The sequence below is a fragment of the Sciurus vulgaris genome (genome assembly GCF_902686455.1).
Source record: "Sciurus vulgaris genome assembly, chromosome: 11".
Classification (NCBI taxonomy): Eukaryota; Metazoa; Chordata; class Mammalia; order Rodentia; family Sciuridae; genus Sciurus; species Sciurus vulgaris.
The window spans coordinates 106,784,421-106,895,928 of NC_136472.1; the positions used below are offsets into that span (position 1 = coordinate 106,784,421).

Here is a 111,508-nt window from a genome sequence, read left to right on the forward strand (position 1 = left end):
TTAATTCTCATTGGTTAATTCCAACTGTTCAGTAAAGTCTGGTTTACCATGGAACCTTGAGAGGAAGTCTACAGAATAAAGAGACTCTAAAGGGAGCATCCTTCCTCCCTGCTGAGACCCATGTGGAGTTGGTACTATGTTCTTTCAGGGACTTGGTAGAAGGCTCACAGGAAGTGACCTGCCTCTGGTGACCCTGGTGAAGTTCACAGTCATGGGGAAAGGCATCAAGTGAGAAGCAGCAGCACAATGATATAGCTAGAGGAGAACAATGGTTGAAAGTGAAAGTCACTCAGAGACAAATACAAGGTTGGACAAATACAAAGTTGTTGTCCAGTGTGTCATAAACTTAACGTCTCACCCTATATGCTGAACATCTAAGCGATTTCAAAAGGGTATAGATAAATTAGATCAATAACATTTTAGGACTAGAAAGGGGACCTAGAGATCAACTACTGCACCCTCACGCACGGCTGCACATTACAATGACTGGAGGAGGTTTAACAATCACTGATGTCCAACGGATCACCCCAAACCAACAAAACACCATCTCTGGGGTGGGATTCAGACATTGGAAGAAGAAAAATTTAACTCTGAATTTTGAAGTTATAGGAAGTTGCAAAAAAAATACAGAATCTTATGTGCCCTTCACCAAACTTCTCCAGTATGATTGTCATCTTGAATATTTAGACAATATCAAAATCAAGAAATTAACATTAGTACAATACTGCTAACTAGGCTATCGATCTTATTCTGCTGTCACCATTTTTCTATGGAACAAAAATTAAAAGTTTTTTAAAACTTCCCTGAAGATTCTAATTTGAAGATAGGGTTGAGGACTAGTGACCTAATCAAGCTAACCCCCATTTCATAAGCAAGGAAATTGAATCTAGAGTGGCAAAGTGACCTGTCCAAGGACAATTCCATCTTTGGCAGGGAAGACAGCTGACACTTCTAGTCTAGTATTCTTTGCTCTTTGTGGGTTACAAGCTAATGATGTGCTACGAAGAAGGAGGAGGAGGAGGAGGAGGAGGAGGAGGAGGAGGAGGAAGAAGAAGAAAGAATTGGCTTGGGGAGAGAGAGGTAAGTGGTAGAGTAAGTATGTGCTTAATTTTTAAAGTCACCTTACAGGAAAAACACAAAACATATCTCTTGGTAGTCCTCCCAACCTCATAAGGCTATTGAAAAACATTTGAAGAGTCATAAGCCAGACATGGTGGTGCATGCCTATAATCCCAGCAACTCAGTAGGCTGAGGCAGGAGGATTGCAAGTGTGAGATCAGTCTTAGCAACTTAGTGATACCCTGTCTCAAAATAAAAAGGGCTGGGGGTGTAGCTCAGCGACAGAGCACCCTGGGTTCAACCCCCAATTCCACAGAAATAAATGTTGTGGTTTAAATATTAAGTGTCCTCTGAAAGTTAATGAGTGAGACAATGAAAACAATGTTTAGAGGTGAAATGATTGGGTTATGAGGGCCTTGACCTAACCAGTGTGTTAATCCACTGGGGTTTACATTCTGTTTGTAGTGAGGAGACCTCTTTCCCCTCAGCAGCTTTCCTCCATCACATCCTCTGCCACGATGTTCTACCTCACCTCAGGTCCCAAGGAATGGAGTCAGCTGCTTATGGACTGAGATCTCTGAAACCGTGAGACCAAATAAACTTTTCCTCCTCTAAAATCGTCAGGTTTTTTGGTTGCAGCAGTGAGAAAGCGGACTAAAACGATAAGTAAACAAATAAATAAAAATAAGAGTCATAAACAAACATGAACCCTAGACCATAGCAAACTCTCCCATCCCTGCCCAGTGTTTGCTATTGTCAAAGAATTCTGGCCTGAAAAGATCAGGGATCTGATGTCCAGTAGAAGTTTTTGTGTTCTTTGACTTTCTCCACCTCTGTGTAGCTCCTCTTGCTTGCTCAGTGTTGCAGACTTCCAGCAGCTGGGAACTTGTGGTAAGAGTTGTTAATCTAATCTCCAATGTTCTCCAGGCACGTAACGCCCATCTCCATGTGTGACATCGGTCAAGCAGGTAGGAGAACCCGCTCACTCTGTGGGACTCAGAATATTTATTTTCTGTGTTTTCCTGGCCTGAGTGAGCCATAGAAAGTTTTCTTCTACAGTAATCTGTTCTTCAGACTTGGAGCCATGAGCTGCTCTTCAGTCAAAGGTAGCACATTTAGAGAAGCACATGCATTTGTCCCTGTGTGGCCGACAGGACTTTGGCCCAAATCCTTCTCAGCCTGAGCACCTCACCTTTCTTAGTAAGTCTTCTGCACACCTCCTTTGCCTGAAACAAACTCATGCCAGGACATCCATCTAAACTTGAACTGGGGCTGGGGACTTGGCTCAGCAGAGCCCCTGCCTGGCATGTGTGAGGTCCCGAGTTGACCCAGCACCAAAAAACAAAACAAAACAAAAACCCGAACTGGAGTCCAGGACCAAGAAGATTGAGGGTCTCCAGAAATGTGTGTGACAGTTCAGAATCCCAGAGCTCGTAAGTCCACCTGACTCTCCTCCTCTGACTTCACTCCTAAGCCAGCTTCCCACTGTCTCTTTGAGAAGAGACTACTCCTGAGGAGCTTGTCCTGCCTCTCACCTACTAAGCTGAAGTAGGCATAGGCAGCTGGAAAACTTCCACACTGCTCCTTTACATTTCTCTTTGTGAGTTTTAAACATTCACTGGCAGCCAAGCTGAAGAGGCTGAGGTTTTCTCTCTGTCCCCTACATTTCTCAAGGAGGTAAAAGGAAGGGTCAAAGCTACAATGGGCTTGGCTGTCTTTCTCCTAGGCTTCATCTCCCCTCCTGCCAGAATGGCTGGAGAAGAGCCCCTGCTAAGTGAGCAGCCATTCATGCCCCCGCCCACCCACCCCTGGTCCTGACACATAGCCTCTCGTTGGCTGGGAAGCAGGAGTTCAATGATTAACTGGAGGAGGCCATCTGTGGAGGACCAGCGGAGCCTTGCGTTCTGGTCAGCCATGCGGACCTGAACCGTGGTGTTCCCTCCCACTCCCACTGTGGGAGAAAGGGGGGCTTATTTCTGTAGTTCTGCTTTATGCAGCAAAAAGAGTGGGAGTCCAGTTTTCCAGATTCTGGCTCCATTTCTGCATAAAGCAGTATGGTCCAGATTCAGCACTCGAGAGCCAGACAGACCTGGGTTTGACTCCATTTTCAGCACTTATTTGCCCAGTGATTTTGGATAAGTACCTTAACCTCTCTGGGCTACAATTTAGTTGCCAAAGAACATAGATAACGGAGTATACCCTTCTTATTCAGAAATCCCTTCAAAACTGGTTTCATCCTGGAAGCAACTTGTAGAATGTTATTTTTCTTACATTGACCACAAGGTTACTTCAGGAACCACCCCAGAGTCAGGTCACACCACCCAACCCAGAAAACCTAAGACTTTTCCAAATTCTCCCAGACATTGAGACAAGGCACCATTCTATCTTGGAGGAATAAATGCATCATCGATGGCACTGAAGTCTGAGAAGAATGCTATTTATTTTTGCAAAAGACTTCCCTGCCTACCTGGTTTTAGTGCTCTCCTTGCACTTAGGGAGGAAAAAAAAAAAAAAAATCATGTTTTTGCTGACTTCAACAGGTCACCTCTGCAGATGGGACCTCAGTTATTTTGCATCTGCTGTGTCCCAGATCTCCTGTTAGACCACCTCCATGCACTACTTCACTTGGTTTTCTTAGCTAGTTAATGGAATAGGTTTTATTTTTCCATTTCTAGATGAGAAAACTGAAATTCAGAGAGATCGAGTCAAATGCCCAGGTGCGTAGATGAGCAAAATTTGAACCTAAACCTGTTAATTCCATAACCTGCTACATAGCCTATGTCCTTCTTCCACTAGGAAAGGTTCTGGATGCTTCTGGAGCAGAATTCTCCTGGAGTAAATAGTTCACACAACTGACCCACCCTTCGCCCCCACTCAGGGTTGTCCTTCAGCAGAATGAGGGCACCATTCATTCAGACAGCAAAATGTTAACTGGAAAGCTCTGTGGGAAAATGTGGTAGAGAACAGACAGTAACTAAGAGACTTTGATCAGATATTATCATGGTCTCTATGAAAAAACTGCCATTTCCGATGGTACCTTCAAACTATTCTTTTAAATGTCCTAAAGAAAAACAGAGAGGCCACCATAAGGACCATTCTTGGAAAGAGCTTGAAATTGCTAGGCTGTTCCACATGCAACAGACATTTATATGATGCTAATACCTACAAAATGCTGCCCAGCCCTCTGCAGGTGGAAAGGTAATTAAGACACAGCCTGTTGTTAAAAACTTATAATTCTATGTGAAATCTATAAAGTAGATCAGAAAAGATACAAAAATTGAAGGACATAAAAAAGAGAAATACAAATGCTATTGACTCTTAGTAAGTAGTTGCTATTTTTGTTCTAATAAGAGCATACAGGTGGCTAAATGCTTTTGTTGGACTATGTTAAGGACTTCATCCTGTGGAATGACTCCAAAAATCTCTGTGTTAGCCTGAAAAAAGATGATTCTCAATGGACGTAATATTTGAAGTGTGCCCAGGTATTTGGTTTCAGATATTTTGGTTTAAAAGAACTGCTTTTCCTTGCTAACTATGTTGACCTTGGACAATTTGCTTAATCTCTCTATGCCATGCTTCTTTTGCTCTAAAATGAGGGTGGAAAGAGCGTTTACCTCATTGGCTCATAAACATCAAATAGATAATATGTGAAAAGAATGTGTTTAAATGATCAGTTGCCAGGAGTTGGTCATTGTTAACAGTTACATCATGAGTGGTTAAATATTTTTTATGTGTTCTAATTAGTTATACATGACTATAGAATGCCCTTGGACACATCATACATAAATGGAGTATAATTTCTCATTTGTCTGGTTGTACATGATGTAGGATCACACATATGAACATAGGGTAATAGTATCCGATTCATTCTACTATCCTTCCTACCCCCACAACGCCTCCCCTCCTTTCACTCCTTCCCCTCTGTCTATCTGGTTAAATGTTTTTTACGGAATAAAAACTGAAAGAAAAGGAGGGAGTGGACTGTGAATGAATTATCTCTGCTTTCAGTTATTCCTTCTTCTGGTAAAACCCAAATTGCTTTGGCTGCACAACGCCATCCCCAGACCACGAGTGTTTGTCACATGCTAATCTGCACAGCAATCACCTACAGCCTTGTCGAAGTGGGGAATCTGATCCAGCAGGTTGGGGCTGTGGCCCCGGGTCCCACATTTCTGACAAGCTCCCAGCTGATACTGATACTTCTCAACAAAGATGTTTGTTCACCTGGTGACAGCAATGCAACTTGTCCTTATGATGTCCAGAAGGAAATAATATGCTTTTGTAGAACTAATCTAGTTAGACCCAAACATATAAAGTAAAGGCAAACATCATAATCTTCTTTTGATGACTTATTAATTGGACAGCTTATTCTAGGTTGGATCGCTTCAGTTGACATTCCTGAAAGCTTTCAAAAACTTTGAAATTATGGTTTTCCTTTGGGGACAGTAAAATACAAGGGCTAAGAAAAGCATGAGAACCAGAGTCACTCCCATATTTGAATCCCTACGTTTGTAAGCTTGGGTAAACTACTTTTCTTTCTAAGCTTCAGTTTGCCTATTTGCAAAATGGGCATCAGAATGGCATTTGCTTGCCTCCTCTTGTTAAGGACTCAGTGAAAATGCACGTGAAGCATTTAACCCAGTCTGTCTATAGCAACGGCACCATTAGCACTAGCTGTTTAAGCCTAAGGTATCAACTCAACAATTCCATGGAGACTTTTTGTCCCCTACGCTCATGTATCTGCATCATGGTCACAACCTATAGAAATGAAAAATCCAAGAGATTTTACCCTTAGAGACTAAATATTGGCATGTTTTTTGCAATTCTATCCTATGACTTGGAGAACTCATTTTTTTTGTTTGTTTTTGTTCTCCTTTGAGGTAGACTGAGTGGCAATCTTAAGGCTCAGAGATATTTTTAGTTTCTCCAGCTACTGAACATTCTTGGTATCAACAGGGGAATAAAGAAATAAGGAGGAATCCCTGAAACTTGCCTACTTGGTATTCACAGCCACCTCTTCCCTTTGAAAAGGGTCTGTACAGTCAAACTAGCACTTGTGGTTGATAACAATGTGCTGAGGACAGGCGGTAGCCATTGGGGCAGCAGCCAGCTCAAAGAAGCAAAGGCTGCATGGCAGGAGGGCCAGGTGAGGAAAGGCAGTCTTTTCCACCTGGTCTCTGCAGTGTGGTCACAGGCCAGCAAGGTCACACCTCACCAAGAGCATGTTGACAAGTGTTTCTAGAAAGTCACTGCAGATGCTGGCAGATCTGAGTCTCAGGACATAATTCCTAGCCTCATGAAGCTCAAAATATTGTTAACAAGGCAAGATTAGGGCGGGCCTGGGAAGAACAAAATCAATATATGTAAAGAGAAAAGGGGAAGGTGAGAAGGAAGAGAGGAAAGGGAAAGGGGGAAACCAAGGAGGCAGCTGTGGCTGAGGAAGAGAGAAATAAAAGAAAGAGGGAAGAAAAGCAGAAAAGAAAAACAGATAAGGACACTATTCCATAAATATATCACAAATGCTACTTAAAAAGAAAAACCCATGAAGATGCTGACGTATGCATCCTGACCCCCTGGGGGAAAAATGATTCACCACGAAAGCCAGGAAGAAGAGATACACACAGAGAGAAATATGACCAACTTTGGTAGCTTATAGTATCAGAAAAGACAAAACCTAATCATGCTGTGGTTTATGTCCCCTACAAATTTCATGGGTTGCAATGTGATAGCTAAGAGATGGGACTTTTAAGGGATGATTAGGCCATGAAGTGATTAGGATTAGGTACCTATCCTAATAATGGGGCTTGAGAGTTCACTCTCTTACCCTTCTGCTCTCTGCCATGTGAAGACACGACCTTGCTTCTCTCCAGAGGATGGAGTGTTGGGTGCCATCTTGGAAGTAAAGCAGTGTTTAGCAGACACTGGATCATACATTTCTCAGCCTCCAGAACTGTGAGAAATAAATTTCTGTTCTTTACAAATGATCCAGTTTCAGTTATTCTGTTACAGCAACACAAACAGGTTGAAACAGGTCCCCCTTTCTTAAAGGAAAGCTTAGAGAAATACTCTTTGTTCTCTATTCCTTTTACCTATAGCCCATGAAACTAGTGAAATGGCAGAAACATGGGTGGGGGACAAAAACTAAGAGGTCAGCCAACTCCCAGTCTGAAGTCTACAAAACTGCCAATCAAATCTGCTCTGAGCTTGAACCCTGCAATCACAACCTACCTTTTTCTTTGACTTCCTCTCCATAGGTGCAGGGGGGTTGTATACCTTCACTTCTCCACATTTGGAGCCAGGAAAGCTCCAATAACTTGAGGTCTCAGTTTCACATGCCTCCTAACTGGCAGAAATCTCCTCCTGACCTAGCTCCTCTTCTTCCTCCCCAATACCTCATTCCAGTCAGTGCGTACCTGCTCACACTAGTAAGTTCAAGGCCAACTGAAGAAATGCTGCTAAGAATGCACCCACAAAAGCTACAGGGTCTCTTCCAGCCCTCTGAATTTGCTGAGGAAAATAAAATTCCTAATGGATCTGCCACTTTAAGGGGTCCTTCTGCTTTCTGAAACCCAGGAGAGCCCTGAATTAACCAGAACTACCTGCCACCTTCTCCCCCAACTTTGGATTATATTCCCTTGACTAGGACTTCAGAACTGGAGGCTGGTCAGCCAGCATTTTGAGGATAAAAAGGATTTCAGGTTGAATTAATCAAAATCAAAACCTCAGGCCAGTCTTTATCATTCTCTAGTGACTCTCCATAAAGCCAGACCTGTCTCCTGTCTTTCAAAAACAAGAATCTCCATGGAAACTCCTTGAAGTAGTCCATTTTAGAACTTTTTTGGGGGGGGGGAGGGGACAATAACTGTCCAGAGAAATTTTACAACTCCTGAAACATTCTATCTGCCACATCAGCTCCAAAGCAACAGACCAATGGTGCCTCATTTAATTAGCCAACCTCTCATAAAGTGTAGGGTTTGGACCTGAGATTGTTCTGGGAGATACACTATGCAAATATTCCATTGGTTTCACCAGAGCACAGGAATTTAGTTTGGAAAAACACAGTGACTGGGGAGCCAGAGGAAGGGTTCAGGGTCTCAAACTGGTCAGTTGGCCCAGGACTCTTTCCAAAAGGTCCCAGGGGGACCTAGCTGAGACCTTCAGCAGGTGGGGCATGATGCTGGTGCCACACCTTGTTCTGGGACTTCTAGACAGTGATCTTGGCCAAGGACTTAAGCAATCTGAGTGTGTTTGCTCATTATAATAAACATAATAATATCAACCTCATAGGGCTCTTAAAAATGCCCAGTAAAAGAAAGAATAAAGAAATACAGCCCTCCTAACAGGAAGAAGGAGGCAGAGGAAAGTTAAGGAGCTTGCCCAAGTTCATACAGGTGGCAGGCTGCAGTGTAAACCCAACTGACACATCTTGTATTCTCTTTCCACTTGGCTGGATATGACAGGTGAGAAACATGTCCATGATTGCCACAGTCTCACCTTTGAGACATGGTTCCCACCTGGGTGATATATTTGAGTCATCTTCTCCTCCAGCCAGCTTTAGCCCAGCAGAGACTTTGTAGGGGCAAATTTTATCACAATCACATAAGCCTTTCCAAGCAATCAGGTAAAGTATGGGATTCCCCAAAGCTTCAGCTCAGCTCAGATTCCCTATTGAGGTCCAGGAGCTGAAGTTGGGGCTCATCCAAGTGCAAATGAGTAAGTCACTGTGGCGGCTTCCCATCAACTCTTATAGTCATCCCTGCCCCTACTGCCTGTTCCCTGTGTTAGAGCTCAGAACTCTCAATATTCCAGAAACAGCCAAAGCCACCCAAAATAGTAATTAATTTTATGGAGCACTTACCAAGGTAAATCAAGATCTTTATAATACTTAATATTCAAACTTAAACCAAGAGTAGGGGTATTTTTACCATTTCCATTTCACAGTAAAGGAAACTGAGGTCTAGAGAGCTGAAATAAACTGCTCAAGGTCATACACCTAGGAAAGGTGAGGCAGGATTCAAACTCAAGGCTTCTTACAGAACCAGTCCTGGATAGCACAGCACCTTGCCAGCCCCCTTGTAGCCAGGTCAGACTGTCAAAAATGCAAAACTCACCGGATAGGCAGCAATGCAAATGCACGCACAGCCCCATGCAGATCTACCCTGACAGGTAACCCAGGTGGCCACTTGACCATGGAATGTGCCCAGCCAGATAAGAAGGCAAATGTCTGGCACCTTGTGGGGCCAGGGCACTTATCGGGTTTCACTGCGGGGCTGTGGCTACACAGAGTTCTATGTGGTCCTCACCTGCCAGGACCGGCTGGCACTGATGTCCACAGCCTACCAGGCATGACAAGCCCAGCAGTCTCTCCCTGCGGGCTTTCTCTTGCTCTGAGTAGTACTCCTAATGACTTCTTGGGGAGCGCAGCTCCCCAGCACCATATACCAGCAAACCCAGGAACAGAGCTCCCCTCTCACCGCTGCCCTACCTTTCCTTCAAGGTCACCTCAGGCCTCCCCTCCATCACACAGGCAAGAACAAACTCTAGCCACGTCTAGCTGCATGACCTTGGATGATATATTTCATTCCTCTGGGCCTTCATCCCCTTTTGTGAATAAAATGGGGGTAAAAACACCCACCACCCAGAGTTATGGTAAGGACTGAGGGGCCAGTCCTGGAAGCCTGGTGCATAGACAATGCTAAGCTAATAGAGGGACAACCTCAGGTCTCATAGTATCCTCTTTCCCCTGCATTTCAATTATTCTGATCACCTGCCTTGTTCAACTTGGAATTTTATTAAACACTTAGTTCAGATTCATTTAACAACACTTTCTATTCACATGCAAGTCTTGTCACTCTCAGAGCTCCTTAGAGCCAAGAACCAAGGTCGGTTTTTCTTCTGTCTCCCAACAGACCACCCATAATGTGACCCATCAGTCGTTGGTGGGATGGAGGGCCTAAGTGTGTCCTTACCACTATGAAATCCTCTGTAGGCGAGTTTGAAGTGTGCTGTGATGTACTGTGTGATTTCCATAATTATGCTTTTCATCCTGGCAACATGAAGCAGGTAGTTTTTATACTCAGAAACCAAGTTTAACCACAGTTAAGTGAAGTCCCCATAGTCACAAGGATAGGAAGTGAAAAAAGTCAGGATTCCAATCCTCATCTGTCCAACTCTGACTTACGCTTTTTACCATTACTTAATCCCAGTTACTTGATTAGGGTCCATTTCCATGTTGGAATAGAGGGTCCCACCAAAAGTCCATGAGCAGCTAAAGAGGAAAGGAGACATAGGCAAGGAAGAAACCAAAATAAGCCCTGGGGGAGGCCCACAGTCTGCTGCCATCTTCCTCCCTGGTCCAGGACTGACCCAGCTCCTCTCTGTCCTCAACTCATTCCTGCTAAACACAAGTACAGGAGACAATTAGAGTCAAAGCAGAAAAATAAAGTTTCTTCTTAGATTTAATGCCTCTTCAACAGTCTAAAAGGAACACCAGATGGAAGTGGCCCATACAATGTCTATAGGAAAAAAAAAAAACCTAGCTTTTGAGCTATCAGCTCTAGGGCAGGAACTACCCAGCAAGTGCTGGCTTCAGAGTGTTAATTGCACCTGTCTGTTACACCTCAAATTAAAACCATTTGCATATTTGCTAGAGGGCTTTGAAATTCAGAAATTCTTGTACTATAACTAGAAAGCCAAAAAAAAAAAAAAAAAAAAAAAAAAATCAATCAAAGCAAGCCAGAACTCGTTCTCAAGAAATACAAATGAAATTTACAAGAATTCGCCTCAGTGGTTCTGGGTGCTTTCCCTGCGGAGGCTCTGGCAGCAGCAATCTCAGTTCTGATTCCAAGCATGGAGCTGACCCTATGGGTCCTTCTTAATGCTTCCAAACTTAAGGTAGACAGAGCACAGAGTCAGAGAGGGCAGCCTCAGACCATGCCGTTAATCAGACAAGAAGAGCTGTTTTGGGCACAAAGGATTGAACCCAGCAGCACTTACCCACTAAGCCACATCCCGAGACCATTTTTTAATTTTTAAAAATTTTGAGTCAGGGTCTTGCTAAGTTGCTGAGACTGACTTTGAACTTGTGATCCTCCTACTTCAGCCTCCCAAGTTGCTGGAATTACAGGCATGAGCCACCACACTCAGCATAAAAAAAGGATTTCGAGAAGAAAAAAGAAGAAAGGAGCTCCTATTCCAAGCTAAGCACCTTCAATTGAACCCCCACAAGCTCAGCATTCAGTATTATTATCTCTATTTTATACATGTACAAACTGGGGCTTAGAGAAATAACATGGCTTGACCCGTGTCTTACAGTTGGTAAATTCAGTCAGAATTTGAGTCCAGGCCTGCTGGCCCCAGATTTCACTTCATTACACTTGGCTACTCCCCCTCACCCAAAAGCCATCAGAGGGCAGCTCAAGCCATGTGCAGCCATGAGCAGGGACACTGTTGCACATACCATAGCCTGATAGCTCAGTAACTTCATTCTGAGTCCGAGGTCAGATGGAATCATAACTGGGGCAGGGGTCAGGTGAGGTGGCCTCAGGTATCACAGTCTGACTGGTTCCATGTCCTTGTGATGGTTCTTGGTATCTGGTGGTGGAGACAGGACTAGGTGCATGCCAAGGCCACTATTCAGGGCAAAGGTCCCTGAAGCCACCTGCCCCAAGTTCCCTGCTGACTCCAGGAATCTGGGTTTTACAGGCCAGCCCTGAGCCCTGAGAGTCTCCAGGCTCTTGGGTCTGTTTAGAATTTGGCCCCAGACTTGTCTGGAGACAACACAGGAATGCAGGTGGCCAGCCCAGCTCCCCTCCCACCTGCAGCACCAGCCATTCCCCATCACATACCCATTACATTGCGTGCTCCCTTCACTGAAATTCCATTCCTCAATGCTGCTGTGGACTCTGTGGCCCCATGCCTCAATTTTAATAAAATAAGAGAGAAGGAAGAAGAGAATGAACAAGTATGGAACATCTACTCTTGGCCGGGTACTGTGTACATAACTTCTTTTTATCCTTTCCAAGAATTCAGCAAGATAATAGGTCTGATAATAAGACCATTTACTAGAGTATGTAGAGGCATAGGCTATGAAGAAAAGATTGCCTGCGTTCAAATTTTGGTCCCTCTTTTTACTGTGTGCCCTTCAGCAAGTTACTTTCCTCTTTGTGCCTCAGTTTCCATACACATCAGCTCCTGAAGAACTTTGACTAATACAGACAATAGCAATACCTACCTCATGGGGTACTGTGAGAAATAATGAGTTGAGATCCATAAAATTCTTGGCACACAACATGGTCCTTCATAAGAGTGCAATGTGCTTTCTGTACAGATGTGAACAGTTGGTCAAACCACCTGCCAAACAGTTAAAATCAAGGACAGTCTATACAGCTGACTGAGGGGGATAGGGCTGCTGAGGCACAGATGAGAGAATGACACCAAGCTCATGAACAAGGAAGCAAGATGCCCTGGCTTGGACTCTAATGGGATAGGACCAAGGACATCTGGGTTTTGATTCATCCCATAACCAAGGAACAGGGGACCTTGCCCTCAGTCTCAAGACAGAGAGTTTGGGGAATAGTTAAGATGACCGGTTTTTCCTAATTTCCCAAGATTGCTCCTGTAACACTCAAAATCCCACATCTCTGGAACCCACTTTGTCCCTGCCAATCCAAGACAGCTGGTCACCATAGAAACAGAACAAAAGAGACCTAAATCTCAGAAGTTCCTCTTATTCCACTAGATCTTCAGATTCACTTTGTGCTAGAACTTCTTAGGGCCTCAGCTTCATAAAAATAATATTTTTAAATTTCTCCAAAGAAGCACCAATCCTCCTTTGTCAAAGCTACTCAATTCTCTTCAATCTCACCTGCTGAGCTGAGACCCTCCATCCCACAGTAAGGGCCAGCAAGTCCCTCATCCAGTCCACAGGTAAGGAAACTGAAGTTCAGCACCAGAGAGATATGCCTAAAGTTACCCAATGCATTCCCCTTAGTCCTAGGGGACCCAGCCTGTGCTGTCAATCACATCCTGGGCTAGAACATTGTCCACATTGATCTTGGAGAGGGAGTCAGGCAAAAGCAAAACCCAGAAGAGAGAGATTTTCTTTAAATGGGGTAAGGGGTCAGGTGCTACTGGGCATGACTATGGAAAGGGCTCTAGAGTCTGCAGGTTCCTGCAGATAAAGAGCCTCTGTGCCCAGACAGAACCATGTGCTTGCTGACCAGCTCCCCCAAGTCCCACCCTCTCAGGAAACAAAATTCCCCAAAAGGCAGTGTTCCCAGTGGAACACTCCCAGGCTGCCACCGATCACCGGTGACCCTTCACATCTAGGATGTGGAGGAGAGACAACTGAGCTGCTGAGGTTGGCATAGACACAGCATAAAGATGATCTTCAGAAGCCCTTTCTTTCCCTCTTCCTGTCCTCTTCCCTTTCCTGTCCTTTCTCTCTGGCACCATGCTTAGGTCTGCCCTCCCAGGGCAAGGTTTCCAAGTTCTCTACGATTAAAACTTACCTCTCTTTTGCCCTCTCTTTCACTGTCTTTCTTAGAATTCCCATCTGACAGACATCTTGTCAGAAAACCAGATCTGATGAATGCCAAGGTGCTAATGTTCTTCCCCTCTGGGGAAACAACTTCTATCGTGGACTTCAGAGGGGGTAGAAGGTGGAGGAAGAGGGACCAGACCTTGAGAAGTCCTTTGGCACAATGGAGATTAGCACCAGACCTTGAGAAGTCCTTTGGCACAATGGAGATTAGCATCAGGCAGGATGAAGAGGGGTAGACTATGGTTTTAAGAGTTGATTTTTTTTTTTTTTTTTTTTTTTTTTTTTTTTTTTTGCGGTTCTGGGGATTGAACCCAGGGCCTTCTGCTTGTGAGGCAAGCACTCTACCAACTGAGCTACATCCCCAGCCCTAAGACGCTCATAAAGAGTCAAGAGCTGAGAGCTTCAGTCCTAATCTTCCATGCAAATATAATAAGTTGTGGCCCTGCCCCACCATGAAGGCTTCCAAGAAGCAGATCTGAGAGGATGAGCTCCACTCTTCACTCTTAAGTCAAAAATTGCCAACAATGGCCTATGACTTACAGCTCTGCTCCGAAATGGGCTGGACATCAATACTCTGCTACTCAGTCCTCCCTAAAGGAGATGGCACCTGGGTCCAGCCCAGGTGTAGGCTTGCTATCCTTAAAGATTTTCCAGAAAAGACATCCTGAGCCTTCCCTGTCCTCATCTGAGATAGGGATAGTTGTTATCTGGTGCTTTGTACGTATATGGTTATATGCTATGAGCATTTCAGTTCTCATAACTGGCCTCTGATTAGTGAGACTGTGACCTCTAATTTTCAGGCGTGAACTCCCACCTGCATGCATATCATTCCACAGTTTAAGTTCACTCTGGCTTGTGCTGTCTGTCCTCCATGGAGAGACAGCACTTTTCCCCTCAGCATGAACATAACAATCCTTAAAATGTTATCAGTTGGTGCAGTCACTTTAGAGGGTCATTTGTCAGTGTCTATTAAAATTGTAAATTTGCATACTCAAACACAGCAATTCCACTTCCACCATCCTAGAAAAATACTCACAGAATTGTACAAAGAGCTACATCTTAAGGATCTTCACTGAAGCATAATGATGGTAGACATTTGATTACAGCTTCAATGTGCACCAACTTGGAAATGACCAGAAACAAAAACCAGAAAGCAGGGAACTATAGCATATACCTTTAATATGAAATTTGGAGCAGTGGTAGAAAGAAAGAAAGGAACCCACTTATGCTTACATGAAAAGAGGGTCAAAATATACTGTGAAGTGACAAATGTTTCAGAATTGTGTTTGCAAGCATAATTCCATGTATTAAAGAACTGCCAGAGATGCCCATGTTTTCTATGCATACATGTGAACATGTAGGAAAAGGTTTGAAATTCTTCAAACTACAATGATAACAATTATCCATTGAGTGGGGAAAGTGATAGGAAATAGGGAATGGTGGTCAGAGGGAATTCCAGTCTTACCTGAGTAGTTTTAATTGTTTTAAATGAACGTTTAATTTTTTAAATGTTTTAAATGAATGAATGAAATGATGTGTCCATGCATTACTTGTATGATTATGATGAATTTAAATTAAGGTTGTTTTCATTGTTTATTTGGAGAAATGGTAGCACACAGTGGTCAAGGATGCAGTGTGGACTGGGACTGATCTTAGCTTTCATCTCAGTTTGACCACTCAATAGTTGTGTGACCTTAATAAGTTCCTTAGCCTCTCTGAGTCTTTTTAGCCACATCCATATTCTGAAGTTGATAATAATACCTCAGGAGATATAATGTGGAATTAATCAAGGTAATGGAGGAAGTACTCACCCCCGTGCCCAGAGTATAAGAAGTCATCAATATTTATTGGCAGCTGCTCTTGCTCCTAAACCCTGTGAGGAACTGTGATTGGGAACACAGCACTGCAGTGAGCTGTTGAGAAGTATCAAGGGTCCCTCACAGCTCCAGGGTTTCTATCTGGGGGATCCTGAGAACTCATGCCCCCATGCCCCCATGTGCACACACCTGCACAGACATGCACACCATGGAAGAAGAAAAGGAAGGGCAGGTGATGGGAAGAGGAAAGCCAGGGCATGGTACTTGTGCAATGAGCTCAGAAGATGTTTGTGTGCTATGGAGCAGGGAGGCAGGACTCAACCACGGCTCATCCAAGAGCCTGTCCTCAGTGTGGAACAGCCCAGGAACCCCCTTAGCTATGAGGGCTGGAACTCCCTACTTGTCCCTCCGAGGCCAGCACAGACCCAAAACACCACATTGCTATTAAAAACCTAGGGGCCTGGGGAGCTGTGCAGCACACCACATTCACCTGAATCCCTGTGACTGACTTGGGGACAAGTAACTGTCATCTTTCCCTTAAAGCTCGGACCAAGGACTAATACTTTCCTTGGACACCTGCCAGAGTCTGCAAACACAGGTCCTAAGTGTTGCTTTACAGAGCTGAATCCCACATATCCTGATTAAATATTGACAATAGCTCTACCTGCCTTATCTTGATTCATGAAAGCCTGGTTCCTGAGGAGCTACGCGGGGCAGGACTGAACCCCACAGCACAGCCACAGACATGCTCACGGACTAGTTCAGCAAAGACACTGCTCTAAGACTCATAAAATCTAACCCCACACTCTTGGCAAAACCTGTTTTATGAATTGTTAGACCCTAAAACAAAAGGATCCATCAGTTATCTGGGCTTTAGGAGCAAATAGCAGAAAGGTCACCTGTGGAACTTAATAAATCACTCATTAACTCTGTACCAGCCGGCTGGCTTGCAAGTGGTGAGAGGGGACTCCGAGGGCAGAGGAGTTGGTCATCAGAGGCTCCTAAACCCTGAACAGCTGACCGAATCAGGGCCTTCCAGCCTGGAGCTCAGGGGCTTTCCCTAGTGTAAGGGAGTCTAAGTTAGGTTAAGTTCCAAAAGGCAAAAGTTATCCTCAGCTCCCACCCTGCCCCTCCAGGCCTTTCTGGCCTTCCAGGAGCATGGCCTTCTCACCACATGCTCCCTAAGAAGGTTCTAGGTCCCTGATCAAGACCCCTGTGCTCTCCTCCACTAAAGCCAGAAGACTGGAATGATTTTCTCCCTGGAGATGAGGGGGTGAGCCCCTGTCCTGTGTTGCTTTCTTTCAAAACCTGTTTCTGGGACTCTATTTTTTTAATGTTTTTCCCTTTTTGTAAAATTTTTATTTTTACACACTGCATTTTGATTTATTGTACACAAATGGGGTGCAACTATTCATTTCTATGGTAGTACACAATGTAGATTCACACCATGCAAGTAATCACATATAGGGTAATAATGTCTGTCTCAGTTCACTATTTTTCTTCCCCCACCCCCTCCTGCCCCATTTCCCTCTACACAATCCAAAGTTCCTCCATTCTTCTCTTGCGCTCCCCACTCCACCAATACCCCCTCGTTATGTATCATCATCCACTTATCAGAGAAAACATATGACCTTTGGTTTTTTGGGTTTGGCTTATTACCTTAGCATGATATTCTCCAACTCCATCCATTTACCTGCAAATGCCATAATTTTATTCTTCTTTATGGCTGAGTAATATTCCATTGTCTATATATACCACAGTTTCTTTATCCATTTATCTCTTGAAGGGCATCTAGGTTGGTTCCACAATCTAGCTATTGTGAATTGAGCAGCTATGAACGTTGATGTGGCTGTGTCACTGTAGTATGCTGATTTTAAGTTCTTTTGGGTATAAACTGAGGAGTGAGATAGCTGGGTCAAATGGTGGTTCCATCCCAAGTTTTCTGAGAAATCAACATACTGCTCTCCCGAGTGGCTGCACCAATTTGCAACTCCACCAGCAATGTATGAGTGTACCTTTTTCCCCACATCCACACCACCTAGGTTAACTTTTTAACAGAGGTCATTGGGGTCTTCCTCACCAAGAGGGCTTCTAATAGCAGAAGCCTGGCAGCTAAGGAGGAAGAGATATTCAGAGAGTGATGCACTTTGGCTCTTTTAACTCCCTCAGTGGGAGCTGAGGTTTCTACTCTTACTGGCAAAGAGGCGAATCTAATCAGAAGCACAAATGCACAGTTTAGAGAGTGCCCTAAGACTCTTCTGGTAGAACCTCTGGTTCAGTGTCATCCCTCACTCCCTTCCACTCCATGACAAGTAGCATATCTCCTGAGGACAAGAGGCTCCCCATAAAGGTGGGGCCTCTGGTCGCCTCTGTTAGAGTTCCAGTGCTCAGAGGGGGTCACATGGCTCTAGAACACTGTGGATAGACTTCTGTCCTGGTATCAGATCCCACAGGCTGCAAAAAGGAATCCCTAAAGGAACAGGTTGTCTCCCTCGCAGTCATCATAGTCACAGATAACTCAAGAAAACAGCAGGTGCTAAGCTCAGTGTTTTGCATACATTATCTATCTGATCCTTGGAGGATCCTTTTCACAGATGGAGAAACCAGGACAGAAGGGCACACAAATCATATCACAATAATAACCCTGAATGTTAATGGCCTAAACTCATTAATCAAAAGATATAGACTGGCAGACTGGATTAAAAAGAAAGATCCAACAATGTGCTGCCTTCGAGAGACTCATCTCATAGAAAAAGACACCTCAGACTAAAGGTGAAAGGATGGGGGAAAACATACCATGCACATGAACTCAGTAAAAAAGCAGGGGTCTCCATCCTCATATCAGATAAAGTGGACTTCAAACCTAAGTTAGTCGGAAGGGATAAAGAAGGACATTTCATACTGCTTAAAAACCAGCAAGACAAAATGATTTTAAATATTTATGCCCCAAACAATGGAGCATCTATGTACATCAAGCAAACCCTTCTCTATTTTAAAAATCAAATGGACCAAAACATAATAATAGTGGGTGACTTTAACACACCACTCTCACCTCTGGATAGATCCTCCAAACCAAGCAACTTGTTCTTGATTACATGGCTACCAAGTGATAGAACCAGGATTTGACTCTAGATCTGCCTGATCTCATAGAGCATGATCACAGCCAATCAGTCCAGAACTGGACTGCTGAGTATGCTATAGGATGAAATGAGTTCATATCAAATAAGTATTTACAACAGTGCTGAGCATCTGGTAAGCAACATATGAGTGTTTTTAAAATTATAAAAAGCTTTGTGGGATCACAGAAGACGACCCTACATATTCGTGTGGCTGGAATGAAACCTAGGAATAAGGAGTGGAATGCAGCCAGACTGAAGGTCCCCTTAGCCCTCTGTAACTCTTTTCAACTCCTGACCCTTCCCCAGATCACATATGGTGAGAAGGAAGTGAAAGTCTCCTCCAGCATAATTCTCACCCTGGACATAAGAAGCTCCATTTGGACTTTTGCTGTCCTGGGGAGGGTGAAGGAAGGTGATCTGCAAACCTCCCAGAAATGTTCAGTCAGGCCCCTAAGTCTCAAAGGTTAGTACAGCTGGAGTTGGTTTACATTGGGATTTCAGGGCACTGCATCTTCCAGGAGATAAGTCTGCATTATGCAAATTACTTATACCAGGACTCTGCTGCAGTTTCTAAGCTACAGGGGAATTAACTGCTTAACCCTTTCTGTGCAGCTCTAGAGCAAAGGTTGACAACATTGGTCAATGTGAAAAAAAAAATTTCCCAGGACCCAACAGCCTGCTGAGAGTGGCTGCTCAGAGTCCAGTGACTCATCCAGTGGATTTGTCCTTGCCCTACAATGTTTGTAAGTCAATCCCTACCTGCCTGTACCTTCTGAAGGGAAGTAAATTTCATCCAGGGGATCCTTAAGGCTCAATGGAGGAGGACAGATCTCGTCAATGGGCCTTGGAAGCTCAGAATCATTTATTCTGATGACCAGATAGTGGAGGGTTCTCAGAGAAGTTGGTATTTGAACTGGCATTGGAGGTGAATCAGCAAAGAGAGTAAGAGCATGTCCAAGATACAGAGGTGAGAAGTTCTACAACTTCCTTTAGGAACAGCAAGTAGTGTTAAAGATTTTAGGGTTGTACTGGGTGGCAAATGAAGACAACATGTATATTTTATTAGGAAAGAAATGAATGTAACAATGCTAGGAATATTTAAAGTCATAAGCTCAGGTCTATAAGTTATAAAATTCACCATTTGAATATATATATTACTGTTCAAATTCCCTAGACAGATTATCCTCTGGGGGCCATTAGAGATGTAAAAGCAAAAGTTGAAGGTGACATAAACACATCTTATCCTTGGTATTTTCATAGCTGAGCTCTTGGGTCCAATTGAAACAGTTAGCCCCAGCATGATCTGCAGCTTGAGCCCTTGGGACTTAAACTGCCAGGTGAATATCAAGGAAGGGCTCCCCTCAAAGAATAAAAGCTGGAGACCAAACTTCTCTTGTGGCTTCCTTAAGGAGGAGTCATGGAATCTGCCATAGAATCATGGAGCCAACTAGAGATCACCCTATCCATCCCTCTGGCTCCAGGTGGAGCTGTACCGCACACAACATAATGAAGGTAATTGACTCATGCTCAATATGTGTGTGTGTTGTAACAACAATCTTCACAGCCCAACCTCTCCTCTGATACTCAGAGATCTTGATGAATCCTTCACTTTTATAACCCTGACAGCTTCTCAACACCTTCATAATATAACCAAAAGATTTTTTCTTTACAGTCACCCTTAAGATCTGGGGTGGAACTATGAGCAATGAGTCTTTAATTGACAGAAAATGGACCACCTTCTCCACATATGCTTTCTACATTTTCCCTCAACCATCATGGGATATACCATGCTGGATCCCTCCACTTCTCTTTCTACTTAAGTCATGAAGCAAAGAACAGCGTAGTGGTCAAAAAGCCCAGGCACTGGAAGGAAGAAAAAAATTCAGATTCTGGTTCTAACCTCTGGAATCTTAGGAAAGTCATTTATCTCCTGTGGACTTTCTGCAAAGTCAAAATAACAGCATAATTTACCTGTGAGACTACTGAAAAGATCAAAGACAAGCCAATCTCTTTGTAAACAATGCACTAGATAGGTATAAAATATTACAGTATTACTTCTATTTACAAAAGTAAATCCCAGTACCACTGAGCAAACGGTAAAGCATAAGGAGGCTAAAATGACTTCACTAATACAGAAAGAAGACTTTGAAGAAGCAATGTGGCCAGAAATTAAGAGGGACATTTCATAATGATTAAAAGCAATTCATAGTGCATAAAGTACATAAAAACCATATAGGTGTATATAACTAATAACAGAGAGTCAAACTAACTTGAATCCAAAGTCTACAGAATTCAATGGAGAAATAAGCAAATTCATAATCACAGAGAGTTTAACAACCTTATCTCAGCAATTGACAGAGTAACTAGACAACAGAAATCAGAACACAGAAGATTTGAACAAGACAATCACCTTTACTGAATTAATGTTTATAGAACACTACACCCCACAATTGCAAAATTTACTTTCTTTTTCAAGAGAACATGGTACATTTACCAAGAAAGACTAAATGTTGGTCCATAAAAATTATCTCAATACGTTTCAAATGATTGCAATTTTACACAGCATATTCTTTCACAATGCAATTGAGCTGCAAATAAGTAATGTTATGCTATCTAGAAAAATGTCATGCTACTTGGAAATTAAACAGAATATATCTAAATAACCCATGGGTCAGAGAGAAATATAAGGGAAATTTTAAAATATTTCTAATTAAATAGAAATAAATATTAATATATCAAAAGGAATATAGCTAAGGTAGTATTAAAGGAAATTTTACAGATTTAAATATGTATATTAGAAAAAAAGCCTTAAATAAATCAATGACCCTAGGATATATATTTAAAATAAAGATGCGTAATTCTCAGCTAGAAGCAATTTTGTTCCCCAAGGGATATTTAGCAGCATCTGGAAACAGATTTGTTGTTGTAACTGAGTGTACAAGAGTTACTATCAACTACTAAGCCAAGGGGTTGGTGTTAAACATCCTAATATACATAGAACAGCTCCTCACAACAAATAATTATGCAGTCAAATTTGTCAATCATATCAAGGTTGAGAAACCCTGGCCTAGTTAAAGAACAAAATAAAATCAAATTAAGTAGAAGGGAGCAAATAAAAAAGATAAAAGTAGAAATCAATGAAATACACAATTAAAAAACAGTAGACAACATTTACAAAAAATATTTACAAAATTGAAGTTGATTTTTCAAAAATATCAAGAAAGACCGAAAACCCTAACTCTAGCTAGATAAGTTAAGGAAGAAAGAGAGCAAAAGTTACCTATATCAGGAATAAAAGAAGAAATATCACTACAGATTCTACAGTCATTAAAAGAAAAATAAGCACATATTATGAAAAGCTTTATGCCAATAAATTTGACAACTTCAATGAAATTAATAAAGTCCTAAAAAACTACAAATTGCCAAAAGTGATACAAGCTTAAATTAAAAATCTGACTAAACATTTATCTATTAAATAAATTGAAATTGTCATAAAAAACAAATTAGACTCCAGGCACATGTAATTTCACTGGTGAATCATATCAATTATCTCAGGGGGAAAATAATACCAACCTTACACAAACTATTACAGAAAACAGAAAAAGTTTCCAGTTCATTTTATGTGGCTACATACCTGAGGCCAAAATCTGATAAAATATTATGAGGAAAGAAAATTATAGACCAATAGCTCTCATAGACATAGATGAAATATCTTTACCAGAAAAATAACACATTGAAATGATTCCAGGAATATAAGAACAATTCAATTTTTTAAAAAATCTATCAGAGCTGGGAGTATAACTCAGTGGTAGAGGTGGTAGAGTGGTTGCCTAGCATATATAAGACCCTGTATTCTATCCTCAGCATTAGAAAAAATATTATTAAAGTAATTCACTAACTTAACAAAATGAAGGAGAAAAACTGCATGGTTATCTCTATCTCAACAAATAAAACAATTATAAAACCAATTCAACACCACTGAAGAATTTTTTTAAAAAACTCATCAAATTTGAAACAAAAGGATACTTCTTCAAACTGCTGAAAAGGCATTCATAACACACCACCAACTAATAATACATGATGGTAAAATATTATAATGTTTTTTCTCAAACATTGAGAACAAGTTAAGGACTTTATCTGTCACCACTTTATTCACATTGTACTAGAGATCCCAGCCAATGCAACAAAATAAGAAAAAATAAGAGTACTATAACTTTCAGAGAAAGAAATAAAATCTCTGGACAGACATGAATGTTAACACATAAAATCATAAGGAATTTGAAAAAAAAAAGATTTCATAACCAACAAGTGATACAAGGTTAAAATACAAAAGTTAATTGTATCTTTTATAAATAAGCAGCAGTTAGAAAACAAAAAAAATTTTTTTTTAATTTCCAGGGACAGAAAAAGATAACAGAGTAAAATCCCCCAGATACCAACTCCCCATAGACACACCAGGTTGGACAGTTATCTATTTACCAAACTACATCTACAAGAGCTAAAGATAAAAGCCCACCTGCAGATGGAGCCTCTGAACAGCCCTGGTGCCAACAGAAGATATATGGCTCTAGTCTACCAAGTTTATATTCCAGCCACCATTATGTGTGGCTGGCTGCAGTGGTCTTGGGCCCCAAAACCACCTTAGCAATAACCACCCCATAGTAGCACAGGCCTTGATCCTTCCCCTGTGCTGTGCTGATCTTGGTGGGCTGTGGGCTTAGGGTTTGGCACAGTTAAGTGACACTGGGGACAGTCCATCCACAAGGATTCTACCCAGAGTTTGGAAGAATCTCATAGTACCTGAGCATAGGCCAGTGACTTTGGATAAAGCATATGGGTCTACCTCTATCCTAGGGAGAGGTCTATGGGTATGGAAGACTTCTCAAGTACTCCATTGGTTCCTTCTGAACAACGCACCACGTGAAGGGACAAACCTTGGTTTGGATCACACTCTACTGCTGAAACATAACCAACAAACCAACAGCAGATTCCCAGTAAACTTGGGCTTGGGTGCTATCTGGTGTCAAAATAATGCAAGTAAATACAGTTCAGAGAAAATAAGCAGCCTGCTTAGAATTTATGGAAATGCAGACACAAACAAAGCTAGATTATAAAGACTAAAATAAATACTTAATCCTTCAATGCCAACTTGATGTCATATTGAAGCTCCTTCAAGAGCTTCCAGGAAACCATAACTTCACCAAAAGTCAAACTAGGATGACAGAAATTGACTAGATACTAATCAGTATGGGAGAACTCTCAGAGTTCCTTAAAGTAACTGTTTTAAGGAAATTCAATGACCTTGAAGAAAACACAAACAATTCAATACTCTAGCAGAAAAACTTAGCCAAGAGACAGAAACAATTTTTAAAAGTCAAACAATTTTTCTTTTTTGTGTGGTGCTGGGGATTGAACCCAGGACCTTGTACTTGACAGGCAAGCACTCTACAAACTGAACTATATCCCCAGCCCTCAAATAAATTCTTGAGCTAAAAAAATACACTCAATGAAATTAAAAATGTGATAGAGGACAGCAATAGCAGGATAGATAAAATAGGAGAAAGAATTAGTGAGCTCAGAAACACGCCATTTGAAAATGCACAATCAGAGTAGAAAAAAGCAAAAAGAATAAAGAGTAATGGGGAAAGCATATGGGAACTTTGGAAAAGTATTAAAGAGCAAATAGTTATTATAGTTCAAAATGGACTTGAGAATGCAAAAAGGGTAGAAAGTTTATTCAAAGAAATAATAATAGAAAACTTCCCAACCTAGAGAAGGCTATAAATATTCAGGTATAGAAGGTAAAAGATCTCTAGTCAGATTTAACTCAACCAAGTCTATCCATCCCCAAGATATAATCCCAATCTTACAGGTGAAAGACCAAGGAAAGATTCTCAGGACTAAAAGAGACAAATGACACATAGGGATGTTCTAATTCATCTGACAGAAGACTTCCTTGAAAAAATCTTACAGTGGCATGAGATTTGCACAGTACTAGAAGAAAAAAATACATGCTAACCAACAATACTATACCCAACAAAGCTAACCTTTAGAAATGAAGAAGAGATAAAGACATTCCAAAAGAAAATCTGAGTGAATATATCTCTACCAGATCTGTCCTACAAGAAATGCTAAAGGGAGCTCTTCAAACTGAAATAAAAGGATATTAATGAGTAAGAAGAAAACATTGGAAGGTATAAAACTCACAGGTAAGAGTAATTACACAGACAAAATCAGAATGCTCCGATATTGAAAATGGAGCATAAACAGTATCTTTAGTATGATGACTAAAAACAAAACAATTAAAAATAAAAGCTACACTAATATGTTGAGATTGGCAAATAGAAGGATGTAAAAGGGGATATTAAAAACTCAAAATGTGGAGAGGAAAAAGAGTGCAAGTGTAGGGTTTTCTTATTAGCATATTTTCACACTTTGTTTTTGTTCTTATCTTTATAATCATGTTAAGTTCCAATCATCTCAAAATAGCTTGTTGTAATCAAAAGATGTTTGTGTAAGTCTTATGGAAAAATGTATAATAGATAAAACAAAAAAAATAAATTGTGAATCAAAACACCACAAAAGTAGGCTATAAAAGAGTGAGGGGAAAAAAAGAGAAAAGGAATGATAATAAAAATAGGAAACAAATTACAAAACAAGACTACAGTAAGACTTTATCAATAATTACCTTGAATGTAAATGTATCAATTATACAATTAAAGGACATGGAGTTACTGAATGATTTTTTTTATAAAGGCCCAAACGTATGTTGCTTACAAGAATCTCAATTACAAAAATCCCTGAGGACATCATAGACTAAAACTGAAGAAATGGAATAAGATACTCCATGCAACTGGAATCCAAAAGTAAACAGGAATATCCATATTTATACCAGATAAAATAGACTTTAAATAAAAAGTAGCAAAAAGAGAAAAGGAAGGCCATCATATAAAAAAGAGGAGTCATTTCAGTAAGAGGAAATAATAATTCTAAATATATATGCACCCAATATTGGAGCACCCAAATATACAAAGCAAATAATAATAGACATAAAGGGAAGAATGGACTGCAATACAATATAGTTGGGGACTTTAACACCCCACTTTCATCAATGGAAAGATCATCCAGGTAGAAAATCAACCAAGAAACAGCAGAGTTAAATGACCAAATGACCTAATACATCTACAGGACATTTCATCCAACAGTTGCCAAATACACATTCTTTTCATGAGCACATGGAATTTCTCCAAGATAAATCATATGATAGAAATCAAAACAGGTATCAACAACTTTTTTAAAAAATGAAATCATATCAAATATCTTTTCCAACCACAATGCAATAAAACTAGAAATCAGTAACAAGAAAAACTTCAGAAACCATGTGAATAAATTGAAATGGAACAACTTACTTTTGAACAACCAACAGATAAAGTAACAAATTGAAAAGGAAACTTTAAAAATTTCTTGAAACAAATAAAAATGGAGATACAACATACAAAAACCCATGGAATGCAGTAAAAGCATTACCAAGAGAGGTTTGAAGTAATCAGTGCTACATTTAAAAAAAAAAAAGATCTCTCAAATAAACAACCTAAGCAGGGCACTGTGATGCACACCTGTAATCCCAGATACCTCAGAGGCTGAGGCAGAAAGATTGGAAGTTCAAGGTCAGCCTGGGCAATTTAGTGAGACCCAGTCTTAAAATAAAACTTTAAAAAGGGTTGGGAATGTAGCTCAATGTATAAGCATTTGCCTTGCATGCACAAGACCCTGAGTTAAATCTCTGGTACCAAAAAAAGGAAAAAAAAACTATTGATAAATCTCAAGGAATAAGAAAAAGAAGAATAAATCAAACCCAGAATTAGGGGAAGGAAAGACATTATAAAGATCAAAGCTGAAATAAATAAGAAACTAAAAAAATACAAAGATCAACAAAACAAAGAGCTTATTCTTCAAAAGAAACAGAACAGAGAAACCCTTGCTAGACTAAGACAACTGATGCAACAGAAATACAAAGGATCCTTAGAGAGTATTATGAACAATCATATGCCAACAAATTTGATAACCTAGAAGAAATGGACAAATTCCTAGACATGAAGAAATAGAAAACCCAAACAGACCAATCACAAGTAACAACACTGAATCAGTAGCAAAGTCTCCCATCAAAGAAAAGCCTAGGACCAGATGACTTTACTGCTATTTCTATTCAACATTTAAAGAAGGACTAATTTTCCTGAATTTATCTCCCAAAAAAAGAGGAAGGAATTCTTCCAAACACATTCTACAAGACCAGCATTATCTTGATTTATAATCCTGATAAATTAAATACAGATACAATAAAAAAGTAAATACAGGCCAAAAATCATCAATAAAAGACTAGCAAACCAAACCCAACAGCACATTAAAAATATTATTACCATATGAAAAAATGTTCAACGTCATTAGCAATTAGGGAAATGCAAATCAAAACCACACTGAGATTTCATTTCACACCAGTCAGACTGGAAGTCATCAGGAATACAAATAATAAATGCTGGAGCGGATGTAGAATAAAGAAACACTTTTACACTGTTGGTGGGACTCTAAATTAATACAATCACTATGGAAATGATCAGTATGGAGGCTTCTCAAAAGACAAGCTATATGGAACCACCATATGATCCAGCTATACAACTACTCAGTTTTTATCCTAAAGAATGGAAGTCATCATACTATAGATATATGTGCATACCCATCTTTATATCAGCACAATTTATAATAGCCAAACTACAGACGAAGGGATAAAGGAAATGTGGTATATATACACAATGGATTTTTATTCAACCATAAAGAAAAATTAAATTATGTCATTTGCAGAAAATAAACAAAACTAGAGACGACTATGTTAAATGAAATAAGTCAAACTCAGAAGGTCAATGGTCATAAGTTTTCTCTCATATGTGGAAGCTAGAAAGGAAAAAGGAAATGAAAGGTCAGGGGGAAGGATCTCATGAAAATCAAAGGGAGATCAGTAGAGGGAAGACACTCAGGGATGGGAAGAAGTGAGGGAGCAGGGAAGTGCTGGGGAGTGATATCGACCAAATTATGTTGTGTGCATGTACAAATATGTAAAAACAAATTCCATCACTATGTACAACTATAATGTACCAATAAAAAATGTGGGGAAAAAAGATTATTTACCATGATCCTGTGGAATTCCTCAAATAAAAGGATAAAAGGATAAAAGGATGGTTCAACAAACACCCTAGTAGGGCAGCTTCCTTGTGGAGCACTGCATTATCAAGTTCCTCCAAGACTTCAGGCTACTGAAGGCTAGGAGGTGAATTATTAGAAATCTACATGGGACACAATAAGTCAATAGAGGAAATCTGCAATATCTCAGTTGTGCTAATAGAGGGGTAGATACCTGAACAATATGAGAAAACAAGGGAAGAAAATGTCCCAAACAAACCTAGATGCTACATCAATAAAATCCACTGATAGCACGGCAGAAGAAATGTCAGAAAAGGAGTTCAGAATGTACATAAGTAAAATGATCAGAGAAGCAAACGATGAGATGAGGGAGCAAATGCAGGCTTTGAATGATCGCACCACTTAACAGTTAAAAGAGCAAATGTGGGGAGTTTCAAGATGGCGGCCTAGAGGGTGGCTGCATTTCATGTTGCTCCAGGACTCAGGATTCAAAAGAGGAGAAATTGAGAGACTTGGGACCAACTCAAAGCAGCCGGGTGAGTCTCTCCCATTGGGGAGGCGTCCGGGATGGGACGGTAGTCCTGGAATGCAGGGAACTTGTGAAGTAGGGCTGCTGGCGAGACGCCCCTCCCCCTGCTGGAGCAGTGAACTCGGACAACTGGGAGCGTCGTAAAGGAGGCTGCTCAGCACAGTGCTGGGACTCGGAGCAAACACTGGGGCTCCGGAGGCTGCCCAGGGGAGGAGCGGGGAGGAGAGCTGTGTGGACTCAGGACACCAGGGCCTGCCCTGAGGAGGAGGAGGAGGAGGAGTGTGGCCGCTTGGATTCAGAGTGACTGCACCAGAGCTACAGGCAGTTGCCAGAGGAGAAGCTGCGCTGCGAGCTGTTTGGACTTAGAGCGACCGCTTCGGAACACCGGGGCCTGCCCTGAAGACGAAGAGGAGGAGGAGCGCGGCCGCTTGGATTCAGAGTGGCTACACCAGAGCTACAGGCGGTTGCCAGAGGAGGGGCTGCGTGGCGAGCTGTTTGGACTCAGACCACTTCTAAACACCAAGGCCTGCCCGGAGGAGTAGGAGGAGGAAGAGGAGGAGCGCGGCAGGGAGTTTGGACTCGCAGTGACTGGATTAGAGCTCCAGGCGGCTGCTCAGAGGAGGAGGCGATTGGTGAGTTGTTTAGACTTAAAGCGACCGCTCCTGAACACAGGGGGGCTGCCTGGAGGAGAAGCGCGGTGGGTCACTTGGTCTCGAGTGGCCGCACCAGAGCTCCGGGCGGTAGCCCAGAGGACGCGTGCAGCGGGTCACGTGGATTCAGAGCCACTCAGAGTGACCGCTCCTGAACACCCAGGGGGTTACCTGGAGGAGGAGGAGGAACAGGGAGGGTCATTTCGACTCAGAGTGGTTGATTGCCCCGGGCTACGGGTGGTCGGTGGGAGGAGGAGGCACGCAGTGAGTTGCTTGGACTCCTAGGGACCGCACCGGAATACTGGGCGGCTGTCTGGAGGAAGAGGCGAGTGGCGGGTCTCTGGGACTCAGAGCGATTGTACGGGGCCCCAGGTGGCTGCTCAGAGGAGGGGCCACATAGCCAGGCGATTAGGTGCAGAGCAGGGTCCCAGGATCTAGGAGGCTTCTGGGTGGAAGAGCCGCACAGAGACAGGCTTAGGGTAGGGCCGGGCCCCTGGGAACTTTGCAGAGGAAGGCAGCCCAGCCCAGGTGGTAGCTGTAAATTGAGGGGAACCTCTAGGAGGGAACTGACCAGCGAGACCTCCCCACCGGGTGAGTCTACCCTGCCGGGTGAGGTTTCCCCACAAGGACGGTAAAACCAGAGACACAGGCCCAAACAGGCCTTGCCTCAGCCCGCAGCCTAGTTCCCCTTTGGATGACCACTGGTCAACAAGTGGAGATACCTCTGCCCACTAGCAGGGAATAGACCCCACCTGAAGGCCACCACTCCTAGAGAGGCAGATTCCTTGTGGAGCACCGCATTATCAACTTCCTCCAAGACTTCAGCCTACTGAAGGCTAAGGGGATATATATAGAAATCTTCAGGGACATTGTAAGTCAATAAAGGAAATCTGCAATATCTCAGCGGACCACTGATACCTGAACAATATGAGAAAACAAGGAAAGAAAATGCTGCAAACAAATCTAGATGTTACATCACTAAAACCCAATGACAGCATGGCAGAAGAAATGACAGAAAAGGAGTTCAGATTTTACATAATTAAAATGATCAGGGAAGCAAACAATGAGATGAAAGAGCAAATGCAGGCATTGAATGATCGCACCAATCGACAGTTAAAAGAGCAAATACAGGAAGCAAACGATCATTTCAATAAAGAGTTAGAGATATTGAAAAAAAACAAACAGAAATCCTTGACATGAAGGAAACAATAAACCAAATTAAGAACTCCATAGAAAGCATATCCAGTAGGATAGAACACCTGGAAGACAGAACCTCAGATATTGAAGACAAAATATTTAACCTTGAAAACAAAGTTGAACAAACAGAGAAGATGGTAAGAAATCATGAACAGAATCTACAAGAACTATGGGATATCATGAAAAGGCCAAATTTAAGAATTATTGGGATTGAGGAAGGCCTAGAGAAACAAACCAAAGGAATGAACAATCTATTCAATGAAATAATATCAGAAATTTTTCCAAATCTGAAGAATGAAATGGAAAATCAAGTTCAAGAGGCTTATAGGACTCCAAATACACAAAATTACAACAGACCCACACCAAGGCACATTATAATGAAAATGCCTAACATACAAAATAAAGACAGAATTTTAAAGGCTGTGAGAGAAAAGAACCAAATTACATTCAGGGGGAAACCAATACAGATATCAGCAGATTTTTCAATCCAGACCCTAAAAGCTAGAAGGGCCTGGAACAACATTTTTCAAGCCCTGAAATAAAATGGATGCCAACCAAGAATCTTATACCCAGCAAAACTTACCTTCAAATTTGACGATGAAATAAAATCCTTCCATGATAAAAAAAAGCTAAAAGAATTTACAAAAAGAAAGCGGCATTACAGAACATTCTCAGCAAAATATTCCATGAGGAAGAGATGAAAAACAAAGAAGCAAATCAGCAAAAGGAGGAATTATCCTAAAGGAATTGTCAAATAAAGGAGGAGGCAAGTTGTGTCAAACAAATAAATAAATAAAATTTTAAAAATGAACCAAATGACCGGGAAACCAAATCATATCTCAATAATAACCCTGAATGTTAATGGCCTGAATTCATCAATCAAAAGACATAGACTGGCAGATTGGATTAAAAAGAAAGATCCAACAATATGTTGCCTGCAAGAGACTCACCTCATACAAGAAGATACCCATAGACTAAAGGTGAAAGGATGGGGGAAAACATACCATGCACATGGACTCAGCAAAAAAGCTGGAGTATCCATCCTCATTTCAGATAATGTGGACTTCAAGCCAAAGTTAATCAGAAGGGATAAAGAAGGACATTTCATACTGCTTAAGGGAAGCATAAATCAGCAAGATATAACAATCATAAACATCTATGCCCCAAACAGTGGCTCATCCATGTATGTCAAACAAATCCTTCTCAATTTCAGAAACCAAATAGACCATAACACAATAATACTAGGTGATTTTAACATGCCTCTCTCACCACTCGACAGATCTTCCAGACAAAAATTGAACAAAGAAACCATAGATCTCAATAACACAATTAATAATTTAGACTTAACGGACATTTATAGAATATACCATCCAACCAAGAGTGAATACACTTTCTTCTCAGCAGCACATGGATCCTTCTCTAAAATAGACATATATTATGCCACAAAGGCTAATGTTAGCAAATACAAGAAGATAGAGACACTAGCATGTATTCTATCAGATCATAATGGATTGAAGTTAGAAATAAATGAAAGAGTAAAACACAGAAACTATTCCAACATCTGGAGATTAAACAATATGCTATTATATGATGAATGGATAACAGAAGATATTAGGAAGGAAATTAAAAAATTCTTAGAGGTAAATGAGAACAAAGAAACATCATATCAAAATCTCTGGGACACTATGAAAGCAGTACTTAGAGGGAAATTTATTTCATGGAGCACATTTAATAAAAGAAGTAAAACTCAAAAAATAAACGACCTAACACTACAGCTCAAAGCCCTAGAAAAAGAAGAACAGAACAGCACCAAAAGTAGTAGAAGACAGGAAATAGTGAAACTGAGAGCTGAAATCAACGAAAATGAAACAAAAGAAACAATACAAAAAATTGACAAAATAAATAGTTGGTTCGTCGAAAAAATAAACAAAATTGATAAACCTTTAGCCACGCTAACAAAGAGAAGACGAGAGAAAACCCAAATCACTAAAATTCGGAATGAACAAGAAAATATCACAACAGACAGGATTGAAATACAAAACATAATTAGAAGCTATTTTGAAAATCTATACTCCAACAAAACAGAAAACCTCAAAGACATCAACAGATTTCTAGAGACATATGAATTGCCTAAACTGAACGAGGAGGACATAAACAATTTAAATAGACCAATTTCAAGTACTGAAATAGAAGAAGTCATCAAAAGCCTACCAACAAAGAAAAGTCCGGGACCAGATGGGTTCTCAGCCGAGTTCTACAAAACCTTTAAAGAAGAGCTCATTCCAATACTTCTCAAAGTATTCCATAAAATAGAAGAGGAGGGAACCCTCCCAAACTCATTCTATGAAGCCAATATCACACTGATACCTAAACCAGACAGAGACTCATCAAGGAAAGAAAATTTCAGACCAATATCCTTAATGAACAACGACGCAAAAATTCTCAACAAAATTTTAGCAAATTGCATACAAAAACATATTAAAAAGATAGTGCACCATGATCAAGTGGGTTTCATCCCAGGGATGCAAGGTTGGTTCAACATCAGGAAATCAATAAATTTCATTCACCATATCAATAGACTTAAAGTCAAGAATCACATGATTATTTCAATAGATGCAGAAAAAGCATTTGATAAAATACAGCACCCCTTCATGCTCAAAACACTAGAAAAAATAGGGATAGTGGGAACATTCCTCAACATTGTAAAGGCCATCTATGCTAAGCCCATGGCCGATATCATTCTTCATGGTGAAAAACTGAAAGCATTCCCCCTAAAAACTGGAACAAGGCAGGGATGCCCTCTTTCACCACTTCTATTCAACACTGTACTTGAAACTCTAGCCAGAGCAATTAGACAGACCAAAGAAATTAAAGGGATACGAATTGGAAAAGAAGAACTCAAACTATCCCTGTTCGCTGATGACATGATTATATATTTAGAGGAACCTGGAAATTCCACCAGAAAACTCTTAGAACTCATAAGTGAATTCAGTAAAGTAGCAGGTTACAAGATCAATGCTCATAAATCCGATGCATTTTTATACATAAGTGATGAATCTTCAGAAAGAGAAATTAGGAAAACTACCCCATTCACAATAGCCTTGAAAAAAATAAAATACTTGGGAATCAATCTCACAAAAGAGGTGAAAGGCCTCTACAATGAGAACTATCAACACTAAAGAAAGAAATTAAAGAACACCTTGGAAGATGGAAAGATCTTCCATTTTCTTGGATAGGCAGAACTAGTATTGTCAAAATGGCCATACTACCTAAAGTGCTATACAGATTCAATGCAATTCGAATTAAAATCCCAATGACGTACCTTACAGAAATAGAGCAAGCAATTATGAAATTCATCTGGAAGAATAAGAAACCCAGAATAGCTAAAGCAATCCTTAGCAGGAAGAGTGAAACAGGGGGTATTGCAATACCAGATCTTCAACTCTACTACAAAGCAATGGTAACAAAAACGGCATGGTATTAGTACCAAAATAGACCGGTAGATCAATGGTACAGAATAGCGGACACGGACACAAACCCAAATAAATACAATTTTCTCATACTAGACAAAGGTGCCAAAAATATGCAATGGAGAAAAGATAGCCTCTTCAACAAATGGTGCTGGGAGAATTGGAAATCCATATGCAACAGAATGAAACTAAACCCATATCTCTCACCATGCACGAAACTAAACTCAAAATGGATTAAGGACCTCGGAATCAGACCAGAGACCCTGCAGATTATAGAAGAAAAAGTAGGTCCAGATCTTCAACATATCGGCTTAGGACCAGACTTCCTTAACAGGACTCCCATAGCACAAGAAATAAAAGCAAGAATCAATAACTGGGATAGATTCAAACTAAAAAGCTTTCTCTCAGCAAAGGAAACTATCAGCAATGCGAAGAAAGAGCCTACAGAGTGGGAGAATATCTTTGCCAATCATACTTCAGATAGAGCACTAATCTCCAGAATCTATAAAGAACTCAAAAAACTCTACTCCAAGAATTCAAATAATCCAGTCGAGAAATGGGCTAAGGAAATGAATAGACACTTCACAGAAGAAGATCTACAAGCAATCAACAAACATATGGAAAAATGTTCAACATCTCTAGTAATAAGAGAAATGCAAATCAAAACCACCCTAAGATTCCATCTCACCCCAATTAGAATGGCAATTATCAAGAATACGAGCAACAACAGGTGTTGGCAAGGATGTGGGAGAAAAGGTACACTCATACATTGCTGGTGGGGTTGTGAATTAAGGCAGCCACTCTGGAGAGCAGTGTGGAGATTCCTTAGAAAACTTGGAATGAAACCACCATTTGACCCAGCTATCCCACTCCTTGGCCTATACCCAAAGGACTTAAAATCAGCATACTACAGTGAGGCAGCCACATCAATGTTCATAGCTGCTCAATTCACAATAGCCAGATTTTGGAACCAACCTAGATGCCCTTCAATTGATGAGTGGATAAAGAAGCTGTGGTATATATATACAATGGAATATTACTCAGCCATAAAGAAGAATAAAATTATGGCATTTGCAGGCAAATGGATGAAATTGGAGAATATTATACTAAGTGAGATAAGCCAATCTCAAAAAACCAAAGGACAAATGATTTCACTGATAAGCAGATGATGATACATAGTGGGGGGTGGAAGGGAGGCAAGACTGGAGGTGGAGGAACTGTATAGAGGGAAAAGAGGAGTGAGAGGGGTGGGGGGAAGGAAAAAATAACAGAATGAATCTAACACCATTACCTTATATAAATGTATGATTACACAAATGGTACGCCACTACTTCATATACAACCAGAGATACAAGTTGTACCCAATTTGTTTACAATAATAAAAAGTAAAAAATAAATAAGTGTAGGAAGGGCATCTGGTAAAATTCAATATCTCTTCATGATAAAAATATTACTCAGATTAAATATAGAAGGAACTTACCTGGATATAATAAAGGCCATTTTTTAAAACCTCACTGTTTGGCTGGGGATATAGCTCAGTTGGTAGAGTGCTTGCCTTACAAGCACAAGGCCCTGGGTTCAATCCCCAGCACCCCAAAACACACACACACACACACACACACACACACACACACACACACACACTGTTAACATTACACTGAATGGGGAAAATCTACAAAATTTCTCTCTAAGATGGAGCCAGACAAGGATGACTACTTTCACCATTCTTATTCAACACAGTTCTGTAAATCCTAGCCATAACAATCAGGCATCCAAAGTGTAGAAAAGGAAGTTAAATTGTCTATGTCTGTAGGTTGGAAGATGCAGTATTATAAGATGCTGATTATCTACAAATTGGTCTATTGCTTTATTGAAATTCCAAACACAAACTCATCAGGAATTTTTATATGAATTGACAAGCTAATTCTAAAATTGACATGAAAATGCAAAGCGCTTAAAATATTCAAGGGAATCTTGAAAAAAGAACCAGTTGAAGGATTTATACATTTGATTTTAAAACTTACAATAGAGCCATAATCATTAAGACAGCATGGTACTGGCATAGGATAGACAAACAGATCAGAAGAGAGTCCAAAAATAGAATCACGCTTACACAATTTAATTTTCAACAAAAGCATCAGAGCAATCCATTGGAGAAAGGAAAGACTTTTCAACAAGAACATGCTAGAAAATCAATATCCATGTTGAAAAAAAGTAAAAGTGAGATTCCTGAGTCCTATTCACATCACACACAGAAGTAATGGATCATAGATTTGTATGTAAGACATAAAACCACCAATCTTCTGGAAGAAAATAGTATATCTTCAGAACTTGAAAAGAGGTAAAGATTTCTTAGAAATAAACACCCATAAAAAAGTGATTAATTGTACACATCAAAATTTAAAGCTTTACAAAAAACACCACTAGAAAAATGAGCAGGCAAAAGGCAGTCTAAGGGAAAACATCCACTTTACATGTATCTGATAAAGGAATTATATTCAGATTATATGTAAGAACACTTGTAATTCAATGAAACAAATTGGCCTACTAAAAACTGTCAAAATGTTTAAACAGACATGTGACAAAGGAAAATAAATGACAGCAAATACACATAGGATAAAATGTCCAACATCATTAGTCATCAAAAGAAATGCAAATTAGAACCAAAGTGAGATATACCAAGAGTTGTCAGCAATGTGCAATAAGCAGAATTCTCATTTGTCAGTGTTGGGAATGTAAAATGTCACAGTCACTTTGGAAAATATTCTGGAAGTTATAAAGCAAAACATAGAACACAGTATGATCTGGTTATTTCATTCTTAATTATCTACCTAAGAGAAATAAAAACATATCTACACACACATACTTGTACAAGAATGTTCTTATTGGCCTTAACAGGTCAGATGTCAGTCAATGGAGAATGGATAAACACCATTTGGCAGATTTATGCTATGGAGCATGATGCAGCAATAAAAAGGAACAAATTACCTATACATGGAACTATCTAGATGAATATAAAACATGCTAAAAGAAAGAAGAGTTACACAAAAGAATGTATACTGTATGATTCCATTCATGCTAATTCTGCTATGAGCAACACAAATCTATGATGAAAAAAATTGATGGTTAAGTCTAAGGATGTGGAGGTAGAATGTGACTGATAATGAATATGAGGGAATCTGGGGATTAATAGTATTATTTTGTATGATAATGGATACTTGTACATAGCCATACACATTTTCCAAAACTTAATGAATGGTATATACCTTTAAGATTTGTAGGCTTTCCTATGTATATATTTGACATCACAATAAAAAAAACCTTAAACTAATATCAAATATATACACATCATACCTGTATATATATATATATGCATATATATATGCATATATATATATATATATTCCGTAGTGAGTGCAATGATGTTTCAACATACTTGGAAATGCATCTAAATATAAGATGGATTAACTGAGAAATAGAGGGTGGGTAGATGGATAGATTTGTGATAAACTAGAGTTAAATGCTAGTTGTATAATTTAGGTGGTGCATATATTGGTGTTTCCTGTACAATTCTTTAAATTCTTATGCATATTTGAAATTCTCCATAATAAAATGATGGGTAGAAGTGAAATATTAAGACTCTTTCATAACCTCAGGGCATACTCGAGAGGAATCAGCCCTGGTAGGTGTGCCTTTCTCAGATGCTTCCCAACCCACCTGGATTATGAATGGCTGTCCAACCCAGCGGCTTCTGAGGAACCCAGGTCACTGCCCTGAACTGTCCTGGTGAAGAAAACAGAATTTTCAGAAAGTCTACGTATACCTTCTAATTTTAATGACTCTGGTTACCAGTATCAAAAGGCTTATGACAACCACATTATTATTAAAGAAAAGAGCATTTTAAAGACTATTTTAAAAAATTGTATAAAAGATACTCTTATTTCAGAACTGGAACTAGTGAAGAATGAATGCTATGAACAGGAAGGTAGATTTTATTTTCCAGTCAAGAGACTCTTTCAATATCAGCTACAAGAAAACCAATGTGACTAAATCTTGCTTATAAAGTGTTTTTATCACACCTGTGAGCTGTTTTTCAATTTTAAAAGTTTAAGATGCAAGAATATTTTCTAACCTTCTACTTAAGAGGAACTGATATTACAATGAACATTTTATACATATTATCACATAACTTATCCCCTTTCCAACCTACTTACGCCGCCTGCTCCAAACCGTTCTTTCCACTTTGCTCGCTGCCTCAGATGAGGTGATAATGGCTTTGATATGTGAAAGGGTCTGTCATTCAATTTCAGAAGTGCATCTAATCAGGGCTTCCACCTGGAACACAGCAGCCACTGCATCTCTGTGTCCCTGTGAGTGATGGTTCGGTCACAGATGGGAGCTGGAAGTTCTACTCAGAATCCCACTCTGCATCACTAGCATCTGCTGTCTGCCTCCTGATCTTCAAATACTACGGGCCAGAAAGTCACTTTCTCAAGGGGTGAACAGAGCCCAATGTTGCAACTTTGAAAAATCTTTTTCCTGACTTACTTTCCTGAAGCAGAAAGAAAGAACTTCTTTAGAAATCAGGTCTGCCATGGAGTTCAGGCATTTTTAATGCATCTTTTCCCCAAGGCCCTGGGCCCCTTTGTTGGCTATACACAAAGGATTATGCTATTTCTATTTAGTGAAATGGTTTGTAAATTTCAATTTAAAAGGAAAACATGGAAATATAAGTCTGAGTTATTTGGGAGAGAAAACAAGATAATCCCTTTCAGAATAAAGAGAAATACCTATCTAGAATCATCTTGGTAAAAACATACTGATCACATGGGCGGGGGATTTAGCTCATTGACAGAGCTCTTGCCTAGCACATGCAAAGCCCTGGGTTCAGTCCCCAGCAACATACCGATCACATTTCTCCTTCCTCTAAAAGACATTTTTAACCAAATCCTATGAATTAGGAGACGCTGACAAATAATTCACAAATTACATCTGAGCTGTCTGTTACAGCATTCAGGCCTGACCAGAATAGGAACCCCTCTGGAGGGGAAAGGGTGATGAGTGGCAGTTCTCAATCTTGGCTGCATGTTGGAATCATATTGTGTGTCACCCATAAAAACTTTCATGAATTGGGGAGATAGCTCAGTGATAGAGTGCTCACCTCGTCTGCACAAGGCCCAGGAATTGATCTCCAGTACAAACAAAACAAAACAAACAACAACAACAACAACAACAACCAAAAAAAAAAAAAACAGCACTCTCATATCTTCACAATCCTTTTCATTAGGGAAAAAAAAAAATAAAGTGGAAACAGAATTTTTTAGCTTGTTTAAAATTTTTCCAAATAAAGACTTTGAGTGGTTTTTAATTCATTGTGTTAAAAATATAAAAAGGCAACATCATCAATGAGTTTGTGAGACTAGTTGACCTCAGCAAAGATGGGAATTTAAAGGTCAAATTGAAAAATAAGTCCTTTGCATAATTGTTGGAAGGTATTTCTAAATGATTTTCTATAATTTACTTAGCACAGTCAATGACACACTACTTTTACTTGGACCTAAATATCTTTTTATGTCTCCTTTTCAACTATGACCTCCATTCAAATAAAGTACTGAAATCAAAGTTAGGCCTGTTCCTTCAAATTGACATACCACAAAGATTTATAAATGCAATTATATTCAATAACTCTTCTCCGTCTAAATATTATTTATACTTATGAGGTCAAATATATTTTTGTATTGTTAATAAATGAAATAATTAAATATTACTTATTTTGTACTTACCTCATCTTTTAAAATTGCTATTACCATAAATGTTTTATAATGGATATTATATTCATAGAAGTGTTCAAGGATATAATTTATAATTAAAAATACATGTATAAGAATAAATACTCATAATGAAAAGAGATCACTGAGCTAGGAAACTAGTCAACGCAGGTGCCTATATAAGTCATGACACCTGCCTATCCCAGAGCTGGCACTCAATAAGTAAATATGATAGTGAAAAGATGCTCAACATCACTAATTACTAGCAAAATGCAAATTAAAATCACAATGAGGTACTATCTCATACTTCTCAGAAGGGCTATCATCAAAAAGACAAAAGATAAAAAGAGTAGGCAAGAATGTGAAGAAAAGGAAACCCTTCTACACTATTGATGAAAATGTAAATTAGTATGAAAATTAATATGGAAGTTCCCCCAAAAATCTTAAGCTAAGATTATCATATGATCCAGCAATCTACTTCTGGGTATTTATACAAAATATCTGAATTAGTAGGCAGAAGAGATGTGTGTGTTCCCATGTTCCTTGAAGCACTATTTACAACGACCAGGTTATGAAATCAACTCACACACCCATCAGCAGACGAATGGATAAAGAAAATGTGATATTCAAGGAATACTATTGAACCTTTAAAGAGGAGGAAATTCCATCATTTGCATCAACATGAATAGGATTGAAGAACATAATGCTAAATGAGATAAACTGGACATAGAGGGACAAATACATGTATTCTCACTTACATGCTGAATCTAAAAAAGTCAAACTAATAAAATCAGAAGGTAGAATGGTAGTTACAGAGGCTGGAGGGTGGAAGGAATGGGAAGATGATGGTCAAAATCTCAGACGGGATGAATAGGGTTTTGTTTTGTTTTGAGACCTATTTCATAGTACAGTGAATACTGTTAATTATAATGTATTACACATTTCAAAATTTTTAACAAAGTAAATTTCAAATATTTTTACCACAAAAAATAAGCATTTGAGGTAATACATATGCTAATTTACTTAATTATTCCACATATTTTCTTACATCATAACATCACTTTGTACCCCACAAATATATATAATAAATTATTAATTTATAATAAAATTTTAAAGAATTTTAGTGTGTCGGATGAATGAATGAAACCCCTTTCACAACTGTAGAACTGACAAATAGAACACCAGCTTCTAGATGTTTCTGCACAAGCTTTCAGAGACACCATTTGAGCAGCATCTGTGTCTACAAGTCCAATTAAGAAGACTCTCCTAAAATCAACTTGCAATCATCCATAACAAACTTAGGAGCAGTCAGTAGAGAATCTCCCCAATTAATTCAATTCGACAAGGAATCATTGAGTGTCTCATATTAAACTCACAAAGAAAGTAAATTAATACAAATTAAGTTCTGTATGGTTTCTGATTTCAAGGAACTCATGTTTAGTTTTATAACATATCTTCAAACTTCCTCTTAGAGATGTGTACAGCCTAATGATCAGAGAATTTGAGCCACTTGGTGGTAGGATTTTGTTATTTTCTACATGTCTACCTTCTTTATCTTACCACACGCTCATCTGTCCCTGGATTCTCTTCTTCATGCTGAAGTGGACAACTTGCCAAATAGAATCTTATGAAACAACAATCTACACCAAGCTGGCCTCTCTCTTTCCATTGCAGACCATGCGGTTCATACTTCTACTTCAAAAGAGAGTAGGGCAAGGCTCAGTGCATTTTTAATAAAACTTTTATAGTTGAATCTCACTAAAGCTATAGGAAAAAAATCCTAATCCCTTTCCATTCATGTCTTCTGAGTTTTGTTTTGTTTTTAAAGAATTTAACCTTTATTTTCTTTATTTGTTTTTATGTGGTGCTGAGAATCAAACCCTGACCCTCACCCCTGCTAGGCAAATGCTTTACTACTGAGTTACAACCCCAGCCCTTTTTTCTAGGTTTTGATCAACAAGATTACACAAAAATGATTAATGATCCCCATAATCTCAATTGAGCTAAAAAACTAGATGTGTTACTGACTCCCCAGATCTGGAAATAAGGCATATAGTAGAATAATGTGGATAATTTAAAAGCAATTATTCCAACAAAGATTAACAACAAAGGAAGAGAGCTCAGAAGTCCTTAGTAACTCAGGAAATCACCAGGAAAAGGAGCCCCCTCCAAAACTGCTACTCTCTCCAAGAACTGGTGGTGGAGGGAACTGACTGGCTTCATTGTGATCTTTGGGCATGATGTCACAGTCCCTGGGTCCTGACTGGTGTCTTTTTAGACATGCTGATGATAGAAATTTTCCCTGAACACCCAGCATCATAAGTTACTCATTTAACATGAATAATGGTAGCAATAGAGTTAAAAGATCTTTCAATTCTCTGACACGACTCTGCTCCCGGCTCTGCTAGAGGCCAAGCCACCTGGCCATGCCATATGTGTGTGTCCTGCATGGGAGAGCTGGACTGTGAACACAGCAGGGATGGGTTTTTATCTCCTCCTGCAACAGATCACTTTGCAAAATCCTCTAATGGCACTGCCTCATGGGAGACTGAAAACTATGGGGGATTAATTTTATAAGAAATAAAACACTTTGGTGCAGAAATGACTCCATAAATCTTTATTGAAAATGTTTCCATCTTAGCAGAATAACCCAGAAAGAAACCTAGATGGATGATTACAAACAAGGCATTGGGCCTCAAAATAAGAAGGGGAAAAGATACCATCTCAATTCTAACAAATACATACTATGCCAACTTTAGCTCCTTTGTAAGGGTTGTTTCTGCATCCTCTCAAACCCTTAAAGAGCTGGAAAATCTTGCACAGATTTCTACGGGAAACCAGGGGTTTAATCAAACAGGATTGAGACCTTCCCTCTCCCTTGCCTGCTCACATACTGTCAACCAAGATGTACATTTGTCACCTATAATGCTGTGTTAACCTTTTTAAATGAAACATTAAGTATGAATAAAAATAATTCAAAATATGTGTACTGGGGTTTTAGGCAGATACCAAGAAATTTGGGTTGAAATAGAACCCAAAACAGGAAAAACTTCTAAAGAAGGCAACTTTGTCCAGAATTTTTATTTAGAATAGCAAAGATGTGTCAAAGAAACTGTTCATTTCCCAGCAACGTCTATTACTTCTATGTGGATTCCAGTGACTAGAATGACCACCTAATGGTGACAATGGTGTCATCGGCAGACGATGTACTGGTTCCCAAGGCACACATCCACCATCAGGAGCTAAGCACCCTGGCAATAACTGCACCCCGTCCCCTACAAATGATGTTTCACCCGCAAAAATATAAAAGAACATTTGAAATAAAACCTAATGGTAGTTCTGGCTAAGGTTCTAGAAACCCCCAGGAAGGATGGTGTTTGGAAGGAAGAAACCCTGGCTCCTCATAATGGTGGCTTATAGGTGACCTAAGACATTTAAAAATTCCACATAACAGCACTAAGCAGAACCCCTTGCCATTAGGCTTCAGGGGGTATGGCAGATGGTCTAGAGGGAGACACAAATAGACAAACATATCCATACTTTTGACAATTCAGCTTTCCTTGGAAATATGTCAAGAAGAGCTTCAAAAGTAACTCTTAATGCAGTATTTTTCCTGAATTCATTGTTCCTTTTAGAATTCAAGTAAGCTGGAGCTAAATCCCTCTTCAGCCTTCCTCTTCTCCCCATAAGACCCAGCTTCCCCTTCCACACCCCACCCCAAGCCCAATGTGTGTTCCCAGCCCTCTTGTATCTCTCTCCCCACTCACTGACCTGCCCCTACCCAACCTGATGTTCCTTTCCCATCCCCACCTGTCGCTACACTGAGCCCCAGCCTTGAGCCTTTGCTGCCTAGACTGTAAATCTGGCCAAAGCTGAGAACAGCAAACAAAGGAGCAACTATGAGAACTGACAGCTCAAGGACTCTGGCACAAGGTTTGCCCTGGGCTGCCTCACCCAGGACATGCTGGCAGAGCTGGTCTCCCCGTAGGACACCCATACATCTCAGAATTACAGAGGGTGTAACTGGCCCTAGGACAGTTCTACAGGGCTGCTGCTGCTATGACACAGCAGAGGACACCGGAAAGAGGTCTTCTCTGAGGAAGAAGACGTGATAGAAATGGAAACAACGTGGGCTGCAGAATTGGCAACACTTGGCATAAAATATTATCCTCAATATCCCTGTAATTCTCTCCCCAAAGGAAGAGGACTGGAAAAAGAAATAGGAAAAAGAGAGGGAAGGGGGAAGGGAAGACTACAGTTCTACTTTTGGGTAGAAAGTGTAGTTATGAAATGATCACTCCAAACAGATATGAATCCGAACTCAATCCCTGGCTCATTTATAAATCCCAGTTTCAGGTAAAAGGACTCGCAAGTGGGATCCAGCCCTAGAAGCCTTCCACAGAGAGGGTGTGGTTAAGCTCATAGGCATTGCTATCTTCTTCCTCCAACAGCAGCTTGTCGATGGTCAGGGAACTGATGGCTCTCCTGGGGTCGTCCATGTCCTGAAGGACTGGCTCAGGAATAGAGATGGGGAGCTGGACAAACTGAGGCCCAGGCAGGGCTGGGGCTGGAGGCTGGTACTGCAGGGTCGAGGTGGGCAGCGTGGAAAGAGGCTGAGCCCATGGGAAATAGGTGAGGGGCGCTTGGTGCTCTGGGCCCTCCAGCTGGGGTCCCACCGTGGGTGTGGCAGCACTTCTCGTCTGTGATGAAGAAACACAGGACCAAGGTTTAGCAGCCCTGGCACGTCCACCTGCCCTTGACTCAAGAGTCACCAATTCTTCCCTCAACTCTGCCCTTCCCTGGTTTCTCACTTCAGGAGGCTCCACCTCCTCTTTCTCAAAACCTCCCTCCAGGGCGAGCTGGACACACTTAATCTGTACCCATCATCTGTCACTTACTAGCTACATGTTCATGCTCATGCTACTTCCCAACTCAGAAGCTCCATTTTCCTCATCTATTAAATGGGATACAAATGGTAGTGAAATCATAGGGCTGAGCAAATTAGAGAGGATTTTCTAGATTTCATTCAACATAAAATACATCCCAATTTCAGAAACCTTAAAATGTGAAAAATATACATATCTTAAAGTCTGAAAATACATGTTAAAGAATGAGGCTGTCACATAGCTCAGTAGATGTATCTTGGAGGCGGCTGCTATCCTGCCTAGACACAAAGGCAGTCCTGGCTCCACACAGCAGCTTTGGCCTCTGAGGTCTGGGAGCACAACACAGCTCCATCACTTTCTGGTGGTTACCAGAGAGGCCCAGCCCTTCTGTGGCAGGGGAAGCACTGCTCTGTCAATGAACATGGCCTTCTTTCAGCTCCTTGTGTCTTCTGCATCCTCTCCTCCAGTCTCTGAGCTGCACGTGGTCATCACATCCCATGGTGCCCCATGACCCTCCAAGGTCCAGGGCCATTCTTCCATGTGCTCCATGAACCATACATCCCACCTTTGCATTGACTACCTCACAGATCCAGCTCACCAGAGGCAGCACCTAGATCCTGCTATTTCATAGTGGAGGAAAGTATGCAGAAGGGGAGATTCTCTGTGTGAACTGATGTTGAGATGACCAAAATCTCCCCCTTTCATCCCTATTCCCTTGTCATCTCTCTCCAGTTCCCACTGTGCCTTGAAAGTAAACTAGCTACTGGAGTCTCTTAGAACAGAGCTCTTTTTCAACTTCCTGGGGATCTTGTTACAACACGTATTCAGGTCCAGGAGGTCTACAGAGGGACCTGGAGTTCTGCACGTCTAATCAGATCTCAGGCCATGCCAATGCAACTGGTCCAGGGAGCACAGTTGGAGTAGCAAGGCTTTAGGGTATTTTTCTCTAGCATGTTGGAGCTGGAAGCTCCCAACATCCAGGCTGGTGTGTATATTTCACTGGGCACATCCACTTCCTCTCCTTTGACATGAGCCCTGTAAGCCCAATCCAGCAACCTGAAACTAGAAAGGATCTGGGAAAGCCTAATTATTTCCATTATTTCAAAAATCCAAAAGGAGACCTTCATTTTTGTGTTCCCAACTTCTATAAGTCAATTGCAGCTGCAGGGTTCCTTGTGCAGGGATAGAATTACACCAAACCAGCACCATACAGTTCTTATCTCTGCTGATCAGAAGTGCTGACTGGCAGCACAAGCCAGCTTTGATGAGTTAACTCACAAAATAGCAAAACAAATAAATTATTTCTTACTAAATACAGTTTGTTTGATACACAGAACATTTCAAAGCAGAAGGTGGGGATGATGAAAGGGAATAAAGAAAGAAAAGAATCCTTGGTATTGAAATGACTGGGAACCATTATGTCCTCCTCTCCTGTCCACCCCAGGGGCCCCTGATATGGAAATAACTTGTCTGAGCAAGGCGTTGAAACATCTCTGGAGCCAGCCAACACACAGGGCCCCCTCCTTCCTCATGGCAGAAGCAGAGATCTCCACGTCAAGGATAGCTAGGTGGGCCCTCCACAGGCCTTGCCAGGAAGATGCAAGAGGCAGGGAGGTGTATCGGATGACACTGGACCCTCCAGGGAACCCAAGGGACATGGGGAGCCAAAACAAGCTCCACCTGGAGGGTGGGTTCTGTGACTGCTCATGAGACCCAGATCTACTTCCCAGTTTCCCTGGAGTACAGCTGGGTACCCCCGCAACTATAGGCCTTTTCTTTCCTGCACACTGGAGGGATTCCCATTCCTTTGGTCACATATGTCACACCATTCACACAAAACTGTGACTGCTTTCCTCCATTCCTAGGGGTGGGGGAAGCTGGGGGCAGGCCCTTCTTTTCCTGCCTGGCCCTTGAAGGAAAAGTGGTTGACATTGCTTGGTTGACACTGCTGGCAGACTTTGATATGATGACAGTAAGTAACATTTATTGAGTGATTTCTGTATGCCAGGAATTGTGCTAAGTCTTCCACAGGCATGACCTCATTTCATCCCAACAACCACCCTCTTGTTAGTATTTCCATTTTACAGATGAGGACACTGAGGCTCAGAGAGGTCAAGCTACTAAGCCCAGAGTCATACAGCTTGTAAGTAAAGGGGTGGGGATTTGAACACAAGCAATCTGACATTAGAGACAGAGCTCAAAATTTGTGTACAACCATAAAAACATAAATAAATAAAAATAAATAAATAAAAACAACAACAGTTACCCTACAGTTGGATCTGACCTAAAAATAGTTTTCAGCAAAGTTCTGTCACCTTTTACTCAGTCTAGAAATTTTCTGGCAGTTCCATTGTTAAGTGAACAATCATTCCCTGAGTTATCTGAATTGAAAGGCAGAGCTTACCTGGTATCCCATGCACTAAGAACTTCAATTTGTCACTAAGACTCACTGCTTACAGGCCAGCTGGAGAGATTCAGGACAGAAGCAGATCTCCCCCACCAAAGTGAATAAAAGGCATGACAAGACAGGTATCTTTATGGGAGATAATTAGGAGATAAAACTAGGAGCAGAACTTCTTGGAGGACATGGTAGACTTAGATGACCTGATAATCCTAGGAACCAACAGCAGGGGTCAGAAAGTCAGCCCTGCTTCTAAACAGGTGCCACAGGCAACGGGTACCGCTCTGTCTTATGTGACATACCGTGACATTAGTGATGAGTGGAGGGGAGGCGTAGGTCAGCACTGAGGAGGGCCCCACAACCGTGTAGCTCGGGCACACGGGCTGCACGTACATGTCGGCTGAGTAGGGACAGCTGACAGCTTCATGGGACACATACTCAGTGTAAGGTGTCCATGGGGTCAGGGGCTGGAGAGTGGCTGGGGCAGGTTGGGAAAGCCAGCCGGCACACAGGGCCCCCTCCTCTGTCACTGTAGAAGCAGAGACTTCCATGTCAAGGCAGGAAGGACCTGTGGGAGAAAGGAAATTATAGAATTGCAGATGCCAAACAGCGCGGGGACTGGAGGAGACCAAGGCTGTGGGGAGCTCTTACCCACTGTGGTGTAGGTTGCCAGGGGCTGATGGGGCAGCACCACCTAAAGGGAGAAGAGAAGACAGGACTGGTGTTTAGCCATCTCCAGTCAGTTCTATGCAGGAAACCTGTCTAGGGACCCCAGAGTAGAACACATAGGGAAGACTCTCCCTTTGTCAGAATAAAACACTCCAGCTCATGCCCCAACCATTTAAAGGGGTTTGTGTTTCCATTTAGCAAGAATGCTGTGCATTTAGGGAACTGACCCCTCCTCTTCCCAGAAGGAACCCTCAACCCACACCAAGAAGTGTGTCTTTCACTTCCTGAGGCCCATCAACAGCTCTGTTCAAGTCAGTCCCCTGGCCCTCATCCCACCTCAAAGGAATTGGTAGGTCCATCTCCTACACATCACCATGTAACTGCCTACCTTCATGCCCCCAAAGGGTACACTCCTGCCCAATCCCCCTGACCAGCCCCCACAACACACTGTGACCCTCTCACCGCGGTAGGCGTAACAGCTGCCCCACTGCTGGCATGGCCACGCTTCCTCCTCAGCAGTTCCTTCACTGGCTCCTTCACACGGACACCCTGGTATGGTCGAGGTGGGGCTGGAGCTTGTTCAGGAGCTGTGGCTGTGAAAGCAATGTCACTGGAGCCTGTGGCCCTTATCAGACAAACCCCAAACCCAGGTGCCCATTGCCTCAAGGATCTGCCTGCTCTACTAAGTTGTGCTTGAACACAAGGACCACCGACACTTCCTAGAATATTCTCCTGGTATTGTCACTCTTCCTGCCCCCAACCCCTATGTGGCTCCTTCACACCCAGAAGTTGATGCCCAGCCCCTCTGTCTGAAATTGAAAGGACTTCACAATGAGTGCTGAACCTGTTTTTCTAACTACTTTGCACACTAACAACTACATAAACTTTGATTTCCACCAGAAGGTCTATCTTTTTCTCTACATGGTTCCTGCATGTCTTAACTTCCTCATATCTTGAGGTTTACCACAGTCAGATTCTCTCCTACGTCTTTCAACCCCTGCACCCTATGGAATTTCTATAGCCATGACTCAAATATTTCCAGATCTGGTTAGTATTCATCATAGGTGGCAGCAGAGGATGGCAGAAAGATCTGAGTTCAATGGCACATGCCTTGAATCCTGCCCCTGCCACAATTTAGCTGTGTGATCGTGGGCAATTTACAAAACCCCATCTGAGACTCTGAATTTATTATCAAAAGATTGTTCTGAGGAGTCACTTAACATAGTAAATAAGAAATAAACTACATGCTTTGAATAAAATCAGGTGCAAAGTAAACACTCAAGAAATTTGTATTCTGCAGGTATTAGTTATTCTTTTGGTATAAGTTTCTAATGCTCCAACTAGATTATAAACTCCCCAAGGTGAGCTATTACACCTTATTTCTCTATATCTTCTTAAGTGTTATGTCCCTAATGAGCTCCGTAGCTATTTGTTGATTAATCAACTGGTGATTCTTCAAAATGTGCTGCCATTCACCTTCCCTTCCCATCTCCAGTACCTTTAGAATTAATGGGCTATAGCAACTGGCACCGAGTTTCTCTGGGACTCCCAGGAAATAGGACAATCACATAAAGGTGATCTATATAACCTGGAACTACAGTGCCTACCTTGCTGCTAAAAGGTTTTCATTGCCTTTGTTATCAAAGCCAAGAAACCAAAGCACCAACCCAAATATGGACCAGAATATAGGGCCCTTCTTGACCAGGGAGAGCAACCCTGGCTGTGCAGTGACAATGTGCCTGTTCAGACAGCCTGTGGTTTATAGGCCCTGGATCCTTCAAGGCCAAGAGTGGTGAGAAGCACTGACTCTTAGGACTCACAAACAGAGCCCATTATCATCCACTGATAAGTTTCCAAGGGACCCGGACTCTGAATCAAAGGTCCGGAAGCCTGGATATCTGTTAAACCCGGATCCACAGTGCTGCCTTGGCTGAACTTTGCTCAGCAAATACTCAGCTGATAAGGTCCCAGGCCTGAGTCAGCACCAGACCTCCCTCTGGGCTCTCAGCATCAGCTTGTCCTGGCCTCAAAGCCCAGCAGGCAGAGAAACTTACGCACAAATAGCAGGAAGGATGCAAGCCCAGGGACAGATGATGTGCATCAGGCTAAGCTTCAGACACATCAGCTGGGGTCCCTCATCTGACAATGTAGCAGAATCAACTAGAGTGATGCAAAATACAGACAGCCAGGTCCTTGCTCCTAGAAAGTCTGATTCTGGGAGACTTATGTAGGCCTAGGAATCAACATGGATAAAAATCCCTCCAGTAATTCTGAAGATGTGCTGGGATTAGAATCACTGATAAATCATCCCTGATTTAAAAGAAGAATCTCCCTACAACATCCCAACAGATTAATTATCCTAATTTTAATTTTCCTTGTCATAACAAGTGTTCTCTACTGGTATTCATTCACTCTTTCAAATGTTCCTGGGCACTAGGAGTGCAGTCCTGAACAAGATAGACACAGCCCCTGCCCATGTGCTTCATGCAGTCTAGTCAGGAAAATAAGCAATAAAACAGTTACCAGTGGAATGACGGTCACAAGAATAGCTGGAAATCCAACTGGAAACAAGTGTGGGTGGAGTGACATGACTGTGGACAAACCTGTGAAATTTAGGCTGACACTTAAGTGTACAATAGGAGGAGCTGGTCTAGTATTTGTGCCCTGATCACCTTCACCTTGCTTCTAAGCAGCAACAACAATGGACTGGAGAACCAATAGCACTGGTATTCAAATCTAGGTTGTTATTTATTGCTAGAAAATTCTCAGATTTATTTACTGATTCTGGGCCTCAATTTCCATCTGTAAAATGACACTAATTACTCCTTAATACAATCATTGTGAGGATTAACTGAAGTGATACATGGGGAGATCCCAAGGCCAAGTTCAGGCATATGGTAAATGCTTAATACACGTTTTTCTTCTCTTCCTTCCACCATCCTTTGGAGAAGTATAATATCAGGAAGTTCTTCCTCCTACTGAACCTGCCTTATGAAAAGAAGAACTTTATTTCCTTACATTACTTTCTAAAGAAACTCCCAATTCATCCATTTATAGCTTCCTCATCCATAAGATGAAGATCATAACTGTATGCATGCTGTAGGATAATTTGATAACTATATGTAAAGTGCTTGCAATAGAACTCGGCACAGGAAAAGCATTTGGTATATGTGAACTAATATTATCATTAGAGTAATATCCTTTTCAGCATCTGAAGGTCCTGGAGACCCGAATTAACTTCCCAGTCTTTAGCTAATTGTCAGTGACATTTTTTTTAACCCCAAGCATTCATTCTGGGTGTTTCATTCCCATATAAGCTCCACTTGCCATGTCTCTATCTGCTCATTGATGCTCTGTGCTGCCCACAGAACATAGGTGTGGCCTCACTTGGCAAAGAGCAGGGATAACTGCTTCTCCCATATTCTGTTTACTCCTTCTCAGGGTCACTCACAACCACGTCAGCTTTGTTCAGTCATGTCATTCAACTCACACTTGTTTCTAGTTGGATTTCAGCTATTCCTTTGGCACAAAGTGCAGACTAGGGCACTGTGCACTTGTGAAAAATATGAGGTATGAGGTTATCTGGGGGTTCAAGCACTGTGGTCACCCTCTAACCTTAGCTGGGAGACAAGAAAGGCTCGATCCCATATGCACACATCTCAGCCCAGATCAAAGACAGGTACATTGCTCTCCCTGCTTTGATTTGCATATACAGTTCTGGGGAAGGGCCCAGAGGCCTCCTAGTTCCACTCCCTACCAGGAAGGGGACACACCACACACTTGGCTGAATAGAGACCAGCTGGGCACTTCCAGGATCTTGGGCTTCCTGCCTCCTGTTGTTTTCAAATCAATGAACAAAGAGGGTTTGGAGGCGGTGCAGTGAGCAGAGGGTATCACCCTCTAAAGACTGGACTTCCTTGGAACCCAGCGTCAACAGATGTGCCCCGAAACAACAGAGTGTGTGCAGAGCAATTTCTAAGTCCCCACCTCCTGCTATTACAGTTCCCACAGCTCCCAAGGTCTCCTGATGCCCACTCCTATATCCAAAACAACTTCCAAGGAATTTGTAATGACTCCACCTGAGAAGACAATAGTGGGGCTGCTTCCAACAGTGTCTGTGCAAAATGCTCGTGAAATATCAGAATCCAAAGCCTCAGAACAATTCCCAAGGGAACTCAATAGTCAAGTGCCTTTCATACCAATCTATGTGGAGCAACAATGGACCTGTCTAATTCCACAGTAAACATTGTACTTCTAACTGTCATCAGTATGAGAAATGAGCCTACAAATACAACTTTGCAAGAGGAAAAGAAGTTTGTCTGAAATAATGATTGCCTTACCTCGGGGCTGCTGGATTCCTGAATTCAACTAACTTTAAAACAACTGAACTAGACTGTTTTAAAGATTTTTTAAAGAATTTTAAAAATAATTTCTTAAAATAACAATTTAAAAGACTATCCAAAGAATATAAAAGAACAGATGAAATAATACATTAGCAGAGAAGATGAAAGACCAATTTCCAAAAGTAGAATTAAAAAGAAATTTTAATAATCCCCTGATCAAATTGCAGCTCCAGGTAGAACAGCCTTAAAACCTGAAGCTTTCTCACTATTTAACCTGTGGTTTGAAGGCCTTTTAAGTCTCCTGGGCATTCTGTCGCCCATCACAGAAAAACCTGTCCACCTAAACATGAACCTCTTGACCTTCATTGGAAATCTTCATTCTGGGGCTGAGAAGTTCAGTTTATTTCCTTTCCATACCACTGGAAGTCAGTTGCCATTGGGGTGTAGGGGAGGAAGGAAATTAATTTAGAGCAAAACCAGTAAATCTGGCCCCAGTGAGGGCTTCCCTTTTCCAAAATGAGCAATGAAAAAAATATGAAGGTATAAAAAGTCAGCAGAGTATATTTCAGTTCCCTCTGCCACACACCCAGACATGCTTCACATCACAAAAATAAGAGTTCTGCAGCTGCCATTCCACTGGAGAGTGCAGAGCATAACAGATTCAGGCCAACAGATTACCTCACACAGCATCCCAGGCTGCACATTTGTGCTCGCTCTGCACTAAGTTAAGGATACAGGATTCTACTGATTTAAATAAGCATGGTGTTCCTGTTCCTTGATGGAGGTATAATAATATATTGCTGAGGAAACATGCAAAATTTCAGCGCATGTTTATTTAATGACCTCATGCAAACCACATTCACGCCACAGTACAGAAGCTACTCAGCTAAGGAGACAGGTCACCAGGCACTGGTCACCAGTAACCAACCTCTCTTCCAGAGCAGATCTGAAAGAGCCCATCTCAGACAGGCATTCATTTCCTACAACAGCCCCCAGGATACTCTTGAGAGAAGACCCTTCTTCCAGGCTTGTTCCCTTGTGATTTCCCACCAGGTAAGCAGCAATCTGAACAAGAGTTAAGAGAGCTGCTGGGCTAGGTGGGATCCAGGATAAGCATGCATCTCTATCACACAGGAACCAGAGAACAGAAATCTTTCCAACACATCTTGACACCCATCTTGACAATCTTCTCCACTAAGAATTCTTCCCATTCACAACTGATTGAACCTCAAGGTTACAGGCACACAAGACCATTTTGAAAGATAAAAACTTTCAAGCCCAGAAGGACATGCAACACACTAATATGACAGTCTATTGATTGCTCCAGGTTACCACTGTAAAATCTTTTACTGCTGATCTTCACTATTGTTTAAAAGAAAAAAAAAAAAAAAGATTAACTAAGGAAAAACAAAATTTTATTTTCACTTCCAGCAAAATCAAAAGCAAAAAATTGAACAATAGGAATTCGAACCTAGGGCTAACAAATTTGCCCTAGCTTCTAACTAAAAACAAAATCTGAAAAGTTACTGAGATTATTCACTTGAATGTAAAGAACCTTGTTTGTGTTTATGGCCTAAGAGAGCTGAGGTCTTCTGGAAAAGTAGACTAAACGATTTCCTAATTGAAATGCTACTGCTGGTGCTCTTAGGGTGAAGGTCTGAGTCAAATCTGTTCTTTACATTTATGGACAATGGCTGACTTTTCTCCAAGCAGGAAGAAAGAACTTGGGCTTTGGCCAAATTTGGACTTGACATGCTACAGAAAATCTTTCCCACCCAATTTACTCTAGATTCTAGTTTCCGCTTTTTGTTTTTTGTTTTTAATGTATGCCAACAAAGAGATCCATATACTTGTAATTGTGAGTTTTTCATTCACTAATGTTTGAACTGAGGGGAACTTGCAGCCAGGACATGTAAATACATCACTTATATATTCTAGAAATCTAGATAACACTCAAGGCAGAGAAGAAAATATGGATAATGAAAGAAGAACAAAGGTGGGAGATGTGGCTTTAAAGTTGTTCAGAAGATATGAGAGAAAATGGATTAAATTAGGATTTGATGTTGCTTGTCAGTCTGCTGGGTCAGCCAAGGTGTCATGGCTCTGTCATGACCAAGAGGCTGGGATGTCTCTATCAAAAGATCTCAAAGATGGTGGCAGATTCTGGCCTGGCCAGAAAAGGAGAAGAATCAGTGGCATTTCCCCTCCCTGTGTCCCCACTCTAAGGTACCCATTCATTCTCAACACCCCTGCACTTATCAACCACAGGTAAGTACAATAGGAAAAGCTCAAGGAAGGCCACAGTCTCTTAGAAGCTCCCCAAACCTAGGTGAGCTGAAAGGGACTAGAGAGAACAGTCCTGACAAAGAGGACCAGGGAAGGCTCACTCCTAAAGTACTTTTGGAGGAACTACAAAGAGTTGTTTAGTCTTAGAGACACAGAGCTCCAGACCTTATGGACCTAGGAACCTGGTGATTGCTATGTGAAAAGAAGCCATAGCCAGTAAGGACATCCACTGTGACCACACCGGGACTCCTCTCAAGTTACTTTAGGTGTAAGTGGAAAGTCACTTGCCCACAGCCCACTCAGACCCACCAAGCTCCTGCCTAAGGTGTTCCCACTCAGAAGCCTCAATCACATTGGATTGCCCCAAATGTTCCGATTGTCCCACCCCACAACCTCAGACAGCGTCAGCCAAAGACCTCAAGTGGAAAAGGCTCCTGTGTAGCAGCAGCCCTCTGATTCTTTCTTCACAAGCACCAAGTGTCCAGGTGTCCATTCCCCAGGTGCTCTCCTCACCTTCCAAACCACTTGTTCACCCTCCCTCCAAACCTCCTATGGAAAAGCAGAGCATGGAAGGCTGCTGGATCCACTTCTTCTTTATCCAGAACCAGGTAGGTTGAATGAATGGGTGACAAAGGTCCATGTGTTTCCTGGTCAGAGTCTTAACTCCCAAGAACTCTGAAATAACCACACTCGCATTTGCATGATGATCTGTGGCTCACAAAGCCTTTTACTCAAATTATTTCATGTGAGGCCACACGACAACCTCTGAAGTAGATAGGGGAGACATTCTGCTCCCCCTCCCTTCTTTTACAGATGAGGAAAGTTATCTTTGGAGATATTTGATGACTTGCCCAATACTACATTTAAAATAATGTCATCAAGCAAACCCAGGACCTCTGATTCCCAACACAGTACATTTCTTCCTCATCCCCTTCCTCCTTCCTCCCTGCCTGCACAAGTACCATTCATTTCTCTGGAGTTCAATCATCAAATGGTCCAAGGGTAAATCCTAACTCTCCTTCTTCCAGTTGGGGTATGAGCTTTGATCACTCTGATCCTGTGCCCCTTGATTGCTAGTTCCCCCAAGAAATATTGTTTCCTAGCTGAGGGAGGAAAAAGCAGTCCACAAAGAAACTTGCCAGCAGCCTGTTCATGTGAAGAGTGACAAGAACTGAGAGACTCAAACAATTCCCCGCAAGGTCTTATTTTTGGTATTTTTCGACTGAAATGACAACAGACAGATCCACCTGAGAAACCAGCTGCATCTGCCCGCCCTTTACAGAAACTGGGGTCACCAGAGCAGAAAGGGTTCCCATCTCAGATACACCACATCTCAAGGCAGGGGTCAAGATCAAGAGACCCCTGGCAGAGCATTCATTGAACAAGTACTTAATAAGTGTAACATGCTTGGTCCCTGCCCTCAAGGAGCTTATAGTCTGCTCTCATGCTTATAGAGAGGTAATCAAATAACAGCAAAAGCAAATCTAGAATTACAAACTGTGACAGAGTTGCATCTGTTTCAGATCTGAAGTAGTTCTGACTTGTTTGACTTATTTCCACCTCCACCTGACTCAGTAATGCTTGAATGAGCAGCAAGCTAGGGAGCCCTGTCTATGGGGACTAAATAAAGAGGACAGGGGCAAAAGTCATGTCAGATCTCTCTCCATTGCAGAGAGGGGTCTGGGGTTAGAGTCACTCCATGAGAGTGAGTCTCATCCAAGACATTCAGAGTGGCAGGCCCTGGGAGAACCGTAAGGATGTTTCACTAGGTGGTATGACCCTAGTTTGGATGATTAACCCACCAGGATAAGAAGAATCCCAGGGACTCAGATTCTAATATGGAAATCAGCTGGTTTCAGAGATTTTAAATCTAACTATCTGAGAGTCAAATTTGCAATGGCTTTTGAGCCAGAGTAGAGCTACCCTTGATAAAGTCATAACCAGCTTCCATCTAAGGGTGGATTTATTTCATATGGAAGGTGAGGAAATAACCAAAGCAATTCTAAAATCCTTGGCATTAAGAAGTAGTATAGACTGGGTACAGTGGCACACACCTGCAATCCCAGCGGCTCAGGAGGCCTGAGGCAGGAGAACTGCAAGTTCAAAGCCAGTAGCTTAGTGAGGCCCTAAACAACTTAGTGAGACCCTATCTCATAAATAAAAATTTTTTTTAAAAAGTCTTGGGATGTGACTCAGTGGTTAAGCATCCCTGGGTTCAATCCCCAGAACCAAAAAAAAAAAAAAAGAGAGAATGAGGAAGAGGAGGAAGAAGAAACAGCAGCAGCAGCAGCAGCAGCAATGGTACAGTTTGGGTCTTGGGCAGACCTAGTTTGCTAAGCCTGTCACATTCCTTATTACCTGTGTGACCCGAGTAAAACCACGTAGCATATGTGTGCATCAGTTTTTCTCTCTGCAAAATGAAAATGCCATCCATCTTAAAAGGTTATCACAAGAATTGGGTAAGATCGACACAGGCATCTGGTGCATAATAGATCGTTTTCGATGACATATTATGTCTTGCCTCAGCTTTTTTAAGAGCAGCAGGCCTCAAAAGGGGAGAGAAAGGGCCTAATCTGAGATATGGAGAGCAATAGACCCTTATTAGGCATTGAACAAGAGAGCTCAACCACCCTGGGTACCCACCTCAATTCTATAGCAAGGCAGCATCATAGGGAGGGATGGGGTAGAGGAGATGGATACATCTTTCCTTATTAAATAAAGGCCTGAATCTAGAATTGCCAGTCTGATCTAGTCCCAGAAAAAAAAATCTATGGGTTAAGCAACTGGAGGAGACAGCTGGAAATTCAGTTGTTTATTCCCTGATTAACCTCTATCTAATTTTGATTTTCTTATGGAAGAAATAAACTTTTCCTGAAACACTCATGTAAGGACCACTCCCTTGGAAGGACTTTCAGACCCAGCAACAGTTGTGCATTTAACATCAAATCCAAAGGCCCAAGACCCAAGGTTCATGGTGGTCTGGGATACAGTCATCATAAGTGGAAATAGTCCTGATGATGGACTCATAAGAGACAACTTACCAGTCAAGATGCACTTTGGGGGGTAATTCTCAGATTTACTAACCAATGGGCCTCATGATGTGGGGGATTCCCTTATGAAGGACAGTGGAAAAGCGGAGGGGTTATTAGAATATCAAGTTTGGGAAAGCTATCACTAGGTTAATTGTTAAAGAATTTCCCCTTCCCCTTATTTACTAGAAACACACAAAGACTGAAATCATGACCTTCACATCTTTAAAGCTCCACAAAGACAAATACAATGTGCTTCCCAGCAGTTCACTCTGTAAGCCAAGAATCTGTGAGCAGCCACCATGAATCTTGCTGGAAAGAGTGAAGGATTGATCAGATCGGGTGGTGGTCTGTGATCTGAAGAACCCTAGAATATAGTTAGGGTGACTGCAGGTGCCAAAAGAGGGACAGAGGCAGGAAATATGGAAGTAAATGAGCAATCTGAACTCTGGATATCCCCTCAAAACTGCTCCTTTTTACACTGGGGTTCTGCAGATTTGGTTTGCATAAAGATAATTATGACCACAAAAATTGTGTCTATCGGCCTTTTCCTCCTTGAATGATCTTTCCAATGCTAAGATAGATTTGTATGTCCCAGAATCTAAGCAATGAACTTGACTATCATCAATTCTTCAGGACCTATATACAGTGCCATATGTTCCCTGATCCCATCGACTCCCCCTTCTTGCTGAAGATAATTTATTTCCAATTATTAATTTCTCTAGCTAAACATAATTTCATTATTGGATGGATGGATGGATGGATGGGCTGGATTGGCCTGGCTTTCATTCAACAGTAAAGACTTTCTCCTATTTTCAACTTTTTTGCCTCTCTTCTTTCCTTTCTTTTCTCTCTCCTCAACATTTCTCAGACCAGAAAGTTTTAATAATCTTTATTCTTTTCCTCACTTTCAGTTAAATGTATGATTCTTTCTATTGGATTAAAAAGAAATTCAGCTTTTCTTAAGGGTGGTCAAATCCTTTTTGGTCCCAACACCTGGTCTGAAAATGATTCTAGTTTATCATTCTTTGGCTACCAGCTCTTCCCAGAAAGTGGTACTATGAAACCATTACTAAGAAAAGGAGGTAGCACATTGTTGTTTCGGTTTTCGGTATCATTAGTGCTATTTCTTGCATATTTCAAGTGTCATTCTCCTTGCTACTAGTTTATAAACACCTTGGTCCAATCTGGTGAATTAAAACACAAACACAAGTTTGCCCATCACTACAAGACTTACTAGCATCCTACCTTACTAGTGTGGTAGGGTAATCACAGCCAGGTTGGTCACAGAATGGGAAGCTTAACCATCAGCATGAGCCCTGATTGGGAACCCTATTATTAATAGGGAATACATACCCTGCCATTTCACCAGAAATGCAGAACTCAGAGGGCATACAGACTGTAGTAGCCTGCACAACATTGTCCTCAGAAGTAAAGTGAAAGAGAATAGGAAAATGATAGTAGTAACTACTATTTATTGGTTATTTCTTAATGCTAAGCACAGTATACCCCCTAAAAGGGAAGAGCCCCATCCGTGGTGTATACGTAAGAGTGGTGGCAGAAATAGGCAGAGAGACTTGGCAGCATCACAAAACCATTAGGCATAAACCTAGAAGCTAAGCATTAAACCACTAATGGCAAACAAAGAACAGAGAAGTCCTTCTCCAACTTAAATTAAAACCCTAGTCCATGCCTCACTTGCAGTCACACACAGAGATGGGAAAGAATAGACTGGCCCTTGCAAAGTCTAGAAGGTTCATAAGGAAGGAAGTTCCCAGGAGGCAGAAGCTTGGACTCCCAACATAGGCTGCCACACAGGATTTGCATTAGAGCTGCTCAAAAAACAGATGTGTTGGATTATCTGGGGCAGACTCTAGGTTCCTCTTTGAGCCTTCCATTAACCAAGATGTCTGCAAAGGGCCCAGTGGAGGAGGTGCAATAGCAAGCACAGATCCTGTTTTCTTCGATGAGTAAGCTGAAGCAAAGGCCAAACACATCAAATATGAGTTCTCAAGGTATGAACAGCCATATGTGGGCTGGTGGGCTTCATCTTGCCCTTGGCCTTTACCTAATGTGGAAGGCCTGGGCTTTCACCAAGAGCACTTTCTAAGTCGTGGCAAACAGGGCAGCTTAGCAAGTCAATACTTGAGGTCTGGGTCAAATTAATTTTACTGTGTGAGTGAGTTACTAACCTAATCTTGAAGCTTCAATTTCCTCATCTATGCAAAGACTTTGCAACAGAAGCTATGCCATGGAGTTTTTATGAGAATTAAATGAGATAACACATTCAAAGCGTGGCAAAGACTGGCAGTTGTCACACCCAACATCTGCCTTCTCCCTCCTTCCTAACAACCCCTGCATTCTGGAGTGTGGCAGTGTGCCCAGCTAAACAGTTATGCTGTTCTCCCTTCTAAGTAGGAGTGGCCGTTACATGTTAGGAGTTTTGTGTTGGGGGAAGGGGCAGTGATAGAGAGACATCATTTTTTGTTTCTCCCTTTTCCTCTTTGACCTTGTCTGAAAATGTGAAAAAGAACATGAACATAGTGACTCGAATTACAGAGGTAACTATGAAGAAAGCTTGAGGACAAAAGCCATACGCCATGGACAGCAGACCAGAAAGACAGGGATGTCATTAGTACAGTATAGACTCTATACAATCTCGAGCAGATGAACATGAGCTTCTTTTACATGACAGAAAGTATGTCACTATCGTATTTAAATTTCTATTATTTCAGGTCTCTTCATGAGCAACAAAATAAAATCCAAACGGGTCCAACAGAAATTTTGGTACACTGCATGGCACCAAGTAAATACTCAATGCCCCCGTAGCTGCTGTTTATCACTATGTAAAGGATTGAGCATGTTCTGATCACAGAGTGTAAAATCCAAAGGTAAAGTAGAAGCTACTGATTTCAACCTCCAAGTCAGCAGTTCTTGACCTTGACTGCACATTAAAATCACCCAGAAAAGCATCTGAAAATCCCACTGTCCAGGGACATTTAACCACAAGTTCCGAGTTGGGATCAGTGTTTCCTAAATCTCCCCAGAGTATTCCATTGTGTAGCCAAGGCTGAAAAGGACAGCTCTAAGCAGATGCAAAAATCCACTCCATTATACTACGGACTCTTGAATTAAAAGTGAAATAAGTCAAACCCCCAAAACCAAAGCCTGAATGTTTTCTGTGATATACAGAAGCTAATTCACAATAAGTGGGGTGGGATAGGGGACAGGGAAGAATAGAGTTACTTTACATTAGGTAGAGGGCTATGAAGGGAGGGCAAGGGGTGTGGGGGAAGGAATGATAGTAGAGTAAAACAGACATTATTACCTCATGTACATGTAAGACTGCATGACTGATGTGATCCTGCAATATGTACCATCAGAAAAATGAGAGATTACACTCCATTTATATATGATCTATCAAAACGTATAAATGCATTCTACTGTCATGTACAACTAATTAGAACAAATAAAATTTAAAAATTAAAAAATATATATGCTCTATTTTTTATAAGCACATAAGAAAATTCAGCAATTAGAGCTGGAAAAGAACTTTAATCAAGTTCAGTTTCCTTGCCCTTAGCCAGGAAAAAACAAGTTCCATTTCACATGAGACCCAAAGTGGTTAGGTGGTTTGCTGATGGCCCCATGCCTGATTTTCTATGGTGCAAAGTAGAGTCCTTGTCTCCTGTCTACAAAAATAAGGTCTTGTCTATAGCACCTCACAACCAGGACAGGAGGTTTCAGTGAAGCTCCGCTTCCCATCCAAGGCAGGCCCACTCTTGTCAAGCAGCAGTTCCTCAAAAATGAGAAAACTAGAGTGTTGCTAGGTATTTCCTAAAGGTGAAAACTATGTTAAAGATCACATCACCAAACTTTGATTTGGCTGGTTCAGAATGAGAAATTACTGGACATCTTCATTTAGTCAAAAAATAAACTACTTTTGGAAGAAATTAGAGAAGAAAGAAACTGATATACTTATTTTGTAATGAGAAAGTTAAAAACAAACATTTATAGGACTTCTTAATTAATCAAATGTCACACATTCAGTGAACAAATGTAGACACCCTTGATTCTATTTTTGTTTCTCACAGAAGAATAGATTTGCAGCATATGTTGAAACAGAGCTTTCAAAATTTCTGAGTAACTTTCCGGGTATAGAGAGGGACACATTTGGCATTTTACCGTAGTAAATATAGGGAGAAAGAAGTAAAACATCCACCATGAAAACCATCTGCTCTTTTACCAATTACATTTGTGTGCTTGGTAGATGGGTCACCTATTCCACCTACAGAAGGTGCCTGTGAATTCATGTCTCTCCTTCGGATTCAATTTGTCTTTCACAGCAAGAACCACTGAATCAGTGTTTGCTGTGGCGCATGCCTATAATCCCAGTGGCTTAGCAGGTTGAAGCAGGAGGATTGTGAGTTCAAAACCAGCCTCAGCAACTTAGCGGGGTTCTAAGCAACTCAGTGAGACCTGTCTCTAAATAAAATATTTAAAAGAGCTGGGGATGTGGCCTAGTGGTTAAGCACCCCTGGGTTCAATCCCTGATACCAAAAAAAAAAAAAAAAAGAATCATGGATAAACTTGGTAAAGATGCCTATTAAGCTCATTAGGTAAGTAAAGGATGTAACACAGAACAGAAATATTAGAGGCTGTCCACAGATGTTAAGTTTACTTCTTGTTATAATTGTGTCTGATCTATGCAGGTGACTTCAAGTTTCAAAAAAAAATTATATGTATATTTAAATTTCCTTGTTTTTAAGCACCCTAAAAGTGTTGCCTACTTAATGGACCCCTAGGTTAAATCCTAAGAGCAGAGTTCCATGTTCACGAGAATTCTGATACCCTAATTTATTTGTTTGCTAAACCTCCTCTCTGTTCAAGTTATCTGAGAGCAAAGTCACATCTGTGCCATAATAATTTGATTATAGCTATTTCCTAAGGTGCCTCCTTGGGTACTACAATAAAGATATATCAAGGCCAAGTCTATGGGACATGAGACAACCAGTCAAAAGAAAATTGGTTGTTTGTTTTCCATTATCATTAGATTTATCTTAATACTAACAAGAGTGATAAAATGCAGTTGCCAATTTATTTCCTCTCTAACAAGAGGTGTTGAGTGTTTTATACATATACAAGCACTTTTAAGGCAGTTCAATCAAATCAATTTTAGGCATTGGACAAAGTATTTAATAAATTGGCTGCAAGTTGTATCTACCATTGCCGATGATACTGCGCAAGCCCAGGATACTGAGTACCCCAAGGAAATAAATACTCAAAGTACCAAGCAAATCATCTAAGACCATAGGGCATAAACTTTTTCTCTAACAGGCCAGATGCTAATTACTACAAGCTTTATGTGATGTACTGTCTCTGTCACAACTACTCAACACCATCATCACAGCAAAGCAGCCTTGGATGATATGCAAATAAATAGGCATGTGTTCCAATAACTTCATTTATGAAAACAGGCAATAGGCCTGATTTGGTATACAGGCCATATTTGAAGATTCCTCTTTTAGACAATTAGAAAATGTCACTAGATCCTAATACCCAAAAATATTCTGATTGAGGCTTTTTAGCTCTTCTAACCAAAGAGTAGAAAAGGACATACAAGAGGGAGTTTGGCATAACCCTGATCATTCAAGTTGGGCTTACCAGATGGGAGATGTCTGGTGGGGAGGCACTAACTGAGAATTCGGAGAACTTGATATCACTTCACCAATATTCTCTACTTTAGTTCTCATAAAAACTAAGTCAAACTCCCATTTTCCAGATTTTTAAGAATGTGAGAAGATAAAATAACTCATTTGAAAGCTACCTGTCACATCCAGCCCTATCTCATTCCAACACTCATTTTTTCTGTTCCATTACTAGTTGGGGTGGATGTTAGTTCTATGCTATGTGGGACGGGCAGGGCCAAGTGCAGAACCGGGGAGAGAATCCACAGTTATCTAATTGGCTGGTCAAGTAAATTTTTAATCCATAGTTGAGGCCTGAAGATCATTTCTCTGTGCCAGCAGTTCTGAGTTTTGTCACGCTATTCTAGGATCTAGCAAAGCCTGTGTTCACATTTAGTCCATCAACAGGGGTCATGGGCCAGGTAGGAAGGAGGCAACTTTTACAGAGTGAATGTTTTCTTAACCCTTTCCAGAACCCCAGGGCACAGTCATTTCAGCTCATGCCTCCAGGGTGTTTTCTGAAAAAGAAAGTGCTTTTCAGCACTCTTGGTGTCTGATTTCAAACCCAGCCCTTCCATCAGTGATTCTAAGTGGGCCGATGATGCCGCCCTGTTTTTACTGGTTTTCCCACAGGGTTTAGTCACCAAGGTGCCCTCCCCGAACACCACATACGTGGGTCCTGGTTACAAGGATAGGTGCAGTGCACAGGGCCTTCCCTAGTTTTCTTTAAGTCTGTAAAAGACAATTAAAGAAAACTTTGATGTGTGTTCATCTGAACATGTAGAAATGTTCACCCCAGTTATTCCACTGGAGAGCTTACAATTTCATTCCCCTTATGAAGGAGTTTTGCCACACCTGGCTAGGCCCCAAGCTGTGAGCTTGCCCTCTGACATCCCCTTTATAAAAAAGCAAACTTTTCATCTCTTAGAGAACATTAGAAAATAAAAAATGTAATGCATAACTGAGAAGAGAAAATATTACCTGGGAAGCAACCCATCTCAGATGCTGATACAGAACCAAGCAGTTAGCATCATTGGGAGACACTGTTGCTTACAAAGGATAGCTCTGCAAAAGGGGTATTTTTTTAACCCCCCATTTTAAATATGAGAAACCAAAGAACTGAAAAAAGGAGGGACTCACACAAACCCAAATAATCCAGCTCAAAGTGAGAGGGTATATGGGTGCTTAGAAGCTCCCAGTAAAGACATTAATGTCCCCTGCCCTTACCCACAAACATTCCCAATGGTGCTGGCTGCCATTGCTTCTGGAAGGATAGGAGCTTTCTTTATCCTCTTTCTGGTAGAATTGTACAACATCCAAAATAAAATGTTCCTAATTATCTTGGAAGGAGTCCATAACTCCAAATCCAAATTAAAGTTTATTTCTTTTTATTTATAAAAAAATGCATCTCACATCACAATCTGAGAAATGTTGAAGTCACTCCTCTGCATCATGCATTAATAAATTCAATTCCAAAGAATTTACACGAGAAATAAAAACAACAAATTGGTTATAGCAGGACTGTAAGTCACATTTTAATTAATGAATTTATATTTTCAGAACTTCAAAGTATCCAATAGAATAGTCCTTTGTAAAATAAACTCCCTAATTTACCTTTTTCTGTAGATCTACATTCTCTTAGATGAAGTTTGCTCTGTGGTAAGGTATGCCTGAATTAATTAAAAGGCATTTTAGAGAACTAAGTACCTTTAAAAGAATAAAGCAATATTTTTGGTAACACTTCTTGCTGAAGAAGTATAGAACTGAACCCCTGTAAGCTTCATCTCTCAAGAAACTGTTGAGTTACTTCATTTACCTCATAAAAGGAATATTGCAGATAATCTCTTTATGATTTCAATGATGAATAACACAAGTTCCTGTTTAGTCCACATAATGGAAAATAAAGTTCACAGTTGTTCCATCGAACTCCAGGGATAAAAACCAAGATCAAAGATAAAACCTTCTGTCTTTCCGCGCTGGGACACACAAGTCTTACCACAGAATGGGAAAAAGAACAACTGGCAGAGAATGAAGTGACTAAAGACCCAGTTCTTAAAACCAGTTTTCCACCTTGTGCCAACACATGCCCAGAAACAAATGACCTTCAGCAGAGAGCTAAGTTATTGAGGTAGAAACAGGTCCACAAAACCAAACAGGCTGAAGAGTATCTGCCTATAAAAATAAAGCCCCTCATGTACAGAACTGCACCACTTTCCCCTCCAGCCCCAAACCTGTATCACATGTGGCTTTTGTTTTGTGAACCTAAACTGCCCTTTCTTCACCACAGTGATTCATGCACAGAAGCAGAGATAGGATGAGCTGTCCCACCTTGGGACACTAGTTCATTCCCCCACCAGCCTGGAAAATCAGCATCACCTCTGACAGGTTGGTTTCTCCACCAGGCTCTGTCTCGCCCACCCTCTCCCTCCCTGCTCCCCAGCTTGGAACCCAGGCCCTGTGGCCCCATCACCACCACCTCCCCAACTCCACGCCAACGGGTGATCTCCTGGCCCCTGACTGTGCTTACTTGACTTTGACAGCCACAGTCAAACCACTTACGCTTTTGCCAGAGCATGGCCTGTGACAGGATGTTGCCTTTTTTCTTTGAAGCAGACAGTTTGGCTTCTTTAATGTGAGACCTGGGTGTGCTTTCCTCCAGTGGAACCACCCGCTTGATCTGAGGCTGCTTCCTCAGCTTTTTAAAGGCCTGCGTTCCCGCTGCGTGGGGGCACGTCATCACATCCTCCCACCTCAGGCACGGGTGCACTTTTTCTTCAGCAGCACTGCTTGTCACCCCACTATGTGTGCATCCTCAGAGACCTATTGGCTACAGAGTGCTTCACACACAGAACCAGCCAGCTGGGACTGAACAACCACAAAGCACAGGAGGCCGTGGCCATCTGCGCAGAGCCACAGTGTGATGTCCTTTGTGTGAGAGTGTGAAGGTCTGAGTGAGTGAGATGGTGTGAGCACCATGGCAAGTCTTGGACCTCCTCACACAATGGGGATCCCAAAAGAACCTCTGGAAAATGCTGGTTTTTCTCTGGTGCTCGTTCTGGGTTCCACCACCAGGACTTCGGCAGGACTCTGTCTGCCATGGGCGCTTGCTCAACGGGAAATGCGATTCCCAGGGGTCACTGATTCTCAACATGGGAGGAAGCACCTGTCCTCCCTTCAAGCCTCACTAAACAACCTCCTCCTCCTTTAATATTGCTTTTCTGTTTATTCCACTTTGAAATTCAGCGGCCCCTCCCTTGGCCCCAGTCCCCACCAAAACCGTAAGCCTTAATTTTGTTAAAATATGGAAGACATTGATTCTGATGGTAGATATGTCCACAGAGAAAGAGGCCAACTCAGGGAAGAAAGAAGATGCCCAGGTCCCTTAAATGGAGCTGGTTTCTTAAAGGGGTTTTGTTGGCACAGTAAGAACAGGGCCTCTCTCCTAGTGCCTCTCCATCTGATTAACAGGAAGCTTCTCACAGGAGGAGTCACGGGCTTAACACCTGTATTGTATGGAGTGTGAGCCACAAGGATCCTTCCCAGTGTGGAAGCCTTCTGTCACTGTATATCTGAAACCCACATGCTCAGAATCCAGTGACCCAATCAGTCTGGGGTGAGACCACTTGGCTAGGACCCCCTAAGCCATGTCGGTGCCTCAGAGCAATCTTGCATCTGACACTGACATTCTCCTCTCCCATCAGCCACAGAAATGGGGGCACATAAAGCCCCTCCCAGTGGAGCCCTTGCCTTCCTCTCCTCCTACCAGTGCCTTCTAAGCACTGCTGAATATTTGTGCAAACCCCTCCTTTGACCCTGAGGCCTCTCTTGCTGGGTTCCTCTCCCCTCTTCCCCATCTGAAAATCACCTCTTCATTTTTCAAGATCCAACTCGAATGTATCTTTTTTTGTAAAAAATATTCTGACTCACCAAACCTCTCGGCCAAGAAAATATCCATCCATCTTTTCTCAGCTCTTGGAGCACTTGGTCTGGTCACTAAATGAAGGGATATTGTTGCATGATCCTGTAGGTTCCTCAAGGAGGTTTCATCTTTTTCTCTCCAGGGTTTCCACAAGACCTGGGCCATACTTACCTCTGAAAAACTTCACTTGATGAAGTTACGAATGACTGTCTCTAATGGGTTGTTTGTTTGAGGGCAGGTCTTAAGGAGAAATGTTCACATAAACAACTCGCTCACGAGAGAGAGAGAGGGCTGTCTCCTGGCTGTTTTGGGCCTCACCCAGAGCCTCTAACTGCAGGATGATGGGCGGGCCTGTTATGAAGGTAGCAGCATCATAAAGCCTTGGGCCTCTTAGGCACATCCATCAGGCCTGGCTCAGTCCCAGGAGACGTGGGTTCCCATGAAGGTTCTGCCATTCACTGCTCTGTCCCCTTAAACAAGTCACAAAACTCTTTTAGTCTCAGTTTCCATGTTTATAAAATAAATAAGCGATTCTCTGAATGTCTCATAGATTCCTAGGAGGATGTGAACCCTTCTGGTCCTCTCTCACAGTGATCATATTTTGGCTCTTCTTCTCTCCAAGTCCATGAAAATAAGAACTTTATTCATCTCTGTTTCTCCTCGCAGGCCTAGCATCACAATTTTCATAACCTAATAAAAATTACTTACTATGCCCAGGTTCCATGTGCAGCCTTAAATATATTATCTAATCTAGTCCACACACAACAACTCTATGAGGAAACGTCTATCTGTATTGTTCCAAGAAACAAATGCTTAGGAAATTTAATTTGCCCAGTATCACAAGGTTACTAGACTGTTGGGTAGGTGTCAGACCTAAGTTCATCTGATGGCACCCAGAGTTCTAAGTAATTATACTAGTGGATATTCATTAAGTTGAAATCAGTAAAGGGAAAAATCAGTCACATTAATATAGGATCAGTATGATTTAAACCTGGAGCAGATCAGTAGAAGTTATACCTTCTGGGATAAATCCCTACCCTCTGGAAACAGGGAGGAGGGGAGACCCAGAGGTGTGCCGATGAATCAGATTTTGTACACTAGCAGACACAGACAAAATAATAGAGGAAGGGAAGACTAATGGCCAGACACAGAATATGATATTTTTAAATAACTAACAAAAGAAGGAAACTCTAAAATTTTACTGAGAATAGTGTATTAACAACTAAGAATCAAGAATCAGAATAAAAGTATACTTCTCCATAACAAAATTAGATGCAAATAGACAATAAAGAAGTATTTTTAAACTATTGAAGAAAAAGAACATTGAACCTGTAATTTTTAAACCTAGCCAAACTGCCATTCAAATATCGTAGCATAACAAAAATATCCTGAGACCTGCAAGGCCTCACATTAAAATTGCTCTTTGAGGAAGTATTCAAATGAAAAGGGCTACCTGGGAGGATGTTGCAAGAAATATCAGAACAAAAGGTCATCAAATAGCTGGATCAAGTTTGTAATAGAAAATTTCTTAAAACTGGGAACAAAAAGAGAAAATTCACCTATAATAACACAGAAAGGAATATCTAAAAAATATCTACGTGCTTGCCACAAGTCCAAGGGACATCATTTATATTATATTCTATTTAATTTTGTGATATGAAGCACTAAAGGAAATCAAAGGGAAATTTAATTGTACTAATATTTTTGTTGCATAAAGAGGAAAATACAGATTGAATAAACTTTATCTGAAATTTTAGGACCAAAAGTCTTTCAGATTTCAGACTTTTTTCAGATTTTGGAATATTTGGATATGCATAGTGAGATATATTGGGTATAAGCCACAAATCTAAACACAAAATTTACTTATATTTAATATACACCCCATCCACATAGCCTGAAACTAATTTTGTACAATATTTTCAGTACATGCATGTTTTTAAAAATATTTTTCAGTTGTAGGTGGACACAATACCTTTATTTTATTTTTATGTGGTGCTGAGGCTCAAACCCAATGCCTCACATGTGCTAGGAAGGGGCTCTACCACTAAGCTACAACCCCAATCCTGCGCATGCATGTTTTGACTACAACCTGTCACATGGGGTCAGGTGTGGAATTTTTTACTGGTGCTATCATGTAGACATTCAAAAGTCTCTAATTTTGGAGTATTTTGGATTTGGGTTTACAGATTAAAGATGCTTAACCTGTAGAGGAAATCAATGGCAGAAAATAAACATGTGAAGGGCAACTACCACTTCTGTTCTTACTATAAAAACAGAAATAGAATGTTTCATTTTTAAACCAGCTAAAGAAAACTGGACCTTTCCATGGAATACAGGAAGGAGGTATTTTTTTTAAATACAACAAATGGAACATAAAAATAAGACAACAGGGTGGATTCTAATAGTACAGTAACTATAATAAATAATCTTAAAAGATTAAGCTTACCAATTAAAAGACAGATTCATGGATGTAATTCAAATATTTTAAAAGATCCAATAATGTTAAGTTATAGTTCAAACAAACCAACCAACCACAGGAAATTTGCAAATAAAAGACTGATGTAACCTTGATTCTAAATCTAGATAAGGTCAATATAAGAAAATTATTGGCCATTTAATTTGTGTACATAGATTCAAGAATACTATATATTAGTTTGTAGAATCCAATTGTATATTATGAAAGAATACTACATCATGAAATAATAATGATACATCATAATACATAGAGTTCATCCCAGGAATGTAAGGATGGTTCACTCTTAGTATACTCTATCGATGTAATTCAACACATTGATGAACTGTAGGAGGAAAAATTAGGAAATTATCTCAATGTCTAAACATTTGATAAAGTCCAATACCTGTTTTTAATATTAGAAAAATAACTCTTAGAAAATTAGGACTAGAAGGATGCTTCCTTAGCTTGATAAAGTATATATCAAAAATCTACAGAAATGTACATATTGGAGAAATTATAGACAAATTCCCTTAAAAAACAAGTTGTCCTATTGCATTATGTGATTCATTCCAGTTTAACCTACAATTTCCAAAAACACATGCATTAAACACACAAAAAATGCTAATTATATCTTGTAATTTGTGCCAAATTCCAGCCTTTAGGGATACAGCAATAAACAAAACAGAAATTGTTATTAAAATACACATAATTGGTGTTGGGCAGACAAAAAATCCAATTAACATTTTTCAACAAATGATTTGTCATCAATACAGATACAGATATACTAAAACATAGAAAATTGATGGCCCACAGACTTAACAATCCCTAGACACTGAAAATAGTCTGTGGTCAGAAATTCAGGGCAATTTGCAAAGTCAAATGGATTTCTTAACCTTAGAGATGGGAGAGAAGGAGAAGACCAGGATGATTTTAAAGAGTGCCCGTGAATTCTATGTGCATACAAACATTTTCCTTGGTAGAGAGTCCGTAGAGTTCATGAACCACTGTTCATATCCAAGGTTAAGAACTATTGTTTATTTTAGAGAAGTACTATGATATCAAATTTTGAAATATGAAAGAGAAATTACTTAAATCTAGCTAGAACAATAATGGGCTCCAAGGTAAAATGAGCAATCCACAGGTAAAATATTAAAATCTATTGCTGCCTACAGTATGTACATTTCTTTACATACCAAGTGAGTTAAGCCCATTTCTCATTACTCCAGCAATTGCATATCATTTCATTCTTCTGCATAGTTTCCATTTAGGGCAGTCAGGAAAATATAGTGAAGAGATTATTTAATTTACATTTGGAATTCCTGGTTTGGAATCTGGCTATACTACAAATGGTGAAGACTTGTGGGTTGTTTAGGTTCTCCTAGTTGTAGTTTATTCCTTTTCAAACTTGAAATAATAATTGTTGCAAAGATTAGATGCAATAGTGTAGAGTTTTCTATACATTAATTTTATTGTTTTGGTTCAGATCAAAAGGCTACACAACTGAATTCCCTTTCATATTTTTGTTCTCAAAATTCATGCACACCAGGGAGTCCTTCAAGCTTTGCCATTTCTACTTTTCAAGAAAAGAACTTGCCCTGCCACCCTTACCAAAGAAGCATTGGGTTCAGACCACATCTCAGCTTTTCAAATTCCCAGCCAGGATCTGCAAATATGGCTGACAGCTGCTGGGCAGGTCCTTATCTAAAAATGTCATCAACTATTGGATTTCCAGCTTTATCACACCTTAAATACTTACACGTTAGGACTAGACACTATGAAAGGGAAATCACATTGGTCTGATCAAATGGAGATTGAACCAACCCAGTTGGTCTGGATGGATACCAATGTTCAGAAGACAGGGTTTTATTACTGTAATAGCCTGACTTCTGTGGCAGTCTAGAGGATGTCCAATTCTGTTTATGGCTATTTTTGAATGCCCTTTGGTACTAAACAGATGGCTTCTAGTAATACTGACAACCTTCCATCAACCCAGGCATCTGGTAAATACCCATATCCCATTACGCAGATGAGAAAAACAAGGACCAGGTGATTTAATTATTATCTATAACCCAGTGCTGCTATAAGTTATCTTGGAAGATAGTCAAGAAAGTCCGGTGGTTACTCCCTTTGTTTCTCATATTACCATGGAGCTTTGGAAAATAGCCTTTGCAAAAGGAAAGTCTTCAGGCTGTTCTACTCACTATATGGTCCTTCTAAGACAGAAAGACTCTTTGTTCTGTTGTTTTTTGCTTCAACATTGCTTGGCACCACCCACCACTGAATAATGGCCTTTATTTGATATTTTTGTCATACGATCAATAGTACCTTTCCCCATTCCCTGCACAATTGATGGCCTCCTTTGAGAAATATCTTCCATGAGATATATTTCTACTAATGTTTATTAAGCACAAACTCTGTGCTGGAAATTGTGCTAGCTACTAAGGTAAGGAAAGCATAGTCACTGTGTTCAAGCAAGTTAATCGTAGTGTGAAAAAAAATAGGGTTGTTTTTTTTTTTTTTTAAATAGTGGAAAATCCCACAAGAATTCCTAGGAAGGAATTCCTTGGTTCCCACTCAAATTACATGGAATGCTCATTATAAAGAGATATTCCTGGGCCCCACCCCAGCCCCCAGAGAATGACTCAATAGGTTTGGAGAGGTCCTAACTCTGTTGGTTGTGTTTGGTTTGTTTTGGTTTGGTTTTAATCAGGAGACACTGCTTAGATATTTAGGAAACACCAAAGTAAACAACAAAAAAATTAGCCCTTCCTTTTATCTCAAGATTCCTTTTTCCATCCATCCTCTCTCAGGTCTTTTTCATTGGAATGTCCCTAGAAAGCCCTGATTAAGAAGAAAAACAAAACCTCCAACTTAAGCATAGCGTGGAGCATTCCTTTGTCTAGCTAAACACATAACCATGGTTTCCCACACACAGGAGCGAGTTTGGCACCATGAACGCTCTGCTCACAGAAACAATTCCATTCCAATAGTTCCCCTATGGAATAGTATTCTGGTGACCCTATGACCTGGCACCAACTCTGCCTGTCCATAACTCACATCGTGAACCTTACTGCTTTTCTGGGTGACATTCAAAGTCACCCAAGTGACAGAACTTCCTCAAAACACAAATATCAGGGATGCTGTTGGCCTGACCAGCTACTGACCAGTGTCCTATTCCCTTTGAGTTGAAGTCTCAAAGGAGTGAAGGGAAGGGAATTTATCCAATGATTGAGGCATGACTTGTCAATCATCCTTCCTTCTGAAGACACAAAAAAGGAACCTCCTCCTCTTCCTCTTCCTGAAACACCTGGCCCTCCAGAGACTCAGATTTTCACCAGGTATGTTTCGTGAATTGTACCCAGACATTATGGAAGTAGGAACTGCAATAAAGTCGAAGTCCATTTCCTTGTGAATCAAAGGGATAGTTTACTATAAAAAGGCAAAGGCCCAACATGTGAAGACAAGTCTATTTGCATTATGAAATGTTCCTGGGTAACTTTATGTCACAGGTACAGATGAAAGGCCAGCAACTTCATGGCTTTTTGGTTTTTTGGGTTTTTTTCTTCTCTAATTTGATGGGAAAATAACTTGAATGAATAAATCAAGAGATGCAGAACATGACCAGGCACAGTAGAACACACCTGTAATCCCAGTGACTCTGGAGGTTGAGGCAGAAGGATCACAAGTTCAAAACCAGCCTCAGCAAAAGTGAGGCACTAAGCAATTCAGTGAGACCCTGTCTCTAAATAAAATACAAAATAGAGCTGGGGGTTTGGCTCAGTGGTCAACTGCCCCTGAGTTCAATCTCCAGAACCCAAAGAGAGAGACAAAGAGAGAGAGAGAGAGAACATGAAACATGGAAACATAACTAGAAGAAGAATAAAATGAGGAAAAGTGAGAGATAAATATAGCTTGAAATTATAGATAGCTTGTGAGTTCAAAGAGAAATCAGTCTCCAAAAAAGAGAGCAGTTAATTAATTACATGAGGCATTTGTGGGCCATGGTGACACTAGTGAATCTAGTTAACGAAGTGAGCTAAGTCTGCCCTGTGTAAACCCAGAGACAAAGCCAAATTCTGATATCCGGTCAATACCTGGATGTCCATGATCCCCTGGTCCACATGAGTCCTTGACCACCAAGGCACACAATGTCCACCTCATAGGAAAGACTTATAAATTCTTATTGCTACTATTATTCTTATTGTTATAATAATTTTTATTAATAATGAATACAAAAGCTTTTGACTTGAGCCCAATATGTACCACTATGGGATAAAAATTTTACAGGCACACAAATATAAATTGTATAAATTGGTTGGCATAAAAACTCTTTTCTATAAAAATAAATAAAACCCACTTAGTTACATTTTCTTCAAAAAGACATAGTCACACCATGCAAGGGGGAATAGAGGTGTAGGATGGAGATGGAGGTAAAATAACTTCAGAAGCTCCACGTGTGTCTTGCAGCTCCCAAAATCAATATAGCAAAAGGTTATGAGCACTTACCATATACCAGGACCTGTTTTAGATACTTCGTACGTATTAGTTCACTTAATCCTCATAACAATGCTTTGAAGTATTAGTCTCATTTTACACATGAGGAAACAGACAGAAAGAGATTTAAAAACTTGGCTAAAACACACAGTTGATAAAGAGAAGAGTCAGAGATCTAACCTGGGGCAATCTGATTCCAGCTTTCAATCACCACAAGAGAGCAAAGTCCCAGAGAGTCAATTATTCATTCACCCATTTATTCATTCAGCAAATGACATTTGTTAAATGTCATTCTACTGTCATCCAGTCTGTGTTTAGCACTGAGGATACAGCAGTGAACAAAAAAATATAAGGTTCCTGACTTCATAGAATTTACATTCTAGTGGTGGTGGAGGAGAGACTATCTTCCTACCAGACAAGGAAAGCAGTAGACCAGATAGTGCCTCTCAAAATAAAGATCTTGGGCACACTCGGAAAAACATTTCTAAAAACCAAGTTTAATTTGGCAGATTTTCAATCAGTCTCATAAGTTTGAAGATCCAACATTGGAATTTAGGGCTACCAGTAGGAGTCCTGAAAAATACCCCAAGATTTTTAAGCTTCCCTACCACAAGACTGGAATACAGATGAACCAGAAATAAACCAGTCCCCACAAAGACTGAAAGTCAGTTTCAAATAAGCATACTCTTAATTGAATCAAACCACTGCATGTTCAACCAGAAAAAGAATGAATACTAGAATGTAATTCATGAAATTATACTATAATACAACTTTAAAATATATATTTTTAAAAACCCAGTTGAGGTATATAGATAAAAACCTATGATGGCATTAAACCCAGATATTCCACATTCAACAAATTTAACAAGTATCATTTGGATGCCAGCCAGCAGCTGCCCTCACAATGACAAACAGAAACTGAGCTCAGGGAGGCCCAAATTTGGTCTGATCACAGGAAGTGGAAACCCTGGCTCTGGTGAGCTTTCTGTTCTGCCACTGATACCTCTAGAGGGTTTGACTAGAGATGCTGAGCCCAGAAGCTAAAAGCTTTAAAATTCTGTACATCCTTGCTCTCTTTCCCCAAAGTCTTCCAAGTTCACTTGGACAACCCAGAATGAATCTCAGACAACTTATCTTCCTCAAACAAGGCAGCCCGTTTGCACCAGTAATGTGGCTTTCACAGGTCAATGCCCTGCAAAACAAAGTTCCAAACATACTGCTAAGTAGTCCCAGACCCATCTCAGCTTGAATTTGGATTGCTTAATTTAGAAATTGATGCCAAGCTACATTATAGAAACTTTAAGCACTGCCTCTTCTGGTGCAAGAAATATGGGGTTCCTGAAAATATGAGTATGTGCTCAGTAGAGTCTCATTGATTCATTGATCACGATCCTTTACTCTTTTTCAGGTGGTGAGACAGCTGTTTACACAGCTGTGACATCAGAGGCTGCACCTGAAATTGGAAAGCCATTAGCCAGATAGATTACAGCAGTCACCAATCCCCAGGGACCCTATAAAGGATGTTGATTGATGAATACAATGGCTCCAGTTCCCACAATAGCCTCAAATCCATGAGACCGAGTCTTGAGTCTTGAGCCAACACACCCATTTTTCATTGCTTCAAATTTTTTATAGGTTTTTGAAATATACACAGGAAATGTAACCAGGTTTATCTAGATGAAATGTCACAGGAATCCCAAAGAAGAGCAGAGATTTCATCAAAGGTTGCTCAAGAATTCTACCCTCTTTTTTTTTTTTTTTCTTGCAGCCACAGAATTCAGGTTCCATAGAGCCTAGAACTTCTGTTGGCCAGCACTCTCTCCTCTTCCCCATCCAACCAGCCTATATGTCCTATGTCCTAAGCAGAATTATGTTTGAGGCCTCTCACATTTCTGAGCACCACAAGCAACTTGGTCCTTTGTTATGTTCCATTTGTGAAGCATAGAAAATAGGGAGGCATTGGGTTTTTAACTGAGGAGCAAGAGAATCAGAGTCACACTTCTTTTAAAAATGGCTTTGGCAACAGTGTGGAAATATATAGGAATCAGGAGAAAGGAGAGTTAGAAACGGAATTTTTCTAACAGTTGTTCCAGCAAGAACTAAACACACACACACACACACACACACACACACACAGAATTAACTAGAGCTGAACCTAGAGTAGTAACACAATTATCCCAAGCCACCTGACTTTCATTGTGTTCCATTCTGAAGACACAGCATCTTCACACTTTCAGAATCTGTCACATAGTGGACACTCAATAAACGTTGGAAAGTGAATGACTCTGGAGTGAGCCCTTTATTTTTATGATGAGGAAACCAGGATCAAAGAGAGAAAATTATCTGACCATGTTCACCTGGCAGGGCAAGGGCAGGAATGGACTAAGAATGGACTACCCACTTGATTCCCTTTTCCAGTGACTTCCTAACTTGATCATGTGTCAGAATCATCACACCCAGAACTCCAGTCAAACTTTGACTTGGGATGGGGCCAGACAGTTTGCCTTTCTAACAAGTTCCAGGGTAATATGGAGACTACTGGTCCTGGAGAACTACTGCCTTTTTCAGATCCCCCTTTATAACACCTTGTTTTCTTTTTCAGAAAGTAGGTCTCTTTCATCTCTTGTTGCTTGGCTGTGAGTTTGGGGGAGAACAGCCATTCCAGACTGAACAATGGTAGCCACATTTGGTAGTTGAGACCTGTGAGCAAAATCCCTGGACTTGATCCTGCCCCCTGCCCAATCTTATCTCAATTGGGCATAAATATTACAAATTTTAGAAAGGATTAGGTCACATAATGTGTGTAAAACAGTGCAAAAGTGCCTGACAAATAGAGCATATAAAGGGATAGTTATTCTTATTACAATCTCATGGAACCTTGAACCTGGGCCCCAAAGGCAATCCTGCAGCAGAGAGGTATGAGAATATGCAACAGAGTGGTGATAGATTATACCGTACAGTCACCTAGATTCATAAATATTCATACCAACGACAAGGACAAATATTACTGGGAGAGATAACACAATGGGCTGATGCTATCTGGATATTCCCCACCCCCTCTCCATGCCTCCTTCACATCCACCGTGATCCCAGTACTTTTCTGTTATTACTTGCGGACAAGGAACTTGGTTACTAAATGACAATTTATAAATTCCAGTGAATCGTATAATCTAATCTAGACAACCATATGCTCCCATCTGTCAGAGGCTGTGATGTCACCTCAAGCTGATTAGATAGATCAGAACAAATAGTAGTCATTGGAACATCTGCTCCTGTCCGGACCTCCTATACCCTCAGGCAGCAGCAGTGACAGTGGAGCATGGTGCCTGTGGACATTTGAGAAGTACATGCCAAAAGCTGGCAGTGAGCAAGTATGGTTCCTGGGATGCAAGCCACTCAGAGAACTGCACACAGCCAGCACTCTGTATCCATTTGTTCCACATCTGTGGATTCAACCAATCACAGATTGAAAATATTTGCAAAAAAAAAAATGCCTGTACCAAACATGTAGACTTTTTTCTTGTAATTATACCATAAATGATATAGTATAACAACCACTTATATAGTATTTACTTTTCATTCGGAATTATAAGTAACCTAGAAATGGTTTAAAATATCCAGGAGGATGTGCGTAGGTTATTTGCAAACACTACACCATTTAATGTAAAGGACCCAAGTACCTATGGATTTTGATAAGGGGGGGGGGGGTGCCTAGAACCAATTCCCTGTGGAAACTGAAGGATTACTATATTTTAGGTTTTCTATTTTAATCCTAAATGTAGGGTATACCATCAGGTTTCTAAGGGAATCTCATTAGCCATTCCCAGCTTTGGGGCCAGCTAGGAAGAAGTTGCTGAGAGAAACCATGAATGAAGTCTTGTGCATACTAGAGCAAAGCCAACACCCAAGGTCTGGCAGGGTCTGGCAAGGACAGGACAGGGAGATGCACTAGGAGGGAAGGAGGACTGACTAAGGGACACCACCTGTTCTCAGGTTCCTCCTCATGTGGCAACTCTGGGAGCTCCACTACCCTCAGTAACACTTCATCCAAACTTGAACTTGACCTCTCTTCTTGATAATAGTACAGTAGAGACAGGCTAGTACTGTCTACAAGACGCCATAATAAAAAGGTAGTTAGGAATTTGATTTCTGGAATTAAATAGATCTGGGTTCATATCCCAGCTTTAGCACTTAAAACTGAACCTTGAACAAAGCACTTAGCACTCTGTCTCAATTTCCCCACCTATAAAAGAGACAAACTTCCTTAGCAGGCTGTTATGAGGACCTAATGAAATGCTTCATGAAAAGACCTACCATGAAGCCTAGCAGTAGTAGATGCCAGTCAGTGTTGGACATTAGATTACCAAATACAGAACCAGAGAGCCTATACTAAGAAAGAGCCCAGAGAATGCATAGCATGCGGGAGAAGTTAAGGTGACAAAGTCTCTAGTTCGTTCCTGTGGGCTATGGGTCCTGCCTTTTCCATACCCAGCATTAAAAGTAATGCCAGCTATCTGGCCTGCCTCCACTGCATCCTCATTTCTACTGTTTATCTTCACATGGGCCTACCCCGACATCATCTCTGGACATTTGCACCCAGCCATGCCTGATCTAAGAGGCATACCTTGTCCTCAAATGACTGACACCAGAAACAGTGTCACCCAATGACAAAATTACACCCACCCACTGAGGCATGGGTCACCACTGTCGGACCAACATTTTAACACAGTGGAAGAGCCCTGGCACGTTCACGGAATCACTCATTCCACATACATAGATGGAGAGTCAATGGGAACACTGGTGGGTGTTCTAACCATCAGTCCATTTCCTTCATAGTCAGTTCATGAGGACTTAGTGCCTCTAGCTCTGAGAATCTAGTTCCTGGATAGTGAGTCCTTGAGGTGACTAAGGACAAGCCTGAGTGGCCTAAACATCCATGGAGAATATTCCCTGGAGCAGAGAGGCTAGTCCTCAACCACAACCAGAAAATAAGGAAGAAACTGACAAGGCCAAGTGGGCTGGGCTTGGGCATCCAACAACAGCTCCTGCCTCCACAAGGTGCCCAGGGGCTCTGCTGAAGGTGTGGTCAGAAGATATGCCAGGGGAGACTGGCTTAGGGTCCCAGGTGGCTTCCTGCCTGGACAAACACACCTCCGCAGCAGTGGTGGACTGTCATCTCCTCAGGCCCCTCAGGCAGCACTCACACTATCCCATTGTTCTTCCTGCTGGCAGCTCTCTGGCTCTTGCTCTCCATCCCTGCCCCCGCAGATCCCCCAGCAGAGTCTTGCCTGATCTGTACATGCTGAGCATGCATTGGGACTCAGTGCTCCATGCCTGTGGATGCCACTGCATGGGGACCTCCTCTATTTTAAGGACCTACTTTCAAACCTGGACAAAAAAGCCTGTTGGGAATAGGCCATTAGAACAAGAAAGATTTTCAACTGATTTCTATCCTCAGAATCTCTTTTTTCACAAAACAATGAATAGTAAATTATCAAAATATAAAAGATATAGAAGAGGTCCAAGTATAAAGGGAGTAAGTGATATCCCTAGTCTGTCTGTGAGGTCTGTCCACTCCATTGGCTTCCCTGGACATCAATAGGGACAGCCCCACAAGCATCTCCAAACAACACACGAGGCTGGAGAGGCTCTGCCCTATGCCATACCTCTTTGAATTCACTCTGAAGATTAACATCTTCCAGGTTGACACTGAGAAGGTTCTCTGCATCACCTTGACCTCCTCACCTAGTCCCCCTGCTTGGTCAACTGGCCATTACAGGTATGTCCCAGAAGCCATGCCAGAGACATGCCTGTTTTCTCTTGGGCCTGACCCGGACCTGATGCTGCTATTATAGGACAACTTCAATCCCTGTACCCTTTAACCTCCTCCTCAGTCCCCACCCAGGATATAGCAGGTAGCCACCAACTAACAACTTGAACCTGAGACTTGAAGGTAATTCAGAACCAAATATAAGCTTCAGAGTAGTTACCTCTTGCATAAGAGCTCATTGTCTCTATGCTAAGAGAAAAAGATAGGGGGATTTTGAGAATGGAACTTTTAGAATAGCCTCCTGATATTATATGTAACTTCTAAACTGCCTTGGGACTTGGTAATGTTCTGAAAACCAGAGCACCCTGACTGTGGGGTGATCAGCCAGAGTTATCTACGGCCCACTACACTCCCCATGGCAGTGCCTCAGTGCCCCTGCCTTTTCAGGCCTCTTCCAATTCCTCCCATATGCCCCTATTCCACCGTAATTCCAGATGAAGAGAAGTGACCACTCTTTAAGAGAAGTGACAGCAGAGAAGTGACCACTCTTTAAGATGGGAACATTCACTACTCTCTCATTCTTTGCCAAAAGCTAATGTGCTTTTCCATGTGTGTGAGGTTCAGTTGACTTCCCCTGAAAATCAAGGCAAATTGAAATCACAAAGGTGACGGCAACCACAGTGCCCATGGCCCATACTGCTCCAGCCTGCAATGTTGGTCTGCTCACTTCTCAGCAGGCTCCAAAACCGTACTCAAACCACATCTTGCACAAAATAATTTAGAATCCTCCTTTTAAAGGGTTTGTGATTCCATCATTACTTTTTGATAACTGATTGCAAATTGCCTGAATCTTCAATGAACATTTAAGTATTCTCATTTACTCAGCGTTGGTATCATGGGGGCAAGAACCAAGCCTTCCTGGAATGCCCCCATGGTGTCCAGCACCATGTTTTATATTGTGACTGGCCCACAACTGGGGTTCAATTAGTTCTGACTAATTGAGTTCTAGCCCCTGGCTAGGTCTCCACAGCTGTCACAGATCTATCTCAGCCAAAGAAACAAAACTAGGGCTGAAAAATAACATATGATTAAATATGCATCTTAATCTCCTACTTTTGTAGTTCATTTCATATTTTCCCTGGGCAACCATTCATAAATTGAATCTGCATGACAGACATCTCTTGTCTCTCAATACCTACCATTCCTCCTCCCCGAATCCACCTCCAAAACGCAGCCAAGAGATCTATTTCTCATGCAAATCTGTTATCTTCTTCCACTGCTTTGACCCCCTCAATGGCTTCCAACTTCCCTTAGGCCCTCACCCAAATCCTTCATCTAACTTCCCAGGTCCTCCGAGGAGTAGGTCTGCTGCGTTCTAACCTCATCTCCTGTCACTTTCCACCATGCTTTCTAGGACACAGCATATTCAGATCACAGTTCTTAAAACTTCTACCTCCGACTCTCTCTTCCCCAAGCCTTCACACATACTCTTCCCTGACCTAGAAAGTTCGTCTCCCCACCTTCTCCTTTCCTCCTCTACATCCCTTCATCTGACTGATTCCTGTTCAACCATCAGTTTTCAAATTAAACGTCCCCTTGTAAAGGACTTACCTGAGCCCTAGAAGAGCCAGCCAATAGTTAGATGCTCACCCCTCTTCATTAGTGATCTTCTCACTAGTTTGTCTTCCCTCCTAGAACCTGTGGTTACAAATAGTGTCTCTCATTCATCTTGCAAATAATAGTGCTAGTTGAATAGAATTGAAATGTCACCACGTTTTAGCCAAATGTTCAGGAAATCTTCCTATTTATAATGTTTTCAGGCCATAAAGACATTATATACCAAGTGAGTGCTTTGGGATTATCATTTTTAAGATAAAATTTTTAATTAAAGAAATGCTGTTCAAAAGATTTCCATAGCCTTTAACTGTTCAGCTCAGCAAATAAAACAATTTACTTCCCTTACCTCAACCTTTTCTACCGTGCCTGTCCAGCACCTTCACTTGTGGTTTGTGGCTTGTGGGGCACCAGAAGAGGGAAGGGGATAGTCATGACCACTGACATAACCACCTCAAATAAGTCCCCAGTACATTGTTGACATGTTAGGTAAATCCCGCCTGTCCTTCCTTCGGGAAGAAAAGATCCTAACACTGCTGATAGCTTCAATAGATGCACGAGCAACCATAGATGGCTTTATGTGTACACCAACTAGCTGACCTCACGAGGAACAGGGTTGCAGAGGGTACCTCTGTGGTCCATCCATTTTACCTAGTTCTTGACCAAAATGTCCCATCTTCTCCTTGGTCCTTGAGCTTAAAGGAGTGGTTCTCAAACTTCATCGGCAGCAAGCCTCAGAACCACATGGAAGATTTAATAAATTGCAGATTGCTAGTCCTCATTCCAGAGTTTAAACATGAGTGGGGCCCAGGATTATGCATTTTATAAATGTATCACAAGCAATAATGATACATGGCCAAGATTGAGAACCACATATAAATCTTTGTCTCTATTTAAAGGCAATAGTTCCTATAAAGTTCTAACACCTTCAAGTAGAATCCCTGATTTCTATGCTAGTATGAGTGAGTTCCTGAGCTTTCCTGAGAAGTGTTAACGGAGGGGAAGGGAGTGAGTACTGAAGGTCGTGGAGTAAAAGGTCTGTGTAGATGAGGTGCACACAGAGAAGTGGGGCAGCTGAACACCATCACTGCCCACTTCACCAAGTGGGTTGCGCAGTCTGTGGAAGCCCTTTTCAGGAGGTGCCCTTGAAGTTCAATTGCCACATCATGGAAGCTCCTACTACTTTGGTTGTGCTTCTTATAAACAGACAGCAAGACTGTCAAAATGGGCAATGTGAAAAATCCAGCAGGTCAGATGTTTTGACTGAACCCTTAGATACCACTTAGACTCTGGCCATGTGGAAAGCCTTTCCCTGACTTCATGCTCCTCATCATCTAGGAAGGTTCTGGAAAGCACTGCCATCTGAATTTGATTATTGGACTCATCTTGTACATATGAGTTAAGTAGGACTTTAAGTTTCACTCTTGTCACCAGGAGAAATGACAAATCTCATTAGCAGGGCAAATTCAGCCAGATGTATTCCCCTCTGCTTTTTAACCCCAGTTGAAGTAGATGGCAGGGGGAAGGGTCCAGTTACTTCTCCCAAATACAAGGTTTGAACCTTACTGCCTCTTATTTTCTTAATCCCTTCATGGCTTTAACCTGGCTCAAACTTCTAAAGAAATTGTTCTCATTTTTCCTAGAACAGCAGTCTCTGAGCTGTTCAAACTCCAAATTCAATAGCTTTCACTTTCAAACTATAGCATCTTCAGCCTGGGACCTGAGCATGGATCAAAGGGGAATGACACTTCCAGGCCACCGCTAAGGTTGGTGGAGTGGGATGCAGGGAAGTCCCTGGAGGAGAAGAGGTCCTTCTGCCCCCAGAAGGGTAGATGTGAGCAGCATGGGGCTGGGGAGGTCCTTCTGCCCCCAGAAGGGTAGATGTGAGCAGCATGGGGCTGGGGCATTCAGATATTTACAAAATGTGTTTCCCGTAGTCCGTCAGTGCCTGAAGAATGACCTGGATACGGTCCTTACTACTGATCTTTAGAAAGGAATGGGAGGCCCTGTAAAGAGCTGAGATAGAATACAGGGTAGAGAAGGAAATGGTTACCAGGGAGGTCAGATGGAGAAATTTACTGGAAAAGTAGGCGTGAGAAACAGAAGACCTAGGCTCCCTCTTAACGACTGAGTAGGTAAAAGATGTACATCATTAAACCCAGATTTAAAATCAACAAAAAAGCATTAACTATCTCTGTTTTCATATTTACTAAATGAGACTGTATACTCTCTATGAGAATACCCATCACCGTATCTTCCTCACCTCACTCAGAGTAGGCTCTCAGAAGTACTTATTACATGAATTAATGATGCTATTTTGGGCTCTTACAAAGATAATTTGGTAAACCCAATCCCTGTCTTCTTGGAACAAACAACCTAGGAAGATACAAATACATATTTTCACATGTTATTTATGTATGAATATATTTGTATTTCATTACATATAAATCTGAGAAACTTAATATTTTGTATAAAATTTTAGAAGATACATTGATACATTTATAACATACACAGAAAGGACAGAAAGGAAAGGACAGAATAAGAGTAGTAAGGCAATCTGAGGAAAATTGAATTCTGTGTCAGTGAGATTGTTGTCTATTTTTTGTTCACTGCTGTACGTTCAACACCTAGAATAGGTTTGGCACTAGAAGAGGCTCAACAAATATTTGTTCAATGAATGAATGGATCAAGCCTCACACAGCAGCCAAAGGATGTACCCTCCAGATCCTTCCAGGGCTAGTTGTAGAAAGAGTGGGGTTACTGAAGAGAAGCCCTCAGCCCTCCCAGCCTTGAGGCAAGTTGGCCTGTGCCACTGTGTTTGTGCTAAATGTTCCCAAGATGCCCTTAAGATTTTCCCACTGGGCCTTTAACGGCCTTCCAGAATCCATGCTTGCACAAAGATCTGACTGTGTTTTTAGCCAAAGGCAAACAAACCAAAAAAGAAAAGAAAGAAATACCACATCGGAAATGTCACCACACACTCATTTCCACTTTGCAATTTTTGTTGACTTGGTGAAGAAATTCAACGGAACTGAACACCTCCTTGCAGAGTGAAACTTTGAATGAAAGCCCCCAAGCAAAAATTTCAAAATGAGTCCCCTCTCAATTATCAAATCAATACCTCTCCAGAGATATGGCCTGTGGGGGCTCCAGAGATGCAGGGCTGCTCATGTGGCATTTACATCCATCTTCCTAGGATTAAATTAGAGCATGTCTCTGGGCAGAGTGTGGGTAAATTTCTCTATGTTAGAACTGCTCAAAGTATAGTTGCAGGTTACAAAGATGAAATGTGATTGTGTACACAGAAATCTATCTGAGATGCCAAAAGTAATTAACTTGTGCTTTTTATGCTTTAGAATCCCAATCTCAAACTTTTTTGTTGCTCTCCTCCAGGCACTCCCATTATTTAGAACTAAAGTTTTCACTACGATGCTACAATTGACATGGAATGGGAAATGATCTCAGTGTATTGTACAAAAATAGAGAGAATTCCAGGAAACTATTTATCTTAGTGACAGACCTAAGAGCTGCAGAAGACGCAATATGAGGAGCATCCAAATCCATTTAGCTATAACTAATGTTCCTTCTCTCCCATCAGAGAATCTACAACTTTTAGCATTACTTTCCTGTGAGTTACTCCCCTACCCCCTGAAAATTTGAATAAAGATATTTCCTGAGTGTGGTGATAAATTAAACCATTGTCACACAGGGAAAACTGGTATTTGATTAATCCTCAACTCATTTAAAACTGTCCTAAGGAAAACAATAAAATGTCCTAAATAAATGAGACATGGGATGTACTGGGTAGATTATAATAATGATGATGATGGTATTGATGATGATAGTGATTATGAGGATGTAAGTGACAGTGATTTGAGGACATTGATAGTAGAACTAAATAACAGAAACATGTCATTTTAGGAAAACATATCATGTATCAGCCCCCATGTCAAGCACTGAATTATTGCAGATTGTCCTCACATTCATTTTTATACATACACTTTGTAGATTGGGAAAACTAAAACACAAAAAGATTAAGCAACTTGATCAAAATCACCCAGCTGAAAGAGAAAGAAACCTATCCAAAAAATTAAGATGGTATGCTGACCATCCATCATTATTAGCAAGCAATTTCAGTTACCTGGAGAAGCAAGAGCACACTACCAAAGGAGTGAAGAGCAGGGAATCTTCTGACTTAATGACTAGCCCAAAATGGCCCACCCCATTGTCTCAGTTCTTACTTGAGGGGTCGTAGACCTCATAATGACCTCCCTACCACCTCTGATGAAGGAATGAAAAGGGCAAAGACCTCTTGGTAAATGCAGCAGGAGCTGCTGGGCAAAGAATATTCTTTTACTTGGAATTGTCTACCCAGGAAAAAAGGATAGGTCATTCATGCTGAGTACAACCTCTCAAAAAAAACTGAGAGCTTTGAGGGAAAGCCCAGCAGATGAGTGGGGCACAATCAGCAGCATGTTCCATTCATCTCTCACAGTCTCATTGCCAACAATGTCAAATGTTATCATTATCACTTAAGATCATCATCCTGTTATTCTACTACTTCACCTGTTGGCTCTTTCCAACTGGATTTCTAACTCTGTGTGGCTAGAGACCACAATCCTGCTTCTTTTATACATTATCCCCCACCCCTCTGCACACTGCTGGGCATGATATGGGTGCCTAATAAGTATCTGTGGTCTGATTTGTTAAGTCACTACCAATGTCATTAGTGTCAGCTACTGAGACATTAAGATGTCAGAACCACAAGAACCCAGAGAGTATGGAGAGATTACCTGGAATCTCTAATGAGAAAAAAAAAAGCTGATTTTTTGATATTTTTCTGCAACTCCAGCAAACTTTCCAAAGATTTGGGATCCACAGCAGACTCAAGACACTTCTTCAGGAGGCAGATTTCATGGAGTATGAAGAATGGCCTGGCCCGGCATGTTAGCACACGCCTATAATCCGAACGCCTCTAAAGGCTGAGGCAGGAGGATTGCGAGTTGAAAACCAGTAACTTAGTGAGGTACTAAGCAACTCAATGAGACCCTGTCTCTAAATAAAATATTTTAAAAAGACTGGGGATGTGTCTCAGTGGTTAAGGCCCCTGGATTCAGTGTCCAGTACCAAAAAAAAAAGGAATGGACTAATGTTCCCTGAACCCCTAGAGTTTTCCCATTGAGGGAGCAGTAAGGATTTACTGAGACCATGCTTTATAAAACATTTGTGCTTACATTCATCATAAGGAGGAGATACAGCACAGCAGTACCAGATTACCTGGGTTTGAAGGCCAACTGTGCTACTTCATAGCTGTGTGACATTTCACATGTCCTCTCTGTGTCTTAGTTTTTTCATCTGTAAATGAATATAACATTATTTATCCCATGAGGTTGTTGTGAGGATAAAATGCATATAAAGTACTTAGGAGAGTTCCTGGCATATAGCAAGTGCTATTTATTGGTTAGATATTATTACTACTATTCTTTTACTATTATTGCTATCATAGTATTCTGTAAATATAAGGTATTTTTACCACTCTTCCAAATGTATGATGTTTTATTTCTCCCACCAAATCTTTGAGACACGTTTTATTATTGTTCTTACTTTAGAGAAGAGGAAATTTTGGATCAGGAGAAATAAGTGACTTGTTATCAATCATATATTCTTTTCACTACACAGAGTTGTCTTTGATGATAGTCATGTTCAGGTGACAGTCAGTTCTGCTTGCCTAGAATGGAGGAAAGGTAAGTGACTCAGTGGGACCCTGCTGTTCCAAATAAGCTGCTTTCTCAGTAGAATCCTGAGTATCCTCTCTCTTCATCAGCTGACGTCTTGGTTCTCACTGCTCAGCCACTATGCCTAGGGCTGCAAAATGAGCCTCTAGTTTTCTTATTCTATTAACTTTGGGGCACTTTTTTCCCCTTTTGAAGTATATCTTGAACACTACAAGCATTTTTCCCTAGGGGAAAAAGGTTTGTCTGCTGCTGGGCTCAGATACAGCCTGATTAGTCAAACCAGAAATAAGTAGACAATCAGATCTTTGGGAACTGGGCAACAGGCTGCAAGCACCTAAGCAGAGAGTGAAAAGCTGGCATGCTCTATTTGGGGGCTTTTAGCAACTAAAGAGCTGATAAGTTTTGCTGATGGCATCTCCTCCCTTCAGGCATGCCACAGAAAACTGCAAACCTGGTGCAAGGCACTGGTGAGGTGACAAGGTTGAATTAGACACACACAGCACATGAAACTCCCAGCCCAGGGGGGTTGGAAAAGTCCATATCCAGCAAGCTCTAAGATGGGAGCCAGCCCACCTCATTTTCAAATTCTACTCCTCCTCTTACTACATAGCCTTAGGCAAGCTACTTTAACTCTTCTGTGCCTCACTTTGTCATCTACAAAATTTGGACAACAGAATTAATACATATATAGCTCATAGAACAATGTCTGACACATGGTAAGTATTTAATAAAAGTTATCATTATTACTAGTATTATCACATATTGTAAATTATTAAAGACCTTTAAATATATAGTATACACCACAAATAATATACAGGATATATACTATATATAGTTGTGCCATGAGTATATAGTATACATATTATATAGTGCATGCAGCGTATAGCCTATATATAGCACATTACATAAAATTATTTAAATGATTATATATTATGCTTACAATATTCTGCAGTAACACCAAGGAGAGTGATTGTTTCTGACAAAGTGGGTAAAGATGTAGTTATAAAGTGACAATAATAAATGTTTGCTGAGGGCTCAGAGGCCCTTCTTAAAGCCTTTTCTAATACAATCTTGGTCAACCCTCGTGAGTGGATAATATGTGCCACACTTTGGTTGAATAAATTCATCCTCAGAAAGGGTAAGTAACTTGCACAGCCATCCCTAGTAGAACTGGGATTTGCACCTGGGTCAGACTATCTCCAGAATGCAAGTTCTTAGTCGCTGTGCTTTATTCCTCCATGATGTGTGACTTTTAATGCAAATCAAGAAGGCAGGAAATGTGTAAAATGTAGGAAATCAAAGGGGATCTTGGAGACTTTGACAGTTGAGGAACAGGACTGTGGAAGCAGCTCTGGCAGGACAGTGAAAGAATGCTGAAAGACCCTTCTGTGCTGCCACTTTGCCTAGATTGATGACAGGCTCATATGACACTTAACTGTCCCTGACTGAAGCCTCCAAGCTCATGTTATAAACAGATGGGAGTTCCTGAGGATAAGCATCAAGTGGGGTAGCAGCAGGCAGGAAGCCATCCCCTGTCTTGCCATCAATCTCTCTTAGATTCTACCACTTCCTTTCATTTCTAGGTTGGTGATACACCAATGACCATCACTTGCTCAGAGTCCCATTGACTCTGGGAACAGATGTCAGGCAGAGGCTGCGGCATATCACAGAAGGTCCCTACAGCAGGTGAGAATGCTTAGACTCGCTCTTAGAGTTATTGGCAAGGGCAAACCTGCCTCCTCTTCCAGCAGCCATCCTTGACTTCAGTGTTCTTACCTCTACCATCCAAGAGAAGATGGTGGACAAACAGGAGATGGGATACACAGCTGGGGCAAAGCAGTCAAAACAGACCACTTCTGCTCTCACTCATTTCTGCCTGAGGATGGGAGATGTACGGGGAGACTGAAAAACCTGAAGCCTCTTCTCTGACCAGGAAATTCAGACCTGTGAGAGATGACAACACGGAAGCTAATGAAGTTGCCCTCGGGGCCACCCAAGTAAGCATCATGTGTGCATTCATCTGTGAATATACCTGCCAGGTACCAGGTAGATATAGAGACAAGTAGAATCCCTGCCTGCTAATGAGGAGGCATTAAAAAAAACGTAAGTCAGTGGGATTCATGCTATTATAGAGGAGTCATGGGGTGCTGTGAGAGAACTGAAGAGGAGTACCCAGTCAGCTAACAGAGGGTGGATGGGGCTGGAACACGGTGGCCTCTGAGCTGAGTTGCGAAGTTGAAGTGGAGGTAATCAAGGGAAGAAGTGGGATGACATCGTTTCAGGAGGAAAAGATGGAAACGGGTGTTTTTGCAAATGTTTGTGGTTATGGGGAATTCTAGCACACCTTTCCAACTATATTTTCTGAGAGGGATAGGTGAGGTGGTAGAGGATAGAAAGGTTTAAAAGTGACCCCTTTAGGAGAAGAGGGAGCTGGAAAGAGAGCTGGCAAGGGATGCAAGGTACATGGCACGGGACTCTCCCACATCAGCGTCCTCTTCCTAATGTAGGATTCGATTTGAATTCTGTTTGTTTCCCCTCTTTTAGATGGTTTTAGAATAAGAAATGCTGCGTGTTGTGGTGGGAACCAAAGCAGTTTCACAGAACACTTTCTGTGTTATCTCATTTGATCAACCCACTTTACAAATGAAAAAGCTAATGTACAGGAGGGATAAGTGACTCACTCAGTGTCACACAGCTGGGGGAAATGAAAACATAAGGAAGGTAAGAGATTCATTCCTCCCACTTGGGGCTAATGGAGATGATGAGAGTTGAGCACAGAACTTCCAACTCCAAATCCCTAATTTCCCACTGAGAATCCAGAGTCCCAGTGGGATCTTGAATTCATCTCTGAGCATCAATTTCCTCATGTGTAAAATGACTGAGTGAGTCTCTGAAATCCTTTCTTAATTACAATTTGCACAGAGCCTCTGTCAGTGTCTTAGAAAGGAACTTAATAGTCACTATCCCTCTCCCCTAAAATTTTCCTTGATGAGGGCATATATGACTACAGATTCAAGAATGACCAGTCAGATCCCACCCATATGCCCCCTAACCCTGGATTGAGTCTTTGACAGGAAACATCAGACAGGCTTTCCAACATTTCCACAACCCCATGAGGTTTGGGAATTTCCTAAATAAACAAATTTACCTCAATAATTCACTGACCTTGGACTGGGCCTATGACTCCATGGTAGAGTGCTTGCCTAGAATGCGTGAGGCACTGGATTCAATTCTCAGCATCACATATTAATTAATTAAAGGTCTATCAACAACTAAAATTTTAAAAAAATAATAATAATAAGTCACTGACCTAGAAATCATGCATGGAGAGATGGCATGTAATGAGTACAGAAGACCAAAAACAAGCTCTATGACCAACTAATTGTGTGCCCTTAATCAAGGCCTGATCACCTCACTCAGACTCGGTGTGTTCAACTGTGAAATGAGGTAGTCAAAATAGAGGATCATTAAGTCATCCTATCTTAAACATCTCCCATAAACCTAAAGTTGTATAAGCAACTTGATTTTCTAGTAAACATTTCCCACTTAACAACATCCTCCAGTTTCTCTACTAAATCAGCTCCTCCTGCAAAAAACAGTTGTTCTTAGTTTCTCAGACAAGAAGTCACCCTTGGAGTCAGTCACCCTTGACTCTCCTCCTTTTTTCATTCTCTGACCCAATGCATAAGAAAACCCTATTGACTTTATCCTCAAAATATGCCAACACTCTACCTACTTCTCAGCACCTCCACCACCACCACACTAATCCAAACTGCCATCATCTCTCCCCTGGATTGATGTGACTACTTCCTACCTGGTCTCCCAGCTTCTGCCATTGTCCTACCACAGTTACAACAGCCAGAGTGATGCTCTTCAAGCCTAATTATGCCCCTGCTTTGTTCAAAGTCTTCCAATGGCTTCCAATCGCGCCAGGGTAAAAGCCCAATTTCTCATTAGGGCCTGAGCCCTACATAATCTAGCATCCTCCCTGCTCCAGTCTCTGTCTACTCTCCCCCTCTTCACTCAGCTCCAGCCACACCAACCCCCTTGCTATCTCTTGCACAAGTCAAGTGTGTTCCTTATTAGGGGGTCTTCATACTTGCCATCTCCTCTGCTGAGAATGGAATTACACTTGTCCCTTCTTCAGGTCACTGAGCAGATGCTATGTTCCCAAAGCAGGCTCATGGACCATGCTATATCAAACAGCACCTGCAAACACACCCCACCAACATTCTCTAGTCCCTTAACCTGTTTTCTTTACCTTCATGACATGAACACACTGTTTTCTGTAAGCAGCACATCTCAAACTGTAATGTGCATACGAATCACCTGCAGATCTTGTTAACACGCAGATTCTGCTTCCATAGCGCTGCACTCTGCACTTTGTAACAAGCTCCCAGGTGACATCATTGCTGTTGGTCCATGGACCTCAGTCTGAAAACACAGAATATATGGTACTGTTTATTTTCATTTGCTTATTGCTCATCACCCCCAACTAAAGGGTCACCTTGGTAAAAAGCCATAACTTTGTTTTGGTAACTTATATATTTCCTATCATTTATATCAGGGTTTGACAAAGATAAACATAAAGTACACTTAACTGGGTAAATGAATGAAGAGATGGAGGAGGCACACAAAGAACCCCAGAAGGTCATCTAGTAAAGTTCTAGGAACTGGGGCAGAATCCAGTGGAATGGTTTTCTGAAGCAGACAGAGATGTGATAAGTCTCAGAAGGAAATGATATCAGATCAGGTCAGCTGAATTTAGCCATTAAGACAAAGAAATTAGTTGGGCCAGCAATGGCTAGAACAGACCTTTGTTCTGAGAAGTGAGCAGGTTCAAGAGAACTGTTGTGACTATAATGCTCAATGTCTATTGGTGATGCAGAGATTAATGGTCCATCAGGAGGCTATGGTTTAAAGTCACAGAGTTAGGAAAGATAGATTCTATTTCATTTCAACACATTTTTAGACTACACAAGACATGTTCCCTAAAGTTTACCATCCACTACATTTGATTTCACTTGTTATTAATTTCTTTCTAAAAGAAGTTTCAATATGAAAATTTCATGGTATACTGTATTCAGTATACTTCAATGCTGACATGGTTTTGATGACTGATGATGATGATTGATAATGATGATGATTCCCACCTTACATTTCAAAAGAATTGGAAGCAGTTTATAAAAAAATTTTAAAAACAACAACATTCTTCTAGGGTTTACCACAAACCATGTTCTAAAGACTTTGTAGATATCACTCATTTAATCCTCCTACCAATCTTTGAGATAGGTACCTTTATTATCCCCACATCATAGGGAAGAAAAGTGGAATTCCCAAACAGGTTGAGTGACCTGCCCAAGATCATTCAGATAGCAAAAGTCAGTACCTATAATAAAACAGAAAATAAAATTTTAAGAACCAAGTCATAAAAGAAGAGACAAGTGGGAAGAGACTCATTTTGTCAGAAAATGTCAGGAGAAAACACTGCTTAACACAAAACTTAACTAAAAGCTTCCTGGTGATCCAGGGGAAAAGGAAAGTATGGTAGATTTTAATCAAAAGTGACCTCAGACAAAGAGGCTTGTGGGACTGAGCCAGAAACACTGAAGAGGGTAGTTAGGGTGAGCAATGCCACTCTAGAAGGAAAGATCAGACAGAAGTGTAGAGTAAGAGGGGAAAGGTGACCAAGGTGACAAAAAAGGTGCAACAGGGGTGGAATGAAATAATGGAAAAGAACAAGGTAAGATTTCAAAAAGAGACGATAAGAGTCAATATAAGCTACCAATGCAGACAGGGGTCAGCACCCAAGCAAGTCACGGAAATGCAGGATTCTAATCACAGAGTTCTTTAGCACCTCGCTACCCAAAGTGTAGTCCTAAGACCAGCAGTAGCTGCATCATTTGGGAACTTGCTGGAAATATGGATTTTCAGCCCCACCCAGTTCTACTGAATCAAAGTCTGCATCTTTAACAAGACACTCAGGTGATCTGAATGCACATGTAAGGTGAGAAGCACTGCATTAGCACAGACTTTGGTGAATTTCCACACAGAAATAGACTCTTGACACACCCAAGTGCTGAGATAGGTGCTTTCACGTTCAGGATCTCATTTAGCTGTCTACCAATCATATAGTACCGATATCCTTTTGGTGCCTACTTTACAGATGAGAAAACTGAAGCTTACTGTCATGGTCACATACTTAGAAAGGGACCGGGCTGGAACTTGTTCCAAAATCAATTAGCAGAGTGCACATATCAGAGAGCAAAATGGCAAACAATGGAAGAATCCTCCAGGAGTAGGTTCTGATGGAGGGGGGGAGACAGATGTGAGTAGGCATGATAGGTGTGTTGCAGGAAGATACTACCAGAGCCTTCTGAAAGGATGGCAAAGCTCACCCGCCCCAAATCCATTTCAGTAAACAAGTCTTTCTGCATTCAAACTGAAGACGTGTAGAGATGGTTCCAGACACACCAAGCTGCCCCATCTGAGATCCCCGCCCCACCCCCACCTCAGCTAGCTGTGTGGTTATGTTAGTTATCCTTCTGTTTGTTCCATCCATTTAGTAAAATGTCAGTGTGGGAGCAAACCGAGAATGAACTTATCTTTCATTTGCCAATTAGTCATGTACCACTTGTAACTGTTCTTGTGTGTGATTTATGTGTATGCATGTGTTACATTATTTAACTTTTCCTTTATTTGTGGTTGATGTCCCCACTCAATTTTTATTAAGTTCCACGTGGGCCAGGACAGTCTTCTATTTAATCAAATTCCCCAGAGCACAAGGTGGACGTGCAGTGCATGTCTAACAAGCTTTTGATGCTGGATTGCCTCTTCTAGAAAGTGAAGGCATATCCCTCCATGGCCCTCCAGCGAGAGTAGTAGGAATGAAGTTGACAAGTGCATAGGCTGTCCTTATGGTCCCTTCCTTGCCCCGTTGAGCCCTCCCCTTTGGGGCCCAGGGAATCCCTGCTATGCTTCTCCTCTTTCATCTTCATGGGAAACTGCAACTTCACCACACGTGGGTGTGTGGTGTGAAGACACTAGGTGGTGTTCTAGTCAGGGTAACTGTTTTGCTGTGTTGTTTTCCTGCCCCTTCTTGAGAAGGTAAGTTCTGGACAGGCTTACCTTCAACCAACCCTCAAAGACAACCAGCAAACCAAGTTCCTATTTCTCAACTGCCCCTCAGAATCACGCCCCACTTCAGGATCTGAAATGAGATCTGGGTCACTTGAAAGCAGCAGCCAAAAAAAACGCAGCTTCCCAGAACGCAGGGTGAGATCAATGCTGCTGAGTTTCCCTTTCTTCTCCCAAGATCTCTAGGCAAAACTGATTTGCATGCTGGGACAACTGGGTACCTCCCAACAGGAGATGGAAGACAAGAAGCCTGAGGTTGCTGGAGATGCTGCCATCTTCCCCAGCTGCAGGGAGTGGAGAGAGATGAATGCTTAAGAGAGAACTGTGAAGATCTTTGGGAAGCCTAGGGAAAAAGGACCAGACTGCCCTAAAAAGAAGTCATGGCTATGGCCAAGATGGGATTTTTGCTGCCTGGCTCTAAAATAGGATTCAAGTTGCAAGATGCCCTAAGAAATGAACTAAGTCCTCTGGAATCCTGGTTGAAGCCACAGATGGGGGCAACTGTGTCTGCCTTGCCCAGCGCAGACCACAGAATTAGCCCCACTGGATAAAATCCCGAAACTGGCTGGCTAGTTCCAGGATTTTACCCAGTGGGCTCCCTCAGACAGGGAGAAGGGAAACCTAATTTTGATCACTTCTCCCTCCTCCGGAGCTTCTCCTTTTCCTTCATTCCTCTTCAGCCCCCTTATTGTAAACCAGCAGCTGAAACCATTCACTTTGTTTTTGTTTGCAGTGCTGGGGATGGAACTCAGGGCCTCGCACTAGGCAAGTGCTCTACCACTGGCAAAGCCCCCAGCCCACCATAAGTCAGAGGCCTGAGTACAAACCAGAGCACTGTATATAAGACTTGCAAGGATAGAAGGTAAAAGAACTGAGAAGCTCTCCTTTTATTTAGAAGCATCAGGCCCCCTTGACCTTGGTCTCAGGGGTCAGACTAGGGAGTAAGAAAGAAAGAGAAGGGTCGAGATTCCCAATATACTCCTCCTGGTGTGAAAAATGGTGGGAGGAGGAGTCTGGTATGGCTGTGGCCCCATTGTGACCTAAGGATGTCTTTCCTAATGGCCATCCCAAAGCCTCCCAAGACACATCTGCATTACACAAATCAGAGAATCAGGCCTACAGAACAAAAATCTACCTGGTCACAGAGCTGGAAGAGAAGGATGTGGCAACCCAGGGGCCCAAGAGCAGGGACATATAAAGGAGCTAGACACCCAGGGCTTAAAAATACAGTGGGATGTGGCAGATCCTTTATTGTTAAATACCAGGTTATATCTCATTCTAGGCAATGTAGGGTGTTTTTAGCTGTTAGGGGAGAAGGACTTGGAGCGTATGGGGAGGGAAAGCTGTGCTATTACTGATGTATAGCCTGGGTGAAGGAAGGGGGGTGCATAGATTGGTCTACAGGGCTTCATTCATCAGTTCCTTTCCTGGCAAAATAAATTGAGTCAGTTTCAATCAGTCAGTCCTGCCACCACTGCCCCCCTTCTTATATTGTTGTATTCAATTCTAGGTAGGTGTGCCTCTCACTTAGGGTCCCCAAACACACACCCTAGACCTCAGATGACTCTGGCTTCCTGAAGTCGGGTCAAAGAACAGATGTGAAAAGCCGTTAAGTCACATGACTAAATGGAATAAACTGGGGTACTCCACCATCCAGAGAACACCTTAGTTCAGTTCAACATTCATGCCTCATCCCAGAACGGCCTGAGCCCCCAGAAGGTTCAGGAGGTGTCTTCCGAGAGCAGAGTAGTGGGACCATTCAGAGTACAGTCTCTGGGGCTGAGCCCCTGGATTTGCATTCTGGCTCCACCACTTACTCTGTGACCTTGAGAAAGCAAGTTGACTTCTCTACACCTCATTTTCTCCCACGTAGTAAAGAATAACAGTGGAACTAAATGAGATACTAGATATGCCGAGCACAGGTAAGCAGAGATCAGAGGCTTAATCAATAAAAGTTAGTCTCTTATTTTTATTTCCATTGCTATCATTCTGTCATTGAGATCAGGAGCCACACGACCTGCAGTGAAGTCCGTTGGAGCAGATTTTTGAGGAAGCCCTTGGTATTCCCAAAGGCCCTTAACTTCACTAAGATGTCTGGGCACACCAAAGTTGCTGAGTTTTGTTTACCCTTGAGGGGACTTGGGACCCAGGATGGCCTATATATGTTGAGAGAGTCTGATGATTCCAGCACTTCTGTCTTAACGTTCCTGGGTCCAAACCACCTTTTTTATAGATTCACTATAAGAACTTGCCCTTGTCAGAGTTTTATCAACTCTGAAGGATTCAAAATGATGTTAACCAGCAGTTCTGACTGGGCTTCCGCCAGTCACAGTTCCACATGGCTGCATTCGCTTCTCTTCCTCTTCCTGTCCTCCCTTTGCTGATCTGGATTCGGCCTGGTATTCTTGTCACAAGGTCACTGCCCAGGTGAGCTCAGCTCAGCGTGAAACAAACAGCTCATCTGAAGGCACCATGCGGTCTGTAAAGGGGGGGAATAGCCCTCCTCAACCTCCTATCTTCTTACCACTGGGCTCTTTCGGTTCCATCTTGTAAAAGCCAGGCAGAAAGGATTTTAATCTGAGCTCTCAGAGCCCTCAGACTGGGAGCAGGAGCTGCCCCTAATTCCTTGGGTGCCATGGCCATAGTCGGCAACCATTTCCTGAGTCCCATCTCAGTCTGAACCCTCAGCTTTAAAAGGAAGCTGGGCACAATTTGTTTTCCAAAGGCTCTCATGCTTGTTATTTCTTGAACTTCAGTTTTAATTGTTTGGGTGTTCTCCAGAGGGAAGCCACACTCACTTGGAATTTAACCATTCTCTCACCCACACTCGCTCTTCTCCCTGCTCCTAAGCATCAAGAATCCCTGCTGCACCAGCTCAAGTTTTGTGCCGCTCTAGTGTTTTTGTGTTCTTGGCCCATGGGGCATATTTTATAAACACACAGTCAGTTTACACTGCCTGGGAACTTAGGGGCTTTCCTCTGTGCGGGAAACAGCTGTGAGGAACTTGACCAACCTTTGCTTTGTGCAGAGCAATATATCACCTCTGATCATTGCATGGGACAGCTGCACTGTTGGTCTCCTGTGGTTATACCTGAGGATCTTCCCAAAAATCTGAGCTAAGAAGGGTAGCCTGCTCTGCTCTCCTCCCTTGTTTCCAGTTTAATTGTTCATAAATGACTTTGCATACTGCAATACCTGGTATCTGCTTACCTTCATACCACCTATCAGCAGCACCTTCAACCAACTGACTACTGTGGGCCTTTTAGATCACAGAATCATGGACTGGTAAAACTGAAAAGTGACTTCAAGAGAGTCATTCACCCAACACACTAGACAAACTCTATGTGCAAAACACTGCTAGATTCCATGTGTACAAGAAGGTAAGCAAGACCCAGCCCCTATCCTCAAAGAATTGACAGACTCCAGGCTCTGCCAACATCTCCACAAAGCCTGTGGAGACCTCCTCAGAGGCTCAGGTTGTCCTCCAATACATTACCCTGTCTCTCTGTTGACCTCTATCATAGTACCCGTCATGATATAGTGAAGTGATCTTCATGTCTTTCCTGCCTATAGAACGTAACCTTCCAGAGGGCAAGGCATGCCATGCTGGGTGACATGGAGATGATGCAGGTCCTATCATCAGATTTTCATACCAGATAAATAAGAGTAGAAATGCTACATTTATTGGCCACCTTGGCTAATCACTAAAAACAGATGAGGTTGTAGATTGACTGAAGGAGAAAAATCCAGAAAAGCCAAAGGGATACCACCAATACCAAAAACCCAAGAAGAAGCTGGTCAAAATGGGAAATTCCAGTCTACTGCTCTCTTGCCCCTCTGTAAATCCTTTATTAAATCTGAAGGAGGTTGTATTAGTTTACAAGGGCTGCCCCAAAAAGGAACACATACTGGGTGGCAACAGAAATTGACTTTCTCACAGTTGTGGAGGCTAGAAGTCTAAAATCAAGATGTCAGCAGGGGTGAGTTCTTCTAAGAACCTCTTTCCTTGGCTTACAGGTGACCACCTTTTCCTCTTTGTCTTTCCATTGTTTCCCACACTTATCTATGTCCTAATCCCTTCTTGTAAGGACACCAGTCATATTGGATTATGACCCACCCAGTTACCTCACTTTACCTTAATTACCTCTTTAAAGACATATCATCAAATGCAATCACATTCTGAGGTATTGGGGTTAGGACTTTGACACATGAATGTGGGGAGGACACAATTCAGTCCATAACAGAAATCAACACTTGTGCTCACAGAAGTGGCTGAGTATTCCTATTAAAGCCACAACCAATCAGTCCCAGAGACAAGAAAAAGTCCTATTGCTTCTTGGCTGTTTTATAACCTTGGGGATTCAAAGCTTCATTCGCACTGGTGACCAAACCTAACTCTGCTTTGCCACCACCATCTACTATATATCCCTTCCCCTCCCCACAGAGTTGTTACTCTCTGAGGTTTCTGTATTTGAGCCAAGGGTAAGAGAAGGTGTCTTTGTGGAGAAAATAAAGAAACATGTCTCCCTTGGGACCAGGATGTGCAATGACATCGATGGAGGCAGTTTCCAAGGAAAAGTACTGGCTTGCTTCCCACGCTCACAAGGAGAACACAGGAAAAATGTCCAAATGCCTTGGCTAGATGGAGAAGTGCCAAGCCACCAACAAGCACCAGCAGTGGATTCCTGACTGCCAGCCAGTGTCGTGGTGCTGCTAGACAGGAACCAACATGGACCTGAAAGAAGGACCTGCCAGCAGAATGATCCCCCATTCACATGGCTCTTGTTGTTGGCTTGTGCAAGGTCACAAGTCCTTGGCAGCTTCAGTTGCCAGGGCTGTTCCTCACCCTTGGTTGCCAGTTGGCATCATGTTGGAAAAGAGTACAGGATATGAGATTCCAGAAGAACTGACTCATTGTAACCAGATTTGGCCTAGCTTGGCCACACAATGCCAAGGCAGCAGGGGGGATGTTGCTGACTCAGTGTAGGGGAACCCAAGGACAGGCAGGTGGGGAGTGGCTTGGGATGAAGCATGCCCACAAAAGACAACTGAAATGGCTGAAGAAGCTCAGTGCCCAGTCACCAAGATAGAGCCCAGTTCTCTAAGGAAAGGGAAAATCACAGGCAGTCTTCTCCACTTCTCATGAGCAAGTCTCAAGGTGCAAAGTCCTGGAGGATTTGCAGAAACAGTTGACTTCTCCAGGAGATTCCAAAGCTTGCTCCAAAACCATCCAAAGCAGTCCAGATGACATGCTTCTCAATTACATCCTGAAATTGCATCTATGGTAGGTAGACCAAGTTGAGATGCTTGGCTCTGGAGCTAGAATTCAGATCACAGCCAATAACTTTCCCTGAACCAGGTAACATCTCCACTTTACCTGGAGATAGCCACATTTTTCACACAAAGACAAGATTAGGAGAAAGCAGGCAGTGGTCATGGTAGGGAGTGGATTCTGACTTAATAGAAACTCTCTGGGGAAGAGATAAGACTGTGGTCATCTTGCAAGAGGTAAACCTCAAAAGTCATTGGAGTTGCTGTGTAGAACTACTTAGCCCACGAGTGGTCCTCACCTTCAGTGGGTAAAAACAAAAAGCAATATCCATGTAATTTGAGGATTCTGTCCAGGAAAAGGCCAGAGGGGTGTATCTAGCACTGACCATCTGGTAACCCCATTCTTTCAACACATTTTTTTTTGAGCACCCAACTTGTGACACAGTGAAAAACAAGATAAAAGATAAACTCACAGGCCCTTCCCTCATGAAGCTCACATTGTAGCAAAGATAAAATAATCAATTATGTGACTCAAAGTATTTATAATTGTGACAAGTGCTATCACAGTAGTTGAGAATGTTAGCTAGAATACAATCTAGGAGGTACAAGAAGGCTTCCTTGGGGAATCGATGCATAGGCTGGGGCCTGAAGGATGAGTGGGAATCATCTAGATAAAAGGATGGGATAGGGAGGGGAGATAACAGACCAGGAAAAGAACAACATATGCAAAGTCCTTGAGGCTGAAACAAGCCTGATAGCATCATGGGACAAGGTCCCAAGGAGCTGAACTCCAGAGAGTGGAATGAGATGAGTCTGCAGAGCATTCTTTCGGGGAGGATGCATCGTGCAAGGCCTTGTGAAGTTCTAAAGTGTTCTGATTTCTATTAAGAGCAGTGGGAGCCGTGGGAGAGCGGGGGAGGGAGGAGATGGCACAGCTAGATATACTGACCTGAGCGCTCACCACCTCTCTTACCTAAGGTTGCCTCGATGCAGAGGGAGAGACTTGGCCTTGCGTCTGAGTCCAGCGTGATTTGCGAACCCTAAACAGACAATTCAACAGGGTTTTTTTGCTTCTAGCAAGCTGAGATAGCCAACTGAATTGCAAAGATAAAGTTTATGGCAGGACATCCCTGTGGGCTCCCATCTGACCCACATATTGAATGGTATCTATACCAAGAAGGGTAAAAAACACCTAGCTTGCAAGAAAATGAAAGTAAGTCAGGATTCTACAGCAATAGTATAAATGAAAGCCTACAAAAAGTGGGAAGTAGGGCAGATCAATGATGCCACATTGAGACCAAGCTCACAGGACTCAAAAGAGCACAGAAGTTGCTGAGGAGAGGACTCAGCCTCTTTCCATCTCTGACACTCAGTGATCTGCTGCAAATCCCATCATGAATTGATCAACAGTCACTTCTTTCTTCCCCTGGAGTGACTCTCTTTGAGTTATAGAATTCTCCTGAACTGCTCCAAGCCAAACAGTCTCTTTTTTCACGCCAGGGTAGAAAGATACAGCAAAACTTCAGAAAACAGTTCCAGCAAATCCCTCCTCTGTCCCTGAGTCAACCATCCTCCCTGCATCCCAATTTCAATCTCAATCTCATCACCCAAGGCACAAAGATTCAACTCAGAAATCAGCAGTAAGGGCAGAGTGATTCTGAAACAGACCATGCTGACCCACTTTTGGTGACTTAAAAGAAATGGCCCCTAGACTCTGCCTCTGAGACCTCCCAGGCCCCTCCTCCTCTGGGTGGACTCATCCCACAGAATCTAATCACACAAGCGTAAGAAGACAAGAAACCTAACATCCTATCCTTGGGCTTTCCCATGCCTTATCTAGTGTGACACAGAAATGGAGGAGAAATGGTCTGCAGCTCCTGAGAAAGGCAAGAGGCAGGTCCACCTGGGCCTAAGGGTTCTCTTTTAGGTCATATCCCCTCTTTCTACTGCAGCAAGTTCCTGCAGGCAGCCTTGGGTGGACAAAGAGAGGGCATTTCTGGATTCCATGCCCTAGTAAGCAGGTACCATGACAGCTTCATTTTAGTGAGGTGGCCCCTCTCTCCCTTCTCCTGCCTAACCAAGACTTCCTAAGTCAGGATGTTGGTATATTTTCTTTGCATGTTTTCCCTGAGCACCCCTATAACCCCTGGGCACCAGGCACAGTAGATGTCTATTTTTTTTCCATCCAGCACCCCTGCAACCAGTGACTCCTGACCTGTCCTCTTCAGCACACACCTGGAGTTCCTCCTGCAGAAAACAGCCCCTGGTCACTTCTCAAGACCTTCCTCTGACCCCTCCACAGACACTAAGACCCAGATTCAGCAGCAAGAGCTGCCATAATGATGGAGCTCCCCCTACTGACAGCTTCCATGGTGGAGGGCCCAGAGGACTGGTGGGAAGAGACCTCCCTCTCACTGTTCTATAAAATTAGGTTCCAGGAACACCTTCCAGCTCACCTTCAACCACCACCTCCAAATAAGGACAGCTTTCTCCAGAAGATCTTAGGAATCAGAGCTCTTTATCAGTGCCAGGACACTCCGGACCACACAGAACTTGACGTGACACCCAGGAGAGGCTGTTACCCAGTGCTGGGCCAGACAGACGGGATGAATTTGAGGGTCCCCACACGCACTGAGCACAAAGAATCATGTGTATCAAGTGATCAAGTCATTCAATTAAGCGCCCATGCTGACCGCCTCCCAGAGAACTGACCTACTCCTTCCCAAGGAGTGCTGAGACACTTCACCCACCCCAAACTGCAGGCAGTACAAAAGAAGCTGACAGTTTCTGAGGGAACTGTTGATAACAGCGACCATAAGTAATATCACATACCTGATTCTCAAAGTACCATGACCTTCATCTAATTCTCAGAAGCAATGCCATTACCCACATGAAGCAGATGTCTCCATCAGATGAGGAAACTGAGGCATAAAGCAATAACAGGCCAGAATGAAAGCTCAGCTCCTTCTACCTAATGCCACTTTCACGAGGAGCTGTGAGCTGAGGACAGTAAGGAGAAAGAACTGTAGAACCAGGAAGCCTTGGAGGCCTGAAGTCCTGTCAGGGGCCTGCCAGAAGAGGAAGCCCAGAGACTCAGGTCTCCCCCTCTCTGGGTGCTGAGTCACCATAGAGACTCAGAATCCCCAACATCAGGGGGCCAAGAGCCTCATGGAGAAGCAGGATAAGTGAAGGAAATTAGCACAGGTTTAGAGGCTTAATTGGCCTTTCCTGTTCTGACCATCACCATGAAGCACAGCCTTTGGAAGAGTCCTGGAGAGCACTGAAGTCTGCTGAAGTCGCTCATTGGTGAATCTTTCGTGTCTCTCCCATCCACAACCCAAGTTTATACCATCCAATGCCAAGGGCTACTTGGGTGCCACCCATGTAGACTATACAACAATCCCCATTTTCTGAGGTTTTGTTTTACACAGTTCAGTTACCCATGGTTCAAATGCAGTCCAAAAATGTTAAATGGAAAATTCCAGAAATAAACAATTCATAAGTTTTAAACTGAGTGCCATTCCAAGTAACATGATGAGATTTCACACCATCCTGCTGCATCCTGCCTGGGATGTGAATCATCTGTCTATGGCTGTATACACTACCTGCCTGTTAGTCACTTCATAGCTGACTCAGTTGTCAGATCTCCCTCTGGTATTGCAGCTCTAACAGTCAGGTAATCCTTGCATAGTAGCCAAGTGCTATGTCACAAGTCCTGTATCGTTCACCTCACTTCGTCTCATCATGTAGGCATTGTATCATCTCATCTCACATCATCGCAAGATGAAGGGGAGTACTGTACAATAGTATACTTTGAAAGAGAGACCACATTCATATAACTTCTTACAGTATATACTATTATAATTATTCAATTCATTATTAGTTATTGCTGTTAATCACTTCCTGTGCCCAGTTTATACATTAAACTTTATCATAGGTGTGAATGTATAAGGAAAACAGTACATAGAGAGCTTGGTACTCTCTTCAATTTCAGGCATACACTGGGGATCCTGAAATGCATCCCCATGGATAAGGGGGGACTAATATATTCAGTTTAGAAACTAGCTGAATGTGGAGGAGAGGGCAAGGAAAGGAAAGGGCTCTAACTTGGGTGTCTTCTAGAATGTTAGTTCTATTCTCCAAATACCAGGAAGTTGAAATGAACCCACTGAGAAAGGAGCTGAGGAGCTAATGGGGGTATACCCAGGGTCTTGCCCACCAAGAGGCAGAGGGAAGCCTCTCCAGAGACAGATGAGGGTAGCAAGGAGAACCTAGAGAGTCGGTGGGCAGGGAAGGCAAATGAGAACATAGAAAGGCGAGCAGGCTTATGAGTAGCTACGCTGCCTCAAGCCCCGCACCTACTGTTCTCACTGCTTGCCTCCCGCGCTCTTTGGAAATACGTGTTCTCTTCCAAAAGCCATAGCTTCTCCTGGGGAGAACACATGATAGAGAAAATATATTGTAGAAGTGTGTGTGGCAAATATGGTAGGGATACATATTAGAATAGGATTTGGATCCTAGTAGCGGTGGGTGGACAAGCATTTCCATCAGCAATGTCTCTTGTAGCTCTAATAATACCTGGTTTATTGTTAACACTGGTTTCTTCTCCACTCTCCAGAGATCCCAACTTCTGGCCCAGAGACCCTGACTCCTCTGTTTTTCCCATTACCCTCAGAGTCCAGACTGGCCTGGATTCCAAATAATGACCACACTGAACCAGAAGTCACCCTCCTGGCCAGCACTCAGGGCCTCTCACCCCCTCTTCCCGTGTATCACACTGCATCAGAGGCATGCAGGCCTGGGCAGGTCTGGCATAGCCAGCTCCCAGGCTGGGGTGGGAAAGTTGACATTTCCCCAGAGTTTACTCAAAGTGCATATGTCCTAACAGACCATATCCTCTAGGACCTCACAGGGACCTGGGTGGTGCTATCAGAACATTTCTCAGGCTTATAAACCCCTTTGATTTGTGATCATGCCAATGAAGTCTCCAAAAGAGAACAAAAATCAACTCCCCAAAAAGAAGTTGATTTTCTTGGAAATCTAAAACTGCCTCAGTGGCAACATTTCTCTACAAATGGGTTTTTTAATATGCCCTTCCTATCTCTATGGTCAGAATATCTCTTTTATCTGATAACACCATGAAACATTCCAGCAAAAGGGACCACCACATTGAAATAAATACCAAATGATCAGTGCTGTACTCATCTTCTGCTCTGGAGACTATGGAGAAGGTGAGATTGGTTCATGAAAAAATATGCTCTTCTTTCTGGAGAAAGCCAGACACATTATAGACTTCTCTGAGTTCTGAGATTGAGTAGGACCCTCCAAGAGAGGCTGTGAGAGATGGCCCATAGTGAGCAGGAATGGTCATTGCCCATAACCCAAAAATGGAGCCTCTGCTAACAACTCCCAGAAGGCTGCTGCCATGTCACCTAGGCAATATGTGGCTAACTCCACAAAAAACAACAGAAGAAGAAAAAGGGACTTTTTTCTAATAAATATTCTTTTGCAGCTAATCCACCCTTTGTAACTGTCAGGCTTCATGGGGCTGGCAGCAAGCCCATCAGATAACAATGCAGCTGTGACCTGAGAAACGTGAGAAGAGGGGCAGATTAAGAAAGATGAAAAACATGTTTGGCAACTGTGTCTGAGTGGAGGTACAAGGGGAGTCCTCAGAGGGATGCCCTGGCATTTCTGGGACCCCAAAACTAGTGCTACCTGGGAGCTGTGGCTACCCAACAGGGATGAGGTCAGTCAGATGTGCGGGCCCTGAAAGCAGACAGCTGGTTACTCTATTATTTTACACAGGCATTTATATCTTAAAATTGTGTGAGTTGGCTTAATGGAAAATGGCAATAGAGTGAGAGAGATGTCATATCACAAGGCACATGCTTTTGGTGTCCCCCGCCCCCCAGCTTCAGACCAAGGACCACACAGCTCTGCAGGGAAGCAGCCCAAGGCAGTGGCATTCATTCTTCCTGCTCTCTGACAAGGTTCCAGCAGGCAACCATGACAAAGCAAGATGAAGCTGCAAGGAAAGGGATTTGACTAACAGGATTTTCCTAACCAAGAGCTGACAAGTAGGCCAACAAGTGCATGGATATGCATGGAGATATTAGGACAGAAAACTTCTGAGTAAAACTTCCGAGTACCCCAAAATGTCTGAGTCTTGATAAAGAATAGATAGAAACACTGGTTTTATAGGCTGTGATAGGAGAGGACTATTAAATAGATGGAAGAAATGAAGGAATTGACTTCCTTATTTAGACCCCTACATCTTTCTCCGACTGCCTCCATCATCAGCTATGACAACATTCCAAAGAAAGCTCTCTCCCAACCAGCTCCCCAGGAGGTCTCCAAACCTGCCATATTGTTCCTGCTGTTTTTTCTTGGATCCCTGCCCTGTGGGTCTCAGCAAGCCCAAATGACCTACAGGGTTTTGCACCATCTCTAGCCAGGGGCCACCTTCCCTCCCGAGAGGGAACCGAGAGCTGTGAGCCCAGGCTCCCTAGTCATCACACCAGGAAGGGCAGTCTGCAGGGGATTGTGGGAGGAGGACAGTCAGACCTCAAGAGACTCTTTCATGACTCAAATTTAACTCTGCAAAGAGGCCCAGAGGCCTGGGACACAAGACTTAAATTAAGTTGTCTCTTGGACTTCTCTGCAACCCAGTCTCTTGCCCATGCAGATACTCTTAAGCCACCACCATGGGTTGTCTGGAGCACTTCAGAGAAACCAGGGTGCAGCATTCACTCTGTCTCCAATCCCAGAACATGTTGTGCATGCCCACCAATACCAAAGGCCAAAAGAGCTGCAGGGCAACCAGGTTTGTGAGGGTCTTATTAGCACTAGGGAGAGTAAGGCCCATATCATAAAGACATGATTATTTACTAAGAAATTAAGTAAGACTGCAATCACTGCTACCATTTATAGATCACTGGCTACACTCCAAACCTTGTTTTAAGCTCTTCCCATTCATGAGTTTGTCCCATCCTCACAACACCTTCCTTTTTTAAATTGAAGTAAAATTTACATAGCATAAAATGCATCACTTTAACCATTTTAAACTAGTATTTTCACAATGGTGTACAGCCATCATGACTAATTCCAAACTATTTCTATCACTCCCAAAAAGAAACCCCATACATATTAAGTAATGACCCACAAAAACCTACTTTGGAGGGAGGTACCTTCTACTAACAAAGCTTAACACCATGCTCATGGGGAGGAAGAAAAGTTGAGAGAGTCCAGCCAGGATTGTTGAACAGGTCCTGAAAGGAACCTGGAACTGAGAAGCAATAAATGGATAACTGGCACAATACTCAAATTTTACACATGAGGAAATGGAACATGGGCGGTTCAGTACTTTGCTCAAGGACACACAATGAGGGATAAAATCAGACTGTCTGATTCCAAAATGAGGCAGACACTGTGTCTGGAGGGCAAAGGTTCAGGGGAAAAAGCTGTGTATCTTCTCAACTATAAATAGTACAGGTAAGGTATCTCTGGACTTCTTGACCAAATATAAAGATACTACAGAATGAAACATTCCTGGAGCTTCAGATCAGGTAGTTTTAGAAAATTCATTGAAGAGCTCAAAAAAAATAGTAATTCTGTAAACCTTAATGTATTATAAGAAATTTAGATCCACACAGTTAGGCCAAGATTGCATAGGCCAAAAAGTTCAGTAGCAAGCGATAAGCATTTGCTGAGCAAACACCATGCTTGGCATGAAGAAGAGTAGGAAGAAGAAAACCTCTTCCATTTCTGTTCTCCATCAGCTGGTGCCACCTGATTTCTCAGATCTTCCAAGATTATGTTCTCTGTTATATATCCTGATATTGTAAGTCCTGATGTACATCATTCTTAAATAGTTCTTACTCTGCCATGGCTCTTACTTTTTCCTGGTTGTTGATGTTATTGCTGCCACTTTCATCTAGAAGGTATTCCCTCTCCCTCTTAATTTATCTAAATCCTATGCCTTCAGATGAGCACGGGCCTCAATGACTCTTCTTTTGTCCAAACACAGAAATCACATCTTCATCACTGTAATAATAGTAAACACTTAAGGAGTCCTTGCTGTGTGTCATATACTGACAAATAATTTACTGAGCACAATCTCATTTAATTCTCCCTAAAAAATCCAGATGAAGAAATAGGACCAAAGAGGTTAAATAATCTAGTCACGCAACCACAAAGTGGCAGAACCAAGATTAGAATCCTGGTTTTTTTTATGATTCTAGAACCTCTTCACCACCATATTAAAGGGCATTGCCACTAAAGGCAGACATCTTCTGTAGTACTTCATCATATGAACCTAATACTGCTTTCTAATTATTTCCCACATTCTGGCCTTTTCTTCCTGCCAGGTTACAAGCATTCTGAAGACAGGCACTATGTATATAAAAGCAGCCCAGCCTAGTCTCTCAGGCTATAGATTAGTTTTCTTCTTCTCCTCTCTGCTCCCACATCATCTGTCAGTGATGAAAGGGTTCCACATCCAGAAGAGGAAATTAACAGGCTTATCTGAAGGAAGAACTAATCCTTGTACCTTATACCTTGACCCAGGTAGTAAATGAGTATTGTACTGAGAGAACTGGAGCAGGCGGAAGGGCAGAGAAGGAGCAGTACATTGCTTTATGTCTAGCCTAGAACCTCAGGTTCACTGTCAATGTCAACCAACCAACAGTAACAAAAATTCCCATTTCAGAGCCCCTGATGTGTGTCAAGCACTGCTTTAAAAGCTGATTTGCAGTATCTCACAAGCCCACATAGCAAGCCTGAGGTAGGTGCCACTATTATCACTGCTTTATTGAAGAGGAAATCAAAACTCAGAGAAGTAAATTTATTAAAGATTTGTTGCTGGTAAGTGGTAGAATTGGAATTTGAAACCAGGGTTTTCTGGTTCCAAAATCAGAGGAGGGTATCTCCAAATCTCTTGAGGGAGCAGCACCTTCCACCAATGTCCAAGTATTCGGATTTACCACATTATCAAATATTCACTATTCTGTGAGCAAAACTGATTTAATCATGTACAATATGATCCCTATTGTTAAGAGACTTGCCATCTAGACAAGGGGACAGATAGAGGGAAGGAGGAGGATGCAGGACAACCACCTGGACTGGACAACAGTGAAGGAGCAGCCTAGTGAGGGAACTGACAGATGGAGAAGAAAAGAATGGGAAGTTTTGGGACAGGGGCCCATTGGATGACTTCTAAGTTTTCTTAGAAAATAGATATGTTAAGAGTAGAACTCTAGCAAAATACAGAGCTGGGGATGTATACTTTATAGTAAACAACAAAAAAAAAAAAATAGTAGAAGATGCAGCCACAAAGCCATATAACTTACTCAGTTACACAACCTTGGCTGGAATTCCCAAGGTAGGACACCAAGAGGTATCAGAGCCAAGGCCAGAGAACTGAGTATCAAGAACCACGCAGAAAAATGGAGCAAATTGTTATATGCATATATGAGTATATTACAATGAATCCCACTACTATGTGTAATTATAATGCACTAATAAAAAAGTTAAAAAAAAAAAAAAGAAGAAGAAGAACCACTCAGATCAGCCGAGGAGACTGTGAGAGAGGTAGAAAGCAGGTAAATTTCATGCCAAGTTAGTCAGGGATGGCAGTCAGAGAGATTTGCTCAGTGCAACTCAGTAAACATTTATGAGTACCAAGTCTTCATTCCTTTGATATTACATTCCTTCAACAAGTACTGACTAAGAATTAATGTGAGTCAGCAGTGTTCCTGGAGTATGAGAGAAGGGAGAATACACAAGTAAAGCCCTAGGCTGCTACTAGGAGAATGCTTATGAGCAAGCATTATGAACTATGTGAAGAAGTCAGACCACAAACCCCATTACTAAATCACCTAAAGCTGGGCTGTGGACACTAAACAGACATGTGGCCAACAAAACTGCTAACCAATATATAAGTAAGATTTAAATAAGAACAATAGACATGAGAGAAGTCAATAGGTCAAATAAAGTTTTTTTCTGCCAGATGAAGAGATGTGAACATATTTGGAGGCAAGGAAGAGTGATGGCCAATTTAATTATAAGTATCTTTACACTTTTAAAATTAAACTTTCACATTCCTTAAAAACTGAATCTTATTATCAGTACTTCTCAGATAATATATATTTATCTCCTAGAAGTAGTTCTAGAAGCTTTTGTCATTTTAACTGATCCCAGTCAGGGAAACCCCATCCTAGAATTGAGGCAAGAGGAAATGGTACCCAGAATTCATTCACAAACCTACACATACTGCTAACAGTGGACCGAGAATTTTAAAAACGGCCATAAAATGGCCATCAAAGATGGAAGAGACCTTAAAGATCATCCAACTTGACTTTCTTATTTTCCACAGGTGGGGGGAAACTGAGTCATGAACATATGAAACACATGGTTTGTCCATGGTGAATTAGTAACCTTGGCAGATTCAAATCCAAGTTTCCTATACAGATCCTATAGCAAGAAAAAGAACTGTCTGTCTAGGAAGAAGTGAGGAGGCCAGGGAATCTCTGAGATCCTTCTGAGCCCTGAACAATACCTTTATTGACCGCCCCCCCAACACCTGTCATGCTCTCTGCCTGACTCTTATTCCATCAGCCATCTCAACTCCAGCTACAGAATAAGAGAGCTCATCTGACAGGTCTCTAAAAGTTCCAACATGATGGTCCTGAGACTCTAGCCAGACACAACTCAGAAAGGCCAGCTCAGAGCCGGTCGGACTTTCCTCGGGCTACCTAGTTCTGACCAGAACTTTAAAGTCTAGGAAGACAAAGCCTGGAGGATCTGAAACCCATCTCAGTTTCTCAAAGCAAACACAGACAAGGGCACCAGGCCACGTGCAATGGCAGAATACTTGGTGGTTCTCCTTACCAGAGTGTACCAGTACCAGCCAGGGCTGAGGCAGAAACTCAGCAACCCAGCCCTGGTCACCACTAGTCCAAGGGAAGCTATCAGAGCTACTGCGCTCTCAAGTGCTCAGACCTAAGATGAGGAAAACATTTAAGACCAGTGACAGAGAACCCAGGGCCTCTGGGGGTCGGAAGGAACCAGAGAAGGCCCACCACTACAACTGCCTTGAGTGGAAAAGGAAAGAAGGGCTCTTGTTTCTCCAAGAGGCTTCACCCTGCCCTGGGGAGGAAGCAGCTCCCCAGAAATGACACTTGAGGACTTGGCTTGGGGCCACAGGCACATATAGTTCAGGGTTTTTGTTTCTACTTTATAAATGGAGGCAGGCGAGAAAATGAATTCTTTGGCTGAGTAACACAATACTCTGAGTCCAGCCCACCAGGCTTGGCCCTGGGAAGAGCAAACAAGCTGCCTGCCCTGTCCCAACAGGTTTGTGGACACTCACCCCTGGCTGCCATTCACTGCACTGAGGTGTGGATGCTGGGGAGAGGGGAAAACAAATCCCCATAAAGCATGGAAATGGGGAAAACCTACAGCCTATTCCTCTACCCCCAGAGTGAGGTCAGAGCCTGGTAAGGCCACCAAGCCATCAGACACAACTCTCTGCTCCACCTACCCACCTCAAGCCATTTCAGTTCTCACTTCCCTTGCTGACCCAGGCCCCAGACCCCACCTGTCAGTCCAAGATTTCTTCCCCTCAAACCAAAAGACCTCCCAGTCCCCACCAGCCCAGGCTGAGGGTCTCTCCCACTGATGTATATGTGTCCTGCAGGTCACCAGCCAAAAGTAAGCACCCAGACCACCTGCTGTGATCCAACAGGTCAATGCAAAGAAAATGGTAATAAGAGCATTCACACAATATTTTGCAGATTACAAAGTACTTTTTATAGACACTTTTCCGTTCTCACAACCACCTTCTAAATTAGGCATTATCATCTCCCTATTTTACAGAGTGGGAAGCAAGAGGCTCAGAGAGTTCAGGTCTCCCGTTCAAGCTCCCTAACTCTACCTCTCACTCTCAGTGAGTCTCTACTGATCGTGGGTACCATGAGCAGTAGAATAGGTAATAACTAACTCAAGCTATTTAACCCCTCATATTTCAGACCTGGCAGCTGAACAAATGAGAGGCTCTCACCTGGCAGGCCTGAGGGGGCCAGGCAGATATGGGTACAACCTCAATTGACCCCTGCTCCTGCAGTCAGCCCAGCCCTCTGTCCTCTCCTGCAGCCGCCCTGCCCCACCCCTCCACACACTCCAGCAGGGCACCCTCAAGCACTGTTTGTTTTGCTGAGAGTTTCCGTTGGCTCCTTGGCTGGCTCGCGTGTGGGTGTTTGTTGTATTTCTCCTGCAGATGGCAGACAGCATGCCCTCCCCAGCATCGCCCCACCCCAAGGGCTGTGTGGAAAGCAGACGCTGCCAGCCGAACAAAAGCCTAGCAGGTGAACAGCCCCGTCTGCCTTCTGCCGGCATCTTTTATCCAACCCAAGTCACAGACAATATCTTTACAAAATTCCTTTCAACTCCCCCATCATCTGGAGCCC

At 41.9% G+C, this 111,508-nt stretch overlaps 1 protein-coding gene and 1 long non-coding RNA gene across 4 annotated transcripts; one reads left to right on the plus strand and one right to left on the minus strand.

The window, feature by feature from the left end:
- The first annotated feature begins 4,067 nt into the window (after positions 1-4,067).
- LOC306638367 lies at positions 4,068-75,818 on the plus strand. Its single transcript, XR_013757482.1, has 3 exons — positions 4,068-4,257; positions 59,695-59,765; positions 74,923-75,818. It is a non-coding gene; the product is annotated as an uncharacterized lncRNA (long non-coding RNA).
- On the minus strand, positions 41,474-111,176 carry POU2AF1 (POU class 2 homeobox associating factor 1). 3 transcript variants are annotated; one of them, XM_079101651.1, is made up of 7 exons: positions 111,103-111,176; positions 91,228-91,334; positions 90,963-91,061; positions 47,764-47,894; positions 47,284-47,326; positions 46,935-47,200; positions 41,474-44,045 (listed from the first exon to the last, which is right to left on the minus strand). In XM_079101651.1, the coding sequence occupies exons 2-7, from the start codon at positions 91,286-91,288 to the stop codon at positions 43,731-43,733; spliced, it is 915 nt and encodes a 304-aa protein (XP_078957777.1). In that variant the 5' UTR covers positions 91,289-91,334; positions 111,103-111,176; the 3' UTR covers positions 41,474-43,730. The 3 variants fall into 3 exon arrangements, with proteins under 3 accessions (XP_078957777.1, XP_078957778.1, XP_078957776.1); XM_079101652.1 differs by lacking the exon at positions 111,103-111,176 and adding an exon at positions 91,930-92,025; XM_079101650.1 differs by lacking the exons at positions 90,963-91,061; positions 91,228-91,334; positions 111,103-111,176 and adding an exon at positions 65,206-65,865 and having other exon boundaries at positions 41,475-44,045.
- Positions 111,177-111,508: the final 332 nt, after the last annotated feature.

Bases quoted from the DNA above. Each gene is read 5' to 3' on its own strand.
- POU2AF1 (XM_079101650.1), bottom strand. From the start codon at position 65,383: ATGACGTGCCCCCACGCAGCGGGAACGCAGGCCTTTAAAAAGCTGAGG. The intron at 47,895-65,205 runs GTAAGTGGTTTG...TTGCTTTCACAG, and splicing joins GGCCATGCTCTGGCAAAAGC to CCACAGCTCCTGAACAAGCT. The intron at 47,327-47,763 runs GTGAGAGGGTCA...TTCTCCCTTTAG, and splicing joins CAGCTGTTACGCCTACCGCG to GTGGTGCTGCCCCATCAGCC.